Source organism: Micrasema longulum, unplaced genomic scaffold (genome assembly GCF_059751315.1).
Source record: "Micrasema longulum isolate JH-2025_06_02 unplaced genomic scaffold, ASM5975131v1 h1tg002338l, whole genome shotgun sequence".
Taxonomy (NCBI): domain Eukaryota; kingdom Metazoa; phylum Arthropoda; class Insecta; order Trichoptera; family Brachycentridae; genus Micrasema; species Micrasema longulum.
In genome coordinates this window covers 109-144287 of record NW_028279488.1, presented here as the reverse complement: position 1 = coordinate 144287, position 144179 = coordinate 109, and the positions used below count along the sequence as shown (strand labels likewise).

Sequence of the window (144179 nt, the reverse complement as noted above, 5' to 3'; positions counted from 1 at the left end):
GATTCTGAAACAAGTTGGTAACTACATTTTTCTGGTTATAAGGTATTGCGTTTTTAAAATTAAAGACTCAGCTTAAATCCAAATAAAACTTGTTGTTTTCGTATTCATAAAATACCAAGTATTTCTATTTGCGTTTTTAAATACAGATTATTTTATGCCATTTATGCAGACATCTTAATTTTCGAAAAAAAAAAAGTACCAACCTGTGCCAGAAACTCAACTCGAAAATTATTTTTAATATTTTATTCCTTTGAATTACTCTAATAGCTTACATTGTCCAGATTATAAACAAGCAAAAGTCATTGATTATGAAAATACAAAAAAAAAAATCTATATCCATTTAAATGTATTCGGTATTTTAGTATGTAAAATGTCTGCATAATACGAAACATCCCACCCCAGTGAAGAAACGATATTTTCATGTTTAAAAATAAATACGAAAATTGAAAAAAAAAACTATATTATTTTATTGATTCGAAATTATATAGTATCTTGAGTTATGTCACTTTTACGGTAAAGGTGCGATAGAGCAGCGTAAGTGATTAAAGTTTTAATTTATATTTTAATTAAGTGGTTGAACGATTTATTTCCGTGTCGTAGAATAATTGCTCGGCATAAATTACGGTTAGGGTAACGTAAGGCCGCGGCAGCCGGCCGGTCGTCGGGCGCGGCGCGGCGCGGCGCGGGCGCGAGAGGCGTCGACATCTCAATTCCAATGTTTGGTCGACTCCAGACCTGCTGTTAAAATGGGCTGTGAATCCGTTAATCTCAGTCCTACTCCTTTTATTTCATAAAATAATTCATTGATCTTTCGAAGAGTAAAGGTTTATTCCGGTTAATCTTTGAATTAGAAAGAAAACGTAGGTAATAGTAATCTTTCCAGAATTAAAATTTTTAATTAACTCTTAAAAGACTGTGGTAAATAATTTAATTGCGCGCGGTGATGTAATATCGTGTTATCACTAGTAAAAGACGGAATATTCTAAAGTTCAGACATTTGAGAAAAAAAAAACATGAAGACATATTGTTTTATAATTCCTTTTCCATAATGAATGCAAATAAATAAAATATTATTTAGCCCTGTTATAGCAAAATAAAAAAAAATCATAAATACGTAACTCATATTACGCGCGTGCGTCCCCCATCACTGTTATTGACTGACTAAATACTGAATTTTATTGAGTTTTTTTCTTCGTGCTCTCTCTAATAAAGATTTGTTGCTGAATTAGCGCACATTCATTCTTCGCGTAGCAAGGAAAAATATTTTTTGTATTAACATCTAGCATGGTTATACACATTTTACATTTCAAATCCGGTGTGAAAATGATAATTCGAAGATGACAAAAAATACGAGTCCATCATTTAAAAAAATAAGAGAGATATATCAAGTCTTGTGTCCTATGTCGACTAGTGTGACATCACAGCCACACAAGAGTTAAACCAAACCTTTTTCGGATCGAGCGCAAATTGCAAAATTTAAAAGTTTAATAACAAAAGAATAATGAAAATTTATTTAATGTATTAATGTACTAGGAATGGAACGAAAAAAGATATTAAAAGGAAGGTGAGTGCCGGGAACAGAGTGAACGATGCACTTAAATCAACTTTGGCAAATGTATGTTTGTCAAAAGAGGCAAAATTAGCAGATCACAATGGAGTCTAGGTCTTGACCCAGATGTATGGGAGCGAAGTATGGACTTGGAAAAACAGGGATGAAAGAAGGCCGAATGCTGTCGAAATGCGATATCTCAGGTGAATGTGTGGTAAAACTATGTACGACAGATGCACAAATGTCGAGATCCGTACATTATGTAAGGCTGAGATAAGCACTATCGACAAAATCAAGAAACGGACTCTACATTGGTTTGGACATGTAGAGCAAATGGACAGTGAAAGTACGACTAAAAATATTTAAGATGCGAATGTTGATGGCTGCAGAAATATTGGAAGACCGAGAGATACATGGCGTGACCAAATACAACAAATACTTGAAGATGGACATGTTAAAAGTCGGAAAAATCGGAGTGCGTGCATAGTAAGACGTATGAATGTAGAGCAAGCGAGATCTGTATGCAAAGATAGAGTAATGTGGCGTTCTATCCTCTCTGCCTGCCCTTACGGAGAAATAGCATGATGGTTTGTTTGTTTTTTTTGTTTGACTTTTCTTTTCTTGTTTTGTTTGAATTTGTGTGTGTATGTATCTTAGGGTGGGCTGATATTTTTTTCTTCTGAATTTTGAAATGAAAGGGATCTAAAAAGTTGCCTTTTGGATTACTCGTAATAATAAACATATCACAAAAAAAAAATCAATATTATTTTTGGCCCTCAAACAGAGCTTGAAGTTTTCAAAAAAGTTGATTTTTCGCGCTAACCCGGCTGTCATTTTGTAGTCAAGTAAGAACATTAGTCAAATAAAATCTGAATATGTGCATTAAACTTTATTAAATAAGCATCTTAGGGCGTGAGTCGCACTTTGTTCTGTAATAAATGGGTAGCATTGTTTTAATGAGCCATTGTTTTCGTCAATATCAGCCAGGCGCTCAACGAAGTCAGTTCTTCGGAGTGTAAACTTTTTGCATTTCGGTAGTTTTAAAATGTGTTCAAATTCGTAATGTGATTAAGTTATATCTTTAATCACAAAAAAATACTTAATTCAGTATACATAATTGCCAAATTGTTAGACCGTTATAAACTTCAATTCTCGGTTGAGGGCCAAAAGTAGTATGAAATAATTTTAAAATAATTTTTAAGTTCTATGTGATCCAAAATGCAACTTTTTACACACCGTTCACTTTGATGTCTAAAAAAATAAAATAAACTTTATACATAATCGGCCCACTATAATGCAAATGTATGTGTATGTATGTATGTATGTTGTATGTTTATATTTATATAATTTTTTACTTCTTTTTGCATTGTTTTATATTGAGTTACTCTTTCTTCTTCCTTTTTCTCTTCCCTGTTTTTTCCATTACACTTCCTTTCACTCCTTGCAAACTGTACGTTTTATTTTTTATATTTTCGTTCCTATTTGAAACCCTTAATTGGTCTTGGCTTTTGTGGTTACTATGAATGAATAGTTTATTTATATTACTGGGTTGGTTTTATGAAATTGAATTGAATAGATATATAAATCTAACGTGCAGATATGACGCATACTATTAGAAACTAACACCGAGTGCAGTAATTATAATATACTTAGTGCAAGCTGGTGTAAGCTTCTAGTGGCATGCAACGTATTCGTTCGTCGGTTTTATATTTTTCTGGAATTAATTTCAATAATAAAATGTGCAGGACACCAATAATTTCTTTTTAAATGCCACCATACGCCTTTACTATAGTAGTTGTAAACTAACTTTTGTTAGTAGGCACACAACGAAGAATATTTCATTTGAAAACATTCTGTCACGCACAAATATTTTTTTTTAAAGATTTGCATGAACCGTGCATATTTTGTAGTTTATGTATTTATTTTGTTTGATCATATAGGTATAAACATTAATAATGCATTGTTTTCGTTATTCGGAAGAAATTGCCACCTGGCAATAAGCCTGCTGATGTTTGAATAATATGCCCGAAAAATTCAATAAAATAAAGTAAATTGATAAACAATCAGTTTAAAATGCACTAACGGAATATGTAATAATAGTTTGCTGACGTCACACCCATGATGATGTTACTCCAAGCTGGTTTTATTGGATCAATAAATTAACAATCGCTGCCCATTTTGTTGGACAATTCCCAATTAAAATTTACCTCCCTCGCTTTAAAGGGTTTATGAACCCATCACCATGTTTTCACACTAGATCTCACTTAATTAATTTATTGATTATAAAAACCCAAAGGGTTTCTTTGAAATACAAAAATGATAGAACGTATTCGTAATAAAATATTACGTGACGGCTGGCTGATATTGGCTTGTAATGTTAACTTTCAAAAACACTTAAATAATTATATTTACAACATATTGCTAAGTTATCTTGTAGATACTCTGTACTTTAAACTTATTCGATTCATGAAAATCGAATATGGTTTGTAAAAAGTTTTGTAAATCAAAACTAACACAAATGTGAGTATCGTTTAAATAAGGTTAAGAAAAATGTTTCTAGAGTAGCTTTGTTAAAATCACGTCTGAAGAAATATTTCCTTTCTTTTCCTTAATCACTCTTCATTTCCTTTTTCTATGTTCTCTTTTCGATATTATTGAGATTTGCGTGATAGTTTTATGCACTCCGAAATACGTCATGTATATTTACTAATATTTATTGATTTTTTTTATTTAAACGTAATATTGCTAGATCATTTTTGTTTATTTTTGTATATAGGTACTATATATTGAACACCAAAGTAAAATAATTAGCCTTTTTGTTTTATTGGTTGATTAAATTAAATTATCATTTGTAGAAAAAGCAAAATAACAGGAAATATGGGGAACAGAAAATTAAAATTACATAAACATACTATAAATAGATGAACTAGCTGACAGGCGTCTCACGCTTAGATCAGCTACGTCTACGGCGAGAGGAAAAGTTATTATACCTCTACGCAAACAGCGCACTAAATTTGGTGAGCGCGCATTTGCGGTCGCAGGCCCTATGGCATGGAATGCTCTCCCAGCAGAGGTGCGAGGCTGTGAAAGTGAAGTGATGTTTCGGAAAAAACTTAAAACCCACTTGTTCTCTAAATCATTTGAATAAATCCGTAGCACGTGACAACAAAATAAATTATTTTAATCAAATTACAAATTTAAAGCTTCAATTAAATTAACTTAACAGTAGAATCACCATGTAAAGCGCCCTTGAGGTATTTTATTACGAAAATGGCGCTATATAAGTTATCCACAATAAATATAAAGGCAGCAAAATAAAATATTAAAGTTAATAAATGACCTCCAGTATATAACAACAACTAAATAACTCTTTGAACAAACTAAACAGTTAAATAAAACTGAATTTTAAATAGAATCCTTTTTCAAAAATCGTTAATTAGCCACTGACGTAATTGTAGACGAAGAACTAAAACTTGTAAAAGAATGGAGTAAACATGGATACGAAAATACCAGAACAATATAATTTACAACATTTTTAAACGAGACAAGGACAGTCGAGACTAATAAACCATGGACTGAAATTATACAATTTACTACTAGACAAAACTTAAAAAAGACTGATCTGAAGATGATCATCAACAATAGAATATGAATTTAAAAAATATTTATTTTAATGTGAAATGAGTGTAACCTATAAGAATTTCTAAGCAAATTTGTAATGAAAAAAAAAATATATTGCATTAAAATACAGGATTTTTTTTTCTTGAAACGTGTACTTTTTAAGATTTTATCAATTTACTGTTTATCGTACATTTATTACTAATAAGTTTTATTGCGTTAAAACCTTATCTTATCTACAATCAAAGAACTCCGAAACGGTTTCATCATCCGGCTATTATCGGTATTGATTAAAAATCTCATGAAAGCTTAGAGACATTAACTAGGCGGCGATATGCCGCGTATTCATCTGTTGGTATAAAAAGGCGCAGTTACTCCGGAATTCAGAATATTATCTGAGACAGAACAAACGCTAATCGATCGAGATTATATCGAGTATCGAGGCCCGAACGGCTTAAAATATCGTAATTCTTAAAACCTACGTTAATGGTTAAACTGAATTTAAATGGGGTTGATTTGAATTAATTACAGGTTTACATAGACAGAAGCTTGAGTTCCTCATTAGGAGAGCAGAAATTGTGAAGAAGTCTATCGGTGGATTTCAAATTAAATCTAAAACGATTCCACGGTGTCAAATGCTTGTTGTTTACGGCACATCAAAACTTTATTGCGGGTTGTGTTATCAAGTAATTAAGTCATAAAAAGCAAAGTTTCTTTAGTAGGATTTGTGTTTTTTGTGTGAGTGCTTTTCCATCTGGTTAACGAAGACAGCTTTACAGGGCTGTCTCAAGCCCAAGTTTTCTTTTAATTTATATTACATAAATAAGTAAATAAAATCTTAATTTGTGCTTGTTGGTATAACATAACAACTAATAAATCGGTTTTTATTTTAATAATCAATGACGCGATCCACTAATTTGAAATAACCAGTGACCAGTTTTATCGCTTTTGCGACATCTTCGAGACTGATATTTTTTGGAAAAAATAAATCTTATCATGCGAAATTAAAAGAATAAATTATTAGTAATTGAAATTAACGAAATTTAAAAATGTTACATAGTTGTATATTACTACTCACCGACTTTTCTATGTCTACCCGTTTCGAGACGTACCGCATGTTAGTGTTGGCTGCTTAAAGTATGCAGTTTTACATACATTCACGTTTTACGCTTTTGTGCAAAAACCAGCGTCGTAGATAGGGGCTGGTCAGGCGGGCGGCTGCCAGCGGCACAGCCCTCAAAAGGGCGCACCTTGCAGGCCCATGGCCTTCTTTTTTCTTTCTCTTACTAGAAAATAAGTCTCACGGGACGCAAAATTCAAATCCTGTCAGGTGTGCTCAACCCTAGCTACGACGCTGGCAAATACTATGGTGAAGGTTTATAGTGGGATTTGCTTGTTAGTTTGATTGGTGTCCTGACAAAGAGATGGATATATCTCGAAACAAGTAAACATAGAAAAGTCGGTAAGTGGTAATATACAAATATTTAGTAACACTTAATAAATTATTTGGCCACAAAGTGAATACTATAAATATAAGTAATTAAATATTTTTGACTAAAGTTGTTTTGTACAGTTTTAAAAAACAAGTTTTATAAAGTACCTTCGAATGATTTTTATTTATTCATGTAGGAATGTTTGTACATTATGGTGGATCGATCTTGTATGCAGTTTTTTTTTTATCAATATGGCTCTATGCGGAAAAGATGTTCCATAGTATGTAGAATATGGAAAAAATCAAATAAAAAATATTTTTTAAGGGTAAAGTATGCTGCGAGGGGGTTGACCTTTAGTTTATTTTTAAAAAAGACATATTTGTGTAAGATGATTTTAGATACTTAATTATTTTTTTAGTGTAATTTGAATAATAATTTTGATGTTTTTTTAAACATAAAAAAAAAATTCTATGATTGCTCAATACGCATAATTATAAACATTTGAATCCATCATGCTTATGTTTTATCTTTATAATAAATATTTGAAAAAAATAAAAAATTGTTTACCCTAAAAAAATATTTTAATAGGTATTACCGTGAAAATGTTAAAATACCTAAACTTCAACAGTCGCGCGGCAAATATTATCGTAAATATATTTTGGTTTTTTTTCCTGTACTTGTAGGCCGTAAAACAATTTTCCACATAGGGCTGTTATGAAATTCCAAAAAATAAGAAATCTGGCACCTTAACATAGATCAAAAATGTTTCTGTATTTTTTTTTACCAATTTATTTTTTCACTTTTTTTTCGTTTTTATCAACAAGTACGCTAAAGTGAACGTATTTTGATACTCGAAGTTTTAAGTAAATAAACTACGAGACACGAACCTAACTTGGGAGGATGCACAGGAGGTGGTTGTTAAATGAGATGCCCGGAGGCTCTTTGAGGACACAAACTAGGGAAAAAGCATGGAATGATGATGATGATGGCTTGGCCTCATCAACCATACCAGGTAACTGCACAAATAAAGTGCACTAATTCAATAAATATAGTATACTGGTCTGGTTGTGTGCGAATGAACCTGACAGGGCCAGGTCTGGTTCTGTTGTCTGTTAATAACATAATTCCGTGGTAATTTGTGGCGACTCTGTAATGCGCAAGTTTTACCGCCAATAACTGTTTGGCTCCGGCTCTCGTTTGTAACAATCGTAAAATAAAACGCCATCTTTACTGCACCAATCTGATAAAATTATATTATTATTTTATAAGAGTGGCGGCTGTTAACTGTTAGCTGGTCACCTCGCAATTTAGAACGAAGATAATAATATTATTATTATTTACGAGTTTAAGAGTACCTTCACCAACGTTTATATGTATGACATCAAAAGATATCCAAATACATATTATTTTTTAATATAAAATAACCGTTGGCGTGAAATCATTATCTGCGATAATTCCTCGGCTTGGATCTTGAAGGGCTTGTGTCAGATTTCATATTTTTCTTGCTACTGTTTTGAAGAGGATCGTTATCAATTGAAAAAAATGGATATTTAACTTGTTTATACACACGTTATAACGGGTTACATTTGCTACTCGTCACAGTAAATAATTGCAACCAATCTTTCTAATTTTATCTGCAGCGAACGCGTCTACCAATGTTTTTTTTCTAAACCTTTGAGAAAAAGACAAAATTTGAACAATATGAACGGTCGGATAGCGCTCGTATAGATAAAAAATTGACTAAAGGTTCCAAAAATGTCGGATAAAGAAGGATTGGGATAGCTTTACTTGAAGTCTTACAATATTATGTTGATCATGTTTTTTTTAAAGAAACGTATTTAACATATTTTAATATTTTAATACTTGCTGTATACCATTATTTTAGTTTCATTTCTTGTTTCAGTTTCAGTGCTGCAGAAAAGCGTTTATTTGGTATTATTAGTAATCTTAATACATATATAATTCTTCTGTAAGTGTGATATCACTTAACTTATCCTTAAAGGCTTAACCGATTTACGTTCGGTTTTCAGCGAAATGTATATCTTTCCGCAGTGTGTGTTCGTAGATATTAAAATTTTCAATCGAATCTGTGAAAAAAAAGTAAGAAGCATAAATATTTTTCATCGACCTACCAGGGTTGTCGATGAAACAAAAATACGAAAAATGGAAGGATGTGGTTTTTTGTGTTTAAAAAAAGTTTGTTTTTGAATGTTTACAAACAACATTCGCTTTTTATGGATCCCATTCAGATTCATTCCTTATAATTTCTTGCTATTTATTTCTTATAAAAATAAATGCATTTTTAAAAATCGCATTCATGAATAATGTGCTTCGCTGTTGGTGAAAAGAGCCGAATTCGACATTTGCAAAAAGAATTCTATATGTGAAAATCAATTATTTTATGTTTTGGAATTCAACAATAAACAAATACCTACTTAAATGAACAAATCGAATAATAATATTCTTTAGTTTTGGAATTCAATCGTAAAAAAGTACCTAGTTACCTGTTTATCAATGAAAAGTATTTTTCCAAGGTAAGACCAGGCAAGCCGACGTTTGAGCAGGACATCATCTTTTGGGTCTTCTAGTAAATTGTAAATCATTACCCATTAAGTCTGAAGTCTTTTCAGTGGAATACAATTTTTTAGGATATGTTTATTTTATACACTTTTATATTTTTATATTATATGCATTTTTGTAATTAAATGCAACCTTGGAATAACGCAATTTTATATTTGTTTTCCAAAAGGTCTACAATAAATGTGTAATCTCAAATTTGTTTTATCGGCAAGACATTAAAGAATTTCAAATATTCACTATCGACCTTTTGTTTCGCCTAATGGATTTTGCTTTTGGGTTCAATTTTCGTTGATAATCTCACTTGAATATTATACATTTTACCATTATGAGTCTGGAAGGTGAGACCCCAGACACGCACTCCGCAAAACATAATCGATTCAATGTTTGTGGCATATATATACATAAATACGTTTTGAAAGTTAGTATGCTTTTTAAATGCTACTTGTTATGTGTGTTTAGTTTCTTGTGCATATTAAAAAAAAATAAAATATTCTAATTGGCTTAGGCTGTAAATATAATGAATAAATTATTATTATTTTAAGTGACGATTTTGAAATTCAACACAATTTTCTAAAATAATCAAAGCAGGAATGCATAATATTGGTGTAGATTACGAGAAACACCTGACATAGTTGTCAAGTTTCCAATACAAAGCAGAGCTAATGGTCACATTATGGACCGGAGACGATTATTAAGTCCAGAGGTGTGACCACGCTGTTTCATTATAGGGGTTTATTGGGACTAAGCTGATTCTAATCGCCGCGTGTGGAGACGTTGCAGTAGGTACCTACTTGCAGTCATATCAGGGTTGTCATTATCAATCACAATAATATATTTTTTAAATATCAGAGTACACTGGAACCTCTTTTTATACGAAAAATACGTTCCACAAAGTACCGGGTAAAAAAACATGGAAAAAAAGTGTACTTAAAACGAACAATGATAGATTTCTAGGCATAAAAATCATTTTGGGATTTAAAAAATTAAATTTATCACTTTTTGTTGCACCCTAATTTTACTAACCCGGCGTCATAAATGATCCGAGTGTGGGACACCCATAATTAAAAATACATTATTTATTATGTACGCCGATGACGCAGTCCTCCTAGCTGACAGCGAAGAGGAACTGCAATCCTTGGTTACAAAGGTTTACGAAGTGTGCAAGGAGAGTGATTTGCTAATGAATGTGCAAAAGTCGAACGTCATGGTCTTTGAAAGAAATGTAACTATGACTGAATGTAAGATTGTAGTAAATAGAGATAGTTTGAAACATGTCGAAGAATTTGTATATCTGGGTAGTATGTTTACTAGAGATGGAAATATAGACAAGGATATTGAAAGGAGGGTTGGTGCCGGTAACAGAGTTAATGGTGCATTAAAGTCTGTCGTAGCAAATAAGTGTCTATCGCAAGAGGCTAAATTAGCAGTTCATAATGGAGTTCTGGTACCAACCCTAATGTATGGAAGCGAAGCATGGAGTTGGAAAAAAAGGGACGAAAGTAGACTGAATGCTGTTGAAATGCGATCCCTCAGGCGAATGTGCGGAAAAACAATGTATGATAGGTGCCCTAATGTCGAAATTAGAGCAGAATGCAAGGCTGAGTTAAGCATTATCGACCAAATTAAGAAAGGTCTTTTGCGATGGTTCGGTCATGTGGAGCGAATGAATGATGAAAGAACGGCTAAAAAGATTTATTATGCGAATGTGTCTGGTTGTAGAAGTCGAGGAAGGCCGAGAAAGACATGGCATGATCAAGTACAACAAATTCTTGAAAGTGGTCATGTGAAAAGTCGGAATAATCGACGTGCGTGCATGAGAAGATGTATGAATGTGAAGGAAGCAAAGGAAGTGTGCCAGGACAGAGTGGTGTGGCGTTCTATCCTCTCTGCCTACCCCTCTGGGGAAATGGCGTGATGGTTAGTTAGTTAGTTAGTTATTTATTGTTTTATATTCTTATATTATTATATTTCTTGCATGGATAAACTGCAATATACATTTGATCAATATAATATTTATAATAAAAACAGTTTTTTAAATATTTTAAAATAAGACAAATACTGTGAAGCTATGTGAAAAGAAACAATCCAATCATTCTTCGACAAACCATTTGAAAAAAAACTAAATAAATTGATATTTTAAAAAACTTAATGTTTCAGAAATAATATAAATAGATACAATTAAAAAAATAAAGAGAATATTTGATAGAGCACAGTTTTTTTTTACTTAGAGATAGATACATATCTGTATTTTGTGTACCTGAAAATGTTAAACAAACCATGAAACTGGGTGTAAGTCATCCGAACGCAATTTGAATCCACGCGCAAGGCACTACTAAAACAGAGCAATCAATATATATGATATTCCACTTCCGCACCTAATGGTGCATAGAGCACAGCATTGGTACACCAACCGCAGTGTATATTGATCGTTTTTGTTACACGGAGGGGAGATGATCGGTCTTAAGCTTCAGGTGCCAGTCCATAGACTATACAATTCTAAAAGCAACGAACGTTTTAAAATAAAGGTTAAAATTTTTTACATTACATCAAAATACTTTTAAAAATTGTAACAAAGACTATCTATCACCTTAATGTTACGCGTTGTTAAATGAATATTTATTTTTTTATTCCGTTTTTTAACCCGTTATTTTGAATCCGCGAATAAAACCAGTGTAAAAAGAGGTTCCAATGTTTATCAAATTTTTTGTAGATACTGGTTTTTGTCACGTACATATAAGTTTTTCAAAAAAAAAAAGAAAGTTTAGGCATTTAGAGCTTTTGACGTGTCATTGGCTGGTTCAAGTCACTTTACATACCGTGTAACATTCATTACTCTTCCTATGTTTGGCCATTTATATTTATGTGAATTTTCATCAGTTGATTGTTTTAAAAGATCCAAGCTTAAACATAAACCAGCTATTAACAAATCAAAAGCCGAATATATTGCTAGATTTTCATAATATCCGTCCATAAAAATTATTTTATCATTTTAAAAGTTCATGGATTTTACCTTAATTTTAATGACACAAAATTATATTTATTTATTTATCAATGAACATGGCACGTAGTGCCTTTTACTTTACAAAATAACGATATTATGGAGAAATAAACACTTTAAATAATATACAGTAGATAAACGAGAAAAAAAAGCTTAATAAGTTTTAATGTACATTTTATAACACGCCAGCATAATATTGGGTTAAAAATAATCATTACAAGGAATATAAAAATTAAAAAGGTACGTTAAATGTTTTTTTTAAGCTATTTAAAAAAAATATAGGTAGGTAAATATTTAATCATACGAGTAAGTACATTGAACAAAATAAAATCCAAAATGTAATTATACTAAGTTTAAGAGAAAAATGATTTTTTAAAAAGTAAAAAATAAGAACCCCAAAAACATAAAATATATATTATATTCACAAAAATATACAAAAAGTAAAAAAAAGTAAAGAGAAAGCAAATTAGAATTTAAAAATATAATAAAGGTACATAAAAATAGCTTGACAAATGTAAGTTACCGTTCCCCATATTTGAAATAATTGAAAAGAGTTGATTAATATTGACCACACTTTATGTTAAATATATCAGCAACGTCAGAACAGTTATTGCCGAGTACATGAAATCGATTCAGAATAGCATTATATAAAATGAATACTAATGCATAAGGCACTAGGCGTACTAACCGCTGGGCATCTTGATCAAATCTTATATCGAAACAATTTTTTTTTACCGTAATAAGTATTTTTTCGGCCCCTATTTTGTCGAGTCTCATGATTATCCTAAAACTACGTAGGTACCTAGTTCAACTAAATTCTGAAAAAGTAAGAACTAAGTACCTTAACCTTTGAAGTTATTGCTATAAATATGTCAGGTGTAATTATTTGTTTCCACGTTTTCTTTATCTGAATTCATACGTCGCGACAGTCAACCTAAAAGATACCTCCTGCGGGTACTGCCCCCGAATGGCTCCCAAGTAATAAAGATGTTCGTATATTTTGAATTCGCGAACGCTACGCAATAATATTACAATAAATAAATATTTATTCGGGCGTGGGTATTATTGTGATGCAGAAAGTAATATTAAGTATGTTCTAGAGCATTTGTGATACGAGGAGATGGTTATTGCTTATCCTAACTGAAAGCTTCCTGAGTGTGTGTGTGGGAAGGCTATAACAATAAAATATGAAAATCCACTAAATATTTGCAGTCAAATGCTTAAACGACGTTTGTTGGATTTCATTTGCTAATAAAATGGAATATTTTGAAGAAATCAGGGGTTAATATTACAGTTTTAGACCTACGTAGCACTTAATAATACACACAGCAATATCATAATATTAATATTTTTCGAATCTTATCTGATAAACTTAGAACAAATGCGAATAATCTTATTTTATCAAAGTGCATTAAAATGTTATTCTTTTGAACAAATTGATAATTCTTTCATTCAGATATGTATGTTTGATGCATCATTGAAATTTGTCATCAATTTATCAAGAAACAAATCAAATAAAATAATAGGGAAAATAATGGAAAAATAATAGATCAATTTTAGCCAAAACATTATTGTAATCCGAAGCACTGAACTTGTATGGTGGCAGAAGAACTGAATATTTGACTATTTAGGATGTAATCCAAGCTTTCGCGCTGAGGTAATGGGCTCTACCAGTCAGGAACAAACAAGCAGACATTTTGAAGGACTTCAAACAAACAAACCATCACGCCGCTTCCCCGTAAGGGTAGGCAGAGAGGATATTTTTATTTTATTAGGGAAATCAACAGTTCTACATACATATTTTTAGTAAACAAACAGATATAGTGTATAAACTCAGAACCAATAACAGATTTCCACATAGTATACAAAGTTAGTAAAGAATATATATATTACATATCAAATAAATACATACAATTTATACATATAAAAATGTTATTTTCAAGTACTCAATAATCAAAGATTATTTAAATATTTTTTAAATATTTTTTAAATATATGTATAGAACGCCACATTACTATTTTTTTGCATACATCTCTCGCTTCTTCTACGTGCATACATCTTCTCATGCACGCACACCGATTATTTCAACTTTTAACATCTCCGTCTTCAAGTATTTGTTGGATTTGGTCATACCATGTCTTTTTCGGTCTTGTACATATTTTTAGCCGTTCTTTCACTGTCCATTCGCTCTACATGTCCAAAACAACGCAGAACTTTCTTGATTTTGTCGATAATGCTTATCTCAACATTTGTGCAACTATTGTACATAGTTTTACCACACATTCACCTGAGATATCGCATTTCATTCAGCCTACTTTCATCCCTGTTTTTCGAAGTTCATACTTCGCTCCCATCAAAAATCAAGATGTCAAAGTAAAAAATGTATCAAACTATTGTTTATAACATTTTTTCTTAAAGTTCGTAGTATTATTTTATTTCATTTGATTATAACGTTTTAAATTTTCTTGTATTAGAAACGCACTAATAAACTTATATTTATTATTAGTGTGGCGCGGTCCATATTCTGTTTACTTTGGTTTATTTTTTTTGTATATATCGGCAGTTTAGCAGCTATCTGTTTTCTATTCATTAACTTGTCATTCGCGATATTATTCTACCTTATAAGGTATATATTTATATTAATAGTCTGGATTACAAAATGGGCTAAGCAATCCATAAAGTAATGCAGACTACAATAATTGTCAAATAAAGATTTTAAAAAAAATTAAAAATTCCACCATTAAAAAGATAAAATAAAAATATTTGTATTTTGGTATGAGAAACATAATAGGAATATAACCGAAATACAAAATTCAACCGAGTTATGGTCCCGTGGTAGTATTGTGGACTCACGGACTAAAGGTTCGAAGTTCAAATCCTAATATACCACAACGTTTCCATTTTTCCATCACAAGTTATTAACAACATTTAGGATGGTCTGAAAAATTTTAATATTTGAAGAAATGATAAGAACTTATGTATTTCTCTTGTACTTCAAAAAAAAAATTCTCAGTAAAAAAAAATATATATTTATTTATATCTAAACTAATTTAACACTGCAATATTTATTATTCTCTAGACTGGCATCCAAACCGTCAGACTGATAATCTTACCTGTTTTTATGTTATTGAGATAAGCTGCACTTGGTGTATCGAAGATTGTCAATTAGCAGCAATCAGATTTTTAATTCATTTATTTCTTCATATATTTTATCATTTACACACTTTTTTGTACACTTTGCCCAGCTAACAATGGTATATACCTCGTTCCATGCTAGGCAATTATATTTTAATACAAAATATTAATTTACAAGTTAATAGATATAAAAGTCAATTATTATATTATTTTACTAGTATTTACATATTGATACATATATTTACAAATATATATACATATATATACACACATATATTTATATCCATATATACACATAAACATACTTTACACTCATACTCATACTTGATGCTTTGATTCAGGAACGTCCTTCCTCGCGAACCCATTAGGACATAATAATATTAAACTGTATAATATATACTTGCTTGATCATGCTTTTCCATCCTACCTACTACCTACAAACAGCCCACTACAAAACCAGCTCTGAACTAATCGGAGACACGGCATATATTACCCGGAGATAAAGGTATCGCGAGAGGTGAGAATCAGACGGCTCCAATTGGGTGATTGGCCTAATTACCAAGCTGCGTTATTCGTAGGGGATAGTTTTTTACTACCAATTTTGATCCTTTATTAAATTTGTAATATCAAAAATTTTAAATGTCGATGTATGCATGTAAAATAACTCCGAAATCATCAACTAGAGAAAATTGCAAAAATATATTGCATCGCGAAATATTTTTTTTTATTTTTGGCAAGGCTAAGTTGGGAAGGTCGTTTTATAAATGACCGATTGAAACTTTCATCCGCTTCGTTTGGGATCAACCGGTCATTTATTAATAATAATCTTTTATAAATCACAGTGAATTAGCAGTTCACAATGGAGTCCCGGCGCCGGCCCATAAGTATTGAAGCGACGGATGGAATTAGAAAAGCAAGTATTAAAGCAGGCTGAATGCTGTCGAGATTCTATGTTTCAGCTAGTAAAACTATGTACATGTACAGCAGATGCACAAATATCGAAATCTGTGCATTATTCAATGCTGAAATAAGCTTTATCGACAAATCAAGAAAGAATTACTGCGTTGGTTTGGACAAGTACAGTAAATGGACAGCAAAAGAACGGCTCAAGATCGAGAAATACATGACATAAACAAATTTAACGGAAGATGAACAAAACAAAACGCGGAATAATCATCGCGGGTGTACGATAAGATTTTTGCATACGGAGGAAGCGAGGTCTGTATACAAAAACAGAGTGATATGGCGTTCTTTTCTCTCTGTCTACTCCTACAGAGAAACGCGTGATGGTTCGTTTGTTTGTTCTGACAATACACTTTTGCGAAGAAAATTTCACAAAATAAAGCTAAGAAAAATTATTACGTAATTCTACATAAGGTATTTATTGAAATATGTTTCTGATCCAGACTAGATTGGATACTCCTTGACAAAATCAGTACTTTTTACTTCTAATATTCTTTAAAACATACGAAAATAAAAATTCTCATAATATGAATAAGCAAGTTCTTCTTTTCAATGTGACAAGAAAAAATATATCAAGCGTTTTCAACATTGAACAAACATTCGAATAAGACTGTTAAAGATGAATTTGTTATTAAAACATAATTTTCATTTACTTAAATCGTAATAAAATTGAATCTATTAAAGAATTCAATTGATAAACGGACCTCGGTAGTCAGGACCGGAGAGTATCCTGCTGAGATTTATGGGCCCATCAGGACCTAGTAATCCAGCTGCATGCCTTGTTCCTTGTTACCAATGTGTTCAGATAACACTAGCGTTTCCAAATTAGACAAAGCGTGGTGACACCACACTAGTTCAATTCAATACTGATATTATTAATAACACAAACACATAAAGATAAACTCAAAACGATTTAATAACACCTTGCCATTTGCCATATCCTGTTGTTGTTTCCCAAGATAAATATTGCACAATATTACAATATAACTGAACTACGTTTTACCATCAATGTTCCAGCTTTGAGTACTCTGTTAGCCTTCCTGACTTCATTAAAGCTTAAAAAAATACTTACCTGTTTAATTCACCTTATTCAATAATTTCCAAAGCCTTCACTCCTTCCTACGGTCCCATGTTCAAAATAAATATTGGGCTTTTTTTAGGAAATCTTTTTTAATACTTCAAACAATATTTATCAAAAAGCTCACTTTCCATCACTGAATATTAATATTATCGACGCTGGAAAGGAAAAAAATATAAAGCTACATGTAGCAATTTTACGGAAAAGCCAACAAAAGATTTTTTTAACCCCACAATAGCCAATGTAGACAATCTGCTAAATACCGATAATCGGTGTATAAAAGTGATTTCAAACGTGTTTATCACTCGGCGACTTGTTTAAAATGGGCCTTACTTATAAACCTGGTATAAAGTTACACCTAGGCATAGTGATAAAATAAAGGTATGATTATTACCCTTATTGAATCACTGTTATAAGGATGATACTCCTATCCGTATTCTATCACTATGCTTTGGCGTAACTTTATACCAAATTTATGAGTAAGGCTCTTTATTGTTTATATACTAGCTATTATTATTTATTTTAAAAATTCGCCGCCAGGGTGAAATTTTTCAATTAAATTTGAAACAAAAAGTCAGTTTTACGTATTCTGTCAAAAGTGTAATTCAACTTAAGTTCAAGAATTAAGAAGTAGAATTAGAAAAATTGGGCATAGAACGGTTAATTAATATAGAAATCTAGAATAACGCTTATATTTTTATTTAAATTATGTAGGAATCACGCCCAAATAATACTAATATATGAGATTTTTATGTTAATAAAAATAAACATAAAAACACTAATTAGCTCTTTTTCAAAGTTGCTAAATGTCACTTGTTAATTTTTTTCTTTCCAGCGTCGTTATGTAAAAAAAAACATTAATTAAATATTTATTTATTTTTTACTATGTATATGCAACCGAGTTTTTGTTTTATTGTTGAAAAAAAAAATGTTTTCATTCTTTGGTTTGTCCACCTCGTGGTCTAATGGTCAGCCCTGTTTACCTACTGTGCATAAGGTGCCGGGTTCAATTCTGGACTTGAAATTATGCTTTTATTTCAACATGATACACTAAAATATTTCATAGTCCTTAGACTTGAACCTTTATTATTTTACTTTGGCTTAACGGCAGTAAACTTTTCTCAATTTGTATTTACTCTACGTTCTACTTCATTATTGGTTATCATATCGGCCCAAGATATTCTTAACGTTCTATGATAAATCCACGTTTCAAACGCTTTAAGGCGGCTTATAAAATTAATTTCTGTAAATATATCGAAATTTGTATATTTCATACATTTGGTCATATGTTATTGCATGTAGAAAATTTTACCAATCAGAACTATACTCATTAGGTTCTCTTCTAATAACGCTAAATATGTATATAATGATTCCGCCAATCAGTTTGATTTTCAAATGACTATCATTAATCCATGTACCTCATGCTATTTGTTATACCTAGTATAATATGAATGTAATTTATTCAAAATGTCGCTGAAATCAAATGACTAATGATTACCTTATCGCTCTAATTGTCATGCACGCACATTTATTTTAATTGACTTAATGATAACGAAACGAGAACATAGTGGTGCTAATTTCCACGCCTCATGAGGTCATCACAACTTAATCATTATGGCCTAATAGTCTTCTTAATACCCCCTCACTAGCAAAACCAGCTTCCGACCAGTTCAGATAACCGAAAATAGTAGTATTTTGCCCGTATAATATATAGATTATGTTCAGTAAAAAACTTCACAGCTTACAACATATAAATCAATTAGTGATGAAACATTTATAAAAACTACAAAGAAGAATCTAAAATTGCCAAAGGGAACCCGTATTCGTACAACTGCCTGCTTTAATCAATATATTGTTCTGATAATTTGACGTAGGGTAGCGTTTAACCTGTAACGTTTTGCAGTCGTTGAACTGGCATTGATTACTTTGCCATGAAGCATTTTTTGATGATCAAGATACGCCGCGATTGGTGTAGCTTGTAGGTATGCTAAAACAGTGCCTTATTTATCAAAATGTACAATACAGAATGACTGCTGATTAAGGTGTACATATATGAGTTGGTTATAACAAAAACTAGTTTTAAATTAAGGTCTAATATATGGTTCATAAAAAAAACTATTGTACACGAGGACGAATAAGCCACTAATACACAATATGGTACATAAAAGAAATAGTGTAAAACTGGTAATCCCAGCATGGAAACGATCCACCTTTCTCAATGTTCTGTTCAACAGACCACTCACCTCCCCTACAAGCATCTTTAATGGTAAATTTATCCTGTATTTGGGAATAATAAATGGTTAATGTTGAGATTATAAATTAACCCGTTCAGAAGTTTAAAGGCCATAAAAACTAAAGCAAAGCTCTTTCTAACCCGCAAACTTGTGATACCGAGCATACCTAAGAATAACAATGATGGGTACTGCAATGTGTAGTATCTATTCTATTTCTTGTACGGGTAACGAAGAAACTTCTTCTGTGTTCTCTCCACTTTTAGTTAATGGCTTGTTCGAGGCCTTACACCACCGCACCGCTCTCCAGAATGCTACGCATAAAATTCGTTTATAAAAGTTTGATGGTATTTCATTCTGCGAATTGTTTAGAATTATGGATTACAAATCCCAACATCTCGGAAACAGAACGACTCACATGAACAATGTGACTATGAAACGTTAATGAGGTATCAAAAGTCACTTCCAGGTCCTCGGTCTCCGAAATATGCTTTAAAGAAACATCAGTCATAGTTATGTTACCTTGTCAATATTAAAATCTACAGCCTAACTCGAGTTAAACATTTTATTGATATCCTGTTGCACTATTAGTCAGTCGTTAACGGAAAGAATATTAAAATGTAATAAGCAAAAAGCAGAAATTCGGTAAAGCTTACGTATTTACCTACATTTATAAAGTAACAAAAAAGTAGCGGTACTTATGTCCTATTAAATGCGGATAGTAGAACGATGCTGGTAATGCACCAACAAAATACCATATCACCATTTTTTACTGAATTTGTCTTCATTTTCACTCTGTTTTATTAATTTCAATTGATTTTGATGACGTGATTCAAAATCCGATTGGATCACAACATTTTAAGTAGATAAGGTCTTGATTCTCAAATGAGAATGATCGGCATACACTTACCTAACTTATGAAATACATAATATAAAGAATAAAATAAAAAATGAGGTTGTTGTTTAAATTGATACTTAAGCCTTAAACAACGGTATTTCAATAAAACTCCTGACCAGACCTGTGGTGGTGGTAATTAAGGTTTTTAACGATGTAAAGCAAGTTTATAAAGCTCTGAATCATAAATACTTCGGTCATGATCACGCTCGACTTTCGGTCTATTAAATGTACAATCGGTGTCCGGGATGGGCGTAGGAAGGAAGACTCGGAACATATCGGGAACCCATCAGAGTTGAAGCGTAATTTATTATTATGGAGTTCCCGGCTTCGGGAGACAACATTATCTGCTGCGGGGACAAGGGTGTAAGGAGGATGGGACATGAAAACCGAGCATATAAAACCAGCTACAAAACACTTGTACAACCCGCGAGTAAAAGCCACGATGCAGAAACAAACTAACAGACAGCCGCCCAAATACATCAAAATCAAAAATACCTTATGACTTTTTCAGTAAAGAGATTTATTTTATCTTCATCCTATGACATCGTTTGTCCTAAGTGTTCCTAAATTGCGTTTTATAAGACCATTTTAAATGCAATCAGTTTTTTAAAAGATGGAAGCTCCGTGTAAAAAAAGACTAATTTTTTCAACAATCGGCTTAACGTAGTCGAGACATTTTTATAATTTCATTTGTTCGGTGAAATGGACGCTATTTCGTTGGTTCTAGCAATTTGTTAATGACATGCGTCAACCTTTACATGGTGAGATGTTTTGGTGTCTTAATCTAGAGAACGAGATAATACGCAGTAAGTTGTAAATTAAAACACATGGTTTAATGTGTTTTGAAATCTCTGATTGAACGAGTTTACGGTGTTTTTTTACAGCTGCACGACTGTCCCATAAAATTTGATAACCGTTCGATTTGATTATTTTTTTGTGGTAGGTAAATTTTTGAATGAGAGCAAACACCATTTATTTAGTTTTCAAAGCTATTTTCTAAATAACTGATAATTCTGAACCGGTTGCAGTATCAAAAACAACTAAAAATATCATATTGGTTTACTGTTTCTCCGTGGTTCTTCATAGATTATAATACTGTTTATTCATTATTACCAAAGTTTCCAAACAAACAAACAAACAAACCAGACACTTGATAACCTACAGACAAAAGCCCATTGAATATATTTTGTCCAAATAAACACAGCCATGTAAAATTAGAGTGTATCGACATTTAATATTTTATTTCGTAATTATTACAAATTTATTCAGTGACTGTTCAGAGGTAAATATCCTGCAAAGGGGAATTGAGTAGAGATTAGTCGTCCTCATAATGTCAAAAATATTATAATTCAATAAATATGAAACCATCTTACGCTATTTCATGGTGCAGTGTGAATTTATAGAATGGTGTGAAATAGCCTAATCACGTGATATAACGCAGTTGGCTCGTGGTTTGCACGTGTACAGCAGTCCAGTCTCCATAAATGTTAATTTTATTCATTTCCGCACCTAATTGTGCTTAGGGTACTGCATTGGTACACCAATGCGTATCTTGATCGCTTTTGTAACATTGAAGATGATCAGTCCAGAGACTGAAAAATTTTGCTCGAGCTCTTTTCGCCCACAAACAACTTTTGTAAGAAATTTAAAACAAAACATCAACAGATGTTGATTAATTTAAACAGGTCGGTTTTTGGTTGATTTGACGATTTTGCTTACAGCGGTAGGCCTGGCTCGCCAAAATAAATTATTTTTTTAAATACTTGTTTTTTTTTATACAAAATGGTTATAAACTACCTATTGAAAAATTAAAAAATAAAAAAGCTAGCTTAAAACAAAAAGAAACCAATAGCTTTATTTTTTTTGGTTCCGAAAAGGTGTTACAAAGATTTAAAAAAATGTTGAAACAAAATTTGTCCAGGAAATCAATTTGAGCCCAGTCGGTCTGTTGCAAAGGAAAAGGAACAGTTAATTGTGACTGTTGGGATCAGGTATGTATGTTTCCTTCTGGAGATTTAAGATAATAGGTTGAACCGAGGCATTATACAGTCAATAGTCAATAGTAGTTTCTGCACCCACTGATAGACGGCGGCGCCCTATAGACTACTTCCTGAGACCTTACCGTCAATTTGAATACAAATTTTATGCATTCACTTTTGTGGTCAAACATTTCAAGAAAACTATATAATAATTGATACTTAAATATAAGTTTTTAATTAAACATACTTGGTGGATTTTCACTTACTTATTTGACCAATTACTGCTTTTCTTTAACGGGCGTCTTAAAACTGGTTATATTAAAAGATAATTAATTATGTAATTACTATGGTATTGTACTATGAAAAATTATCAATAAATAACATAAATCTAATTTCAATAAATGCTAGTAAATATTTGAGTATAATTAATAAAATAACTTGCCGGATTTTTTGCGGAAAATTCGAATAATTCAAATTTCAGCGACTTTTACTGTAAAAACGTCATAGAAATTATAAGATTTTTGTACAAATTAGTTTTTAATCAGTTTTTTAAATACTTCCATTGTAAAGCTTGGGTTTCCTAGGACAGCGGTGCCCGTATCTTAACGGCCGTAGTGAACGGTGATGCGGTGGACTAGAGAGTGGTTTTATTTTTTAACGGTGTTATCAACACCGTTTTCTTAGGAAACAACTCTCTAGTCACCGTTACGACGGCTGTCCACCGCATCACCGTTCACTACGGCCGTCAAAATACGGGCACCGCTGTCCTAGGAAACCCTAGCTTTACTCTTTATATCTCTGTGTCCGTGGGGATGAATAATATAAATGTGTGAAAATGAACCAAAATCCTTTGCATTTGGTATGTTAGTAGTGCTCAACGCACCACTGAGGGCGACTATTTGCATCTCACTAAGTAGACAATCTTTTTCTTCTTTTTCTTGTCAGCTATCTTTTTCTCTCCACTGTTGGATATAAGCCGCTTATAATTTTTTCCATGTTTTTTTGTCCTGGGCACTCTGTTTCCACCCACGTTCGACGATTTCAGTCCATCTCCTCTGTCGCCTCCCTACTTTCCTCTTGTTTTGATGATGATATTGGGGAGATGATGATAATGAATTGAACGTAGCTATGCAGAAAGCAACCAAGAACTTTTGAGAAAATAGTGAATTATTAAATTAACACAACAGTTGGAATGTTTTGTACTTTATCAGATGATAAATAATGCATAGGTTCATTCGTTTTTGTTAGTAATATAAAAAAATAATTTAATTACGTATTTGACCAGTTTTAATGACTTTTTTGACCCAACAATCTAAGATGTGCATTTTGCAGAAAACAGCCAAATATAATATTGAATGATACCACATTCAAACTTTGAATGTATGATGTGGCATTCTGTAATAAAACATATTTTTTTATTACTTCTTCTTCTTTGCAGTCTCAATCTTGGGGATTGGTTTGCAGCAAAGTCCTGCATCTCGTCCTCCATTGGTCCCTATTTTCTGCAGCCCTCTTCAGCTCCACATAAGAGGCGCAGTTAAAATCTTTGCACACTTGCTCTAAATATTCCCGTCGGGGGCGCCCTCTATAATTTCTCTTTTTTTTTTTTTTTTTCTTATTTTCTCTTTTTTTTTTTGCACCACAACAGGCCAAGAGGCCTAATTACAGTGGTGAATTACATTACAGAACAACCAGGCTTGAGAAAAATCACATTTTAATTTTTGTGTTCTCACCGGGAATCGAACCCGGAACCTTCCGTGCGTGAGTCAAGCGTCTTGACCACTACACCATGGAGGCCGCCATTTGTCTCCTCAGCCATTCCCTCTATGATATCGTGCAGAAGACCCTCATGGCGCATAATGTGGCCGATCCATCGGGCTCGCCTCTCTGAGATGGTTAAATTTTTATTACATGTATTTTAAATTAATTAATTTATAAAATTAAATTGTTTTTTATTAATTCATTCGTTTGCGCGTTTGCCTACCATGCGAAAGGTCTTGGGTTCAATTCCCGACATAGTTGAAATGAAATATTTATTTTGAAAGGTGTTTTTACGCTAGAATATTTCATACAACCCAAAGAGTAAGACTGATCAAATTAAATGCATACGCAAAAATTTGCCGGTTGATGCCGCCCGTCAATCAATAAATGCGTGTGTCGTGTCTACAGTCGATTATTGTAATGGTGTCTATGCAGGTCTACCAATGAACAAAATGACTCACCTACAATCTGTATTGAATGCCGCAGCGAGACTTATTTTCGGAATCTCTAAGTTCAGTCATATCACACCAATACTTCAGGAACTACACTGGCTACGTTTTCCACAGAGGGTCGAATACAAACTCTCTGTTGGCTTATGTATAAGTCGCTGCACAGCTCTGCTCCGGAATATCTAAGGGAGCTATGCATTCCAGATGAACTAGCTGACAGGCGTCTCACGCTTAGATCAGCTACGTCTACGGCGAGAGGAAAAGTTATTATACCTCTACGAAAACAGCACACTAAATTTATTGAACGCGCATTTGCGGTCGCAGGCCCTATGGCATGGAATGCTCTCCCAGCAGAGGTGCGAGGTTGTGAAAGTGAAGTGATGTTTTGGAAAAAACTTAAAACCCACTTGTTCTCTAAATCATTTGAATAAATCCGTAGCATGTGACAGCAAAATATATTTTTTAAATTAAATTACAAATTTAAAAGAATCACTATGTACAGCACCCTTGAGGTATTTTGTTACGAAAATGGCGCTCTATAAGTTATCCATAATAATAATTAGGTACAGAAAAGGGAATGATGATAATAATGATGATTTATTTATTCACTTTAATTGAGGGTATTCGAAGCAAACTATAAATCTCCACCAACAACAAAAGATTTGTTGTTGATGCTAAAATAAACCATACATAAATCTACCTACCTAAATAAAAGCGAAATTCAAAATCGTCTCTAAATCTTGCGGAAATAGATTTAAATTATACTACTCAACACCGCAAACTTAGCATTCTCCATTGTGTTAATGAATCATAATTATAAATCTCACAATTATCTTTTCAAAGTTTTCACTAATATCTCAATAACTCCTTCAATGGAGATTTCTAAGTTTACTTCTTAAACCCTCAATTTATTAGGGAGAAAGGGATTTCGGGAGGCATTACTCTTTCCATTAGCATCTGTGCCGTAAGATTTTCCTAGTACTGTGGGTGCTTCTAAAAATCGAAAAATACCATTTTTGTGACAAACACTATTTTAGAATTTTATTTTATTTATTTTATTTTCTTTTATTTAAGAAACATTCAGTACAGTTACATAGTTCAATATTTTACATAGTTCAACTCTAATGAACCAGTGAAATTTCCATATTATAAAGTAATTATATGTAAGGTGCAAAAAAAAGAAGGAAAAAAACATAAATAGAAGTTGTTTAAAAATTAAAATTAAAGTAAAAAAAAGTAAGAAAATTTGTAAAAATAATTGAAAGTTAAGAATTAAAATAAAGAATGAAAAACATGCTCAGACGTTTTATAAAATTAAATAATAATAACATTTTTTAAAAAGGAAATTAATTAATTAGAATGTAATTATTACAGTTTTTTTGTGTGAAAGCGGCCTCGTTGTTTTTATCAGAACAACCTTACGGTACCGATAACACCAATATATTTTTTTTCAAAATGCTAGTTGCTTTCTGCATAACAACGTTCAAATATTTTTACTAATCAGTCATCATAATCACCAGCGGTTATCAGCAAACTAAATATTTGCATATTTTCTAAATTTGTCATTAATTAATTGTTAGTGCATTTTGTTCCAGAAAATTCCTGAATGTAAAATCCCGTTATCTCTACGGAAAATCAGTCTCAAAATTTTTTGTATGCATTTAGACTTAATTCTGGATTGTCATCAATGGATTTCGGCTCGTAGATTAAATATTTTGTAACTGAAACAATCATCAATTTACCCGAAGGAAGTATGGAGAAGTGTGTCGTCACGAAACAAACGACTCTCAACTAACAAGTATTTCCGGCGTAATGAAGAGCGGAAGTGACGCGGTGTTTGCTCGGTTTCCGTTTCGAGTATAAGGAAGACATTAGCATAAAAATTAGATATCTGCGTACCTACCAACTAATAAAAACACTCATTCATAGTAAAGGATATTACCATGAAAAACATAGTCACATTTCTTCCTTGTTCATTTTGCATTATTTCTTTCGTTTTTTTCTTCACATTATTTTTTTTGCTGTCATTGATTGAACATCGCAATTGAACAAATATAAAACTAATTTTTACTTGATTCGTCAATTGATTCATTTGAGTATTCATTTTATAGTAATATTACTAAGTACCTAAATCCCTGGTACTCCTGCGCCCCGATTACAATGGGAAGTTAACATTTATCTCCAATTTAATCTACAAAGTAAAATTAAGACTAATAAACCAGGGACTGAAATTATACAATAAACTACCAGACAAAACTAAACAAAAGACTCGGATAAACTTTTTTAAAATTGTAAAAAATATTGTTTGTAAAAAATGTATATATTATATTTGTAAAATTAATGTAATAAATCCGTAAGGGTTAATAAATAAATTAAAAAAAAAAAAAAACGTTTTCTGTGTGAAAAGCAGAATATGCCTACAATTTTTTCTTCTAAATATGTTTAGAAATAGGTTACCGACGAAAGTACTTCAAATGTATATAGCAAAAATATTTTTTTTAACAAATATCGGTTTTTCTTTAGAGACAGTCGAAGATAACTCTTAACTTTCCATTGTAACCTGGACGAGTGTTTTCAGCTCGGTGGCTGCTCTAATTAAAAATAAAGAAAAAGGAAATCGAGTGGAGTCCAACTCATTGTGTAATTGACGCGTTCGCTTACCATTCTTGAGGTCGTGGATTCGATTTCTGGCATGGTGAACATTAAATGACATGTGTGACATGAACTGACAGTATTTTACTGTTTCTGGACCAGAACCTGAAGTGTTTAACTGATCACCTTACCGTCATGTTGAACCTGATCGAACGACTTCGGTTATATTATATCCATAATATCCCAAATTCAGTGTTAATAATTCAAGAGTTGTGTCTTTTTTTTATTTTAACAGTGATTACGATTATTACATAGAAAAAATAAGAAGCAAATAAGGCAAGTGTTTTACTTTGATAAAGAAGGTTGTGTAGCTTTAAAACCGGTCGGTAAAAGTAATAAAAAAAACAGGTGGTTAAAAACATAGTTGTTATTTATTCATTTTATTATAGTGTCTAAGATATTTATTTTATATAATTCTATTAAATCTTATTTTATTTCCTTGCACCCTTTTCTCTGTTTTGCAAACATATATTGTATGTCTTCTTTATTTACATTTAAGTCAAGATTGAAATGTCACTATCTAAATATTTAAATTGTTCCTTTATCCTTCTTCTTTCCTTCCCATCCCCTTTCCTCTCTTCATAGTAAAGTGTTATTTTTTTTTATACATATATTTATTTTTGTTAATCTTTGCTTTTAATTTTTGTATAAAATTGTAAGATTCAATATGTCCATGTATTTATAATTTTCTCAAACTGACCGGTTTGGGTAGGTTGGAAGAAATTGCCTTAAGGCAATATGCCCGCCCTTATATGTACATTTATTGTATATGTATATAAAGTGTCAAATAAATAAATAAATAAATTGTATAATTTACTATAATAAATACAGGTTTTCGACACTGAACTAAACTGAGCTGAACTTTGTGTGAAACATATGCCTTTTTAAGCATTAACTTTTTAAAAATGGATTTACGGATCTATTTTAAAGAATGCATTTAAGCATCTATTTTATAAAATGCATTCAAGTATCTCTTTTATAAAATGCATTCAAGTATCTATTTTATAAAATGCATTTACGAATCTATTTTTAAAATAATGCATTTAAGCATCTATTTTGTAAAATACATTTTAGGATCTTATTTATAAAATGCATTAAGTTATCTCTTTTCTAAAATGCATTTAAGCATCTATTTTACAAAATGTATTATAGCATTTAATTTATAAAATGCATTTAGGCATCTCTTTTATAAAATGCATTTAAGCATCCATTTTGTTAAATGAATTCAAGCATCTATTTCATAAAATGCATTTTAGTATTCAATTTATAAAATGCATTTAATCATCTTTTTTATGAAATGCATTTAAGCATTTATTTTCTAAAATGAATTTGAATAAAAGTTTTGTCTTTTATTATTAGTTTATTTATTCTTATTGCATCTTACGTTTCACTCAATACCTGCTTCAGCTTTCAACACCTTGCTAATTTATTTCAAACAATGTATTGAAAATTCTCAAAATGTGGTTGATATCGTTCATATTTTTAACAATATGATAAATCAAGCACAAGATTTGGACTCCAAGCTGATATTAAATTTTATTCAATCGATAAAACACTTTCGTTTAACGCGATAAAAAAAACTACTTTTGATATTATGGGCAGTTTGTTATGCCCAGGTGTGAGTTAGTCGGGTGGCAGACAGGTGAATGAGGGGATGTTCCAAACAAAAACTGCACAAATCAAAGAAGTGTCAGGTGGCATCATAACATACGTCCTTAATCACTGGAATCTCGAATGCGAAATGCACCCCTTTGTTTGCATCCGTTTCGCGGATGCGTTTTTGTGAAATCGGAATAAATCATTAATATGCAAGAGGGGTTATCTACAGGGAATATTGCAAGGAAGGCGATCATTATACTCTTAAAAACCCCGTGCCAAAATTAATTGCTAATAATTCTCTACATCCGGACCAATTGGTTAGATATTTATGTTACATACATACGTATTAAGGAGGTATAGGTACATTGTAACTAGAAGTTTACGTCGGTCTTGTGGTGTAACGGTCAGCGCGTTTGTCTACCACGCAAGAGGTCTCGGGTTCGATTCCTGACATGGTTGATATGAAATAATTGCACTGTCCCGGGATTTGTACCTTAAGAGTCAGACTGATCATCTTACCTTAATGCCACAAAAATGATTAAGACACGCTGCGATTGGTGTACCAAAGCAGCGCTCTATGCACCATTATGAGCGGAAAGGAAATGATTTTGATTTATTTTAGAAATAAAAGACGAGTGATACTTTAATCCACAAATTTGGAATACCCAGTGATTGGTTTCATCGCTTTCGCGACATCTTCGAGACTGATATGTTTATTGAGAAATTCAATGTATTTATACAAAACAGAGGTAAGGATAGCAAATTCAAAATTATATGAGAGTAAATGAAATTATTTTTATCTTAAGGATTATTAACAAGGTGTTTGAGGTTAACTCGTTAACTGGATATTCCAAATTTGTGGATCAAAGTAATTTTCGTCTTTTATTTCCATAATAAATTACAATGAACTTCCATCACAAATTTTCACTTACAAACCTCAAAAAATGATGATGACGATAACTAACAGTCTGCCGGTGCAGCAAACTGCATATATAGATAAATAAATTTAAAAATAAAATAAGCAGTATCTACGCAATTATGTTTAATAAAAAATATTTTGTATGTTTGTAGCACTAACTGTAGATCATTGTTATATTTTTGATAGATTAATAAAAAAACTTTGTTTTATAAACCACTTTTTACTGACTCAACCGACTAGTTTCGGCAACAGCTTGTTGTTTAGTTTGTTTTGTTGCCGAAACAAGTCGGTTGTGTCAGTAAAAAGTGGTTTATAAAACAAAGTTATTTTATTTGTTTTCCGAAAATAATAAAAAAACTCTTCGTAACATGTAACGTGGCTTCTTGAATTTGTTTTTGGATTAAATTAGGGCTGATGTCTCAACTATGAAGGTAGTATATTTTATTTAAATTAAGCTTCATTGCCTTGGAAAAGGACATTTAGTCGTAGATCTTGGTCATTCAATGATATATTCCGTAATCTTAATTTTCAAGTACCAGTATTATGTTTTTTAAAATGATTAATTTCGATTCGTTTTTAGATAACGTTTTCAAATATAGAGATATAATATAAAGAGATAACACTCCATACAAATCCAAGCCAAAAAGTCGTCCTCAAAGAAAAAGGAATTACTAGCGGAGGGAGCAAGTGTCGTCACATCATATCACGTCGACTTTGGCAAGCAAAATACGTAGTAGGTACAGTAAAAAGCACGGAATGTATACATCGGTCTACTGTAAGTTCTATTCAGTATGTCACTCGCTTCTATATACGCGTCACCTTTGTTTGTTCACTATACGCCCAAAAAACTGAGCAGAACAGAGACAAGAGATAACTTACTCACTGGTAAAATATTTATTAAATGTTTTTGACATTAAAATAGCTATTTTGAACAAGTATTGATTAAGATAACCAGTGATAGTTTATACCGTCCCTTTTCCAGATCGATTTGTGCAGTATCCTAGCGTACATATTGGCATTTTAGTAATTTCGAGGAGACAAAAGTTCAAAAGTAGCCGGGGACTGCTCGCAACAGACTAAAGTCCGTTGTATCAAACATATGCCAATTGACCGTAGATTAAAGGACCATATTTTGAACGCTCATGCTTTGTGTAGTTATATTTCTCAATGATTTGAAACAATAAATAAATATTAAGTTAATGTGGAGGGTAAAGGATATAAATGATGAATGTCAAAATAAAAGTTTTGAGATAGGCATAACGTTATTATGTTTTCAGGCCTCTTGAACATTTACATGAGACTTATGAACACAGGGATACCTACTTCATTTAAAAAGCCTACACTGTTTTATATTATCCTTAATGGTTTTCGTGAATATCAAATTATCGCTTTATTTCCTCAGTATTAAACGGATATCCATCCTTTATTCCATCATCCTTCCCTATGTGCATTTTTTTCTTGTTCAAATATCTTAGGTAAATACAGCAAAATTTTGTTAAACAGAATGTCGATCATGTAAACTGCCGTCACATCTGACATTAAAACAAATAAAAATTAACATCCGTCGTTCATATCCCAAAACCCTTCAAATTAAAACAAAATATTTTATGTTAAAAAACATTTTTTTCAAAATTAACTTTGTAGTGTTTTACAAAAAAATAATTTAAATCTTTTTCAAAATAAATAAATGTATTGGATTACAAACTTTTACGTTAATAATCAGGCGTCGATAGCTTAGTTTCTAAAACAAATATATAAATGTTATCGATAAATTGATTTAAGTCTAATACAAAAACGTTTGATTAATTGCTCAGCTGAACGTGACGAAATTTAAAAGTGTAATAATGTCTGCAATAAGGAATGCCTTATAAAACACTAACGAGATTCAAGTATCTCATTCATTGAATGCATTGATGGTTATTGAACGCAGGAAACATTATGATTGTTATGTAAAATTATGTCATTCTGATTGAATGCAGTTTTTGGTGCATAAGATAATCGATAATCCAAATAATATGGTGATTCACATCATTAACGCTTTATTTTATTTACTTGTATAATTATTTGACTCATGGCGTAGTGATTTGGACATTCGTCTTTCCTACATAAAATACCGTGCCCGATTCCTAAGAAGGTAGAAATGATATTTTATGCATTCCTAATTGTTTTTGTATTGTTTCAAGTCAAATACTCGGCAAACAACAAACTACGTATGTAGTATAAATCACGTGAATGTCTAGTCAAAAAATGGTTCTTAATTTCCATTATTTCTTCTGTGTCTCTCAATGTTTTTACCATTGTACATTTTTTTATGTATGAATTTTCGGAACGGGAGCATCGAGAAAAACTGAAGATAGTAATCTTGTCTTTTATTTTTTACCCGCTTTTTCTGCCCTTAACTTTAACTAACACTATTTGTCAATATATTCGTAAAGGTAAACGTTGTTTTGCGCCAGTTCGATTTACGCCGATTAACAATTACGCCGGTTGGTGCCGGCGTGGGATTCTCGGGTTCGGTCGACACCAGATGACAGACACATTTAAAAAAATTAAAAATAACGAAATCGGTTCAGTTTTTGAGGTGCAATTTTTAAAGTCCTTTACAGTTAGATACAAAATATCCGACACGCAGTTGTCGTTTTTGCTCAGTGTTGAGGACGCATCTGCAAGTTAGAAAAACAATGTTTATATACCCATTTATCATAATTCTTTTTCACCGCATTCCTAAATAATTTATGTAATCCGAAACACAAAAATAATATTCTAAATGGACATATCTATTAAACTTTTAACTAAATACAATAAGTGACATAAATTTTTCGATTGTGGAAATTGAATGTATGCACGAGTATGTACTCAAATCTGGCAATAGCAAAGCATTGGCGATTTCAGCTCGCATATAGATAAAGTAAAGTAAAATCATTACAAAGGCGTAGCTTACAGAATCCTCCTGGACTCTTATAACAGGTGTTTTCTCTTTTAATTGTTTTTATCAGTGCACAATCAATGCATTATTTTTTAATATTTGAAATTTATTTATAAACCTTTACGGATTACATTCATTAAACAAAATATTTTTTCATTAAAATTTTTTTTCTTCTTTTGATAATGGTAATATTTTTAACATCTTTTGTAAAGATTGTCTGAGTCTTTTGTTTAGTTTTGTCTGGTAGTTTATTGTATAATTTCAGTCCCTGGTTTATTAGTCTCGACTGTCCTTGTCTCGTTTTAGAATGTTGTTTATATTTTTTTTTTATGTAATTTTTTCAAGTTTTAGGTCTTTGTCTACAATTTCATCGCATTACTATCGTTATTTCTTTTTCCAATTGAGAAATTTCCCATTAAAAATAATTTTTTTAACAATCTTAAATTCCCACTAAACCAAAAACGTAGTTTATTTTCGCAGGAATTTATCTCTTTAAATTTCTTTAATTAAGACAAATTAAACCAAAAATTTATAAATAAGATTTTTTTATCAAATTTACGTAGTCCACTTAACAAAACGGAATATAAAAAAAATAACCAGACACTGCTTTTAGCAACAAAAAAAAAACATTTTGTTGGAAGATACTGAATTTACAATTTTAAAAAGTTTTCAAAATTATTTTTGCCTTATATTTATTAAATTACATCAATTTGACTTTTTTACTTCATCTAGCAGTCTATTTAAGATACTCGGGAGGATACACGCCCTTGTGCTCGTATTATAAAAATACGAAAAACCAAATCATTATAAGTCTGTTCGTCAAGCATAAATGCGAAAATTTAATTTTAAATTAGGTATTTGGTATTCATGTTAAAAAAATAATCGTTTTGGCATTGAATAATTTAAAAAATATTTTTTTTTTAAAAAAAGGTGTCAATTTGAGTAAGGGCTGTTAGCGCGTTTCGCTTCGCCGACGGCCAAATAATTATAATTATATTCTTATGTCTGATAAACTAAGTCGTATCAATTTATAGAGTTATTTTAATAATATTTTTATACATAACTATTTATGTATCGCGAAAATTTAAAATCTCCACAATCAATTGAAATCTATGGCATTTTGAGTTTTGCTAAAAATATTTTAACGCCTCATCATTTTTATATGCACCTTTGACTACATAGGATACTGAATTGAAACACCAATTAAATGGTATCTTGTATTTTATTATTCTGGGAAAGATGATCGTACTGTGTTATGTGTAAATTATATTGCCGGGTAACATGTTTTATTTGGCAGTGAAAATAAAATTCAGTAGTAGCGTTGTTCTGAACCAATCAGGAAAAATACCGAAATCCAATATATTTTACACCAACTTCCTATTTACTAAGCTACGAGAAAATTAACTTAAGATGATACAAATTGATGTTGTTTATAAATATATTTCATGAAGTATCCCTTTAAAAGTATGAATTTATTAAACAGTGTCCTAGGAATGGTATTGAAAAATAAAAATTGAATTAGTATTTTTATCAAAACTGTTATTTTTACTTACCTTGATTAATAATTGCCCTTGGCTGGAATGTGTAAAATGTTATCAGAGCCCTGACTAGTATTTTTGACTTGATGGTTACTCTTAGGTAAAAAAATTAAACAAGGAAATTCAGTTCTGATAAGTACGCCTCGCCTACTGATTTCTGGTGTGGTCGATATGAAATATTTATTCAAAAAGTAGAAACTGTTGTAGGTTCCATTGATAGTTTCCATAAAAAAATTCGTGTTTTTTTTCCACATTCGCTTATAAGTGGAGCATGTGGACATCACCAGTCGCCTCCGGGAGACCCTATCACCAGCACTCTCGCCTCCTCCCACGTTAACTTCGCGTCCCTTAGTTCCGCCTAATACAACCGAAAGATTGTCATCAACGGCCTTCTAGGACGGCGGGAGGCCGCACGTGTAAAGAAGAGGCAACTTGGGTTCAGGTTCTTCCGAGGCATGCGCAGAACGTGTCCAAGCCGGGTCTTCCACCGCATCCTAAAAACGCTCATTATAAGAGGCTGCTATGTCCGTTTTCGGATTTCAATGTTAGTTATAAAAATTGAACCACCTTATGTTTAATATTCTTCTCAAGTACTTACTCTCGAAACTCAGAAGACTGGTGTTTTAAGATTTGGTAAGGTAAACGCGCTCATATAAGATGGCTGTTTACTTACCCAAAATACTTTCCTACGTTATATCAAATCATTTAAATTTTTAGTGTATTTTTCGACCCTCGCTATTATCCGTGGCCCTGTTATAGGTCCTGTCCTATTAAACAGATCTGGTGGCTTCCGAAAATAATGTCAAGGCTTTTAAAAAGTGTTGTAATCATTTCGGCGAATTGATCATGTCCAATTAGTTTGATCCCAGTCAGTGAAGAACTCACTTCCATCTTTTCTCATTCCAATGAAGTGCATATTATGTGCTTCTGGATTACCCTCCTTCAGCGCAAAGTTGCTAAGGCTACCAGATTACAGAGAACTCCTTCGGGGAGCTTTTTTCGTTTGGCAACGAGCAACTTTTCCGTGTATGTGGGCCCCGCCAAGAAGACTTATGCCCTCAAATACGGTATGCGGTAAGAGGTGGGCAAGCTTTATTATTCGACCATAGATGGCAATTATTAAAGTGTATCAAAATAACATCACATTTACTGTCTTAATGCAGTTTTTTACTTACCTTGATTGATGTAAAATATATATATACTAAAAGAAAACAAAGCACGTTTTTATATATTTTATTTTCATTCTATCATTAGTTATTTGGAATACATGAGTTATGTTACACAGTGCTTTTTAGCAAATAAATTACATTCAACAATCTTAATCTTCACATTCTGCTCATTCAAATTTTTACAATTTATTTTACTAAACATAAACATAACATACTCATTTTTACTGTTATATTTACACAATTAATAACAGTAATGTTATTATTTTATTACGTATACCAAATGTTTCAAATACGTCCATGAAATAAATCTACATATTACGCTATTTTGCTTTGTAAAACTTTTTGTGAAAATTAAATTTTGTAAATTATGTGATTTTTACAAATTTCAAGACACGTTTAATATCATTGTTTACATTTTTATTTACAAAATTGAGTTGAGATTGAAAAAAAAAAACGAAATTCTTTGAATGTGTAATGAAATCGATGATTTAAATTTTCCCAAATTTATTTCACAGTTTAACCAGATTTTGTCAAAATATATGCAATGAAGTGAAAATATAAATGCGAAATTTGGAATTAAAATAATAAAAGTCTATGCGTGAATACAATATTGCAGTAGATACGAGTAAAATAGTTTACATTAAATTAATTTTAATACAGAATTATCAATCAAATTAAATTTACAAATATTTGGTTGCAATGAAAACATTATTCACTAATTTACACACCCATTTTAAATTGAATAAATGTCAGAGATCTTACCTAAGTATATCACACTCAAAAGGTATCGTCTCTTTTGAACTAAAATTATTACTAACACTCGTTATACACAGGACTACGTTAAACTTTTTAGGTTTCGGACGCGCAAGTCGAACGAAAATATAAGTTTATTTATTATTTGTCGCACTAAGGGAATGTCTTTCATCGATCGTGTTTAGTAAGTTGTAAAGGTTGACAATGATCTCCCGACGGAACGATCAAAGCATTAGTTCTTTCTCTCTCTTCTATAGGACTAGGCGTCCTAGAAGGATATCTCTCTCTTCCAGCTCTCTCCAGAAGCATCCTTTCTTCCTCCATCTCGCAGTCCGACTCGTCGTTGACGTTGATTTCTTCGTCCGAGGAGTGGAGGTCTCGGAGTTCCCGGAGGTGGGCGGGGATCAGGGCCCTAAAGGCGCTGTTCTCGCCGCCCATGCGGGGCGGGGCGGGGGCGGCCGGGGGCGAGCCAGGGGCGGAAGGCCTTGGGGGCGGAGGCGGCGAGGACCCGCCCCTCTTCAACAGGCTCATCCGCTGGTGACGCCGCCACTTGGCTCGTCTGTTGGAAAACCAAACCTGTCAGTCAATACGAGTATTAGTTTGGTTGTCATTTGGTACACAAAACTACATAGTTCAGGATATTTGGGACTTATTTTGGTATGTTTCATTCTACTGAATGCAAAGCAAAGATCGAGTCGACTTTTTGTAAAATATTAGCAATGGGAAATTCGTGTTAGTGGAGTATTAGTGGGTGGAGTTGTTATAAGCAATGAATGTAGAAAACAATTTATTTTCTTTCAATGAACTGTATAATTTTAATTTTTAAATATATATTTTTTAGAAGGCATTTGCGTTTTTATGAATATCCCAAATATTTAGATTAAAAGGTCATTTTCAAGGAGTTGTAAATAACACACAACTAGGAAACGAAGTTCTTGGACCTCTGATCCGTGACTCTGAAACACTAGCCACGGTCAATTAAAATAAAAAAAGTTGGCTAAATGTAAAAGTACGAATTGAAAAAAATATTATGATATTTTTTTATCACAGTACTTGTAAACATAGCTCTTATGCATATTTGTAATAAACATTTTTTTTATCATGCCTTATGTATGTATTTTAAATAGTCAAAACTCCTTCAGTTGGTTTAATAGTAAAAATACAAAAATGATTTAATTTACAGAAAACAACAATTAAACATACTTGCAAATATTATCTAGTAATCTCTTCTCTAGAATGTTATATAATATATCTCAAAATGGTATTTTTTAAATGTATTACGATAAATAATTAAAAGGATCTATAAATTAAAGGTTCTTGCAACAGATTTAGGTTTAAGATAATATTGTTGAGCATTGCAAAAGGCCTAATAATAAGAAAAACTTCATTTGATTCTAGAAATTTCTCCCGGAATCAAACTCTGCTTTGAAAATTCGTGACGCGAACTTGACATCACAAAGCTGTCACTATTTTTTGCTCGACTGATATACGAATGATATATTTTTAGTAGCAAAGTATAATCACCTGAACTCTAGCTTCTGAAAGCGAAGTCTTAGACGCCAACCTCTCCCTGGTTGAGACGCACGGGTAGTGACTCTTTTCAAACTCCTTCTCCAACTCCTCGAGCTGGTCAGGGCTGAAGGTCGTCCTGTTTCTGCGGAACTTAGGCTGCTCCCCATCCAAGGATCCCGTGTCGTCCCCGTCCACATCTGGAAGGAAGTGGTCCATCAATAGCCGCTCATTGTTATAGTAATGGTAGCTTGCAGGAGCTATTGGAAGAGATCGGGGTTAGAATGATTTTGATGGCCAGGCAATAAAATTTCTCATTAATCTAGAGCGTTTTATGTAAAAATCATCAAACAATTACTACATATCTTTATATTGATTTCTCTGTTCTCCTATTATATCATTATTTATCAATCGCTTTATGTGGTCTTTATACAAACTACGTAATTTCAATAAATTATTTGTATTTTTTAATTATGTTATATTCTAAAAGTAATGAGATGCTTTTACTGAACATTTTTTTTAATACCTGCAGTAATAAATAAGCAGTTACAAATTAATTGCAATACGTATATAATAAAAACAAAAAATGTTATTATTTAGGTATATTGTCATGTGAAGTAAGATTCATCTTCGTTTCGTGTCAAGAATTTAAAAAAACAGTCATCAATTCGATTTACATTATCGATTCCCAATTTTTGATGATAAGCATACAACGGAGATGGAAAACATTTTTGAGAAGAAAATCAACAGATGGAAGAATTGCAGTAGGTAATGTGGAAGTTTAAACATTAACAAAATGGTCAATGTTACACAATGCGTAAAGTGGCCACTTAAACCAGTCAATTACAGGTTATAAGCCCAATGAAAAAGCCTAGATTCCATATTTGCTTTTCTGAAATTTCCTCCGTCTATATTGTACCTTTTTTTTAGTTTTTTTTTTTTTTTACAATATACATATAAGAGGCAAAACAGAGTATTCAAAATATAAAGAATAATTACATATCAATAAAATGCATATTAACATTAAAAATAGTAAACAAAAATCCCACAAAGGCATGGCCTGTTTGTGGGTATACAAGATGTGTTTATGATTTTTTGCTCCTATAATAAATAGACAGGTGAAATATTTTTGTGTAATATAAGAAAAAGAAAAAATTCTGTAAAAGATTAGAAGGTACTTTTTAATTTTATGGTAATTAAAAAAGGAAATAAGAAAAAAAAAAACAAAAATATTTCTTATTATTACAGGGCAACAAAATATATCATAGGAAAAAAGACTTAATATCTTTATTTTGAATCCAGGATAGAGCGTGTTTTTTAAAAGAAGGAAAAATTTAAATGTTTGGGATCAATGACCTTTATAAAAGCTATAAAATAAAATGCTTTTGTCTAATGGTATCCAACTTCGATCCGTGGCGGTACAAATTTGTCTAAGTGTCTCATAAATCTCTTATATTAGGATAATGCATTCGTTTTAACTAATTACTTTCGGGTCATATCCGATTATATTTGGGCATTTTTGAGTAGTTTCGTCTATTTCGAAGTAATAAGTTCCAAAAAATTACTCCTGGGGAACAATTTTGCGTAGAGCTGTCGTCAGTTTGGTTGTGTAAAATAACTACCTATTCCTTTACAAACCTCAATGTATAATTGAAATAAAAAAATCCATTTCTTTTCAAATAATTTTGTGGTTTGATTATATTTTTTATTTAATTGTATAAATAAACAGTATTAGAAACGTAACAACTTTTTATACAGCAATTCTCTTAAGGTACAAATTTGTACCAATAATATATATTTGTTTTTATTGTCAAAAGTTTAAAAAAGGGCGTTATCATGCTATAAAAACCATAATTCAAAAACAGTATGTTAAAACACTACTAAAACTGAACAAACAAATGCAAATAAAATAAATTGAATTATTTACCAATAAGTCCACGCGCCGCTTCAGCCCTCAGGGCGGCTGCCATATCGGGGGAGCCGGGGCGGGCTCCCGGGGGGCGTAGGCCCGCGGGCCACGGGCCGCCCAGGCCGGGCGCCGGGCCGCCCCACCCGAAGGGCGCGTAGGGCGGGGGCGGGGGCGCGTACAGGGCGTAGCCCGCAGCCCTGGCGAACTCCGCGGCGGCCCGTTCGGCCGCCCGGTTGCGGAGGATGCGGTTTATGGAGGAGACACTTGGGGCTGTGGCGTTAGTGCAAACTCCTGGAAGGAAAAGGAAGTCATTAGATACAATATGGTCCAACAGAATTATAGGAAAATTTCGTGGACAAAGACAGGATTTCACCCCCAAGGCAGTTATCAAGATCAACATATTACAACAGAAATGGAGAAAAGTTTAGAGAAGTAGAATAAGTTTTTTGATACTGGTAATTTATTTACAGCAGATTCATGTTAAAAATTAAATTTCCTATTAGTGAGTTATTTATGACTCTTTGGAAATGGTCGCATAAATTTATATATTTGGGTAGGTTATAAGAAAAATGTGTTGAGTATGTCCAAATGTCTATAAACAGTCATTGGCTGGTTTAAATGGCCACTTTACAAATGACAGATGATAAACCCTGTAAATGCTTTGATTTCCATATTCCCTTCTCAAAAATGGTTTCCATCTCTGCTGCAACAAATTTATATTTAAATGACTCCCAAGAGAGGAAATGCAGCCGTCTACAAACATTTTGACATATTTAAAAAATAGTTTGTTAAACTAACTGGAATAAGAAGTATACTGGATTATTTTATTTTAGGCGTTGCCTAGTAGATGAAATGGTTCAGCCGGATGAATCTCACCCATATGACAAAGGTTTCAGCTCTTTTACTTCACAAAAGTCAACAGATGGAAGAGTTGAGAAAAAGTGGATGTTTAAACATAGGCAGAATGGTTAATGTTACACAATGTGTAAAGTGGCTACTTAAACCAGCCAATGACAGGTCATAAGCTTTTTAAATGCCTAGACTTCCATATTCCTTTCTCAAAAATGATTTCCCACTCTGTTGCAATAAATAATAATGTTTATGTTGTTCAGAGAGGTATTTTTTTATTATAATACAACCAGATACACAAATATTAAAATAAATTATGAATAAAAGGTTGTAAAGTGAAACAAAACTTCGCTTTTGGATGATTTCGTCCTAGAATATGTTAATTAAATGTTAAGGACGATCTATCGGGGATGTTTAAGATAGTTTGTAGAGATCCATTAGACACGTACAGATTGAATAACAAGAACTGGCACTTTCACAAAACTCAAACAAACACATTGAAAATCTACAGGATGGTGACTTTAAAACGGCAATATTTTAACCAAATGTGCTATCTTTTTTTTTAATGCTCTGTTGGATAAGAAGGTTGAGTATATGAAAAAAACAGTGGGTTGAGAAAATGTAATAAATACGTTAATTTATTTTTTAGCGTGTACATTTTTTATTAAATATTTTGTGTTTAAAAAAAATGTAATTTAAATGTATACCACAAGTTATATTTTTATAATAGATTATTTTAAGTATAAAAATAACGGGATTTACTATTTATCAATTAATACGTACATATATTTTGTCGATTACAACTTGTAACATGCGTTTTGTTTACACTGTATTCATTATTATTATAATGAACACAAAATATTTGATAAAAATGTAATCGTTAAAAAATAAATGACTTTAACTATGACTATGATAATGCCTATGACTATGTAAATATTAAGTGTTGTTTTTTTTATACACACAACCCTCTGATCAAAAAAAGTATTTTTTCAAACATAGCACATCCCAATATAAGTCAATGTTAAGGTTTTTTAAATCAACACTCCTTACATTAAACATGCGTTTGTGCAAGTTTTTCGAACGCGTCAGCACTAGATAATTGACTTATGCATACGGGACTAGATTTAATGAGAAAATATATTTATAAAACAGTGTTTATAATTCATAAGCCATATATTGAATATAAACTATTATATTTTTTACAATTAAGAATCGCAGGAAAATCGGATGAACGCAGTCTACAGTCTGTATATTTTAGTCACGCTCATAAGCGCGTTTGAGAGCGAAAAAGAAAGAGATTTTTTTTTCATAATGCGTATGCCGTGTTGTCATACCGTGTGCTTATTCACAGATAATACAGAAGCGCATGTGTAAATGTATCGTTCGCGCCAGCTCTTTCTAACTGACCAGTACTGTATTGTAGTTAAATAATGAATTACCGGTTATCAAAGAGCTTAAAGGATGTTTTAAATTTCTAAGAAATTATTCAATATTTAGTCAAGTGGAAGTTATAAGAGCATGAATATTCACCGACTCGACTTTTTAAAGACTCGTCAATCAGTTCTTAAAGCGCGCTTTCGAAATATTTCTTGGAGCTTTTGATAGATTTCTGGCGCCTCGCTTTCCAAGAATCAGCGCATCTAAACTTGAACAGTCGTGCGGAGATACCAAAGTGAAGAGTTGACGTTCCACACACTTGATAGACATATCGGTGGGTGTTAGGATTAAATAGATTCACTGAATATGGACCCGATTCCCTCAGAATTTATAATGAAGGGATAAGTACTTAGGCGGTGCAGTTATTCTGGGAAAATGCAGTTTGATCGAAGCCGGTGGGAGTGATTGTCTAAATATCCTTACTCTGCACGTCAAAGATACTTCATTTGATCAATATTCCTAACATCTATACCAGGGGACCATAGTACTAATGAATAGTCAAAAATACTCTTCAATTGAAATGTTGAACGTTTAATTTTAAGTGAGCAATTATCGTAAATTCTTATTAATTGTTAAATTCAAACCCTGCTCAGCCATTACATGTTTCCCATTTCCAAATACGGTTATTTTTGACATAAAGAAAATAGCTACAAAATATTTGGGTTAATCATCATAACGCAGAAATTTATTTCTAACATAAAAAATATCAAAACATTGCAAAAAAAAGTTCGATTGTATTTTTTATCTCTGTATAAACTATTATGTTCGTACAGCTATGAGAATTACTCACCCTTTGATGAGTTGAATAATATGATATATTATCTCTTTGTCTTGGTCTAAGTTTTGATTCCCGAAAAACTTGACTCTACAAAATTGTTCAGGATTTGTACATATTTTGTGTTTTTTATCACAGTATTTAGTGGTTTTCCTGGACTAAAATCTACTACTACTACAACCATCACATCATTTCCCCGTTGGGGTAGGCAGAGAGAATGGACCACCACACTTGTCTATTCTGGCATACATTTGTAGCTTCTTCCACATTCATACATATTGTCATACATGCCCTTCGGTTCTGTTTGCTTTTGGCATGACCAGACTTAAGATTTTGTTATACCTGATAATGCCACGTCTTCCTCGATCGTCGTCGTTTCACGTTACCGTTCATTTTTGCCATAAATACTTGTTTTACCATTTTTTCATCGTCCATTCGTTCTATATGACCAAAAGATCTCAGAGACCCTTTCTAACGATAAACGCTTTACAATTGATGTATTAATACAGAGTTCTGTTCACTTTTTTAAACGGGTGGAATAAAAAAGGTAATTTTAAAACGTGGGATTACTTTGGGTGACAAAAAAAGCCGAGGATCGAAAAATCAGTGTTTTGATTACTGATAACAATATACCAGCAACATTAAGGAAGCAAACGGCAACAGAATATGTAGTATCGAAAATGCTCACATTCGTCTGCATGACATTCCATTTTGAAGGCTTGTAATAAAATAAAATAATTTAGGTAACGTGAAAGCAAATATAATGTCTTCTAGAACAGAAATTTTCCTTTCAAATGAGTACTCGTACAAATAACTTTTAACATTTTTATTTACTTTTAGTGCTAATTTATAAATTTGGAAAAAAATCGGAATAAACTTATGTTAACATCAAATGGAATATGCTATTTGAATACGGATATTCGATCGTAATAGTAGAATAATTCTGGGCAAAATATTTGATTTAGCTGTTTACAGCTAAAACGGTGTCTTCCTTTGCCAGTAATTCATCCGAATATAATCCTTCAACCAGCGACAAATAGTCTGACAGCACCAAACACCGAACCCATCCGATTTGTTAATAGTCACGAAGATTAATTACATCAGACACAGTCAGTCAGGCATTAGTTGCTTCTTCGGAATCCTATATCATCTTCTAGCCAACCAACTTAGTATAAGATAATGCATTCATCTCTCGTTCAACTATTTCTGTTCCTTACCCGCTCTGGGACCTCTCTTATCCTTTTTTTCTGTTTTTTTCTTGCTCACCCTCGTTTTTCATTGTCTCGTTATGAACTGGATAGAAGAAGTATTTCTTTTCGATTAACTCCGAGAAATTTATTGAATAAAAGGGCTAACCGAAAATGACAGGTTAAATTACAACAAACAGGGGTTGCAAAATATCAATTTAAACACTATCCATTTTTGAAAGCGGTTACTTTATAATTTCCGTGTTCTAAAGTTAAAATTAAATTTATTTACTGAAAAATAACTGTTGGAAACTAAACTCATGCTCAATATTATGTATCTTTTTTGGGTGATACCGTGTATGTTGGATTTGATCCGACGTTTCGGCTACCATTGCAGGAGCCATCTTCAGGGAAAACTGTGTGTTTTATAGAGAAATGTATGTGTTTAAGTACTAGTAATTTGTACCGTGTCACAGTCAGCAGTAGGCATATTTCTAGTTTTGAAGGAAAGAATAATTATGTTTATGTACTAGTAATTTGTACTGTGTCGCAGCCGGCAGTAGGCACATTTTTATTCGTTTTTGTCATATGTAGTGCTGGGAACCATGTTGAACTTAATTTAAGCCCGTCGTCTTTGTTTATATTATTTGGATGTCTGTGCATTTCAATTGCCTCTTTTATTATTCGTGCACTACAATTACTAGGTTTATGTAGAATTTTTATTTCAAAGGCGAAAAAATGTCCTGTGTCTATAAAGTGTTCCGCTATTGCGGATTTGTCTGGATGTCCAAGTTTACACGCTCTTTTGTGTTCGTCAATTCTCTTCTTTGCTGTGCGCCCTGTTTGTCCAATATACACTTTATCACATCCTTGGCAACTTAGTTTGTACACGGCTTCAGTTTCCAGAGGATTTTTATCTTTTGGGTTTACTAAATGGTCTTTTATTTTTCCACAGTCCCAAACGTTGTTGCAATATTTTGTTTCTTCAGCACTTACACATAGATTTCTCTATAAAACACACAGTTTTCCCTGAAGATGGCTCCTGCAATGGTAGCCGAAACGTCGGATCAAATCCAACATACACGGTATCACCCAAAAAAGATACATAATATTGATAACAGTGACCGTGAAAACCTTCGCACCTATTTAAACTCGTGCTTTTTTCTTTTAAACATTAACATCGAATATTTTTTTTTACCTGACGAATATTATTTAGAGCCATGTGTATCACAAAATGTTAAATTAAGGCATTTAAAATAATGAGATAATTACAATATGTTTAGTTTGTCCCCATGTTTGAAGACCATAGACTGGATTTCACCCCTTGTGGAGTCTTAAAGAGTAACAAATTACAAGTGAGATGGAAAACATTTTAGAGAAAGGAATATGGAATTCTAATTCCTTACAGGGCTTATGACCTGATATGAAGAATGAAAGAAATATGGATGTTCAAACATAGGCAAAACGGTGAATGTTACACAGTGCGTAAAGTGGCAACTTAAACCAGCAAACGACAGGTCGACGACCCTGTGAGAATGCTTTGACTTTTGTATTCCCTTCTCTAAAATGTTCTCCATCTCTGTTGTAATTTGTTAATAAGATAATTCTTCATTCATAAAAATGGCAACGTAAGTTAATTACTCAATTTTTTGCATGTAATCAAAAACGCAAGAACGTTAAGATTTTCAGTTTTTTTTTACTTAACTTTATTTATTGCAAATTATTTTATATACCTATATATATTTGTTTCTCTAATCGTAATACGACATTGTTTTCACGTCCATCAAACAATATTATTGAAAACAAGCTTAAAATTGATTCGCCATAACTCTTGAAACATGCCAAAAACGTTTAAAAGTGCGTCATAACTGTTTTTTTTATTATGTCACTGATTATTTTTCTCTTTTCAATCCCTGGAGAGAAATCAGTAGCGACCACAACCGCGACCCGTTCAAGTGGAACATGCATATTATGCCGCGGCTTCTGTGCTCCGCGACCCTGGCAGACCCAACTTAGACCTCGAGCCGCCAACTACGCCCCTGATCCTCACTGCCTCGCACCTGAACCCGAATAGTTAATCTCCGAGGGTTGCGGAGGTGGAATTATAAATTATCAACAAATAGGATTTTACGAACGAAGAATGATACTGAATGGCATTCTTGCATCAGCTTAATTATGTTTTGTGGATATTCATGTATTTTTCCATTATTATTTCAACCATATGAGAGATTACTTTGCTTCTTGAAGTACATTCATTTTATTTTGAGTATATTCTTTTGCAGGCAGTTCACGAGTTTAACCAAATTGGGAGTTTATCAAGATTGTCAGATATTTTAACAGAAACGAAGAACTGTTTTAAGAAGCGAACATACAAGTGTAAATATTTAGAGGACTAAAATAACTTTTTTAGAAAACGGGTTTTTTTTAATATGTAAAAACTCATTTTTAAATACTTGTGGACAAATAAGATATATATATTTTTTTTAATAGTGATATGGAGAAAAAAGTAAAATTTAAAACATTTAAAATTTATTGAAAATATTTTTTTTATTACTATTAAAACGTACCTTTTTTAATAATGCTAAAAGTATAAGATAATACGCTTTAAACCCTTGAGCAATAACACACTACCACTATATACGTTCATATGCACAAAAAATATTTCAAGATTACCAATCATGAAGTTAGCTATTGTTTATTGCAAAACAATGGGCCGTAAGGTATTCCGATCGAGAATCGCAAGCGCAGCGACGACACCGTCAGTTACACGAATGTTGCTAAACCAAAAATTTTCAATGCTTTTGTTCTGTGGAATAGAGCGAAATGCCTTCTCCACCACCTAGTGCATTATTATTCTGAGCTGTTAGCACGTCAAAAACAGAAAAATCATTTGAGAGAATTTTTTTTTTTGTATCGGACTCTTTTCTTACATTCTTTACCCTTTTAAATTTGATGTCAGACAATCAAGATTTATTAAAGAGCATAATATAATGCTTTTTTTTCATCTTTTGATAAATTTTACATGCCCCTTAATTTATTTAAAAATAAAAATAAATTAACACTCATTATTTCTGGCTCCGATACAATCCCACTTACTATTTCATGATGCTCATACTGACACACACCTGAACACTTACTCCAACACTAATACACATAAACACACATCTACACTTACTCTCATACAAATACACATAAACACTCGGTTATTTAAAAACTTTGCTGGTCTGTCTTTAATTTGTTTTTTTTTATGTTACTATATCATTGTCGACTGTTTGTTTCTTTAAAATAAATAAATAAATAACAGTAAGTACCTTTTTTTGGCCAAAAAACGCACTTGAACTGTTAAGCCATCATTTGATATCTTAATGATTTCATCCAAATCACGTAATTTTACAAATTAAATGGATATCATTTAGTTATGGCTCTGCGGACTTGTTCTATTGACTTTAAGGTAAAGCGTAAGTTTTAAATTTAAAGTATTTTTTGACTTTGCGTTCCGATGCTTGAGCATTTCAAGATGAATTAAGGAAAACGAATCGATAAACCATAGAACCCAATAATTTACAGAAATTGAGGAAGTGAATTTCACTGTAATTAAAATTAATGCAGGAAGTGGTTTTCTATTAAATTGGCAACAATTTGCATGAGTTGTTTTTGCCTGAGCAAAGATCCTGAGATCTGTGTCGATAAATAGACAACTTCGGTAGGTATTTATTGTTTAGAAATCTAACAAGATTATATTATTGATGTTGCAATGAAAACAGCTTATCAATAATAAAATCAATGATTATTTAATTATATATAATTATAATCAGCAAGTAAACGGACAGCATACGAAAAATATTAAACTGTACTTTTTAAGCATTATCCACAATTCCAGGGATTTTTAAACAAAAGAAACTTTAATATATTGTTTTGATGTTAATGTAAATATTTTGTTTTTTTTATAAGTCTTTTTTATACTGGTTTTAGCCTCGTAGGTTCTGTAGCGGATTCCGGATTGGAAGGTTTGATGCACGAACCACGCACTATCAAAATTTTTTTTAACATGGTTAAGTAAAAATAAACATTAAAAGTTTTGAAATGAATCGTGAAGTAAACTTAAATGCAAGCCACTGTTTAAGACTGGATATCTTTGTGTCTAAACCAGTGGTTCTGAACCTTTTCGAAGTCAGGGAGCACTTTTGATCATAAAAAAGATTAAAAAAAGATTTAAAAAGATTAAAAAAACATACAAAGATAACTCTTATTAAAAATAAAACTGAATATTTCATTACAGACAAGTAAGTACAATAAATATTATTGATTTTTTTTGTTGTTCATCGTAGCGATCTAAGATGGGTTTGATGTCCATTCATTAATTACTTCTGGAGAACAAACCTAAACACAATATTTCGCCTGTTCAGTTATGCGGCAACTGAAGTAAAACTCTTTGCGCTCTGTCTCATTCTGGAATAAAAAACTGAGTAAGTCGGCCTCGTGGCGTAATGGTCAGCGCATTTGCCTACCATGCAAAAGGTCTCGGGTTCGATTTCTGACATGGTTGATATGAAATATTATTTAACAGGGTGTTTTAACACTATAATATTTAATAGTCCCTAGACTGGTACCTGAAGCGTAAGACTGATCACCTTACCTTCATGTAACAAAAATGATCAAGATACGCTGCCATTGGTGTACCAATGCAGTCCCTATGCACCATTAGGTGCGGAAAGGGAATGATGATGATGTAAATGTTCAGTACTGAATTCACAAGTCTGCGTTTGCGCAAATTGAGATCTTACAAGCTCTGAGGAAGCAGTTCTAACAAACCAATCTATGTTTATCTTATTATATTGTGACTGATTCATAAAAAATTTAGCACTTAAATGAATTGACATGGTGATATAATAGTATAAAACTACAAAACAGAATTATTTTGCAATTAACAATATAATATTATTCAGCATTAAATCCATGATGCAATTTTTTGGTCATAAGGATGCTTTGACGTTGATTGAGCCAGGTATGGCAAATTCGTAATTTATGGCCATATTGTCAACTCTTCTTCTCACGAATGGAATTCAACTTAGTGCGTGAAATACAACGGAGCAGCGGCTCTATTGTCCTATTGTCCGATATCAGCAACGAACCAAGATTCCGCTGCCCATTCGTGGGACTACTTTTGGCTGCTTTCTGCTTTCTGCACTTTGGCCACCTGCTACGTCACAACTTCATTGTCCTAACCAGGGCAGGATTGACATATTCAAATAAGAAAGTAAACCTTAATTGGTCGAAAACTACTCTTTTATTAAGTTTTCTTCGGTATTTGATGCTGAGGGATGTCCAGGACGAGTCGATTATTTTACAACTTCACGACCCTCTTTGAATGCTTAGTACCACTTAAATGATTTTATTCTCCATATAGTAGTCACGAGTTACCTTTTATCAGCCAACTGTAGGCTTTCTGCAACCTTTTAAAATGTGTCCAAACCCGAAATTTTGCTCACAACACAAAATTTAAGATAAATTGTTCGTCTTATTTTTTTCTCCATTGTAAAAATCGCAACACGCTTTTAAGTAAAACCAAAGTTTTTTTATTACTGACAGCAAATTAAATGACCGATCGCGCTCATATTTATGGTCAATATAGAGTACAGTTATGACAACTTAGCGAAAAAATTGGGAAAAATCATTTACGCAGACTTTTCAAATTACTCAGTCCCTGTATTTTTTTGGCAGAATGTTTAAGAGCAGGCATATTGTCGGCCTCGTGGTGTAATGGGTTAGCGCGTTTGCCTGTCATGCAAGAGGTCTCGGGTTCGATTCCCGACATGGTTAATATGAAATATTTATTTAAAAGGGTGTTTTCACACTAGAATATTTCATAGTCCCTGGACTGGTACCTGAAGCGTAAGTCTTACGTCATGCAAGAGGTCTCGGGTTCGATTCCCGACATGGTTAATATGAAATATTTATTTAAAAGGGTGTTTTCACACTAGAATATTTCATAGTCCCTGGACTGGTACCTGAAGCGTAAGACTGATCATATCATATTTATGCAACAAAAATGATCAAGATACGCTCCGATTAGTGTACCAATAAAGTGCCCTATGCACCATTAGGTGCAGAAAGGAAATGATGATGATATTGCCGTAAGGAAATTTCTTTCTTCCTACCAAAACCATTCAATTTGAGAAAATAAGAAGTACAAATTTGGATAAATTCTAGGTATTGTTGCAGAACCTTTTAATTTTATACAAAATTTAAAATGAAAACCTTATAATTATCTACACTTTCCTATAAAATTAGGAGAGGGGATGGGAAAGAAAGAAGAATGAGAAATGAAAAACTCAAATATTGAAATAGTGATCTAAATGTAAGTAAAGAAGGTCTCTGATATTAGTGGGTGCATTATTTCACAATCTAGCAGCTACTATATTTTGCCACATTTAATGTTGACATCTTTGATATGATTTATAAAGACTGAAATGATCTTTTTATGTGAGGAAATCATTGTTTTAATACTAATAATGTATGAATGCACGTTTATTTATTTCTTTATATGCCCCACGGGCTTTTACATTTATTAGCAATACGTTCAACTGCAACAGTGTAACATAAGTATATACATTACGTTAAAAGTAAGAATTACATAAGAAAAACTAAAGGAAACAATAGTAAGTTAAAATAAGTAAACGTACCCACATAGGTTTATGGGTATACATAAAGATATTAAGATGTTTAATACATTTACATATGTAAACATACACACATACATATACACCCATATGCATAAATACACACCCATATTTACACATATACATACATGCATACATATAAACATGCATATAAATATACAAATTATAAAGAAAAATATTATAATAAAATATCAAAAATTTTGTAAAATTTAGTTTTCAGAAAAAAACTTGTTTTTAGTGTGAAAAGACGTTTAAATTAATTAAATTTAACTGCTATTAATAATTTTAGCGGTTATACCAAACGACATTTTAAAAGATCTCGTCACACCGGCTCTGCGCAGCGCAGTGCGCATGATGGCTAGTCATGGCCGCGCAATTTGCTTGAAAAGCAAATAATTTTCATTGGCCGCAACAGCGGTTAAATATAATTGCTGTTTTTCCTTCTTTTCTTCTAGTGTCGCTTCTGACAGCGACGTTTGGTCCACTGGCCAGGTGAGGACCAGCGCCATCGTATTGTGCGGATGTATTGATTGGTAACGAATCGAGGATTAGGGGAACGCCGCGTCAGGTAGCAATTCGCCGTTTACTCGATCACTTTCTACAGACTCATCGAGAGAAATGTACCGGACGAACAATTGACCTGTCAGTTTTTTGTTTCAAATCTCAAATCTCAACGTGAAAAGGAATTATTTTTTTACTGTGACATTTTGTTGAATAACAAAAAAAAAACAATGCAGTTTAGAGGATTTGCGGTGTCAGACACATTTGATAAATAGGTATTTGAGCATAGTTTTTCTATCACTCTTTTGCTATTGTGCGGGAAAAAACCTGCACATTGGACTGATAGACAAAATTAAGGTTTCGTTGTCCCATTTGCGGCTCTCCAAAACTAAACCAATTTTTATCTGATAAAAAGTATCGATATAATATTTTACATGATAAATAATTTTGGTAAACGGAAAAATTAAGAGCGCAGTGAATTTCATTTGAATACCCTTTTTAAAAAAAAAATCGAAATCGGTTCAGTTTCGGGGACGCAAAACGGGACAGCGAAACGCCGATTTTAGTTGGGCGAAATCAGTTTAACGTGGAATCGTCTTTTTTGCACAGTATCGGGGAGGCATTTGCAAATGAGTGAAGGAAAAACAGTATTTAAATACCTATTAATCCAAACTCTCAGCCACCGTCTGTCTTCTTAAATACGGTAGCTAGTAAAAGACCGTGTACCTAGCTGAACAATTCATAAATAATTTCTGCTTGTGACTAATTGATATTGTGAATCGTTTCTTTAATGAAATATTTTGTCTGTTATTAAATAGCAGTTCATATTTATGTTTAAAATTTATGATATTTTTTATAGTTTGGATGGTTTTAACATCGTCTCATAAAAAAAAAAAAAGTAACAAAAAAGGTTCTGCATAAACACAAGAAATTTTAAGCTAGCTAGAACCTGAAACTAAAAATTAATATAGTTACAAAAAATGACTCAAACATGTTTTTTTTCTAATTAAAACTGTAACTTAAAAAAAAAAAAAAAAACAAGCTCTGGTGCTTGAAGAGTGACTTCTCCTGTCATAGTTATTTAGTAATTTGAAGTTGTACAATTTCAAATGTTTATAGGGATAAAAACATAATATACGAAATAAAGAGAACAACATAAAATAATAATACAGTAATACTTAAAGGCAAAGTCACAAAATTCAATTTTATTTAAAGCAATTAAAAAGTATTACGAAATGGAAAAAAATATTTATGAAGAAAAAAACATATCAAAATTTAAAATAATGGTCAAGACATATGTGAAAAATAATTTATAAATTAAATATATTTGCAATGTTATTATTAGAACACACATAACAATATGTATGATATGTGTGCCCTACTTTAAGATTTAAATAAATAAATACTTTATTATTATTTTATGTTGTTCGGGGATACATAGTAGTTTAAATAGTAAGTTCATCGGTTCATTGCTTAAACAAGTTAAATAAATTTGTCAATTGGTTTATTTATCATAATATCAACATACGACCCTTCATTTAATTTTTTTTAGCAGTTATTACTGCTATTAGTATTATTATGACGCTAAAAAAAAGCATATCATCGGGTTGGCTCCTTTGGAGTACTTTAAAAATTTCTTTTTTTTTTAATTAGCAAGGTATTTGAAACGCATAAGTACTCAATATTAAAAACATTATTTGCAAATACTAGATGAAAAGAAAAATATAAATTAGTGAAAAAAAAAACGTGCATTGTAATCTTTCAAAAGTTGTTTACAATAATTATTGTTTACCTTGTGAAAAAAATGTTATTTTGTCCGTAATTTGGTATCAATACCCTTTACAAGGATATACCCAGAAGGCTCATTATGCGTGCCCCCCGCGATTCTGGCACCGCTAAGTGCCATATTCTCTCGGCAGGGGGCACGCTCGATCCTTATTAACCCATTAGTGGTGGCTCTCCAGCGCAGGCCAAATAGCACCTTAGGCGCGGCCGTCGATTAACTGGAATCGTTACACGCATTATTGTATAGCGCGCACAGTAATGAGAAATGAAATAGATCAATGGCGGCCTCCGTGGTGTAGTGGTTAAGACACTCGATTCACACAGAAGGTCCCGGTTCTATTCCCGGTAAGGACACAAAAAGTAATGTGAGTAATTTTGAGCTTAACCTATTTGAGGTGAAGGGAGTCAATGCTTTACAAGCTTCTGACGTCACTGCGACCTGCGAATAATTATTGTGACGGGTCCTTGTGAATAGTTCTCGCCCTTCGAGCTAAGGTCTTTATAAAAGCTCCTGCGTGAAAGACTAACTAAACTCAAGAGATAATTATTCAAACGACAAATAGAAAGCGAGAAATAAATGCACATACTTTGATCCAAACCATTATTTTGACAGTTTTATGGAAAATGAATGATTATACTATAAAGGGTCATATAATTTCTGTACCTTAAAGCTTAAATGCTGGAAGTCACATTTGGTCAATTGTTCAGGAAAGCGCACGATTAAAAGTTGTAGAACAGTTTTAAATGTATCTCTCGAAGTAAAAACACAATTTATTTATTTTTTTGGATTCATAGGCTTTTGATAAGAATATTTAAGAAAAAAAATATATATCGACTATCAAATAACTATGGGACTTCAACGTTTTTTTGTTATAACCGCCCGGCCCGCGCCCTAATTCCTCCTCGGACTTTAGTATAAAAAGTCATATAGGATATTGAATGAAAAACAATGTAAAGTTTATATTTGAAACACTAACTTTGTGGTTATTCATTATAATAAAATAAATAAAAAACCTTTTTTTTTTTTAATTTGGTAATGTATCCAAAATAAATAATCCACATTGAGTTTGTTTGAAAATGTCCTAACAAGACGAAACGCGTCACAATATACCATTTGTATATTTTATAAAAAATAAAGTAGAATCCAATAAACTTGTTTTATTTTGGATACATTACCAAATTAAATATGAAATTCTACCAATTGTCTGCATACACAATAAATAACTTTGTTTTTAACCACTAATTTTTATTTCTCACTCACTTGTAAACCTTGACAAAGAAGCTTGTTTGATTTGAAACCGGTCGGTGAAAAATAAAAATTAGTGGTTAAAAACAAAGTTGTTTTATTTATTTTATTATATGAAAAACAATGTATTTACAAAAATCTCTTTAGTCAAACACATTTAATTACGTGCCATTAATTGAAACATGATTTTTTTATGAAAATAGCAGGTAAATATAAATTTCATGACATTATTAGCAATAAAACAGCACCTTTTTTAAAAAAAGCAAAGTGAAATAATGAAATTAACAGTAAAAGAAATGACGTAATGGTTAAGTTTGGTTGTTAATGACAATAAGACTCAACCTTATGTAAAATCCCTTACTGCGGCAGAGGTAGTTTTAAAAAAAAAAAGTGGAGTTTATTCGGTATCCACTGCTTTAATACCAGCAAACCGTTGAATTTTGTTGAAAGCATGAGTATTATTACTGCACTACTGGTGTTTTAGAACAAGCTGTTTCAGTAGTGGTATACCGGAAGGCTCCAATGTTTTAGCATTAATAGAATCTTTAGCTAAATCACAAATAACTATCGACGTGCTGAAAAGCATGCTAAGCATATGAGCGAACACAATGATCAATAATGAACATGCTTACGTTTTCGCAGTCATAAGTCAACGCGTTTGTAATCTCTAAGTCAACGCTCGTGTCAATTTGATTTTGGTTTTCCTGGTAAATAAATACAGTTCACTGGCAAAAAATCGGGGTTTATTATAAAAAAATAATACAAATTATTACATTTGCAAAATAGTAAGGAGTACCTAATACAAAAAAGTAGAAATTAAATTACAATTACCATGGCAACTGCTTTTCTTGACATTTGGCTTGCTAACCGCTGATGATAATAATAAATTAATAAATACAAATAGCAGTTCTGGAAGATTTTTCATATTTACACTGGTGGAATTCGAATATGTGATTGCGTAGCAGAATTATACGTCACGAAACGTAAATATTTTAACATTTAATATAAGGTGTTCACGAATGTTCCATTGTGATCGCAAATACGATAAACAACCATGGTGAGAAGTTGTTATAACGTCGCTTATTAGCACCTCGGTAGTAATTTGTGATTGAGCTACTTAATTTATGAAAAAAATGACATTCATAACTCAATTTTGCAAAAAATGTGACTTTCAACCTTTCAGCTTTAAGGTACAGATTTATAAACATAAAAAAACACACCACGCTAAAAGAAAGTCCGTATTATTATCCGATGTAAAAAAGCGTTTTTTTAGATAGTTTGGTACAAAAAAGGCTACTAAAAGCTGGTATTTCTTTTGACAAATATTTTTTTTTGTCAATTTCGGATTTCGCAAAAATAATCCTTTTTTAAATACTGAGTACAAGTAATACTCTATTTGTTTCAGCTCAAAGATATTTTAACTCAAATTAGGAACAAAACATTTTTCAACTGTAGAATTACATCAAATTTACCAAAGAGGTTCTTTATCAAAAAATTAAAGGAAACATTAAGCCTAAAAATAGTACAAAGAAATACCACGGCCATTGCCACTGGGTGGTTTTATAAACAATGTATGTGCAGGTATCATAACCTGACTCCTGTAGACGTGTGTGAATACGAGATTGTATTTTGTAGCTTGTAGACAATCAATCACAAGTCATCGCAGCTGTCAATAAGTCATTGTTCGGCTTTTTTATTATTATTTCATATTACCAAAGTATCCACTTACGGCAAAAAATAAAAGCCTTTACGGACACCAAAAGCATTCCACTTTTTTAAACAGCTAGTCAATTTTTATCGCACCGGTGAATTAGATTTTTTCACAAAGGGATGAAAATTCATTAAATTAATTAGAGTTTTCTTTTACAATGCCGACGGTAAAATTTATGCACTGCAGTAAAAATCATGTGTTTTTTCGTAATATTATATTTTTTTTTTTTTTTTGTACAAAAATTTAAATTTACTAGAAAAAAAAACCATTTATTTTAATATTAATAACAGTGAGGAAGTTCAGTGGTTCGAACTGATCAAATTTTTTTTATTTTTGTATCGTAGTATCATTGCTCAGACTTTTTAAAATTTAGTTATTTTGGAATTACTTTGCCCGTGACGTCACTAGTTGCCGTCGGTAAGTTGTCCGGACTGATGAGTTGGCTTCCTGAAACCAGAAATCTATCCAACACTGGAGTTGATTGGTTTATAATCAAGAACTTGTGACGTAGTTCAAAGAAGTTCATTTATTTGAAAAATAAATGGGTTTTTGAGAAACTTCACCGTGCAATGAAAAGGGTTAAATTTTTACCACGTGTCAGAAAATTCCTTTTCATGGAGCTTAATTTGTTGTACCTACACAGAAAATTACTTGTCATTGTATAAGAACAGTTGGTCTACAATGAAATTAAGAGGAATAGATTGAAATGTTACTTAAAATGGAGACTCAAATACATTTTTTATGAATTTTTACAGAGTTGGTATATTTATTAATCGTTGATGACGGGATGCAAGGTTATAATGGCAAAAATGAAACTTTTTAGGAAAGCAAAAAAACTATAATATGAGCCCAATTAATCAGCTACTACAGAACTTATATTTTGTGAAATGTGTTTTTATTTACGCATAATTAAATCGTGTAACCATAGAAGAGTAATTTTTACAAATAACAGAAATATTCTAGTTATACTACTTAAAAACCATTACAAGTAGGAAAGAAATGAGTCTACTTATACTCCTAGAACTAACTTATACTATTGTATTTGTACCACTCAATGAATTATGAAAATGAGTCTACTTATGGTACTGAAACCAGCTTGTACTATTTATACACAAAAGCGCATACTTATTATCATCATCATCACCATAATTACTTTTCGCACCTAATGGTGCATAAGGCTGTGCATTTCTACACTAATCACAGTATATTTTGATCACTTTTGTAACATGAAGGTAAGATATTCATTCTTACGCTTCAGGAATCAGTCCAGGGACTATGTCTAAAAACGTATTTTCAAATAAATATTTCATGTCAACCATGTCGGGAATCGAACCCGATACCTCTTGCATGGTTGGCAAACGCGCTGACCACTACTCCACAAGACCGACAATCACCTAGTTAATTTATTCAAACCATAATTGAATTACCACATAGTTGTTTATTTAATTTTTAGTTATCGTATAAGTGTATTGTTAATACCAATGATGCAGGCACACTTAAGAAAATTTTCAAATACAAATCGTAAAATGAATAAAAATGCAGTTATTCTCGTATGTCAGCCCATCAAAGTAATGTTTTATTAACTCTTCTGTGGCTGTGGTGTAACACGAGTCCACAAAGGATACACGACTTGATACACCTTTTTTTTATTTAAATGATGAAATTTATTTTTTTGTTCTATTCAAATGGATATTTTCAAACCGGATTTGGAAAATTAAATTTGAACAAATATGCTGCATTTTGATTTTTAAGAAAATTCTCGCTATGTGAAGAAATTTTACACAAATGAAAGTGATGCCAATACAACAATAAATCTGCAACTATAAAAAAACATGAGAATAGAACATATAACAAAGAGCAGAGACGCTGTTTTGTGATAGGTGTTTATGTAAAAGAGACCAAAGCAAAAAAGAATACGTTCAATCAGTCGGTTATTGGCAGTAAGCGAGGGTGCACGCTAGTTTAATGACCGCCGTATTAAAGGTAATGTATGGGAGCGAAGTATGGAATTGGAAAAATGATGAAAGTAAGTTAAATGCTGTCGAAATGCGATCCCTCGGGCGAATGTGCGGCAAAACTATATGTGATAGGTGCACAAATGTCGAGATCCGTGAACTGTGTAAGGCTGAGACATGAATTATCGACAGAACCAAGAGAGGGGTGCTGCGTTGATTTGGACATGTAGAGCGAATAGACAGCGATAGAACGGCTAAAAGGATCTACGAGGCGAATTTTGATGGATGCAGAAAACGAGGAAGACCGAGAAATACATGGCACTACCAAGTCCATCAAATACTTGAAGATGGACAAGTCAAGAGTAGGAACAATCAGCGTGCGTGTATGAGAAGATGTATGAATGTAGAGGAAGCGAGGCCTTTATGCAAAGATAGAGTGATATGGCGTTCTATCTTCTATGCCTACCCCTACGGGTAAACGGCGTGTTGGTTTGTTTGTTTGTTGTTTTTTTTTATATAACAGGCCTTAATGTATTACAATATCTATAATTTATGAAAAAGGAATGATTCAACAATACCTATGTCTCTATGTTTTTTTCTTCTTCAAATGTCTGAACTACAGAATACATGTATTCTTTCTTTTGCTTGGGGTAAAACGATGTTACATCACCGGATGCGAATATTTTTTTTATCACAGTCTTTTGAGAGTTAATAAACGGTTTAACGGTTAACTAGAAAACCGCAGACACTCCAGAACCTTTTTTCAGTAGCTGCCTTTTTCGATGTCAACACCCAAATTTAATGCTAACTGAAGTAGTGGATAGTATTATCTTCTCAAACTATCTTGTTACGCGGTGTAATGCTATATTTTTTGACACATAACCTACCTGTCATGGCCACCGTGATATTTATCGTTTTTACACGATATTCCACCGCTAACAAGACTCTATTGACAACTCCAACACATGTCACGTCAGTTGACAATAAAATATCGGAGATTCATCCTATTGTGCGGTGCCCATATTGCGGGTTGCGGGTTCTCGGCCCGAAGGGGATAATTCTATAACTTGATACCGAAGCAGGTACTTTTCTATTCTAGTAAATCACTCAAATGTTAAGGGTGTAAGGTGTTTTTTTGAACAAATATTTTATGAAGAGTGCACCTGTGTTGAAGAACTATTTAGTAAACAATTAAAAACGGGATATCATTAGGTACACGAAAATACACAGTTTTTTTTTTTATAAAACCAATAGAGTTCTTTTACAAAACTGTGTTATTTTCATCATCATCATCATCAATGGTGTCAATCATCATCAAAAGCGCAGTATACATGGATCATTTTTGTTTTATGAAAGAAAGATGATGAGTCTTACGGTTTAGGTGCCAGCCAGAACCCCGATTAGAATGGGAAGTTAACATTTATCTGTAATTTTATAAAAAAGGTAAAATTAAGTGATTAGGCTGTGGCTGCATCGTCTGCGTGGCATGTAATGTTAACGACCTTATATCTCTTAGTCAATTTATAACTTTCTTCATTCTTAAAAGCGTTATTTTTAATATATTTATTCTGCTTGTGTAAGAAAGGGTTTTTGGCTTATTTATTGTTGGATTATATTCAATCATAAAGGTGCTAATCCTGCTTTGTTTTTTTGTCGTTTCCAATATATGTTATTTTTTTTAAATGTTAATATTTTTAATGTCCCGAATTAATTTGTTGTAACTCCTGGGAATGTAATCCATATGTATTATACTTGTATAATACTTTGTGTTTTATGATTTATTAATAAATAAATATACAATTTAAAAAAAAAATATGTATGAAAAGCAGAATATGCATACATTTTTTTCTTTTAAACGTGTTCAAATATAGGTTACTGGCGAAGATACGTTAAATGCTCATGCAAATTTCAATAAAAAGTTTTTCTTTATAGACTGTCGAAGATAACTCTGTTAACTTCTCATTGTGATCGGAGCCGAGAGACATATTATAGTGTAAAAACACCTTTTTAATAAATATTTCTAGTCAACCATGTCGAGAATCAAACCCGAGACCTCTTGCATGGTAGGGAAACGCGCTGACCACTACACTTCGAGGCCGCCGAGCAGTGGTGTAGTCGGACTAGAGCGCACCGGAGCGGCGCTCTTCCACTTTTTATCTGAGCGGAGTGGCGCTCCGGCTCTAGTCGGGATCAAATATTACTTTTCAAAAATATATCTACTTAAGTCTCTTCATACAATTCGAAATAACAAAAAACGTATTTATTGCCGATAACTGGCAAAAGTCTAAACATGTGTGTCCTCCCCCCCTCCCCACTCCCACTCACACTTCCCTGCTACTTCACCAAAGTAGTGGCGGTGCGCTCCGGTACTTTTTTATTTAGGACTACGCCACTGCCGCCGTGTTGTTTTAATAATATTATAATATAAGTTCTTGCAAGAACACTGATAAATAGATATATATAATAAAATCCTGATAAATAGCCTGTAACGATTTCAGGTCCTCCAACTATCGCTATGAAAAAAATACGAAGATTCATTAGTCTATGTCGACGACGCATTGTTTTTCTGTTCACAAACCCTAAATCCTACTCATCATCATTCCTTTTCTGCACTAAATGGTGTATAGGGCACTGCATTTGTACATAAATCGCAGCGTATCTTGATCATTTTGATTACATGAAGGTAAGGTGATCAGTCTTACGCTTCAGGTACCGGTCCAGGAACTATGAAATATTCTAGTGTTAAAACACCCTTTTAAATTAATATTTCATATCAACCATGTAGGGAATCGAACCCGAGACCTTTGCATGGTAGGCAAACGTGCTGAATATAACAAAAATATTACAACAAAACCAAAATAAAAAACAAACCCAACTAACCATAAATAATGCAAGTCAATTAAATAAATTATTTCTTATTGATTTTTTACAACATCCACCTCACCATACTTATTTTTAAATAATGTTGCTCATTTATCACAGTTTATTTAATATATTTTTTCAATTCTGAATAATTAATAAGCATCTATCTCATTTTATTTCTTTCCTCTCAGGTTACCTCATGCAAAAAAATATTTTAAATAGTTGCTCCGTTGAGACGTGAACAAACAAACACACTTTCGCATTTATTCACCGAATACGTCACTTCCAATATGGATGACAGAACGCAAGTTGATGTCATATACACAGATTATTCTAAAGCGTTTGATAAGGTGGATCACCGAATTCTTATGCGTAAATTAGAATATCTGGGAATTCACGGTGACTTATACAGATGGTTTATCTCTTACTTAGATAGTAGACTTCAGTCAATTATGATTGAAGGATATCAATCTGATTTCATCTCCATTCCGTCTGGTGTACCACAGGGCTCACATCTTGGGCCACTTTTATTTAATGCCTATATTTATGATATTCAGTTATGTTTCAAAAATGCCCATTACCTTTGTTATGCTGACGATAAAAAAATTTACCTTAAAGTCAAGTGTAGAGATGATTGTGCAAAGTTACAACAAGATTTACATGCATTATCGAATTACTGTGTTGAAAACAAACTTTATATCAATGTGTCTAAATGTTACAAAATATCTTTCACTCGTAATAAAAATAAAATAAAATTTGACTATATGATAAATGAAAATACAATTAGAGAAGTAAACGAAATACGTGACTTGGGAATTATTTTGGACTCAAACTTAAATTACAATAGTCATATAGAAACTATAATTAACAAGGCATACAAAATGACTGGATTTATCATGCGGCTGTGTAAATCTTTTAAAAATTTAGGTTCATTTATACTGCTTTACATAACATACGTACGCCCCCATCTTGAATATTGCACTGCTATCTGGTCTCCTGTTTATAAATTAAATATTAATAGAATCGAGAATGTTCAAAAAAAATTCCTAAAAAAACTAGAATACAAATTTCATTTGCATTTTCCAAATTATTTAGCTTCATTAAAATTTTATAACCTTGTTTCATTAGCACACAGAAGAGATATGTTTGATCAGATCCTGCTTTATAAAATTGTCAATAATAAATTCGATTCCCCGGAACTCATTAATCTACTTGCTTACCGTGTCCCCTCCAGGCCAACTAGACTCTCTGATATTTTCTATATTCGTAAATTTAAAACTAATCATCGGAAACATTCTACAATCCCTCGTATATGTGAAACATTTAACAAAAAATTTAATAGTCTTGATATATTTAACACTCCATACAATATGTACAGAAGAGAATTAATAGGCTTGATTCATGCTCTTCATTCATAATTCATTTAATCAATAAATCAAATGCAATTTTCCACCCTCACTTTCCTTCAATCATCCTTTACCACTCCTTATCAATGTCCTTCTTTTCCTTTCCACTATCTCCTTGTTTTGTCCATATTTATCTTATTTTAATATATAGTATATTTATTATTTATATGGTTTAAACTTCAAGCCGTCGTCGCTTTATTACAGTAGTATTTAGTGAATACATATAATTGGATGGCAGGCCCTACTATGTATACATTTTATATATTTTTTTTTAAAAAAAATATTCATTTAACCTGTACATCTGTTTGTATTCGAAATAAATAAAAAAAAAAAAAAAAATTTATAATATTAGTATAGAAGTATCGATTTTAAGTCCTATCAAAATTATTTTTTTTATTATTGTAGACATACGAGTTTTACATGTTAGGGTGACGATATGTTGATTACAATAATTTCTTATTTCATTTTATATATATTATATCAATAGAGAAATATCACCTTTTTAACATATTTAGAGTAATAAGGGTCTATAAAATACTGTACCTTAAAAAAAATTGCCACTTATTAGTAGCATAACAAATATTTTATAATTTGTAATTTTGAATTATCGAAAAAAAAATTGCATTGGCCTAGCCCCTAATACCTCACGATTCATATTAATTATCAACTTTGTTCTAAACCATTCAAAATTTTATAGAACATCGTCATGAATTTTGACGTCACAATTATCAATGCCAAACATATCATGTTTTTCTAGTGACATATTTTTTATGTTTTCTTTTTTAAAATTATATATGAAAACATTTCTCCACACTATCAAATTCAATGTTGCTAACGAAATAAAAAAAATTATCAAAGGAATAGTTCCGACATATTTTCAAAATAAACCAAAAAATAGTGAGTTCTTTCATAACTATGCAACAAGAGGATCTAAAAATATAAAACTGGAAAATAATTCAAAAGCAATGTCCCAGAACTGCCTTATGTACAAGGGAATACAATTATTTGAGGAAATGCCAGAAAGCATAAAAACTGAAATAAATGCAAATATATTTAAAATTAAATGTAAAAAGTATACATGTGAAAAATATTAGGTAATATAAAGTGTAAATAGTGAATATAATTAATGAAAATGTACATATGAAACAGTGAATATTATAAACTAGGATATTAAGTGTATAATACTGTAAAATAGTGATAAATAATGTTAGAATAAGTATAAATGCAAATATTGTTTTGTAAACATATATCAGACTATGTTAATCATAGAACTAAATAAAATAAATAAATAATAATAATAAATATCCATATTGATTTTAAAAATACAATTAATTATTCTAAGTCCATTGAATATATTTATTTCGGTATTCTTGGTAGTGATATTTACCTATTGTTCATCGGTCTATTTTTTAACAAATATAGGTATCTTTTTTTCAAATAAGTCTTTGCATTTTAGATAAATTTTCATATACGACCAAAGCAATTAAAATCTTAGAATAAGTAATTGTCAAAAACGTTTTAGGCGTATTTTATCTAAATAAAATACAATAGTAAACAATTGATTTTGTGTACTTCATTTGATGTTTTTTATATTATGCGGATAGCCTATCGTTATAAAAACTTTAGTATTCAAGTGACAACACTGAATGAATTGTTGTGTGAATAGTGAAGCCAGTAGGTGTCAACCGTAGATAATATCTCGGAAGGCGGAGCTAACAATGGAGGGGACATGGTATTGGTCACATTTTGGTAAAACCCTGAGAAGGAACAGAACCAGCGACACGAACCATTGCGCATTATCACCAAGCCACGGAACCACATCCGCCGGGCACTATTATTCATAGAAACTGTTTGTTTAACCTTCTAAAAAAATTCCCTAAAAAAACCCCCACGTAAGTGTATACATTTACGAATACATAAAAATACATAAGGGTTTAAATTTTATGTGGTCCTAAGTCCTAAGGTAACCTACTCAGATAACGTATCTAGGGTAGTAACATAAGTATTTTTATTTGGTAGTTCCCACGCGTAAGCCTGAAAATTCTAAATGTTACCCGAACCCTAGGCTTTAACTAACCCCTGAAGTATGTATAAATCCAAAGAAACTGATTACTAAAATCACGTCTGCTTATTATCCTTTTTCTTGTCTTAATTGTGCAAAAGAGACTGCAATTGATACATCAGTTTCAATGATATATTTTTATTTATTTGAAAAAAAGTACTTCAGTGTGTAACGGCTTAGATAAAAATATTAATATCGGCAAAATACGAAATAAATCATTTTTACATAAAATAATAATCTTGGTAAATGAAGTAAAAAAACAAAAGCTTACGATTTGTTTAATATAATTAAAATGTAATGCCTCAAAAAATAATATTGTTTAGCTGGCACTGGAAATATTATGTAAAATATTTTGCAAACTTCTATATTTTTTTCTCAATAATGTTTGACTTGTTGACAAAGAATGAAAAAACTGCATCAAGTATTACTTAATACATTATGTTTATACAATCAAATCTTACGAAATAAAGTGACTACTTCTTACAGTCGGTGCCTAGATATATAACATTGGATAAAGGCAATTTTTGATTTAAAAAAATACCGGTATATTACCAGAAGCTTTCTTAAATGTAATAATATTATCGAAACTAATCAAAGTTAATGTTATAATTTATTAACTATACGAATGTAATTAGTGATGTATTATGATTTTAATTCGTTCACGACGCAACATATATGTATTATATTTTATTATACACTGTTGGTATCTACATTTCAACTTAATTAACGCATATTATTCGCATTTTATGGTATCGACATAATACAGAACACAGCTATGCCATAAAATAATCATGCAAATTTCAGCATGGCGCTGATCGCTGATTGGTTGAATCAATTTAGCATTAAGCACCTTTCCATTTTTACTATCTGTAAAATCAAAGCAATTTTAACGCCTCCCGACATTTTATCATTGCTTAAAAACGTGAAGCACGAACCAGAGGATTCTTTCAAAATCAAAAGAAACACACATAGTTAATTTAATGAATTTAGCATTTACGCAGGCACTTACGCTAAACCATACTCGGATTGGAAGCATCTTCGACACGTTCTTCTAGTATTATTATCATCACGATTTCATAAACTTAAATATTTGATAAATTTTAAAGATTGATTAATTATTTTACCAGGCCGCTTATAAAACGCATGAAAAGCACTTACTGTTCTTAACGGATGCGAATCTTGGCATCTTATTTGGACCAAAACAGAAACATATTATGTTTTGAAGTCATAGAATATTTGATTTAAGTTATTTATTGACAATTCTTAATGAAATTCCATTGCAATGATGTTATAACTTATATTTATATAAATACTTGGTACCTACACTTGCAGTCTGAAGATGCCCATTAGAGGGTAAAGGGGTTAATGGTCGAATAAACAAGTGAAAGGGTACCAAGTATTTTTTTAATTAGTAACTTATACTTGTATACAAATATGAGTTATTACATCTTAGAATATTATTGGGTGTGCGGTAGTTAACTTTGTCACTAAGCAAAGGCAATACTGTTGGCTGGGCTATATAGAGAATTAACCACGCTCGTTTTTTTTTTACAAAGCATCAGGTTTTTGAAATCCTGAATACCTATTGCTCGCAGTTAATTGAAAGTTCTCGTCAGAACTACGGAAGGTAGACTTTTGAAAATTGGCAGGAGTCGGCAACTTGTTTATGAGCATCGACATTCAACTAGTGAGCGGACGTGGGATTATGATGATGATGATAATTATCTCGTAGAGATGTAAAATGGGCCTGCATTCGACGAGTGGCATGGGAGGTAGAGAAAGGAGGCAGAGATATAGTGCGGCAACATTACTCGCCATGTCGCACGTCATGCTCCTCGTCGTGCCCACCGCTCCCTATTTTGTCGGTTTTTGAGCGCGAGTCAAAGGACCGGCAACATGAGCGCAAGTGGATGGCCAAATAATCGAGCGGCCTCAGTACGCATCGAGCGCTCATACAAGACGCACGCGTCATTTTTGAATGATGTTTGAATGATTTCTTTGTATGACATTGATATAGTTAGCAATACTAAAAATGCATAGCACGCACGCTGCCAAAGTTTCATCGTCCATTGTATAGAAATACAAATGACAAGTGCGGAGCGTAGCGATTAATTGTGCGAGTAGAGCAGTGTGTGGGGAGAGGGCGGCAGCGCTAGGAGCAAAGTGATGAGCAGCGCAAGGAGCGGGGTTGTCAAGATTTTTACAAAGTACGTATCTGATTCTTCGTTTGAATTCTTACTAGGTCTAAGGAATCGATGGGATGATTTATATGACAACACCGGAGGCGATTACATTTTCCCGCGCTACCGGAAAAAAATTCCCTCGTATGAATGGGAATAAATTGATAGATTGATCTTTAAACGATGCCCTAAAGCACATGAAGTGAACGCATGAGATATTTTTACTCTGTTTGAATATTTAATAGTACAACGTACATTTACCTATACTGAATGGAATACTAAAATTAAACGGTCACCCTATTTACTCAATCGGGTTAAGGAGAAATGGCAGTGGTTTTTATTTTGTTTCTTAAATTTTCCAAAATGGTATATCACACTATTTAAATTTCACGAGATACATATCCTTACCACGAGCAATAATATTATTCAGTTTCTTATTGATAATAACAAAATTTCGTATAACATACATATTTATATATTTATTTTATTCACAATATATTTATTTAACATTTATTGATAAACAAATCCCAACTTCATGAAACCAAAGTCCTGTGTTAAATTAGGACGAAAATAATACTTTAACAACATACATATTACCATATTTACTACACGGAACAAACACATCATTAAAAAATACATGGCGTATCAACATAAAAAAAATATGCAATAAAAATTTGAAGTACATGTTAAAACAAAAATTGAAATAAACTTTTGAAAATATTTGAAAAACCATCAACGAGTTTCTCACTCAAATCCCTCCTCCCAAGAGAAATCCTGTCCTGAAACTCTTTTTTGAAAACAGGTTTTGTCCTTGAAAGATAAACACGCTCTTATAAGATTTTAAACACTCTCGATGCGACAAAGGAGAGGTGTCTCTGAGCAGAAGATGTGTATTTCTACATGTAGGTTTAATAGATTTCTGTTTTTCTAAACTTTATAGTCTTAAATACATTAACTATTTATTGATTTGATCAAAATTACTGAAAATCTAACTGTGAAATTATATACCTACCGTGTGAACGATGGTCATTTTAATAATCCAATTACATGATAATACAATCCCAGTATATGCCTTAATTTTCTTATTATTTTGTCTGAAGAGTTCTCTATTTTTGTAAGATATAATAATTTGTCAACCGGAGTAAGTAGTTGATTCTTTTATAAAATCTTGTATTTAGAAAGTAAAAACCAATAACTTATAGTTTGAAGGAATGAAAAATGACATTACGCTCGTAATATCATTAACATATTATAATTATTAACAAATTAACAGACAGCACAAAAAATTGTGTTTATTTTTAATGGATTAAAATTCATTCATGAAAATTAACAAGCAAAAATAGACACATAAAACATACACGCTTACCTTCTTATTGAATTGCTAATAAGCAAATGAATTTCTTATTAATTTATCATTTCAAAATAGGTGGAGGATTGTGAGACAAAGGGGGTCACTGACTGACTGAATGACCCTCACATTGGCACTAAAATGTATACCTTTCTTTAAATTGTGTATTATATTCATCATCGTCAACATAATCCTATCCGCTTATGACGGTGCATAAGGCACCGTTACATGTTACTGTTGGATGAAGTTGAGATAATGAGTCTTACGTTTCTGGAGCCAGTCTAGGAAGAGTGAAATATTGCAGAGTAAAACACCCTTTGGTTTTAACCAAGCCATTTAATGATCATTATGTGATAGATATTATTATTTTTTTTTTTTTTTTTTTTTTTTTTTTTTTTTTTTTTTTTTCAACAATTTTATTTATTTATTTATTTATTTATTTAGCATTTCACAGTTTTAAAATGTACATAGTTTATTTGTTTCAGGTCCCGACTAGCTAGGAAAATCCTGTGTTTAGGAAGGACCTTATTTTATTCATGTGTTTTTTATTTATTTTTAATTTCATTAAATGATGCTTAATAAATTCAAAGAATAATAATAACATTATTAAAAATCAATATAAATTTAAATTAGAAAACATGCAAGTAATAATAATAAAAATTGAATCATAAAAATAGATTAGAAAATATGCCATTAATAGTAAATAAATGAGACACAATTATTATAAATTATAAAACATACCGATAATAATAAAAATTGAACCACAAATACACATTATAATATATAAAATGAGTAATTAAGAAATTAAACAAAAATATAAATTGGAAAACATACCGATAATAATAAAAATTGAAGAACAAAAATAAATTACAGAATATACCATTTATAATTTTTTTTTTTTAAATAAGATACGGTTAAAATACTAGTTTTAAAAAGAAAGAAAAAAGAAAGAAAAAAACATATGTAAATGAATAAACATAAAAAGTAAAAATGAAATATACATAAAAACAATAAGACCAAATTCAAACCTTTTGTTTAAGTTTAGGCGTACCTGGAACTGAGAATTTTTAAAATCCACACCTAATGATGCAATGGGCACTTCATTGGTGGGTATCTCAATTACAACGTATTTTCATAATTTTGCGATGCATTTTTTATTTTTTTTTAAATATAAATGTTACAGTTAATCAATTATAGTATCCAACAACAAATCTAAGCCCAAATTAAAAATTTGTTAAATACGGAAGCAACCGTGTCATAAATTTATTTCCAATGCAATGTTCTAATTGATCGTATTTTGGCTGCGTTCACTTTGTTTTCATCCTTCCTCTGTCAGTTCCATGTTTCACTTCGAAACATAAGTGTTGGGACTAAAACTCTGTTGTGCACTGCCAGTTTAGCTTGACATATTCTCAATAGAAATTACTCTGCTTAGTGCGCCGTTAATTTTGTTTCCCGCATTAACTCTCCCTTCAATATCTTTTTCTACTATTCCATCTCTTGAAAACATGCTTCCAAGATACGCAAATTATTCTACTTGTTCAAAACATTCCTTGTTTATATTTATTATGCATTTAGTAGTTACGGGACGTTAATTTTTTAATTTGTTCTATTTGTTTTAATTTTTAAATAAGCTCGTGTTGCCCCGATTTCCCCTAAGGTGTCTACTTTTAGCACGACTTATGATATGATATAAATATTATACGCGGTATCCGATGTTTGTACTTGCGTACATCTACGATCCCCCTTTGACAAATCGGCTATTAGTAATAAATTGCTTCACTTTAAAGGTGTATGGGGATAAACGTCGCGTCGCGTGAATAGGTACCTGTGACGTGCTATGAATTTGATTAAAAAATGATATCAGAAACATGCAAAACGTAAATCAGACATATGAAGGTTTTATAGGCAAACTTAGAAATATCCATTGAAGAAGTTGCTGAGATATTTGCGAAAACGTTAAAAAGAGAATTGTGAGATTTCAAATTATGCTTCACGAATTCAATGGAGAATGCTTAAAGTTTGCTGTGTCAAGTACAATTGAAATCTGTTTTTGCAAGATTTAAAGACGGTTTTGAATAACGCTTTTTTAAGGTGGGTAGGTTTTTATTTAAAGTTTATTTTGGCATCAATAACTAAGTTTACTTGTAATACCCTAGTATATATTATGAAAATGTAGTTCGTTGAAATATGTGTAACTAATTATTACAAGGTCTTTCGTTGTTATTGCACTTTTTAACTAGCTTCAGAGAGATTTTTTTCCATTAAAAAAGAAATATTCCTCAGAGTAATAATGCTCTAGAGAAGCCCTAAAGCTCTTTTATATGGAACAAAAGCTGTGCGGACTTATGACCTGTCATTGGCTGGTTTAGGATGCCATTTTACAAACTAAATAACTCCCTAGGGAGGAAACCCAGCCTGTTTGCCAACAAATTTAGATCTACAGTTATTTATTATTCAATATGTGACGTCCATCACTATAATACGCGACAGTGTCAAAATATTAACGTACCTGGATCACGCACGACAAGGTATGGTCTAAGGCGTCTAAGGCCTCTGCTGTACCTTCTTGTAATGAGTACAACAGGCTACCGGAGTCCTAATAGCGTCAAAAATGAATATATTTATTTAAAAAATTACTACTTGAGGAGGTACGTGGAAGGTGAAATTTAGTTTTAACTTCTTTTTCCTCGGATATTTCTTTTTTACTATATGTAAAGGTTTAATGTTAATTTTTATTTTCATTCGTTTTAATTTCTTTGTATAATGTACTTAACTCGCTATATTATTTCAGTTTTATGTACATACTCGTATTATTACCTGTTACTATATTAATACCATACCTTTAGGTTAATATTTTTTCTGTCCCAAAATGAGTTTGTTGTAACTCCTGGGAGTTCAAAAAAAAATGTATGATATAATAATAAAAAATATATAAAAAAAACAGCTACCTATTAATAAAGCAAGAAGGTATTTTCTAATACTTAAAGATCATCAGTAAAAAATAGGTAACTGATTTCCATTAGTTGGCTTCAGGTAAAAACATTGAAATTCAAGTCATAAATTCTTAAGTTCGCATTTTACAATCGTAATTAGTGAGCGTTGTTTCGAACACGCGGTTTCGCAAAACGCAAGCGCGCTACCTTTAGCCAACGAGGCCAAGCAATAATAATAATGATTAAAATCAGCCGATCTGACATACCATCCTACCAGTTACAAGTTGCAAGTGACTAAGAGTTACTCGCAGCTCGCAGCTCGCATGTATCACGCGTGATTACTGTTAGCTAATCACTATTCAGCTAACAGAGCCATGGCTTTCTTACCACATATCGCTTCATCTGGCCTAATCTCCCCGCGTATTCTAATTCCAATTCATATTAGATATTTTCTCTATCATTACCCTGGCGGCATTCCCCTCGCACGCTTGGAGCTGCATTTCTCTCTCCTTGTCCACCGTTCTCACTCCGATCACTGGCTTCACATGCACTTTGTGATAATTGCGAGCGCATTAACCGCACGCCATGTTGCGTCAAGATCCACTATAGTTTCAGAAAACGTTGAATATGACGGAAACCACACCTACTTGGTGTACATTTTTTTAAATTAGAATATTTTAAAAAACAGTTATGCCTGTAGACTCATAATTCGGAAAAGCACCTAAATTACATTGCTGTAGGTACCTAATAGACGTTTTGTTTGTAACTATTTTCATAAAATTCAAAATCTCACAATTCGGCGTATCATGATTGATAATGTTAGCTTTCTCTATGAAATTGTCAACAACTTAATTGATATTCCACAGATTGTTGGAAACATTTCATATCGAGTCTTTGTCCGTAAAACTCGCCATTTTGTAGGCTTATTCTGTCACAATTTTGTTTCGTGAGTTCGTTTGTTTCTTCATATATCCATCTCACTCTAACTCAATTAAAATTGTATTTCGCTCTCGTTCCCTCTCATTCGATACGAATGAATTTACGAAATGAATAAGTTTCAGAATAAGGCCACTGTACTAGTCAACATTCCGCGCTCACAGGCTAATTTTATGAAAAATAGCACCCTTCGAAGAATACAGACTACCTGTAATGACAGCTTTAGTGACATCGACATTTTACACTGTAAATACTGGAATTTTATAATGTCTGTTAAAGACATTTCAAATTTATCTTCTGCTTAACTTTTACATAAAATTGTACGTAATATTCGTACATCTTATGAATAGTGGTTGTGAAATTTTAGTAATGAATATAAATGTTCATGGAAACAGAGAGAGAGGAAAGGAGAGGAGAGTAGGGACGGAACTATACCATGGCTTTTTATTTCATTTTTAAATTTAAATATTTATTTTTGTCGCGTTTCCTTCTGTATTCATAATTGATAATTATTTTTTTAAAAAGAAATATTAGCGTTCATATAATTTACCCAAATATTTCAATTTTGGTGGCCATTTTCAACGAGTTGGAAATAACTCACTATTAGAAAGTAGAAACCAAGTTGGGGCAGAGTGAGGTTTGAACCTCGGGCCTCTGGCCCGTGAGTCCGCAACACTAGCCTCGGGATCACAACCCGATTCAATTGTAAATATTAATGTGAAATATGTTACTGGTTTGACGTCTTTAAATAGATTTCTTTCTTTTCTTGTGTTTATTAAAAAGAATGCATGATTTCCATAGTAAATAATAAAAAAAAACAAAAAAAAACGTTATACTTAAACTTAAAAGAAAATTATTTCAGGTTAATGGTAATAAACTGAAACTGGTTTGAGCCTTGTATTTACATGCTTACAGTTTAATTAAAAAAATGTTTGTAAAAATAAAAAAAATAATAACAGTGAGGTTTTGAGATAATAAAAGTTATATTAATAATAATGTTTTATTAACAAAAATTACAATTTCTTTATCTATACATTCAAACTTAGGTAATAGATTTCTCTGGATTATGTCTGATCTGCTTAACTAGGTACAACCTGTTTTAAAACAGACATTTTTATGCAAAAATAAACAATAACATGACTACCTACTTGTTAATTTATTATAAAGTTTTACAATAAATATACCATTTATTATTTTAGAATGTTTTTAGTAAGTTTTCCGATTTTTCTCTACCTAAATCCAGAAACCATTTAATTGCAAATTTATTTAATTAAATTCTAATCATGGTTTTGTAATGTTTGGGTAACATATTGAATATTTTGGGGCCCAGAAACCTGAAATTTCTTTGCCTGAATTCAGAGTTTGTGGTATACCCCATGACCCATACATTTGTTTGTCTTCTGGTAGTGTGGGAGTGTTCCTTTGGGATTTGGTAGAATAATTTGCTTTTACAAACATAATTTTTCTAGATATATATAATTGCCTTTTATCTAAATATATTGAATTCCTCGAACAACTTGACGCTGGGGTACCTAAAGGGCTTTTTAAAAATTATTTTAATAATCGATTTTTGAGCAGATTCGAGAGGTTTTAATATTGATTTATTAGTGCCTCCCCATTTTATTATGCCAGAAGTTATAATTGAGTTACATAAAATATAATAAAGTTGTTTGTGTGTAAATAGAAAAAAAAGATAGGTATTCTACTATTTCCGATATCATCACTATTCTTTTTTTTATTAGATAATTTTGAAATTTTACTTGGATTTATAGTATATTTCATCAATTTATAGCAATGTATGGTCATTGTTATGAATTTCATTTCTTCACGCGTAAAAACATCGTTTGTAATATTATACGAAAGAATTTTTATGGAAGTGTCCGCCCCATTTACATAAATACAACGCTTTATTTTTCAGGTAATTTCAGAAGTTTCAGGAATCGGATTAATTATTTCATACACAGCGCGTTTCTAATCTCCGTATTTCTTTACACGTGAAGGTGCTCAATGACCTACTTAACTTTTCCTAGTACTTATTTTCTAATGTTCATTGGACATTTTTTGGCTTTCACGGATCCAAAGCCGCCTTACGAAAACCATCAACTTCGGCATAAAGAGGATAATACTAATCAGTCTTCATACTCGTGGCTAAAGTTAATACTGGGGGGAAATACGTCAATAAATAGGAAACTGGAAGTATATGGAATTCGATCTTATTTTAAACATCTACCAACAAATTTCAGGTTTTATACCTTTGAAATACCGTTTTATACCTCCCCTGTTCGTAGCATTTATATACCGATGATTTGCAATTGTATATTCGTTTCGAACCCGTCGACATTTTTGAAACACATAAAGTAATGTCACTTGCACTCGAGCATATCTCTTTATGGACAAAAAAACATGGACTTCTCATAAATCCAACAAAAACCTAAATTGTACTTGTTGGTACAAAAAAAAGTATTCAAATTTGAATTTTTCCACACTTCCTCCATTAAAAAAAAATGATAAGAAAATTCCATTTATGACTTCAGTCAAAAACTTTGGTATAATCATTCATAAGAATTTAGGGTGGCATAATCCAGTTAACGTAGTTATTCGTAAACTTTAAAGCAGTTTGCACTCACTCAAAATATTTCAGAATTTCTTGCCAATTAATAATAAGCAAACCTTAGTCCAGAGCTTTATTCTTCCACTTCTTGAATTTGCGGATGTTTGTTATCCGGATGCTGACTCTGAATAACTTGATAAATTAAAATGATTGCAGAATGTTTGTATACGATATATATTTGATCTTTGCAAATTCGATTACATAACTGAATATCGCACGCAACTACACTGGTTCAGTATCAGACATAGAAAAAACATTCACATTCTATCACTTCTTTACAATATCTTAAATAATTAAACTTTGCCTGTTTATCTGAGAAAATTCTTTTAACCTCTTTCACAACACGGACTATCTCTTTGTTCTAGCGACGAGAAAACCCTTTTAACACCCTTTCATCGCTCTAATTTTCTTGCCTCCTCTTTCACAGTAGTAACTGCTCGATTGCGGAATAATCTACCTACTAATGTTAGAGACGCCTCTTTTTTATTTACATTTAAGTCAGGATTAAAATGTCACTATCTCAATATTAAAGTTGTTCCTTTATTTTTTTTCTCCTTCCTATCCCATCTCCTCTCTTCATAGTAAAGTGTTAATTTTTTAAATGTATTTTTGTCTTCTTAATGTTTGTTTTTAATTTTTGTCAAAAATTGTAAGATTCAATATGTCCATGTACTTGTAATTTTCTCAAACTGAACCGTTTGGGTAGGTAGGAAGAAATTGCTTAAAGAAAATATGCCCACCCATATATGTATATAAACTGTACATGTATATAAAGTGTCAAAATAAATAAATAAATAATAATTAATGTTTATGAAAGTTCGAAAGAAAAATGTGTAGTATTTGGAAGCGACTAAGGCAAGAGGCGGATAGATTGTGTGTAAGAAGACTGAAGTAGCGTAGAAGCCGATGAGTTCAAATCCTTTGTGGCGCGCCGTGTCGAGGCGATGAAAATGCTTTCAATTTTTCATATTCATTTTTAAAAAACAAAACTTACACAGAATCATTACGCCAGTTAAAATGCTTTTTGAATTCATTTGAGGAAGAGTAAAAGAAGCCTGTAAACTAAACATTCATGCTTAGTAAAAGTTTTTTAATAATATTATATTACGTGAAGAAAAATACAAGTATTTTATCAAATTACGCTATCATTATATTGCTTATTTATTTACAGTAGATTTATAGCCGATATTCCATTTTCTCATAGTTAGTTATCACAACTCGTCGGGAATTGTCACCAAAATTAAAATGTTTGAGTATATTATAAGAAACAATATTTTGAGTAAGTCCAAATGTTTGTAGACAGGCTAGATTCCCTCCCTGAGGAGTAATTTTGATGTTTATTTGTTGCTACAGAGAGGAAAAACTTTTTTAAGAAGGAAATATGGAAGTTTACTTATTTAAAGGCTGACTTTACAAAAGTCAACAGATGGAAGAGTTCAGAAAATGTGGATGTTTTAACATAAGCAGAATGGTGAATGTTATACAGTGTGTGTTGATACTGAAACCAGACAATGACAGGTCATAAGCCCTATAAATGCGTAGACTTAAATATTTCCTTCTCGAAAATGTTTCATATCTGTTGCAACAAATTTAGTTTATAAGAATGTTAATGTTTATTTATGAAAGAATTCCATTGAAAAATTACAAAAATAAAACGTTTGCCAAAAAAAAACTTAAGTTTATTTATATTTACAGCTCCAATAAATAATTTTCCCTTTAAAACCGTTTGTAATAAAAATATTTTTACTATTACAATTAACAAAAACTGAAATAATTATATTTTTCTACTGAAAAAAGGAAGTATTTGCGTTCGTATTAATTACGCAAATATTTGGATTTTTAAGGCCGTTTTCAACGAGTTGTAAATAACTCACTATTAGAAAACGGGAATCAAGTTGGGATAGAGTGGGGATCGAACCACAGACCTCTGATCCGTAAGTCCGCTAAACTAGCCACGGGACCACGACCTGAATGTTATGTATATAATGCACGCAAATTACCTTCTGAGATGAGCCTTTCTCTGATCTCCCACGCGAATATGGTCGGGTTCTCCCTCTTGTACTGCTCGATCTTGGATACCACGGCAGGGGTGGCTACCTTCGGTTTACTACCCCCTATGAGGCCGGGTGGACGAAGAGTTCCTGGAAAGTAGTACAAATTAATTCGTTTTATCATTGTTTCTTCAAGTGAAGTGATAGATATTCAATCAGATTTGTATATGCATTCAGCATTTAAAGATGTAAATATTGAAAATGGCAGAAAAATAAAACAAAGAACGATGTTCTTTACATACGTTATGGTTATTAAATGATTACAGACATAATAAAATAATTATTTCCTTAAATTAATATCTGTTTCACTATTTTCGTTTCTTTTTCATTATTTAGGCAGCCGATACAGGATAAAAAATTACACACTAACATATTGAGGTAAAGTATAAAGATAAGCTAGGCTCGCACCTGAAATTTTATTTTTTAATTGGGTTGAAGGTTACTAAGGTTACGATTACGAAGGTTTTAAGGATACTGCGCTTTCTATTAATTTATTTTCATTATTTTTATTGAAATCACTTAAGCTTTTTCTACAAATATTGGAATACGTCTTGCCTGCAGGTGCTCAAAGGCGGTTGAAATTCTAGTGTTTCGCTTATATTTGAAGTAAATTATACTTGTTTTGAACTGTTACAGATTTAAGTTCAATCCACTGCCTTAAAACACTGTTTACTGCCGTAGTTTGGAGTTACTTAGAATATAACTCAACAATATGGGCACCTTTTAACAACGTCCGTGGAATGAAGTAGGAAAAAGTTCAAAATAAATTTCTTGGATTCATCAACTAAAATTTAATTTTCCAGCTGAATAGATTAACTTTATTTTTATTAATTAATCGTTTAAACTTGTCATCCCTTCCTAAGCCAAGAATTCTTGATGATACTAGCAATTTTTGTAAAATGCTAATCGGCACACTAGACGTCCCTGATTTATCGAGACTGGTAAGTATCAAAGTACCAAATAGTGTACATGATTGCAGTCCACCTTTTGGTAGTCAGGTGTCAGAAGGAAACATTAGTAATTTAAAAAAATGTTTAGGTGAGCTGAAATACGAGTCGATTTCAAGACTTTGATATTCAAACTTAAGTTCTTTAGTGTTGCTTTTTAATAATAAATTGGCATTTTAAATGACGCTATTTTTTTTTTCTACGTGTATTTACTGAAATATTAATAAATATTATTTAAAACTAAAGAACAGAAAAAAATACAGATGGCCCCTTCAGCCATCTGACTACCGCTTTGCTGTGGCGCCTGCTAGATATTTCGCTAGTTTCGTAGTGCATTATCAAACGTAAAAATTCTTATGTCGATAAAATCAAAATAACTTATATTATTCGAATGCTGGAAAAATAACTTTGACTGTTTGTATTTTGCTTACCTACGCTTAAGTCATGTATTTCGACTATATATATAAAAAATAATTGAGAAAAAGGAGCTAAATTAACACTCGTCCTGCAGCTAAATTAGCATGTGCCGTTGGAATTTCAGCCCAAATTTAATGTTGAAATGGTCATAGGCAGTGAATTCAGTTCACAAATAAGAACTTATTACCATTTTTCCTGCATCTACAGAGCGTATGGAAAGAGGGCATTTTAGTTTTTTTTCCTTCATCATCATTATGTTATTGGGATAAATTTTACATTAAGATTACTTCTGTTCATCGACAACAATATATTTCTAAAAAACACGTTTATTTAATTAGTTAAAATTCGAAGCAATTATTCAACCACAAAAAACTTGATCGATATAAGTGTACTTATTTAATTGATATATTACGTGTTTGATTGAAAGTTCAAGAGAGAATGCCAATACTGAAAACGAGGAGATTAGTTAAATAAGGTTACGCAATAACGTGAATTTTTATAGATAGAAGGTTAAATTCAAGCCGATGAAGAGCTTATTGAAACAGTTTTACTAAACTTTTAATTGCATTACTGATTTAAGTAGCTTTGTTTACCATTCTCAATATTTGGCTCGAGAGGGTACTCGTATATTGTTAATATAAATAATTGGAAATGGTTTTATTGATTATGGAAAACATTGGGAAAAGAAAAATCATATAATTCATAGTACTGATGTCAAATAAAAACGAAATTTTTCACTGTTATTACATTTAATAAAGCTCATTTCTAATCCGATTGGAAATTTTAAATGCCTTAAATAGTCATAAATGCTTACTGAATACGGTGAAGTGTGTGAAATTAAATAAAATCCTATTCCCACAAGCGGACATTATATAATATTTTTTATCGAATTTAAATATCTAAATAGTTTACTTGTGAAAAAAGGCTATTAAAATCAACACGTTGAAAATAATTGAAAAGTTAAATACCAATGAAAAAAGATCTTGAGAAATTTGCTTATAATTTTGTTTCAAGTGAAATTATTTGTATAGTTTTCCTTATCAAATTTTTTCTTAAACAAAGTTTTCATGTTTTTATGATTAGATACGAATCAAATAATCATTTTTAAATATGAATTATCGAATGACTTTCAATACTTGCCGATATCAACAACATCCATAATGTAAGTTAAATGAAAAATATTACAAAGGAATATAACTTTTAAAATAGTATAAATATATTTTAATATTTCTCATCGCCTAAGAGAAAAAAACTACTGTTGTGTACCATAATGGGAAGTGACGTCTTACAATGATGTCACGTATGTAAATTAAATTAAAAATTCGCAGTGAAATTCTCACTCTGCTTTTGGGCGGAAAAAACGAGAATCAAATTAATATTTATTGATTATTTGCAGTGGTAATAACATGGTTGATTGTGGTAAAATAAATATGAATTAATTCAATTATAAATAACGCGCACCCGTTGTGAGGCGATACAAGAACAACAAAATAAATTTGCAGTCAACGCCCAAGAAAAACAACTTACCACTCTTACAACAACCAAAAACGAGTTTATGAGATTATGCATAGAACCCATAAACAACAAAAATGTAGGTTCTTACATTACGTGTGCATTTATTCACATATTATATGGCCTTTTAAGTTAAACGGGCTAACATGATAAATTTTGTGCACATTTAATTTAGTAATTCTGTCCACCCGATAATTAACTGTTTAGCACATTGTTTCAAAACATAATTATCCTTTTCCCCTTTTCGCACCCAGTAGTGCATAGAGCACTGCATTTTCAAAATATGCAGCGTATTTAGATAATTTGTTACAGTCAAGGAATTATGAAATATTGTAGATTAAAAAACCTTTAAAATCAATGTTTAGCGTCCATCCAGCCAGGAATCGAATGCAGAACTTCAAAAATAGTAGGGCAACACCTCAACTACTTAACAACGAACAGGACTTATCTCTAATCGATTATAAGAGCGGAAATCGAGTAGAAAACACTCGTCCAGGGTTCAGGTTCATCCGCCTTAAAAGAAAAATTCTTGGGAATATTTAAAGTAACTGAACACAGTTGTATTATTGAAATCATTTTCAAATAGTCTTATACCATTTTCAAATAGTCGTAACCAGCAAATTTAAATTTAAATTTTAATCTACGGGTCTCTGATTTGTGATTCCACAAGATCCGATTATAGTTTTAAAAAACAGAAAAAAAATAACCCCAATTTTTTTTTTAATATGGTAATTTTCTAAATCCAAAAACTTGCTAGATTTTATAAGCGTGTTGAAAAAACGACCAGCTTCAAATTAACCTTTCATTTTCGCTTGAGATAGTAATGTTATGAACTTTAAAGTTGACCAAAAAATATCAATTAGTGCCTTATCTACACTCGATGGTACATTGGTACTCGCGATCATTCTCAATGATGAATATGAATACAAGGTGATCAGTTTGTCGCTTCAGGCGTCAGTCCACGGACTATGCAGTTCTACGGAGAAAAATCTCATACTAAACAAAAATTTCACGTTTTCCTTAGCGGTAATCGAACCCAGGGCCTAGGAGTATACTAACATAACAAAAAAGGCAAAGACATCAAACAGTACTGCACGAGACGGACTTAAAATCTTTTTAAATAGATTTATTTTTTCAAGATTTATACCTGAGTTGCCTTTAAGTCAAAATACTCGTCAAAGATTCTGGTATAAAAAATAACACATCATTTTTCAAATTTAAAAACCAAATCTATATCTATTCAGAGACATAAATTTAAAATAAACATCTATTCAGTCTGAGGCGACATAACCCTACCTCCACCCTCTAATTAACAGTAATAATTCTTCGAAACACGGATCGTACCTCAACTTCAGCCTTCTGAATGAATGTAGTGGATTTCGCCTAAAGGCAAAAATTATAAGTTGCAAGGACTAAGGACTTACACACGCCAGGAGGAGCTTTATTACAATGAAGGATTTAGCGAATACTGTCGGTATAGTTAAAATAAAGGTTAAACAAGATCGTACAGTACGTTTATTTTATCTTTAAGCCTTCAATAATAATATGGCGCAATTTAACACATTATCTAGCAGGTTAAAATGTAGACGTTAATGATGTAAAAAAAAAAAATTGATATTATTAATATCGTTAGCGAAACTTTCAATGATTATAATTATAGGAGACAATTATTGAATTGATAAAATCTAATAGCTCCTTATGTTAATCATTCACTTTTTTTAAACAATAAAATTTGTGTAAGTATATTTTTATTTTATTTCATTTGTTATTTTACAATTTATTTCAAACTTTTTTTTACATTAAGGATAATGTTCTCTCACTAGGGTGTTCCGTGCCGAGGCCTAGGGGGACATTTTATATATTATAATTTTGAAACATCCCATCCCATCCATTTATTGTATAAGTAATTGTATATGCATATTATGTACATATATAAATATATTTGTGTGCCTGTATAAACTAATTAATTTCGATTTTTTTGTTTAACTTGTTATATTTTTAAATTTTTAATTGTTTATTTATTTATTATTTTTTATTTGTGACGCGTTTCTTTTATTATTTTTTTTTTAATTTTCTTTTTTATTTTATGCGTATATTATTTTTAACACTTGCCAATCATAAGCCTTACTTTCTTTTGGCAAGTTAAACCTGAAGTTTTCTATTTTTTTATTTGTGTATTGTTTTTATGCTAAATAAGGGTTGACAATATCTAAACTGAAAAAAATGTGATTAATATCCATTCCAAGCCTGAAGGTAAAAAAAAATCACGATTTATTTAAGGGGTACCAAGAATACCCCAACTAAAAGCTATGAATATGACTGAACGTAGGTAGTTAAGATTATCATTGTAATATTTTTAAAACTGTTTCATAATATTTGTAGTTTTCTGCGAAATCCATACATTTTTTCATCAAATACTGTCGCGAGAGGATGTTGTGTGATATCGCGATGCTTTCACCGAGAAGCGTTGGACAGCATTGATTTAATGTCGCGTCACCTGTTAGCGGTATGTATGTTAGCGGATGTACTGCTGGGCGTTGTGAGAGGGAATGCATGTAAAATGTAAAACACTAAATGCAGTTTTTTGTGAAAAAAGCCACGAAATGGCAAAAAACACGCGTGCAAACTGAAAAACATATCAAAGAACAATAAATTATAGTGCAATTAATTGTAATGTTTGATGTTTGTAGGGGGGGGAAATCAAAAATAATTGTGAAATATTGAATTGAAAGAATTTGGCAGAAAAATATGGTAATAATTTTGAAATATTTTTAACATTATGGGCATTGTTACAAAAAACGAAATCAATATAATGTTAACAATTTTTTTTTTTTAAATATGTTACCTGGAGGACCCTAGATACCCCCCTCAAGCCCGGATGGGTAACAAATGTTTTTATTTTGCTTATTGTTTGTGAACCATAATAAACAAATAAATATTTAGAATTTTTATTTTTCAGTTATGTAAATGGTCTTGTGTAACTAATGAAACATATATCTGTGAATGAAACCAACTGAAATTTTGATTTAAGAAATATTCAATCTAGGAACAGAAAATATCAGTTGACTTTATCGACAAACGTCGATAAAAATGTTGATATTCCTTTGTAATAAATTTTTACCTTCATACTAAGGACCAACTGCGTCAAAAAAGTTTGAAATAAACAAATATTACGTATTCGAAATCGTTAATTTTATCTTACGTGTTCAATCAACAACTTTTTTGGAAGAAATATCTCTAATACGACAGTAGATTAACATAAGGCTTTAGGTATCGTCGACGCTTATTTATAAAAATAACTTTTAAAAATTCGTCTTTATTCAATATGCATTATCGGTCGGGTTGTGGTCCTGTGGCTAGTGTCTCAGACTCACGGACCAAAGGTCTGTGGTTCGAATCCCACTCTACCCCAACTTGATTCCATTTTCTAATAGTGAGTTATTTACAACTTCAACAATGTTTGATTATGTGCAAATGCTTGCAGACTGGCTGGATTTCCTCCCTAGGGAGTTGTTCATATTTAAATTTATTTCAACAGAGAGGGAAAATTTTTTGAGAAGGGAATATTACACAGTTACACAGTGTGTTACACAATGTTACACAGTGTGTAAAGTGGCCACTTAAACCAGCCAATGACAGGTCATAAGCCCTGTAAATGCCTAGACTTCCATATTAAAAATTTTTCCCTCTGTTGAAATAAATTTAAATATTTACAACTTGTTGAAAATGGCCCTCAAAATTAAATATTTGGGTAAATCATAAGAACGCAAATATTTATTTAAAAAAATAAAAATATTCATAACTTTTCTAATATGACCTGTGAAGAGCAACAATTTTTTTTGTATGAGTATACATACTTACAATTGGGAGGAAATTCCGATTGACTCCATCAACATACAACGGTATACTTCTTACCGTTGCTCTTCAATTTAGGGCCAGGACAGGTTTCGGCTCGCGGGACGGTAGCTGCCGAAGGCTGTCGGACAGCACTTCGGGTCCCTAATTTATCTTAGCTTTAGGTAACTACAACCGCACACACCCCTTACTCTTAAATAGAGCCTTGGGGTTATAAAGTCACCCTTATTATAAAATATGCATTTTTACAACTCGTCGCAGAGTTCAAGTAATAGTATCTATTTCATTGTAAGTAGTACAAAATGTTTTTTTTTCAATTTAAGAACTAATCAAAATGTGTATGGAAATATATACATAACCACTTTCATTATTAACGTAAGATTTTAACGCCCATTTTTTTTATTAAAATTATGGTTGATAAATTAAATAATCATTCGAATTTTACTTTGAGTCCTCTTCTAAAAATATTACCGCTAAGATTATTATTATCTTCTTTTTATCTCATTTTTTCATACTACTTTTCTTAAAATATATTATAAAACAAAAAAATGTAACACGAGTGATTCTAAGTAAATATTATTATTGATTATGAGGTAGTTACCTTGAAACCGGTCGATGTATAACTAAAAACGAAAGAAGTGTACACTTTTTTTATATGTATAATTTTTAATAGGAAAAACATCAAATATTATTTAAATAAGTATATATAAACCATAGTACATGGGTCCAGTTAAAGACTATTACAAATATAATAATAGAACATGTTACTCAAAAAAGTGAATATTTATACATAGGAAGAGGATTGTAAGAAGGTTGGGATTGAGAAAATAAAGTGGAGAAAGAGAGAAAAGGGATTGTTACCTGGAGAAGCTAAATTTAAAAAATTTAACTCTTAAAAGACTGCGGTAAATAATCCTTTTGCGCGCGGTGATGTAACATCGTGTTACCACAAGCAAAATACGGAATATGCTTAAGCTCAGACATTTGAGAGAAAAAAACGGAGAGTCATACAGTTTAATAATTCATTTTCCATAATTTAAAAAAATTAACATTCAATTTAGTCCTGTTATAACGAAAAATATATAATCATAAATTCGCCGATGTCTTCCTTGTTATGTGTTCTATCTTCGTGCTCTCTCTAATACAGATGTATTGCTGTATTTGCGGACATCATTCTTCGGTTAGCAATGTCAAATATTTTTTGCATTAAAATCCTATTTACAATTTTACTTTTCAAATCCGATGTGAAAATGTGCATTTGAGATTATAAAAAATACAACTTCATCATTAAAAAAAATAAGAGAGAAATGTCAAGTTTTGTACAGTATGTCGACTAGTGTGACATCAAAACCACACAGGATTTAAAAAGATAATTCATATACCTGTTGAAAATATAATTATGTATTATTTGGTTAAGTGATATAATGAAAACCAACAACGTGCAAAGATATCTTGAAAAACATAGATTTTGGTAAAGAAAAATATGGAAGTCTGAACATATACGGGGCGCGTGACCTGTGATTATTTTAATTTTTTTCACATTTGCCACATTAACCATTTACTTTAATCCGTACTTTGATTTTTGAAACTTTTGTATATTTTGTAAATTTAACCCGCAAACATTCTTGTGATATTACTGGCGTAACAAATTGCACTTAATTCATTTATATCTCGGCAACTGCTTTACTAAATAATTACCTCGAATGCTTTTGTAATTATCAAGCAAACCTTTACGCATAAGAAAAAAAAAATTTATACTTAGGTGGATTAGATAATTTTAATAAAATATTTTGTTCATCTGGATCACCGAAAATGACAAAGTATCGATAGTTCCGAGACAAATATTAAAGCTGTTTATTTGAGAGAAAGAGATGTAATTTATTTTAAAATACGCGTTTTAAAACACACATTTTTCTCTTGTACTTAACAAAAAATATTTTATTTCTAGTTTTTCATATTTTATATATTTTTGAAACATGTGTAATAATATTTACACACATGTTCAGCCTCATTCCAGTATACCACCCACTGACCCACCCTTTCACACACTTACACTCACACAAACACACTGACATGTAATGATGTAATAACTTATATTTGCATATAAGTTATTATTTTAAAATACTTGGTACGATTCCACTCATTTGTTTGACCAATTAGCGCTTTCACCCTCTAATGGGCATCTTCAGACTGGTGAATATCATACAGTATCATACACTAATATGTATTGTACGAGTATTTCATGTATTTCTGTGGATATTAGTCTTTGGTTTTATTATCTGTATATTTTATTTGGTATATTTTTTTTTATATGTATTACTGTTGATATCCCCAATAAATAAAATTAATTAAAAAAAACATAATTAGATCACTAAGCAAGACAAATATAACTTCAATAAAATAAAAATAAACAAGCAATCATTTCTTAAACTCAGGTTACCACACAGTGTGTGGAACGAGTCTTTTCACACAGTATGTTAAAGGTTAAAATAAAAACCAGCTGGAAGTTCGGTTATGGACCTAATTAACGACTGTAATGGGGTCTCTTGGCCTGTTTTGGTGCAAAAATACTATTACAAAAAAAACTAATATTGTTTTACAAGTGCTACGATACATATTTTTTTAATCGATTATTTGGAAACAATTTAATCCAATCATAAGTAAATGAAAAATAAATTGATAATAAGATAAGTTAGATTCCAGCTTCGTGTTGCTTGTTATTAAACCTTCATTCGGTCTAAACTGAATTGTTATCTACACCCCATCTCCTTTAGTAAGGATCAGGAGCTGATAGTAAGGCGTGGAAGGACCCATTTATTAACAGGTTTGCGGGCGATGAAATTATAATACAATCAGAAGTCTTGACGCTACAATTTATTATTGATATTACAATAATTAATACATGTCTGAATATTCAAAGATGTATGTTTTTAATATGAAAAAGTTTAAGAGCCATCTACTCTAAATTTAAATATTCGTATTCAAATGACTTTTAATGTTTGAGTTTGCTGTTAACCATATTAATTTGCCATGTGTTATTTTTTAAATTATTATAATGTTTCTGATCCTACATAATATTTGTGGTGAAATAGTCAAATGTTTGTGTTAACTAATTACTAGTTCAAACTAATCACAGGATTTTTGGTCCCATGGAGCTGGGACTTATTTCTCAAAAAATATGAAATAAACTGTGTATAAGTCAATAAATAAATTCAATATACCAGCATCAAAATATTTATATATCGAGGCTCTACTAATAGAATGCATTAAGTCAAGAGTATTTATATCTATCAAATATGTTTAAATATAGGTGCAAGATGTTAAGTTCTTTTCTTTCTATGGCTAGAATAAAGATAATTTTTTCAGAGCTTTAAAAAAAAATTAATAAAAAAAAAATTGTCGGAGAAATAATGCGTTGAAAGAAAAAAACTTTATATGCGATTATCTCGGCACTCGTTGTAATGACTTGTTGCATTCTGTCAGTAAAGCTTCAATATGTACCGAAATATTTTTTATAACACTCATAAATACAGGTTGAATGTTTAGATACTACTTGCTCTAATTTATCAGTGGCTTTTAAACTAATTGACTTAAACACAAACAAGATTTTTTTAAATTCAAGACTCAAGTTATATGTTTAGTTTTTAAAAAATCCTTAAATTTAGCGCCCTCCGTGGTGTAATGGCTTACATATTTGACTCATCCACAAAAGATTCTGGGTTTGATTTCCGGTAAAAATACAAAAAAATGCAGTTTTCTTAAGTCTTGGTAGTTTGTGCTGTAATTCACCACTGTAATTGGGCCTCCCGGCAAATAGTGGTGAAAAAAAAATAGTTCATTAAATAATTACTCAAAATGTTTATGCTGTTTGACTTTACGTATTTATTTAGAGACAATTTTTGGTGCAAACATTGGTCGAAAATTTGCAAATGAAATGATGATGGAGTTTGAATTAAATTTCGAAGCCCCTGACCAGGAACTTATTGTACTCCCAAGAAACCAAAACCCAATTTATTTATAAACAATAATGACAAAAGAGAATATTGAAAAAGCATTTTACCCTTACAATGTAAAGGAATCGATAAAAAAAATGTTCCTTGAGACATTTTTTAAAACCATTTAGTAGCTTCTTCCGGATTTTTTTCTATTTTATCATTCAATGAATCATGAATACAGTTTTTTTTTCTAAGATCATTATCTGTTGGTGGTTAATAGATAGATTATCCTCAATACAGTAATATTAGTATACGTAATTAAATTGAACAGAAGTACGGTTGCGTGTCTTTGACCAATTATTGCGACCAGATAAGATACCTTTCCATCCACCCAGGTAACGTAGAAACTGAAGGCAAACTATTGATTTCATTTCAAAGTTTATTTATTCTTTATAGTAAGTAGCAGTCCATAAAAGTTACATTGAGATTTATTAGAGATTATAATTTTTCTCCAAAGTAGAAATCTAAAGTGAGATACGATTAGACAATTCATAGAAGTAGAAAATTATCTTCTTCTTCTTCTTTTCCACATCCGCTCCTAAGTGGAGCATATGGATATCACCATTTGCCTCCAGGAGACCCTATCGCCGACCAGCATTTTCACCTTTTCCCCCGTCAATCCAGTGTACCTTAATTCCGCCGAATTAAGTCGAAAGATCGTCATCGACGGCCTTCCAGGACGGCGTGAGCCCCAGGTTTAAAGAAAAGGCAACTTGGGCATGCGCAGCACGTGTATAAGCCAGGTCTACCGCCGCATTCTCAAGACGCTCGTTATAGAAGGCTGCTGCGTCCGTTCTCAGACATTAATGTTAGTTATAAAATCGAACCACCTCATACCTTATATTCTTCTCAAGCACTTACTCTCAAAACTCAGAAGTTTGGTGTTCTGAGCTTTGGTAAGAAAATTATCATAGGCTTTTAATTATAATAAAGATTTATTCCGGCAAGAAACTGAATAATGAATAACCGATTTTACTATAAAACAACAGAAAGAAAATCATTGAAAATGTTTAAAAATTAACTAATATAAAAATAAATCGAAAGAAAATGTTGCAACAAAATAAATTAGAAAAAATAGAAAAAAAAAGTTTTTAAGAAACTCCTAAAAAATAATGTTCTGATAGCGGTCTCAAAATTTGTAGTCAATGCGTGAACATTGCAATCTATATAAGCATAAATACAATCCAGAGCCCCGTATGGCCGTTGCCTAGACCGCCACAAAACTTCAAAAGGGAATGCATCAAACAACCGTGTTGGGTAAACAGACCCAGACAAAATTAGTGACATTTTTGTCTGGCTAAACGAAATAGCTGAAAGATCAAGGGAAAATGGATAATATTTCTTTTGTGTTGCATTTGAATAATAATTGCAGTTTATTATTGCAGCTGAAGAAACAAACTGATATCAAGATGTGGAATGCAGCGCTTGTGTGATTTGTGTGCTCAGTTGCTCCAAATATCCCCAGGAGTCAACACGGAACTTTGTCTCCAAGAATGGGGTGATCAACAAGATTGGTGTTCATAGCTCTGTAGCCTACGATTGTGATGGGTGTTTTCTTGTTTTCTTATTTTCTGAGTGTTTGTCTGTCGTCTCCCTCCGCGTTGGAGCATATGTCGGGTATTTAGCATATGAACGGGCTGTGTAGGTCTCTATAGGTACTGTTGTTAATTGCGAGGTAACTCGCTGCGTGCCGCTTGCATTCGTCACAATACCCTCATTCATTGGAGAAGGGCAATTTGTGTTTCAATGAGGAAACGTGCATATGGATTACTGATTCTAAAATGGCGGCTGCTTGCGCAACGCAGTTTGTTCGTATTGTATCAGTTTTAAATCAATTTGAAAACTTTCATTAATTTTGATGCAGTGGACACGATTTTTAAAAGGTATCAAAACATACATATCGTCGTTGCGCCGGCAATAACACTTAAGTAACATTTAAAACATGAGGTAATTTAAGCAACGTACTTTTAAATGCTATATTTTATAACAATTTTTTTTTTATAATAAAAAAACACAATAAGTAATGTTATTTTGAAGAAATATTTAATCATTCGATCATTTGGATTGCCGGCGTAATGACGATATAATATATATTTAAATGTGTTTTCACTTTTGTTATTTATAACGTATGAAATCTGTTTTTTTTGTAATGATACATTCACACAAAAATAATGCGTGAAGTATATATTTTTTTGTCTCATTTTCATTTAATACGCTTTGGGTATTTAATTCGGCCTCGTGGTGTAATGGTCAGCGCGTTCGCTTACCACGCGAAAGGTCTCGGGTTCGATTTCCGACAAGGTTGATATGAAATATTTATTTAAAAGGGTGTTTTTACACCAAAATATTTCATAGTCCCTGGAGTGGTGGCTGAAGCGTAAGACTGATCATCTTACCTTCATCTAACAAAAAATGATCAAGATACGCTGCGATTGATGTACCAATGTAGTGCCCTATGCACCATTAGGTGCGGAAATGGAATGATGATGATGATGATGTTAAAAATTAAACTTCTGTGTTTCGAAGGTAAGTGCTTGAGGAGAATATCAGGTATAATGTTTTTGATTTTGTACCTGTGGGTTTCTGCTGTCAAGGCCATCGATAATGATTTAATTTTATTTAAAACATTGAATACAAGTTTTTTCGTTCATCCATAATTACTTGTTTGTTTGATATAAATACATATTTTAATTCATGTATTCTTTTTACTAATAAAATAAATAGTATTTTAATTTAAAAAATCATTTCTTTTTTGTAAAAAAATACTACCAAGCTGATAAAAGAATTGGTCATGACGCTCAATCAAAACAATCAACCTGATGATCTTTAAGTAGGTATTTTAGTACCTTTATTTATTAAAAAAAAAAAAAAAAACAGTTTTAAAGGTTTCCCAAAGCATTTTAATTTTGTGGCCATTTCCATTGAGTGATAAATAGCTCACTATTAAAAAAATGGAATCAAATTGTGGCAGAGCCAGGTTTTAAACTTTGATCCGTGAATCTGAGATACAAAAACACAACCCTGTATAGTGAAAATAAAATTTTCGTACTTATTGAATTTTACAATTTTATCATATTTATTTTTGAGGAGTAGGAATATCGACAAGACATTTAAATATGCACCAAAAAACAAAAAAAATCCGTAAAAAAAATACAAACGTAAAACGTTGAAGTCCGCAATGACTACTGCGCGATTTGCACCAAGTTGACTCCTTGCTAATGCTTATTCTTCGACTGGTTTTACTACGTCATTTAGTCATGTATGGCCAAAGTGGCTATAATAACGTGCAATAATAAGCGTGTCATGCAGTTAAATGTTCTGACGGTGGTAGCATAGCCAGTGGCCAGCCTTTAGACTACGGCCACTGATTACGCAATTTGCTTTATAATAATTGTGGAATGCTAAATGCAACAACTCCCGAGCGGTGGCAGGCTGTCAGATGAAGTATTTTTTACTCCTACCGAGATATTTTAAAATTAAGCTTCATCGCATATTTATATCACAGTTCGTATTGTGTTATTATAAGTGTTGAAGCTATAGTATGACAAAAAAACGTGGATTTTTCTATTTGAAAACGTCGATAAAAAATTAAGTACATGTGCATTGGAAAAAAACAATAATTCAAGGTATTTTTGATTAAACAGATATACAAGTAATTTCGTGGGTTAAATGCTTGGTATATTATTAAGGTTATTACTTGAGTTTATTTACGATTAAATTAGATTATGCCTTTTGAAATTAGGACTTAACTTAACTAGGTTTTTCAATAGCGCGATTTTCAAAGAACGGCTTTTCTAAATGGCAAAATCGTATGATTTCCGTACTTTTTATCGGACTACACCAACTTGTTAATGTATAATATAATTCTTATTAACAGCTTAATTTTAAAAATATAAAATATTTTCATATTTTTTTTTTTTTTTTTGTTTATTTTTCCATACTGTTACATATTATGTATGTATTAAATTACATATTTTATACATTATATTTATTAAACATTAGAAGAGAAAAAGAGAAAAAATACATATTCTAAAAATAAACATAGCCTTAAATTTGGAAAAAATGCCCACAAAGACTTAAACGTCTGAGCGTGGGCCATTCCTTTTTTATTGTTTTTGGTGAATTTTTTGGTATACAAACACAAATATGACAATGCCATTAAAAATCATACAGAAATAACAGGAAAATGACATAAACAATGTAATTAAGACATCAAAGTTTAGAATATACTTCATTATCAAAGTTCTTTCAGAGTACTTGTCAGATTTTATATAAAATAATATTTATTTTACAAGATCGACTCTACAACTACATAGGGTCGATGGATTTTTTCGACACTTTTTATTTATTTGAATAATGAAGCCGACCAATGGTCTTTTGTGGGATTTTTAACTGAGAATAGCCACTAAAAAATAAAAACTAATCAATACTGTTTTTAGCGTGTCGTGTGGATCTGTATGACAAGTGCGACCTAACTATTATTTTTGAGAAAATAATGTAGTTGTGTTTATATTACTGACTTATTTCTTCTTTTGTTTACGAATATTTTATTTTACTTACCTGCTACTAGACGGTTTAGCTACATTGCCTATGTTTCATTTAGAAAGGTTGGAAACAATAATTGTCAAAAAAGTATTTAAGACGAATTTGGAAAGGAAATAAAAATATGCAGAACCGACAAACTACTTTATCTGATACCCAAATTACAATTGAACACGTTTTAATTATTGTTAATTTATCATCTTTTCGTCTCCACGTTCCATATGTAACAGTATGACAGTTGATTGTTGATGAGTTCTCTTGATAAAACCGAATCAAATAGAATGAGATAGGACCTACATAAATATATTACTAAACAGTTTCTAGGGAACGTGCGGCTCTACTCTATTAGCTCGAGGTATTTTACTGCGGTTTCAGAGTCGGTATAAGGATTAGGCGAAAAATTAAACTGAATTTTTATTGCAAAAGCTAGACAAATAGTGTAACTGTTTACAAATAAATTATCATAAACAAAATCCAATTTAATGTTTTTTTTGTATTAGTAATTAAGTTTATGTAGGTAAGTAGGTAAATATGTTTAAAATATTATTCGGTATTTTCTTTGATCTCTAACTTATTTCTTCATCTTTTATTCCACATCCGTGGACATCACCAGACGCCTCCAGAAGATCTAATGCTAAGGCAGCACTCACGCCTCCTCCCACTTAATTCTCGCAATCCTAAGTTCCGCTAAATACAGCCGAAAATCGTTATCGATGGCCTTCCAGGACAGCAGAAACCCGCAGATATAAAATCAAAAACCTTATACCTACCTTATATTCTCCTCAAGCACTTACCTTCAAAACTCAGAATTTTAATTTTTAACATCATCATCATCATTCCCTTTCCGCACCTAATGGTTCACAGGACACTGCATCGGTACACCAATCGCAGTATATCTTCATCATTTTCTTGTTACATGAAGGTAAGATGATCAGTCTTACGCTTCAGGTTAGTTTTTAACATAACATAATAGTTTTGGTGGTCATTCAGTACCGTTTTATTAGACATTTGTTTTAAGCTGAATATTGAAAGAAAAAAAACAAAAGTCGGCTGTCGAAATAATTATTTGTTAAGTGTGATATTACTGCAAAGCCAGCGTGAAATGTCACTTGGAGTATGTAGATATGATAAAAACCCTAAAATGGAACAAGTATATTTTTTTAATATCCTTCCAAACAACGTAAATATGACAGGATGTTATTGAAAAAAAAAATAGAACATTTTTAGATGCTACAGAACGGTATTTTTGAAAGTATGCTTAGCGGGTGTTCTAGGCCCCAGAATACCCTGCACCGGCTCTGCTAGCTTAACACAATACACTGACTACACACTGGTCTCAGTTCTAGGAAGTCGGAAAATTGATTTCAGTGTTCGACTCTCCCATCACGCGCTCTCTCATTTAGATGATAAAAATCCATCTATTTACAATAATTGGATATTGGAAACACTGGCAGTAGTTATATGGACCGGCGTAGAGCACGGACTATGGACTATGGGGAACTATCGTGAGAAACTTCACAGTCTGATTACATTACATGCTGTGCGCGTAATGCACGTTTAGAACAGAATCTTTATCACCAGCCCGCCTTATGAAAGTGTCAACATACCGCGCATGATTATTTATTATGATTACTCTAACCCGTACACTGTGCATCGCATCTTTAGACGTCGAAGAGGTTTTCACTGTAAGCTGCTTCTGCATCTTCAGAAAATGCTAAAATTTGAAACTGCGCCTTGCACCTTTACCGTACAAACTTCTGCAGTAAATTGGGTTTCGTATAAATCTGATTTTCAACTTTACGTCACTATGCCGACTAACGAACTATCTGTAAAAATACTTAAATTATGAAGTTTATATAAATATAACTACTTAAGAAAAACAGCAAACTATGACATGAACTAAATTTTTGGTATGATTACCATATTTTTGTGTCATCTTATTATTCAATTTTGTATTAATTATCTTTAGACATCTCTAAAAAAAAATCTGCTGCATTTTTTATTTATTTAAAAATACTGTCAACCCTAAAACAGATATTTACTATACTTAGTGAGAATTGCCAGTGCCCAATGTGTTTGTTTACACTTTAATTTTACTTTAATTTAGCTTATTTGTATATTTTTCACATTTTTACTGTTTTGCAAACATATAATAATACTACGCTTTATAATAAACGCCGATTTATTCGGCACTGAACTTAACTGAACTGATTATTTGGTCTGTTTACGGTTTTTACGTGTATTTTCGTTCAGAAAATTTCGTTTTCCGAAATATGGTTTTCAAGACGTAATTAAGTGATATTAATACGAGAATTTTTTCGGTGATTTTGTATCCTTTATTTTGTATTTGTATCCATCCATGCTCATAAATATTATAAATGCGAAAGTGTGTTTGTTTGTTTGTGTTTCCTTCAGGTTTCAACGTAGTGACCGGTTATATTTTTTTTTGCATAAAGATAAAAATATTTATATCAGACCAACAATGAGTCTCATTATTTGAAAATGAGTAGGCGGTAAGGTTGGATGTAAAATAGAACCAGTTTGAAATGAATTCCTTAAATTGCCATAATTGACTTTCTTTATCTATGGTTAATTTGTTGTTCTTTTTGGTTTTGTTGTAAGATTTCTGATTTGTGAACAGAATAACGACTAACTGTTCGTTTTTTTTTTTCTTTTATCAATAGTAGGAGGACCGGCAATCCATACAAATTTCTATTCCGAAAAAATATATTTCAATTATAATAAACAAATATATAAAAAACTAATTCAATACGAAACCAATTTCTCCCTCATCTCACGTGAGCGAGGCTGCGGGTAAAAGTCAGTTATAATACAACTTTTATAATTTATTCTCCAAATATTAAAAGTAAAATATAAGTGGATGTAAAATACGAGTAAGTACGAATTTCAAAATCATTCTTCACTCACAACACCATTTTTTCCAATAAATGCTTAAAACAACTCTCATCATTAATTCGATCCATTAAATCAATTACCTCTGTGAATATCTTTACAGATTCGCAAAACCTTGTCATCAGATCGTTTACATATATCTTAAAAATACAATTGTTCAGTCGAAATGAATCACACGACACGAACCCTTTCACGTCGCAAATAAATGAAATTCTGTGACCAACGACAAAATTAACCTCTCTATTGGAGACTTCTGTTTAGTAAAAACTTCTAAAACGGAACGAAATGGGTAATTGTGACACCTTAAGTGTAGAGTGGGTATACTAAAATGGTGAATTAGATCAATTTGCGGTCGACTCCATCATCTGCTACGAGTGTATGAATATAGCTACCTGGTAAAACTGACAGTTGTTATTTTGGATCTTGAACTTAGATCCACAGTAAAACATACATTGTGGTTAAAGGATACTAAGTATTAATTTTGTTTTTAGTGTTATACGGTTGAATTTTGACTTATTTTAGTTTTAATTATGTATTCTCAATACTTCAATAATATTACGATAGTTCGCCATTGGACCAATTTTCTTATCTGAGTTGGGAAAAAGGTAAACCATAAAAAGGAAAAAACAAATAATATAAAAAAGTGAACATAATTAAAGCTTTCAATTTGTTCATAAGAGCATATTATATATGACTTGAGGGTATATAATATTATTCCACATTGAAATATAAAGATTTCTAACTTTTTTGGTAATGAAATGAATATGACGAAAAATAAAATAACAGTTATTCCACAGCAAATGAAAGCGCATATTTAATACAATGAACTTATTCATTATTGGTTTATTTGTTAATTTAAAAATAATCTAAATATGTACAATTAACCCGCCCGTTCCTGTGTGTACGCTTAGCGGCGTTGTAAATTGTGTGACTCGAAGAAGTTTTTTTTCACAGTACGTTAAAGGCTAATAATTAATAACTGTGCTTAATAATTCTAGACTAACAAACTGAGTAAACATATTATTTCTCTGTGCGACTAATCGAAATGAAATAAAAGTTGATTTTAAATTTAGCTTCCTCTAGGCTAAAGTTGAATTTGTATCCGATTCAAATATTTCTGGTATTCGAAGCAATAAATATTAAATAATTTGAACGATATATGCTCCTAAAATAATACAAAATGTCTCAAAATAATTACAAAAAAATATTTTCCGCTTGAGGTTTATCTGAATGATTGCAAAACACAGTTATTAATCCAAAATTGAAAACGTTGAAATGCAAATACCGCCGGCAAACGTATTAATTAGTCGGGATATGAATACCGGATACAGCGCGAGCCTCGTGTAAAAACAATGAGGAATATCGTTTAATTCGCCATATCAGTGATCGTTTAAACGGAGCGAACGAAGAACAATGTATGGCGTACCGTTACAATTCGGAAACCACTCATTTCATTATTCGTTATACAGAGGAAAGAGGTTTGCGAGACAACGGACCGTGGGAGATATGAGAAAATTAAATATTTCATTAATGCATTGCATATTTTAGATACGATCTTTAGTTATATGGAATCAAAACACATATTAACTTTCACATCTTTATTTCTGCATCGACAGCTCTTGACATACAATTCGCGATATCGGAATAAGATGCAAAAAGATACAAAAACCGTTGATTTTACAACATTTATGCCGATGAGCTGGAAAATATTTAATGACAATAATGAATTACTACTAGGAAATCGGTAAAAAAGTCAACACAGATTTTTTTTTAACAAGTTACGAGCTTTTTGACTCCACCACATCCGCTCCTAAATGGAGCATGTGGACATTATCAGACGCCTTCAGGTGACTCTATCACCAGCTGGTACTCTCACCTCCTCACACGTCAATCCCGAGTCTCTTAGTTCCACCGAATAAAGATCGTCATCGACGGCCTTCCAGAATGGCGGGAACCCGCAGGTGTAAAAAAGAGGCAATTCGAGTTTAGGTTATCCAGAGGCATGCGCAGCACGTGTCCTAGCCAGGTCCACCACCACATTCACGATTGTTATAGGAGGCTGCTGCGTCCGTTATCGGACTTCAGTGTTATTTGTGAAATTGAACCACTCTATGCCTAATATTCTCCCCAAGTACTTACTCTCAAAACTCAGACGTTTGGTGTTTTGAGCTTTGGTAAGATGCCAATATTGGCACCCGTATAGGAGTACCGGCATTGTATAAGAGATGAATAATCGGCATTTTGCTTGACCGAGTTCATTAAAAAATGAACATCTGCGAGGGCAGAGGCTAAAAGGGAGAACACATGTCGCAAAAAAAAATTACGACTTGGGAACTTTTCGATAGGCATTTTAAACATTAACATGTATTATTAACGACGACAAAATACGAATTAAGCAAATGCCCCGAATCAGCAGATACGAGTTAAAACTGGAAGAAATCATGCAAAAAAATGATCTCTTGCATTATTCGTGCGAAACTAAAACGCCGGAAACGTCTCTGATTGAAGGACTAATAATATTAATAATGCCTTTATCGGTCCTTATGAAAAAAATCCCCATGTCGAGTAAAATTTACATAGCTTATGAAAAATTATATCAAATGTCAACCATGTCTTTCATTCAGAATTATGTGGACCTTGGTTAAATTTAATATTATTTAATTTTTGACTCACGGGGTAAAGCACGTTTGTGAATACGGTATCAATCTTATTAATCAATAGTTAAAGACTGTCATTGCAAACGTCCACAATCGATACCGCATAAAATATTACTGTTTACGTAGTACTAAAATCAAATGCAGGAAATGATGGTATAAGCTGATGGAGGAATACTGTTTCTCAGTGTTCAGGGCAAATCTCAAACGAATGTCTCAATCGCTACTGCTAAAACAGGGTCGCATTTTGACCAAATAAGCGATTACATTTCCGAATATGTGTTTTGAAAACTTTAAGAAGAATCGCGGCAGCTGAGAATTTAATGAATAGGTATTTAAACATTGTTTTTCAAAAAAGTACAAGTTTTTGCAAAATTCTAAACATAACTACTTTGACACATCTTTCTTGAATTGATTGTCTGCACTCATTAACAGTTTACAGATAATCCAACTGTAGATGGAGGCGCGATGCAGAAGTCTAAATGAGGATTTCCACGCTATTAATATAGTTATAAGTCAGAAGGACTCGTCAAGAGAGGTAATATTGTACATGATATAAATATTTCATGATTTACAATGGTAGCAGAATTCCAATTGCCGAACGTTCTTTAAGCGGATCGCAAGGTCTCGTGACGAACAACAGTCCGCCTTCTACTGGCGAATTTACTGTAGTTTCTTCGTCATTAGAGCATATACGGAGAAGTTCCAGCAACAGGCCACAGCCGAAACATTCCACAATCCTCACATATTATAAAACACAGCAACAATACAAATGGGGATATACGAGTAACTTTTAAAAAAATAAAAAAATAATGGTCTATGAAATACTATCGAGTAAAAAAAAATTGTTTGCTTATTGCGAAAACGGCTTATTATATTGGACGACCCTAATACGTCACGATTTGGATAAATTTTGAACTTTGTTTGTGACCGTTTAAATTAAATAGAATCTTGTCACGAATCTTGACGTCACAATTGTCAAGGCCAAAGATGTCGCTTTAATGTGAAGACATTTTTTTCAACAATTAAATTTTTTAAATTATGTGTGAAAACATTTTTCCATAATATCCATATTGAATTTGAAAATACAATCTGATTTTCTAAATCTATTTCACATGTTTGAATCGGTATTCGTAGTATGTGATAATTCCCTATTATATTTCGAAGTATTTTTTTGGAGTCAAGTTTTTGGTTAAATTAATATGAACCTTGTAATTAACTAAATTAATATGAACCTTGTAGTAATGCAACTCCAAACAAAATGTATGCTTTAAGAGGTAAAAGGTAAGGTGGGCATCTTCGAATCCAGTCCTGTTGTATCGACAGGTCCTGCGCCGGGTGATCTTTTTAACATTTAAAGCAGAACAATGGAGTAGTTAATTCACTACGAGATGGACAGGCGGAAGAAATGGAAATATTTCAATGGGCCTAACGGCGCGGAAACATGTGCTCGGTGGCGGTGTTGACTGTACTGTGTACTGTGTACTGTGTACTGTGCAGTAGATACTGTGCAGTGTATGCAACTAATCATTAACTACTACTGTGGGCTTTGTATTGACTAACTTATTACAAAATAACCCTTTAAGGCACGTGACTAAGGCGTTGAATGCAGAAGTCCTAGAATTAAGAATAGTCCAGAAACCGCATACGCACATCAAACAGAAGGCGACTTTACTACTCATAAATGAGGAGATTTGCGTTTTGACCCATTGGTTTCTTTGTGGACGTCGCTCAGTACGCAACTCCTGATTTGAATTCAGCTATGTCGTGCTGTGTCTTTTTAAAGTGTAGAAATACTGCTAGGATCTTAAATAAACAGGATGGTATCACATTTCAAGTGTAATTAGCAAACGAATGTTTAAGTAGCAAATGCATTACTTAAAAATTGAATTATTTTTCCATCTGTCAGATTGTCGAAGATACAAAAAGGAAATCTCGTAAGTGTTGCCAGGGTTGTAATTTTTTTTATCCTACTTTGCTCATCTAATAAGAGAAATAATGAAAATTGGACCTTGGATTAAATAACTCTGTGGTGGACGTTTGACCGACATTATCTTTAAAACATCAAATAATATTTAACATGATATAAAAATATCCTTTTTAGGTTTTTTTATTTTTATTTATTAAGTTTAAAGTTCATTAATTCAATTGCTTTTAATTAATGACCCTTTACTTATCTACTCCGTTGTGTCAATCAATATTTCCGCGTGCACAATAAAATTTTCGAGAAATTAATATATTGTTTTTTTTACCTTACGTTTGTATTATAATTTTATTTTTTCCCATCGTGCATCACGAATGCGCGCGGCAAAAGTGTGGCATAGTGGGGGAATTATTGGACACAGTTCGATGTATATAAATATGATTCTAAGCTCCTTCTGGACTATTCTTAATTCTATGGCAGATGTTAAAACATCGCGACTATCGAATAAAAGTAGCTAGACTTATCTACTTTGATACGATACCATTTTTTTTTCTTTCTAAATTACTATATATTACGATTTTGGAAATAACAAAACAATTTTGTTTAAAGAAATACATTTAACATTCAAATTACGGTTTTTACTCGTTATTTGGAAAGAATTCTAAACTTTATCGTCTGAGCTTAAGGCATTTATTTTTAATTATTTTATGCAAAATTATCGCACTCATATAATAAATACGATATTTCTACAAAACTTATATAGAAATTCATTAATAAAGATTGAATCAGTGTTCACATTGTGGAATGATATGTTTTAATTAATGAACAAATTTTAGAGAGTTTTGAGTTTACTATTACTTTATCAAATAGTGCTCTAAATAAATATAAATACCTAGTCTCCTAACAAAGTGTTATATTTAATAAATTTAAGTTAAAAAAGTTTAAGTAATAATTAAGTTTTGAAACTTTTAATGATCAGTGAAGTTTTTGAAACCAAATTCAGCTTACGGTCCATATTTATTTCCCTGATATTATCAATGTTTTCAAATAAAATATATAAAATACAATGTATAATCAGCAATAACATAAAAGAATGCTGCTTATTTTATTTGAATTTAAATTAAAGTCGATTTAATTCTCATTTTAATCAATTAAATTCAAAACATCTGGAATAGTGTTTCATTTGACAACATGAAATATATTTCAAGTTTTATGCCAACATTTCAATGCTTTACTGCTCTGATTGAAATCTAAGTATTCAAATCCCATGTATACATTTCCATAATGCTTCCATTACGAAATCAGTTGCGAAAACTTGAGAGTATACGGACGCGATCTGATCAATGAATGGAGTGATAAAAAATCGATAGTGTCTAAATATTCTAAAAAAATCCTCTCACGGGAAAGAAATAACATCCATAACCAGGAGGCAAACGATACGAGTTAGACAGTGTTTATTCAAATGAATCTGATCATATTTAATCGAATTAATGCAAAGCCTCCAGCATTCTGGATACAAATACAAAACCAGCGATCACCGATATGCTACCAACTATAAGTTGCCACAAGCGGCACCGAATTTTGGTAGCACAAAAACCATTGGGCCTAATTATAAATTGAGAAAAATCACGCTATAATTACGAGTTAAGAAAACCCGTATAATTACATGGCCATAATTTCATTTTCCTATCTAATAAACCATCTGGGCTCCGTTTCTCTAAGTAATATCTATACGAAATACCAAAATTCAGGCATAAATCACACAGTGATCGCTTGTGAGACCTGTCTCGAGGCTAAAATATTGTTTTGTTTTATGAGAATATGACCAAGGTGGTAATTAATATTATTTTCAAGTAGCCGAGCGGACGATAAGTATCGGAGAGTCGTCGCCTCGTTTGTTGGTAGAATTCAACATTCAAATGTCCCGAGGACACTTATTTAAGGGGTGGGGCGTTAAACAGGGCACCCTGGGAATACAAATTATGTTCTAACTCTAGAAATTAAACATTCTTCGGTTTCAAGCTGTATTTAAAAGGTGTGTGGAGTTGCTTATCATACATAGGTATGCATGTAGGAATTGTAATAATCCACATTTTTATTTATAACCAACAAAAATAAATAAATTAACAGATCAGTTTTAAGTTTACTGTAATATTGACAAACACCATAATTTCAAACAGAATTGTTCGTATTTTTGGTAACAATTGCATTGGCTTTTCTTCCATCGACATTCCACCCTCCATTATCTCTAATGGAGGGTGGAATGTCGATGGAAGGCCATATTTACGGTTATACTGATTTAATACTAATAAAAGTGATTCGATTTTTTTTTATCGCAATGTAATGTTTGTTTCTATACACAAAAAGACATGTTTAAAAAAATATATAATAAATTTTTAACGCAGTTACTGAAATTGCGCTGATTACTTTCTTGAATAGAATATTACAATGTTCTATAGCTTGGTTAATCACGAATTGCTTTCAGGAGCTTAATGTGATGAAGGGCCAGTTTTTTTCTTTAATAGCTTCGCTGCTGTCGATTTTTTTTGTGTTATACGTTGTATAGCGTTTCTAATGAATTATTTATTGTTGTAAATAAGAATATAACAGTCCAGTCCAAAATTGGCAAATGCAAGGAAACTCACATTAAATTGTAATATCTGCGCATTCAACCAATAAATGGTTGACATCATATCTGATGACTATCGCGCTTCTGATAATACAATTATTTTAGTATAAATGCTTAGTGATTACTGACAACACAACTGATTATAATTATTTTGGTCTCAATCATCAAGGTTGGTTAGCAGTGAACATTCACATCTCTTTTTCCATTTCTTTCGATTTTTAGCGGATATTTTCAACCGCCCATAAGATAAAACGTAGTTAAAATATTTTAATTTCATCAAGATTCTCCCATTCTATTTTATGTTTCGTTCCCTCTACTGTTTTGAGTGGCGCATAGTTTTCCAAAATAGTTATTGCTAATAATCTAGTGTTTTACTCATTTATTTATGCTATTAAGAAAGAGCGACCAAGGAAAGGAAAAGGGATAAAAATAGATATTTAAAAGTTCAGGATTCTGGGGATATATAATAATGTCTCAGGCGTTTCTTGAAGGTGGCTAGAGAAGGTGCATTTTTTATATGAAGGAGTAGCTCGAATTTAAAAAAACCTTGAACGTAAAACGTAATAAATAGTAATTATAATGTATAATATTAGAAATCAAACACTGATTTGAGTCTACTGAACACTTTATTTTATTTTTACAAATATAAAAAATATATAAACAAAAATTTCGTGACGATTGTTTTGCCTTGTTAGGGCACTTTCAAACGGATGTCAAAATGCCTTAACAAGGAGAAACAATTATCACGAAATTTTTGTTTTTAAATTTTTTATATTTGTAAAAATAAAATAAAGTGTTCAGTGACTCAAAACAGTGTTTGATTTCTAATATTACAAGTTTAAATATGGAGTTCTCAAAATAAACACCAAATCTTCAATAAATAGCAATCAATTAATAAAACATTCAAAAGATTATTAATCTATCAAGAACAAAAATATAATTATGTTCCCAGAGAGACAGGGCATTGCCTTTTCGGTAAGTTTTATCTATCGAAAAGTGAGCTAATTTTTTTTTTGCGTTTCAGCGGTCTTTGCATACTTAATCAAAAAGTCAAAGCATCCTTGGCACTGTCGAAAAGAAGCCAGTGCTGGTTCTGTAGTTTTCAACAATAAATCATATGTTTGGAACAGAGAGAATGAAATAAATTATGTATGTTCTGTGATACCTTACCTAATAGTTTGGTGACTGCACCCTGTTGGGTGAGCATGTGCTGCGCGAGGTCGTAGTGGCGGAGCCCGAGCCGGGACAGCTCCAGGAGGCGGTGGTGGGAGAGCAGGTTGGCGGCCAGGGGAGGCAGGCCCCCCAGGGGGCCACCCCCCGAGTACAGCCCTGGCGCTCCGCCCCCGGACGACGACACTGAAACTGATCAATCAAACGGTTAAATTCTACATTATTGATATGGAAGATATTGATAGGAAGATAAACCCGCCGATCAAAAGAAAAAAACATTAATTTAGAACTAAAAGAGTGATAACAAATAACGATTGTTATCATAACGGTTTTTTTGGTCGTTTATTTTGTGTTGTATTTGATTTACCTCTTAACGTCACTTATAACCAATTATAAATGCATTAATATTGCATTAGGACACGGACAACTTGTTGACTTCGGAGCATTTATATCATTAACGTTTATATTTACTTATACTATTAATAATTATTGACATTTTATAGTTCAATTCATGTATTTCATTGGATGCATTCAATTTTTATTACGCGCAATTGCCTTTAGTTTTTTTACTTCAGTTCATTTTGTAATACCTACATATATAATACAAGAAAAAAAAAACAACCATAAAACATGGATTGTAACAAAATTGTCACGTTCACTAATAGTATTAATGATGTACGTAAAAATCAGTGTATTAAAAGCGATCATATAGTAATATTTACTAACGTGAATTCAAATATTTGAGAAAAATGATAATGATTGTGTGTTGTGTTAGTAATATGAGATCTTCTGCAATAAAAGTCGTACTTCAGTATATAACTCTTTGTTTCTTCTAAAAATAATATACCTTATATGTAAACATGGAAAATAAATATAATTTGTTAAAACTTTTTTAGTTTAAATCATTTCTAATTTATTTATTTTTACCACCGTCAGGGTTTCATTGTGTCCAATACTGTCAGACTGATAAGAGATTAAATAAAATCTTATGTTACACCATTGATGTATATAACTAGAGTAAACATGAGCGTTCAAAACATGTTCCCTCAACCTGCGGTCAATTGTCATATGTTTGACAGAACGGACTTTAGTCTGTTGCGAGCGTTCACCGGCTGCTTTTCTTCTCGCAATTATTAAAATACCCATATGCACCCTAAGATACTGTACAAATCGATCTAGAAAAACAATGGTATAACCTTTCATCGGTAAGTAATATTTTAATCCTAATCATCACTTGTTTAAAATAGCTATTCTAATATCAAAAACGTTTTATAAATATGTTACCAGCTATCTCTTGTATCTGTCCCGCTCAGTTAGTTGGGCGTATAGTGAAACGATAATCAAATGTGACGCATATGCGGAAGGGAGCGACATACTGGATAGAACTTACATTAGACCGATGTAAACAGTCCGTGCTTTTTACTGTACTACTTGTTTTGCTTGTCAAAGTCGACGTGATATGACGCGACGATACTTGCAACCTCCGCTGGTCATTCCTTTCCTTTGAGAATGACTTTTTAGCTCAAATTTGTATGGAGTTTTATTATATATATCATATTTCAATGTGTTACACATGGTTTTTCAGGGCCATAACGCGAAACTTCAGAAGACGATTTTTTTTTGGAAAACCCCATTTTTTATTTAAAAGGCAACTCGTTTTTAGATTCTCCTGAGGCATGCACAGCACGTGTCTAAGCTAGGTCTACCGCCACATCATCAAGAAGCTCGATACAGGAGGCAGTTGCATCTATTTTCGGACTTCAATGTTAGTTATGAAGTCGGACCACCTTATGCCTAATATTCTCCTGAAGAACTTACTCTCAAAACTCAGAAGCCTGGTGTTTTGAACTTTGGTGGGGTGCTAAGATTCACACCCACATAAGAGTACTGGTGTTATAGAAAAGTTGAATAATCGGCATTATATTTAATTTTGAACAGGTAAAAAATAGAGTTCAACACAACACGCATCATGTTAAAAGTTACTCCAACAATTCCTAGGCGGGTTGCGAGCTCTTGGTGCATGCTTCCATCCTCAGTTACGTAAACTCCCAAGTATATAAAGCTGTAAACTTTCTCGATCCTTTTTCCTTTATTATTGAGAGGCTGATCATGGTCAGGACAGGATTTGTTGCACACAATCTTAGTCTTTTTGGCATTGATGTTAAGACCTACACGAGTAGAGTTTTTCTGTAGTTTGTTAATAATTTCCTGAAGATCACCTTGTATCAAAACTCGCAGTAAATGAAGGTTGTGGGTTTTAATAACCACTAAGTAATCAAAATTTCATCTACTGAAAGTTTTTTAAAAGAAAATATAAAGATTTTACTGCCGACATAATGTTTGTTTATCCCCTGTTCACAAAATAGAAGCCCGTATTCTTGAATGTCAGATTTATGTCTACCATCAAGCCAGTTTTTTTTATCCATTCCATTACTAATTGGTTATTTCTTGTTAAATCTATAAATACAAGCCTTTTCACCCTTCAAGTTTCACTTGCAATTTTATTATACTTGAATTAATGCTGCATATATTTGCCATGATTACGCTACGCATCGCGTGACGCTTCGCTATCATTCATTTTTATACATTAATCAAGCGGATGTTTTTAAAACAAATGCAAACATTGATTTTCTGGAATACCTGTTTAAAAATCAGGGAACTTGTAGCATTGACATCAATACTATCCATTACTTATTATCTGAATGTCCTCCAACGCATCTTACTCTATCATTATAATCTCATAAGACGCATGCGCTTCACCACATTCCTGCGCATTAAAAGAATCACGAGCGCATTCAGATTGCTGCCCTATGTTCTAAATAAGTTAATTGAAGAGTGGCTGGGACATAATGACACACAAGACACTATGTTTACTGGGTACTGCTTACCTCCTAGTAACTTCTGTGCTCCTAATACCTGGTAGCTGTAGCGACTAGGCAAACAACTGTCATAAAAATTCAATGACTCTCGAGTTCATCATATTACACGCATTATAACTCTACCTACTTGTCTGGTTACGAATTACACTCATTCATTCTTCAGTTTTTACATCTTTACAGTCGCTGTCTCCCTATTCATATTGCCGATCGTATTTAACTAAAGATAAATTAATGATACTTATCTTATTCAATTAATTAGAAAGTTCAGCTGTTTTTTATTTTATTATTTGTTAATAGACTATTAAACTAAGCCAAAATGTTTTTTTTCAATTTTTATATTTCGTATTATCAACGCTATGATTTTTTAAAGTTTTGGTTTCCAAAATAACTCACTCTCTATACCTCTGTGCCACAACGTCGAATATTGTATGAAAAAAACAACGGTAAATCCAAAGGATTTTATCTAATGGATAGAAAAAAACACTATTTAAAAATAAGTTTACTAATCAAATTTTTTTAATTTTTTTTATTAACATAAACGGCAAATCTGCCTATTACAAATATTTATAATAATAATATTTGGCTTAACCATATGGATATTTTTTGTAAAATAATTCAGTTTAATGACATTTCAATCATAAAATTTCAAAAGGGTGCCTTTACATCAGCAATCAGTTTTAATTTTCATGATTTTATAATTTTAAAAAAAATATTTTAAATCTTGAAATAGACTACACAAACATATTCTTATGTGTGCTTTAATAATAACAATGTACATATATTTATTTTAAAAGTTATTTAACACATATTTCTTAACTATTTGTTTTTTTTTTCTTATTCATAAACGTTTTTTTCATCCAAAAAAAAAAAAAATGTGACTTCGCCTTTTTTATAAATGGGAGTCTGATTTTTACCTTTTCTCTGGTATTGTGATCATGTTCATGTTGGCTTTGATAAACTCTTTGTCCGAAATTCTGTTCCTTAAAATGATTTTTTTTTTATGTTAATTGTACATTGGCGGGCTTATTGCCAAATGGAAATTTCTTCCAAGCAAGCAAAATAATACAAGTTTCATTTTTGAAATTCAACTGGCAAAACATATTTAACAGAAAATAATAAAAAAAGGTAATGATATACGAAATGAGAAATCAACATAAACTTCAACTATACAAAATAGGCTCTAGATTTCTAACTGTCCATGCGATTTGTAGCTGCAGGATATATTATTTTCTAGAATTTATCTATAATTTTGTACAAAAAAAAACTAGTCACGTTATTAGTATAATATAAATGGGGAATAAACTTCTAACCGCTTGTAGCTGCAAGACGTGTTGAAATCTAGCTTCCGTATGTTACTAAAATGTATAATTGGAAACGGGTAACTAAATCACATCCGCCCATGCGCTCTGTAGCTGCAAGACGTTTTGGGAAGTTTCTTTTGTTCAGTACCCTTGAGGTGATTTTTTTACGAAAATAACACTATAGAAGGTATCCAGAATATACAAATAAACCAATGACCGGTTTTATCGCTTTCGATACGTCTACACGACATTATAAAGCTTAATGCATTCATACAATACATCATCGAATGCAACCCTAGTGGGTCGATGAAAAAAAATATTCTAAGTTTGTTTTTACAGATTTGTTTGAAAAATTTAATATCTACAAACACGCACATTGCAAAGGTCTACATTTCGCTGGAAACTGCACGTGAATCTATTAATCCGCTTAGAAGAAGTTAAATAACATCACACGTACAGAAGAATTATATATATGCAGATAAACAATAAGGATCCTACCCTATATCAAGCTTATCAACTAGAATTTGCGACATATTGCTGCGCTTATATTGTTGGAGATAGACTTACAGAACTTTGATCATATTTAAGGGATTTGGAATTGAAAGGGTCGGGGATAAAACTAACGGTCACCGTGACCATATTTAAAAAAAATAAGTTGTTATGGTGAAAGAAAAGTTGTGTTTTATTTTATTTGGGAAACCGACAGTTCTACATACATATTTATAATAAACAACAATTTTACGTCTAATTTGGTATGAAAAAAAACAAAATTATCTTTATCATCAAAGAAATTAGGAGCTTCTGCTCTTTACCTCGTAGAGAACGAAAAATTTGCTTTCGACATAGTAATATCTCATATTTGGATCTAACATAGTATTTCTCTCGCATACAGAAATATCGCAGTGCAAAACTTGACTACTTGCAGACAAATAAATTGTAAAACGCATTTTATTATTAAATAAATAATTAAGTATTTTATTATACCGTATTTGTAATTACTATTTTAATTTAAATCGTTGCAAACCTCATAATTATGATTAATTTATTTAATAAAAAGTTTCCTGAATTAATGACATTGTTTTTTTTTTGCTGATAAAAAATATCACTAAAAACAGAATACTATAATATCAGCAATAATTAATTACAGAAATATATACATGTAAGCTTAAACCTACACAAAAGGTTCCTAAAATGAAAAGAACAGCTTTAATTTGTGGTTTTGGTAGCTCAAACCCACTCATTAGTCTTATGATAGTCCATTACCTGGCACAAGTCTGAAATTACACGTTAGTTCAATTTGTCCGAAGTTATGAGCACTTATAAAGCGGTAAATTAAAAAAACAAACGCCCTCGACCAGTGAGCTTTGATCGACTGATCGCGGAAGATAATCACTTTACAAGACTAACTCGGGGCTCGCCGAACTTCAAAAAAACTCAGGTAAATATATTTACTCTGTTCACCCCCTATAATTGATTAAGTCGGTGTGAACTGCTACCGGATAAGATGCTAATCGGATGTGCGGGAAGCATCGCTAAGTGGTTTTAAAACATAATGAAAATATTTATTAGGTATTTGATTACAACAATGAATACCTAATTACTTTACACCTGGTCAAGATGTAGGGTGAGCATTAGGGTGGGTAATTAACCGTTGTAATTATTATGCGAAATGTGATTAAACTGCAATTAAAATATCGCGGAAAGATATGTATCGTATTATTTATTACCTTGCAGACGAATTATCTTTGTTGACGATAGTGTCTTAGAGTGAAAAAGCCCTGTGAAATTATAACTCGATGAATTTATCTATACAAATGCACCGCACCGTTAAAAGGTACATTAAATATATATTATGACATGAAACAAATTTAATCACATTCCGTTTATTCCTACTTTTGACATCTCAATGTTCGATTATTTGTTGGATTTGGTCGTACCATGTCTTTCTCGATTTTTGAATCCCTCAACATTTGCACCATAAATCTTTTTAGCAGTTCATTCGCTCTATGTGTTAACCAACGCTGACCTCAACTCCTGATTTTGTCGATATTTTTTGTCTCAACCTTACATAATATATAGATTTCGACATTTGTGCTCGTATAGTATAAGAGAGATTTCAACGGCATTTAATTAAATTGAAACTTTTAAAAGGGTAACTCGTTTAAAAACCTTGCTTTTTTGTATAAGTAAAACGTGCAGGACCCACGGTTTTTGAAACGGTTTCGGGTATGAGGAGGAAAGTACTTTGACTGTCCCCGGACTGGAACCCGGAGTGTAGGACTGGCCACCTTCACGTAGGTAACAGACGATCGAAATATGCAGCATTTGGCCTTCAAATTCAGTCCCCGTTGCACTTGTGTGTGCAAAAAGGCAAATTATAATTATAACATTATATTTTGTACCTTTTAAATTATTTTTATGCGACTTTTTTCTTTTATTTTTCTTTAAATTAAAATTTATCCGGTTTCTATTTACTTTATTTTTATTACCGTCTATAAAAATGTGTATTTTTATTTTATTTGGAACTTCTAAGTGCCTAACATTTCTTAATTGTTAAATTGCTTTTATTTTGATACTGACTATGTACTTAATCAACAGCTTACACCACTGTGGAAAATTTATATTGACAGTTTTCACAATTTTCGTTTATATGTATTCTTATTTTCTGTATACAATATATGTAAAAACTGTTGTTTTTTTCCCAAGTAAAAATAAATAAGTAATAACGATTTAAGGGTATACTCGTAAAAGTGCACTTTTTTTTTAACACAAAATGTCGTAAGGAGGTTTTGATGCGAGATCCTATAACATTTATAAAAAGGATTTCTTGGCTGTCATAGAATACTTACAAATAATAATATTATAATATTTGGCTGATTTATATACCGCCATTTTTGAAAAAAATCACCTCAAGGGCGCTTTACAATTGTATACCTAAACTTACATTCTAACTAAACTAAACTGATATACATATTATATTTCCAGATTTAAAATTGAGGGTATGATAGTCTAAAGAAGTGGGATTTTAGTTTGGATCTGATCTGACTAGGACTGTCGATGATTTGTAAGCTTAAAGGCAATTGGTTCCAGGCAGAGGGGCCGGCAGCGGCAAAAGCACGATCTCCAAATTTAGTGTTTGGGAAGCGCCGGATTTCGACAAGTTTTCCTTTTCCGTATTCAATTATGGATTCCCAACTGCAAAATATCATCAAATAATAATATGTAATTGTGAAATGTACTATAATTTTATAAAAGAAATTTAAGGACCTTGATAGGCCTTGTATTATTTTACTTATTATAAGAGTAAGTAAGACATTTAGATTTATTTAATTCGTTCGCTGAGTACACGTAACCGCAACTTTATTCTCAAAACATGGATACCAAGCGCATATTATAAGCTCTATGTTTGTTTTACCAATTTCATCATAAAATAACTGCTCTCGGTTAAGTAGGTTTTTTTTTATTTAAACTTGTTCCATAATTTGGGACCCCTCTGAATCACACCACAACCTTGAAATAAAGAAGGTTCAACAGCGATTTTTGCGATACTTATAACTTGAAGAAAATAAAAATTATCCATTCTTTTACCCATCATTATTTCTAACAAGGATACTGGATGACACCCTCTAATCTCGTCGTCAAAATTTTCTTGGATAACATTTCTATAAACTGATTTCTGGATGTATATATAATCCAAATATACTGAAAACGATCTGTTTGTATGTTCCCAATAATAATACTAGAGCCAGATCTCATGCACTGTTTTACACACCCAGAAGCCGTTCAAATGCAAGTCAGAATTCAACTATTAATAGGGCCATTTGCTTGCTGAATACAGCTTCTGCGGATAACATAGATCTATTTTTCTGTACATATCGGCAGTTAAGCAGCTATATGCTTTATATTAATTTACCTCTAACTTGTATTTACAGTCCGCATAAGGAAATGGGTTAAATAGCCCTTAAAATAATGCAGCCTACAATCTGTGATATAAATAAAAGTATTTTTGGTTTTTTTTACAAAATGTAGAAAACCAGTTATAAATTTTATTAGTTATCATAAAAATCCATATTTTAGTCAACTAGTAACCCATTATTACTCCATATTTTGTATTTATTTTAATTTTATTTTTAAACCGGTTATCTCGTTACTAAAACGAAGAGATAGTTCACGTTGTGATAAAGGTTGGAAAAGCTCTCTCAGATAATTTAGCGCATTGAATCGTTATATTTTACAGGTAATGATGGTACGAGAATATTGGTTATTCACAGTCTAATGTCCTACCCTCACTGCGGCAATGTCAGAAGCCCGACAGCTGTTCGTCCTCTCCCCAGAGGGCCCTGATAGGCCCCCTGGTGCTTATTACGAAGAAGGTTTTGTCAACCGTCAGTTCGTAGAGAACACCTTGCGAAATGCAAATTGCGACCGACCTGACAAAAGAAAACACACCGGAAAGACGCCGAACCGATTGTTTGTAAAATTACATCATATCAGCTAATTTTACACAAAAGCTTCGTTATTATACTCGTAGGGTCGTTTCGATATGAATTTCTTACTTTGAATAGTAGCTTTTTTCATTTAAATGTGTTAACTAAAATTTAAACAAACATTTAAAAATGAATATTCGAATCACTAACTTCGTAGTTTTCCATATTTGATTATGAAAAAATATGAACTTTGATTAAAATTATTAAATATATTGTATTTGCCGACAGGTTTAAAAACACTACGTTCTGTTCCTCTGTCAAGTCATAAAATAAAAATGGATTTTTTCTTACAAAAATAACGAGTACGAATTTTTAATGAATCATTTGCTCACATTATCCATTCGGTGTATTTTTTTTTTTAATTAACAGGAAAATGTTGTGAGTTAAACCAATAGTAAATCGAATACTTCACGTTGACTTTGCCAAGAATTAAACCTAGGACATCAATAATGGTAGGGGAATTTGTCGACCGCGACACAATAAGGCGGACTTATCTAGACTCTATTTCCTTATTTTTTTTAACATATGTCCATGGTTCTGGTTCTATTTTACACACATAACTATTATACAAAGAAATTAATTAATTAATTATAAATTAAACAATAAGTTGGTGTAAATTATAAAAATAAACAGATGTAAATGATAAATGTAGTATAAATTATTAATACTAAAACCCAAATAAAATTTAAAAGAGAAAGCTATCGTTATTATTATGCGGATGCTCTAAAACTAATTAAATGTTTTTCTTTTAAAAGATCTACCAACCTCGAAATATCACTAGAGGAATATTTGAGTTCTTTCTTTCACTTCTTTCTTTCCTTCCCACTTGTATACGTTCATAGTATAGTCTAGATATTTAGTCGATTTATGTTAATAAAAAAAATGAGTAGTTAAAATATTCTAATTTATTCATAACTCAATATGTTATTATACCTAGTACGTCCTGGATAAACAAATTAAGCTTTCGAAAACGACAGCCGTTTTCAGAAGTTTTGATTTTGTCTAAGGGAGGGGATCATTACCGGAGACAACTATGTCCAGGGCTGGTATTCCAAACGAAATTATAGCGCGGTATAGCGCGTTTTTACGTACTAAATACGGATTATAGCGCGCTGTAAACGCGTTCGGAATACCAGCCCAGGTGTTGATTAAAACCGATGTCTAAGTAATGATTTTTTATTTTTGTTATTCTTTAAAACTAAGCATGATTCCACTTTCCATTATGTTGAATCCTAACTTAATACACGGCTCCTGGCTTCATAGAGTTAGGGATTTTTTGTTATGTGTATCTTTGTAGGAATAAATAAATAAAATAAAACAAATATTTTCTCGAATCGACCGGTTTGGGTAGGTAGGAAGAAATCACCTAAATGTAATATGCTCGCCTTTAAACGTGCATAAAGTGTTTTAATAAATAAATAAATACCTTCATTTGAATTTTAAAATAACGTTTTATTTACGAGGTTGGTAAAAGTTGACTTGCCGGATTTATACTGTGACAAGGAACTTCAAACAATTCTTAAGTGTAACCTTTTGTCTGTTAAAGAAGTTCAAGCATCACATTTTTTAAGCGTCTTGTGTTGTGTTGTAATAGAGCGAAGAATTAACTTTGGGGTATGACAAATGGGAGTGTTTTGGGGGTTGGAGTGAGAGGGTTGAGAAGAGTATCGGGGTAAAGTGTGGTGCGAGCAGGACAACACGAATAGGGAGACCGGTAACGCTTAACTTCATTAGTTACACTTTACAGGTGCTTGTTACTCTTAATCATACCAAAACAAATTTTAAAAACTTGATTGTCTCATTATTTAAGGAGTCCTTTTTTTATATCTAGGGAGATTTTATTTTTAAAACAAACTAAAAGCAACGCAAAAAGTCACTCGCAAACGAGTGGAGGCGTATAAAAAATCTGATATGAAGATTACGATAAATACAAATTCATCATTGAAATAAATAAGAGAGATATATAAAATCTTGCATCCTATGTAGACTCGAGTTACACCACGGCCACACAAGAGTAAACATAATGATGTTTTATTTATTGGTACATGAAACAGGTGGTACCGTCTACATATCCTCGATGGACGTATAGTTATTAAACTTCTGCACAGCAAACTGATCCTGCTTTCATTTTGTTTAGCATTAGCTAGTCCGAACACATATTGTATAAAGTACATTAGTTAGTCTAGGATCCTGATTCTATTTCACACTCAGGGCTGTATTCTCAAACTACCCGGACACAGAGTATATTACTAAAGTAAATTAAGTAAATAACAATATACAGTATTTTATCAAATCTGTTGAAACTATTAAATATTTTATTGTTGCCTGTGTAAAGCGCGCTTGTGACTTTTTACTAAGCACGCAGCTTATATTCACCAGATGAGAGGTCGTTACAAATATTTTCTATCTGAGAAAACTGAAACTCAGTATTTTTATTTCGCGTTCATTGTTTTCCTTTTAACCTTTTCTTTTCTTTCTTTTTTATTTTATTTACATGTTTTATCTGAATTGTGTATGTACTTTTTATTTATTTTTTCTGTTTTGCAGACATAAATTTTTATTTTTGATTTATTGGGTATTTTTTAGAAATCTTGTTTTGGTTACATTTATGACCACACACTATTTGTTTTCTAAAGTTTCAAATTTATATATATATATAAAGTTTCTGTTTATTCTTTAATTTTATAGTATTTTTTTCTCTATCTTTTGCTACTTTTTTAAACATATTTTTAGCCGTTTTATCTAGTTTTGTTGAGTTTTTCCTTTTTTTAACTTTTTACTATTATTTTTTTTCAAAGCATCACAAACAAAAAAAGTTTTAATTTATTCTTTATTTTATATGTAAACCATCTTAAGTCTGTACTCTTCTTTTTGAACCTTAATTGAAACTAATGCCTCAGCATCCAATGACAAACTGTTATTTAATACAATATTTTGAGTTTGTCCAAGTGTTACAGACCAAAAACTGGATTTCACCTCCTAGAGAGTCATTAAGATAAACCTTTCATATTCCTTTCTCTAAAATGTTCTCCATCCCTGTTGTAATTTTTTAATATTATTTAATAGTTTATCGGGACAAATACGTTAAAATACTTTTTGATATTTTAAAAATAATATATTAATATTGTAATAACATGTGTATTTTATTGAATAAAGACTCCATGATAAAAGTCATAACAAAATATGCATCAATTATCAAAGAGGTTAACACATTTAACACCAGGTAAAAAAAATCAGATACATCTTAAAAATTGGACGTTTAAAAGAGACCGTCATAAGCGCCAAATAGGATCCATGGTGGCCAATTCCGATTGTATCGGTAGATACTGCTATTATGTATGAATAATACAAGAGCTCCTACTGGTTTCCCCATGGGGTCCCATGGATTTACACATTATAAGCGTTTTATGAGATATTAATGGTAAGTATTCCATCGTTTCTTACATGACACTCTTAATGCCGCGCAGAAAATACACATGTTTAATTAATGGAATTAATTAATGACCCATTAATTACGAGCGTTGAAAAACTGGATTAAATAACTCATTTTGATTTAAATACTTCATTGTTAGTTATGGAAAGGTTTATGGTGCGATGAAAAAAGTTCCGATTAACCGTCTTAAAATGTTTTTTTTTATTTATGAAAAATTACCAAAATCGCTTTTTAATACTTCATGTCATTTCTTCCAAAATTCAATTAAAATTCGTCCTCATCGTTTCCCTTCTGCACCCATTGGTGCATAGAGTACTGCATTTGTAAACCATGTAAGGTGTTTCGATTATCTGTTACATGAAAGCAAGGCGATCAATTACTGCGCTTCAAGTCCTAGTCCCGGATCAATGAAATATTAAACAACATTCAAAATATCAAGTTGATAAAAAAAATTGTGGTTAAAAACAAATTTGTTTTATTTATTTTATTTAACATTTAAAATATTTTTTTCTCTTCCACCCTGCCAGAAAACACTCGTTCAGGGCTCTGTTTTTACATCGCACAGCTAATCACTTTACCTTCTTTTAACATATTATCAAATTACGCTGTTTTTGTTTACCAATTCGGTGCCCTATGCACCATTGGATGCGGATCGGGGTATGGCGATGATGAAATAAATAGTTGAAATATATTCACAAATAAAGATAAACACACAAAATTATATTTTAAGTTAAAATATTGTTGATAATATAATTTAAAATGTTTGAAATTGATCGATTCGTTGCATACTATAAGAAAAAGAAGAAAAAAATTAAGCGTCATTTCACAAACGAATCATTCAAATAAAGCTCATTTTTCGTGTTTTGATTTCCGCATTTAAGATAACAAAATTATGGCAGGTAAGCTAATAATAATAGATGCGACGGGATTAGATATGGTGGTAAGATGTTTATGTAACGGCAGGTGTAGGCAAACTATGACCACCCTGTTGAAGGCATCAGATGCTTGTCACACAGGGCGTTGGATAATAGATCAATCAAATAAAAAATGATGCCCTTAAATAAATATTAAAATACGTTTTTTTCCAAACGTTCTAGATTATCTATATGATATGTATTTTATAACTCATCGCGTATTATCTGGCGACTAGTAGTCATTCTAGTATAGTACATATTCATGTTAGCTATAAGATGGGTCTACCCCTTTCTGAGATATCGTATGATTTGTTACTAGAAACTTTGTATATATCCTTGATTTTAACTAGACGCAAAGAAGCTGATGTTGTCACACTACGCAACATTGTAAATAATGTTATAAATTGTCCATGCTTGCCAAATGAAATAAACTTTAGGATTCCATTTAAGGCCGCCAGGCTTTGATGTACTTTCCACACAAAATCATTTCAAACTAATTATGCTCTCCGTTAGTGCGATTTCATATAAATGCCAATAAATTTAGTGATCTTTCGCCTGCGTTAATTAAATAAAAAAAAATGCAATATAATGAGTAATTAAAAAAAATGTTTAAATTAGTCACTCTTTTGATACCTAAGTATTATATTGATGAAATAACCTTTCTATATATGTATATATACATATGTGTGTGCATTTTTTATTTTCAGTTATATTCTTTCGATATAAAGTTACAGTTTGTAAAAAGTGAATTGCGTACTTTTAAATAACTTCTATTGTATATTTTCAAACATATTTTTATTACGTTGCGTTTTAAACATTTGCATAACTGCTACCTATTATTGTTTATAAACTTAAATATGTATTATTATAAGCAAATTTGTTTAATAAAAAACCCATGGGCGTTGAATGTATAAAAATAAAAAATTAAATTGATGAGTCTTTCCTGAGTGTCACTACACCATGCAATATTTTTTTATTTTTACAAACAATGAAAAATAATTAATTTTTTTCTCGGCAAAGCATCCAAATCTGAATGAAACATGCCTTAATTTATCAAAGTTATTGTTGCAGTTAACGAAAGAGTTGACAATATTAAACAAGTGGATCACAAGTAAACAACTCATAGAACAGGAATGAACTATCCAATTATAATAAATAATATATTTAATTTAAATACACCTAATTTTCATTTCGTGAATTATTTAGTTCGTAAGAATATATACTTCGTGTCTTAAACATTTTTACTGTTTTTTTTTCAAATGTTGCACTATTACACTATTGACCATATAACGGTTTAGGGAAAGAAGATGATGAACGCTAAGTGGAAAAGATAGACTCAATAAGCAGATGTCTAGTAAAAATGCGTCATTAGGTAAAAATCTGCAGTTAAATAAAAAAATAAAAATAAAAATATGCATTTTAAAAAGATAAAACTACAAAAACCCACAAGACTTTTAAAAAACATTTTACATTGATAAATTATTATTACACAAACAACACGCATTTTACAAATGTTCGTAAATATACTTAACCACTTACCGATTTTTCTTTGCTTACTGGTTTAGAGACATACCCGTCTCTTCGTCAGGATACTAATTATATTAACATTCAAAACCCACTAAATGCCTTCATTTGGGATTTTCACGTTAGTGTAATTAATGTCCCGACGAAGAGACGGTAGGCACATTAAAGTAGGTAAGTAGTAATATACAAATATTTATGAAAAATTATTTAAAAATTTTCCTACAAATGTATATTTTGAATATTATTAATAACACGTTTTGCACAATATTTTTTTTTAAGTCAAACAAATCAATTTAATTATATAAACATGTTTAGTCTAATTCTTTAAATGAAGATATACTGACTGTATAAGCATGTGGATTTTTATTGTAAAATATCTAGAAATTGTACGTTTTAAAGTATCTACCTTTTTAAAATTGCCTCATATAATATAATAGCAGTCGGCCTCTGCAGTGTAATGGTCAAGATTTCACTCACGCATGAAAGGTTCCGGGTTCGATTCCCAGTAAGAACATAAAAATGCTATGTGATTTTTCTCAAGCCTGAGTGTTTTATGCTCCTATTTACCACCGTAATTGACCATCCTGGACTTTTGTGGTACAAAAAATAAAAAAAAACAAGCAAATGAAATATTAAAAATAAAATCCAAGAATTAATTTAAACAAATACGCATCACGAAGACTTCATTGATTAATAAACACTGCACAGGCAAATATCTGTAATTTAAGACTTATAATGAGGCATTAGGCTACTTATATTACGCATATAAATTAAATGTGCTCCAATTTGTCTATCCATTCATGTAAAAAGAGAACCGTATGTTATTATACTTTATGATTAATATTGTGTACCGAAATTGCACCTCTCGATTATTTGTCAAAACGTGATATTTTTTTTCCTCTCGCGCGTTCAGTCCCAAACGGGATGCGCTACATCCATAATTCATCAGACTCTTGAATCGGCGGAGTTTTAATGTTATTATCCTGATATCCTGACTGCATGACGAAATGCGAGTGACATCGCATTGTGTAAAGAAGTTCGAATTATCATGAAACGTAATTGATATTACTTTCAGGTGTGTTTATATGTTTATTCTTAACGCCTCGAACCTATTTTAAAGAACAGTTTTAAAATTAATACTTAAAATTAACTATATAGTAAAATGTGTGGACATATGATATGAAATATTGATTTTATAATAAATTCTGAAGTCAATATTGCAAAGTTTATAAAGGCATTTTAAGCGTCATCTAGATATAATTTATCGTATCGCCTCTTGTAACATAAAATCGATTCGCTATTAATTATTGGTGAACCAATACAATTGCATATTTGACACAAGTGACAATTAAAAGGAACAGGTATTTGAAAATAATGTGTACGTTTATTATGTGTCAGAGGAAGAATACAATTCTGACTATGAAATAAAACCAGAACTCGAACGAGTGTTTTAGACTCGATGGTTGCTCCCAAAATTCGAGTGCAGATAAGTCCGCCTCGTTGTATAGTGGTTGGCGTAATCGCATACCATGTTTAAGGTTTCCAATTTCTAGCGGGGTAATCGTGAAATCGTCGCTTCAGTTCGATTTTGTCCAACAGACCAAAACACAACAACAACAGTTTTTTTTTTACTAAACAGGCACAGATAATGAAGACAACTTATGATAAAATTCGTTAAAAAACACCTTCTACTATATAAAAAATATAGTTTTTCTTTTTATTTTATAAATGAAGGCTTTTTCAAAACATCTCCGTACACTTAAATTAATTTCGTCAAAAATTTCGATTTAATTTCGTTCTGTTGGAAAAAAATGAACTAAAGCGACGAAATATTGATTTAAATGGTAGTTCTATACTGCAATAGCGCTTCTTTGTAAATTTGACATGTGTGTTTGTATTTTTTCTTCCATTCGTCTTCTTCTTTTTTTTTTTAGCCTTATTCTCTCCACTGCTGGATGAAGGCCTTTTCCAAACGTCTCCATTCCATCCTATCACCCGCTTTCACAATCCACGTTTTACCGGCAATAGAGGCGATATCACTAACCCGTCTTTTCTGTGGCCTTCCAACACTTCTTTTGTTTGCCCATGGCCCACTTTATTATTCTAGGTGTCCACTTGTCATCATTTTGCCTCGCCAAGTGTCCTGCCCACTGCTATTTCAATTTCTCTGCACGATCCATGATATCCACGACTCCGGTTCGGCGCCTTATTTCTTGATTTCTTACTCTGTCTCTTATACCGAAAATCTGTCTTTGCATGGATATTTGCATGCATTTTAATTTCTGGCTAATTTTTTGTATTACAGGCATGGTTTCTAGTCCGTGAGTTGTCACCGGCAATATGCACGATTCAAATATTTGTCTTTTTAAGCATGTGGGGACTTTATTTTCAAAAATATATTTTAGTTTGCCGACAGCAGCCCAACTTAGTCCTATTCTTCTTGGCAACTCCGCTGTCTGGTTATCTTTACCAAGTTTGACTTTGTGTCCTAGATATATGAATTTATCAACCACTTCGATTTTATTATTCTTATGAAAATGTCTCTCCCTGTTGGACTAATAACCTAATCTTTAAATATATTCATTTTCAAACCAATCCCTTTTTCTTCCATTATTGATGTATATAATTAGCTCATTTATCTTTTATGAATTTATTTCATTATATGAAACAATTTAACTGTTTATTATTTTATCGCCTTTTATCATAATTTTTGAATGCTTGTTTCTCTGTTTTCTATTTTTATTTCTTAAATATTGAATATAAAAAAGGCATTAGGGGGTTTCTAGGGGATAAAGATGACGTGTCAGTTTCTGTTCATACATACTCCTACCCCTCATCAATGAAGAGAGAGTTTGTATTTCTTATAAATATTTTTGAAAATTTCCTCTATGCGCAGCTGAAAGATAGTTCTCTAGGATTACAGCTGCGGGTGGATAGTAAGCTTTTAAATCTCTTCAAAACAATATTTTATTGTTTCTGAACTTGCACTTAAAGCGTAAAACTAAACACTTTATCGTTATGTAGCAAGTTGTCGAGATGCGCTGTATTTGGTATACAAATGGAGTGCACTATAGAACACTAGGTGCGAATAGGGGAATGATGATGAAGGTAATTTCATATCAAGTAATAACATCGTTTTTCCAAACAAAATAATTGTTTAACTCATGGAATTTATTTTACTTTTGAATTTAAAACTGTTTCCTTCAAACATTACAGTTGTCTTTTGGAGTCCGGCAGATATCGGAGCAGAACAGTGACGGATTACTTAATACGCCGGACTACTGGAAATCACTAACAATGACGCATTTGAACGCCAGAAGGAATTGACAGAAGTCATTTTTTTTCAAATTCATAGCGGGGCCGGAGAAGAGATGTTCGGGATTATAGAGGGAGTAAAGTATTTACTAAATGCGATTAAGTATTTGTATATAACCACTTACTGACTTTTTTATGTCTACCAGTTTCGAGACGCACCCGTCTCTTTGTCAAAACGCAAACTGAACTAACATGCTAAACCCACTACTGCACCTCACCATAGTTGTTACACAAAAATATAAAACCGCCACGACATTAATTTTAATAAGCAAGCATTACATGCACTGATTGGGTTATGAAAATATTTTATATTGTGGGAGAAATAGTTGAAAAATGAGCGAAGGGAGGAAGGAGGGGCGTAAATTTAATAGGTTTAAGGTAACCAGTACAATGGAACATCGTAACGGGCGATATTAAAAAGTTTGGATTGAATAAGTATTTTTTTTAATTATTAAAATAATATCGAATTCTAGCATGCTGTATTTTTGTACAAAAATTGAGACTTAACATGTAATGTAAAGGTGTACTTAAAAAAAAAATATGTAAAAGAAATATAAATAACGTTCTTATAATTAACCCTAATATTAAAAATTTTCGACTATTTTCAACGAATTGTAAATAACTCACTATTAAGAAATGGAAATTAAGTTGGAGTAAACTGGGATTCGAACCTCGGACCTCTGACCCGAGAGTCCGCAACACTCGCCACGGGACCACAACTTGATTTAATTTTATTTAACGAACACCACAAAAATAGACAAAGAAAAAATATATTTATTCGGATACTACAAATTTAAGCAGAATAGGGAATGTTACACAGTACGTAAAATTGCCATTGAAATTGACCAATGATTGATTTTAATGTCTGCAAATACTATTGGTAAACTTAAATAAGATTTTCAGCCGAAACTGAAACCGATTTTTGGCTTCTGTTTTAACTTCAGCTGAAACCCAAACCAAAACTCAAACTTATTTGAATATTATAAAAAATAACTTAAAAGTCACTTCAAAACGTCCAAAATTCGACATATATATTGTTTAACCTTACGAGTTTATTAAAATAACCAAATAAAATACACAATGAAATAAAGGGCTATACCATACTAAGTAAATATGTTAATATTCAGTTCTTCAACACTGGCCTTCCTCACCGACAGGAAGCCAATACAAACTAAAGGTCACAGGTCACCCGGTCATGTCACAAGCCATGAGATAAACCCTAGTGCAGCCAAACGTAATCCGGCACATCCCGACCGCAGGTTTCGGCTGAGTCGAAGTTTTGGCCGAATCTGAAACTGCGGCTGAAACTCGTTTTACTGGCCTAAACTAGCCGAAACCGAAACTGCGGTCAATCACGAGTAAATACCTACATAGTATACTTCTAAATTACCTTCTCTAAGAGGTACCCACTCTCTAAGACATGTGTACCATTGTTTCGCTATAAAATATACAAAGTCACACGCTAATAGTCTTGTTTGCACCCTGTGGACAGTAGACATTTCACAAGTTTGTATTTTCCTTACTGGTCGAGTCTGACGCGATGGACCATGCATGTTACGAGGAATCTGGTTTTTATGACAGCGCCGATTTCAGATAGGGTTGTGAACGCCATACCAGTTTAATGATTTATAACTGATTTAAATCAAAGATATGATGTATTTATAAATAAGACGTCATCAAGACTTTCTGCTATGGGAACAGTTCAATTCTTCTGATTTGAAATATCAAAATGCAGACATATTAAGAACGTTGTCGATTAAAATATAATTACTTTTTGACCGGAAGATTACGCCTTTTAAAATTTAGACCAAACTTTTGTACATTCATTCTTACAGAAAACTTGGTATAAATGTCTTTTTTTAATACCATTTACAAATAATAACTTTAACATTTAAGCTGTTAAAGTAAAACATTATTTTTTGTTTTTGAAAAGAAATGCAAGCATTTTAATTTTTTAATTTTGTGATTGTTTAAAGATTTAAGTGATCGTCTTCAAGTATCATCAAATATGGTTAATTGTTTAGAATTTTAATGAGATTAAAAAGTTAGCATTTTAATTTATTATTTCCCAAAACTGATGTTGATGTACATATTTAGTAAAAATATTTAAATGCAATAAGACATTAATTTTTTTAAAGATCGAATAAAAAATAAAATCATCGCACCTATTATGTTGAATTCATTTTCAAATAAGATAAATGTTATAAAAGCTATTAAATACACCTTTAATTCATTCTTCTAATTTGTAGAAATACGCCAGCCATTAAACTTATCTCAATGTTTGACATGTTTATTTGCAAATAGAGAACTATAAATTCAGTTTATCTTTATAGTGTTTTCAAATGTGTTACCGTACACTTAAAGATGCGATATGTATTCAACAATACCGCATTTAACTTGAATCGTCCTCGCTTCACTTAAAATGCTCACGTTCCATATGGGTACTAAGAAAATATTTATAAACATGTCATTAGGTACAAGTATGCATATGACGGTAGAATCTAACCGGCATAAATTAGCGAACGGTCGAGTTTAGCACTAAAGCTGGTTTATACTTTTCGTTGTGATCGTAGAACAACGACGAATGTTCGGAATATGCGACATTGACTACCTTTTATGTTAGATTTAGAAAAAAATTACATAAAGGCTTTACATTGAACGTTTGAAAAAAAAAATTAATTGACCGTTGACAGGTAGTTGGTTCGCTCTCAGTAATTAATTTTATATTTTTAACTGTTAAATCGTGTTATTAACCAAGAAAACAGAAGTTTAGTGTAAAATAAAGACAATATCAAGATTAAGAGAAATATTTAAAACTTATATACATGTATATATAAATATTTATATTTATATCCTGTGTTGAGTTTTTGTACTGACATTTTTTGGTGGAACTGCATTTTTAATTATAATAATAAAAATACGTATCTAGTTTCGTTACACTTTTATTTATAAATTTTTACCAGACATCCACCAGTCTAACGATGTCGGTCACGACGAAACCCGGTCACTGGTAAAAATGTATAAATAAAAGTGAAATAAAACTATATTTGTATTTTTATTATTATAATTATACTAAATGTTATTAAATATTTGTATGTAATGTCTACCGGCTTCGAGACGTACCCGTCTTTTCGTCTGAATACAAATTAAACTAACAAGCAAAACCCACTACACACCTTCACACAGGTAGTACTGCATTAAAATTTAACCAATATGCCGATTTCAAACCACATGCTTTAGGCGACCTTTTTACATGCACTGATTATACCTGTAGTTTATGAAAATGTTTTATTTTGTTTGTTGAAAAAAAAGGAAGGAATGAAGGGAGGTACGTGAGTTTAATAGGTGTAGGGTGACCATTACAATGGAACATCGTATAACGGGCTATATTGAAAGGTTGTTTGATTATTGAACAAAGAAACATTATTTTTTAAAGCTTTCCTAATGTCAAATTTTTGTATATTATTTATTTTTAACCCTTTATTATTTGTATCTAAGATTTTAACTCTTGTATTTTTATTAAAATTGGTTATATATATTCGTGCAATAACTATGTTGAAGGTGTCAAGTGGGTTTTGCATGTTGGTTTAATTAGTATCTTGACAAAGAGACGCGTACGTCTCGAAACCGGTAGATAAAAAAAGTCGGCAAGTGGTTATATACAAATATTTAATAACATTTAGTTAATGCTTTAAATATCAATAATATATATCATATATAACTTACCCAAGTATCACGTGATTTACGTTTTTACTTATAAAGTTGTGATATAAAGTATAAAAAATAAAATAAAACCACTGTCATGTTTAGTAGAGGAAAAAAGAATAGCTAGACGAGTCTATCTTGAAAAAATTCAATCCTAGCTTCTTCCACATTTATACCTCCTGACATAAATTCCAATCGGTTGTGTCTACATTTTACAAGACAAGACATGAGATTTTGGTTTATCTGATCATGCCACGTCTTTTTTGGTCGCCGTCGTTCAAAGTTACCATTCATTCTCGCCATATATATCCGTTTTTTTTTTTTTGCCATCCATTTGTTCTACATGACCTAACAATTTCAGTGTCCCTTCCAACTACAAGATTTGTAGGTTTTCTAGCCTAATATAATCATTTGTACATTGATTTCTCGCATATTCAAGACCGCGTTAACTTTCAATTTTTTTGCATTCATCTTTTCTTTGCCAAGTCTATGTTTAGCTTCCATACATTAGTGTTGGAACTAAAACCCCGTTGTGCACCGCCAGTCTAGCTTCGATTAACAAATTGTCGTTGCGCCGGCAATATCTGTTGAGAAAACTTTATTTTTATAAGTAATTTTAATTTTTCATTAAAACTATGTAATTTTGATTCTAAAAAATAAACTCGTATATTTTTTTGAAAATGAAATTGTTTTATTTTTTCAAAAATGTTTAACAAATTTCTTCATCAAAAGGCACGTTATTCAATTAATATTCTGACATTTTTAAAAATATTACTTACAGATATTGCCGGCGCAAAGACGATATTTTCTTTAGCGATTAATATGTTTTAATTTATAACGAGAGATTTTTTCTTTTGTTAGTTTTCATTTTTATGCTAAAATTTGATGAAAAGAATAATGCTTATCAACAGGTTAACTGCCAACTTTTCAACTGATTATGCGCCCTGTAGATGCCTAGAGTTCTATATTTCCTTCTGTAAACATTTTACAGAAGGAAATATATCAACCATCTCTGCTGTTGTATGTTGATCATGCTTATAGTTAAACATTTACACAGGAATGCGAAAACGTTTCGTGGACAACAGAAACAATTAACACAAATACATGAACGTATTTTCTCGTAACTGTCATGTCCAAATGACATATCGACATTAATTAAAATTGCGAAACGAATTATTTTGCAGTAGGTGCTTTATTGAAATCAGGCGGTCGGCCCTGGTAGGCATAGCGCATGCGCGCGAAATGCGTGATGCGTGATCCAAATTAAATTGCAGTGCGCGCCGGGCGAAATTACAGCCTTTTTCACGAAGACTTCGCATCGTAGCAATAAATTCTCCGGTTATCATTTCTTGTGCACTATGTGACAATACTGTTAAAATAGGGGAGGAATCATACTCCAGCCACAAGAACCGATACATGACCAAAGAGTTTAGTTTTAATTAAAGTTTTATAAAAAATAAAAATTCAAAATACACAAATTTTCAAAACATAATTGCATTTCCATGAGTTTGCAAACTCATTCTGGGATAGGTACAATTAAAGATTATCAGATAAAAGTATTTAGTTAAACAAAATCAAAACAAAAATTGACAAATCTCGGAAACCTTCTTAAAAACATATTATAATATATTATTAAAAATTAACTTACATAAGTCAACAGTTATCGAGAAATAATGAAAGGAAATGATTTTTAAAAAGGATAGTTTTAATCATATTTTCATGAAATCCGTGTTAAACAATAATAACTGGCATCATAATTTCTCTTTCCATAACCAGTATTGCATAAGGCACTGCATTGAAATATAAAGTTCAGCGTATTTCGATTTTTTTTTATATCGTAGAGTAAAACCTCTTTATTTGAAAATATTTCATATCTACTCTTGTAGGAATCAAACCAAGGACCTCAATCATGATAGGCAAACGCGATAAACACTTCACTACGAGGTAGAGTTTTTCCACTCGAATATCGTTTTCAGGATTTTTACCAATCTTTAATATCGATTACCTATACCATTTTTAACTATCTAGTTAAAAACATCCGTCTAGGGTTCTGATTTTATTTCACATAGAATTTTTTTTTCATCTGCCCAAAAACAGACTAAATAAACAAAAGATATTCGATTTCGTAGATACTTGTGTTGTAGAAAATCATGCCCTTATAAAGAACTTATTATTTATAATACTACATGATGAAAGCATAAGTTCAGTATTATAAATAAGGGTATTAGGAGCAAACTTAGAAATCTCCATTGCAGGAGTAACTGAGGTATTTCCGAAAAATTTTGAAAAAAAAATTGATAAATTTCTTTTGCTTCACTAACTCAATGGAGAATGCTTATTTTGCGGTGTAAAATACGAGTAGTATTATTGAAATCTGTTTTCTGCAAGATTTTGAGACGGTTCTATAGTTTATTTTGGTATCAATAAATAATTTTCCGGATTTGATGGAGGTTTCTAAGTTTGCTTCTTATATCTTCAAATATGTTATTTTCTATCAAATATGCTTATTCCATTTCCACATTTTGCAAGCCAAAATTCAAGTTAGTCAGCTTCACAAAAATTTTATTTCATCAATAAATTAAAATTTAATTCTTCAAAACCAGACGTCAACTCGCGCTAGGTGAGCTATAGTCCAAGGATGTGCCTTTTCTGATCAGTTATGATGACGAAGAAGTACCCACCGGTCAAGTTTTTCCTTCGCAGACAATATGAAATGATGAGATTTCAATGCCAGTAACGGCGAAAATAATCGCTGCTCATGTCTGTTCGGTGGATTTATGGCGAGGAATTCTTATTCAATGCCTTTATAAATATTTTTCACATTTCTACAGAGTACTCCGTGTTCCAAGTCGACTTTCATTATTCGCTCTTTTTACGCTCGGACAATAAACGGGAATGTAGTGGCTACAAAATATTTACAGCACATAATTGAAAATTGATTCGCCGATGAAATGTTACAAAAAATGAAGTGAGTCTCGTTGGGAGTGAACTGTGTTTTGGGAAGCAGTTATAAAAGCTGAACTATTTGGAAAATATTGTAACTTTCAAAAATATTACTCACCGTACTTTTTGTACAAACAATTTCAAGTTGCTGAAGAAAAAAAATCATAAAAATATAATTAACCCATCCACTTAATGGCGATGAATCATTTTCAATACATGTTTTCGATAATAATATCGGAAAAATTTCCAAGTAAAGTTTTTTGTACTTCTCGTGATTTATCTAATTTTAGGCAAACCTCATGTTTCTAGTGAACTTTATATTTATGGTGAGCTTTAACTAGTTTTAATGTTATAACAAAATCATTAAACATAGATTTATTTGCGAATAATCAAATTAATGTGTGGCGTTTGCTTTCCAAATAACTTGCGATATTTTTTATTTTGTTCACTGTTTACTTTATGTGTGGGAATATATTTTTATTTGTCGTGGTGTATCTCGTTAAAGCTTGTTATTGGCTCATTTGTTAATTATTTAATTTCAATATTTGATTAATGTAGTTTCTGGTTATCTGAACGAAAAATAAATGTTATGTAATGGGACAACTCCTAAAGTATTATTGGATACATTGATTTTGTTAATTGTCTATAAATAATTTTAAATATGGCAGAGTATTTTGTGATTAAATTGAACTTTATTTATGCAGAAATTTAAAACAGTAGGTAAACCTAGTTATTTTGAAAATATTTTAACTTTCAATTAGGAACGTTAAATTTAATTGCTGAAGAAAAAAAACCGTTCTCGGAGAATAAACCTATTAAAAGTAGTAAATTGTTTCCAGAACAGCATTTATTTGATTTTTAAACATTTTTACAATAAAAATAATGTATTTTTATTGAAGTTTCTAAGTAAAAGAAAGTATCAATTATTGTTTTTTTTATTAGAAGCAAATTACAAGTACCCATACATCTTTGGTGCAGGTTTAACGTACTGAAAATAATTAAGTAGCTACTTATTTTATATTTTTCGTCGTAATATTACTTGGAATTAGAGTAATAACATAAATTTAATTTCAATTTTTAATAAAATTCGTTTTAGTTATGCCTACTAGTTTACTTGTTATACTTCCATAAAATAATAAAAAGTATCTAAAGTAACAAATTTAAAAAAACGTCAAAGTACATTTTTTAAAATAAAAAAATACATTTTGTATTGACTTTGGTAATTCAACAAGTTTTTAAAATAAATGTTTAAGAAATATTTTTTGATGAATAAAAAAATCTTCAGCCTATAAAAGTTAGCATGACCACTCGTTGAAGTCTAATTTCTGGATTATGAAAAACAATCGAAAATTCAACCATGTTTTTTTTAGTTTTGCATTCCTATTCGTTTTCTTTTTTGTTCTGAAACTCTTTATCTAGATAAAAATATATTGTAACCTTTCCCTTACTGCGCCAAAAACATCTGCGAGTTACGGTGCGAGTTACGATGAAGTCAATACACATTAAAAAAAATGAGGGATTGCAAATCGGAAAAATAAAATATTCATAGGCAATTGCTTTAATAATTTATAGTTAAAGTCAAAAGCGATAAAATGTTTAGGCTAACTCCTCAAAACATGAAAACACCATTGGCCGACGTTCGCAGCTTTACCAAAGAGTCCGCCCTCGACAAAGGCTCGAAAGCAAATGCCCACAACTGGTTTACTGTGGCAGTGGTACAGGTTACTTTGTTACTGGCCTGCGTGATGCGCAAATTTATCTCTCTTGCTCGCAAGTATACTTATAGCATCGACAGTGAGACGTAAAGAGTGTTTGATACAACCGTATATTCGGTACTCTTATATCAGACATGCGACACATTGGTAAACTTTTGAATGGATTAGTGATATCTCCGATTTGTTACAAAATGCAATTTCTGTGTCCAATAATATTTAATATGTAATAATAAGTTATTTCAATCGATTCGTAAATATGTAACGGAGGAATACCGGAAATCTTAACTCGGCATTTAGATGCAATGTGGACTGGCTACACATCACCGGGAAGGGAGAGTTATTATCTACGAGTATTTTTATCTGTAAAAGATGAATCGTGTGGCGACACTAAATCAGTAGCAAGGTAGTGTCTAAAATGTCAGCCCCATGCGGTGTAAGAATGAACTATTGTTTGGCAAATGGAATTAAAATGGCCGCCGTTAATCCAACCGTTGCATACAATATGCATGCTTCATAATTTAACATACAACGTATAAAAAGACCGGTATTTTACTAAGAAAGTGTTGTTAAATTGTTAATAAAAACCACAAAATATTCGGAAAAACGACGAATATTTGCCAACTTAAAAGGGGAATCCCGAAGTAGAATCATTTGAATGATATTTTTACTTTTCTAGGTTTTATCTTACTTAATTTTATAGGTTTCTATTTTTATATTTGTTTTGAGTAAAAAGAGCTGCTGTATATCTCAGAAAAAATAAATCAATCAATTTCACTCCCGTATGTAAAAATTAAGATTACCCATTGAATCGATTGAACGAATCCGTACATCAATAAACAATATACAGCTCATTGAGATTAGTCATTAAAGTAACACATTTTATATTTAAAGATATTTTTCGAATTATATTTTTAATTTTTTTTTTTTAATAAATTTACGTAAAGAGTATATATGTCTTTGTAAAATTCTAAACATATCTATTTTTACATATCTAGTAAATGTTATCACTGTAACTCTCCAAAAATAGAAATTTATTACTTTTAGGGGATGGAACAAATCTGCCCATTCTGGGGTAGGGCAACGCTCCTTACATTCCAATTATTGTACTGTCTTTATATTGAGTGTAGATGTATTAAATTTATTTCAATTATATTAAGCACACGCTTTACTTTGTTTCAAATAAGTAAGTACCTTTCAAATTAAACTATAGGTAAATGATTATCGTTTCTGTACATAACCGTAATCACCGATTCACCCAATATATTAATAAGCAGTTAGCATGTGTTACTTAATCCATTCTTCGGATTACTCATTAAACAATTTCAAACCATCGTTCAATGAGTTCTGAGACTTGTTTTTATCTTATTGGTAGTTTTGTATTGTTGTAACTCTGGTTAACTTTAGTCAAATTCTTTAAGATTTTTCATTTGATTTAACCCCTTGATATTATTTTATGAATGAAAATGGTGACATTATATCTTTAATTTGTTGCCTAACTATGAGAAAGGAAGTTTCCATATGCATTATTCCTGCATTGTTATCTTGATGGACTTTTTTTGTAAGAATATTTTTTTCCCCTTTATTACATAAAAACAAATATAGACGAACAGATATTTGAGTCAACTGTAAAATCCGTAGGTACTTTTTGTTTTGTTTCATAAATTTGATATATGTAAGCATTTATAAATAATGAAATATGTACATTTGTATTTTGGTAATGGCAAAATAATGATTATTATATTTTATTCAGGTTGCGGTACCGCGGCTAGTGTTGCGGACTCGCGGATCAGAGATCCGAGGTTCGAACCTAACTCTATCCCAACTTGATTTACATTGTTTGATAGTGAGTTATTTACAACTCGTTGAAAATGGCCAGCTAAATTGAAATTTTTTGGTCAATTTTAAGAACGCTAATATTTCATTTTCTTAGAAAAAATAAATCATATTTTGGTTTATTACCTTCCTCCATAAAGGAAAAAAAAATACCTTCATATCTCCTAAATAAAAAAAAAGAAAATTAACCACTGAGGTATAATTAAATAGAGATGACGCGAAATTTAAAATCGTGTTCTAAAAATTATCGAACAATATTGCTGTGCAAAACGCATGATATAGTAAAAAGGACTAACTGTTTACGCCGCTTACTTTGAATTTAAGGCTGTACGTCGCGCCCTTTCACGCTACTTCACATTTACCTGCGTATTTGAGGAAAAGCACAATTTCTCAGTAAATGCAAGATAAGCTCCGGATCTTATGTTGAATGGAACACACGTCGGGTTCTTAATGCCGCATCTATTGTACTAATACATTATCAAGCCCGGGCCACCAGATTCACGGCAAAACAGAATTTTGACCAAGCCACCTTATCAGTCAAAACGTCGTGCTAGCTATTATAATTTGTTTGACACATTTAATTCGTCTTTATTCTCCGACTAAGAGAGATGTCACGAAGTTTCACACTTTTGACAGGTCGGTAGAATATGGCGCTGGTAAGCTTTAAAAATTCATGTTACACTTTTACATTTTCTCTCCCGCTGGGAGTGTCAGGGTTCACTCAATCAAAAGACAGTGGAACGTGTTTTTTAATAAATAAAGAAAGATAATAATATTTTTTAATTTATTTCAAAATTTCAATAAATACAAATCTGTGTCTAATAAGATAACATGCTAAGATTTCATTGTTTTATTTTAAGAATATAATGATATGTTAGTATAGGTATATGAAAACAAATTATATATTGCCACAAAAAATATTTTTATGTACCGTCCAAAATAAGTTTTTTTATACCTATGTATTTTATGCTCGTAAAAAAATTTATTAATAAAAAAAATAAATTATAACGCCCTTTCGGTCTTGAGATACAGGCGTAGTCAATTAAATAGTCAACTGTGAATCTGACGTCGCGTGTTCGATTCCCGCTAGTTGCAATAAAAAAATCCAAGATTATTTTTTTTCAATTGGTCTAAGTGCTGTGGTGTATTTTTTATAACATTTTGCATCTTTTTTTTCCCATCTGCTGTCAAGTCTTCAAAATAGAAGTTTTGTGGGTTAATTCCTTTATTAAAAAAATATTAAAAAATTAAATAATATTGACTTCTGATCAAAATATGAGAACTCACCAATTTTGTATTTATTATCATAATTTATTTATTGTTCATAGACCACTGCATTATTACTCCAAAAAAAGATTGTCTTGATAATTGGTGCATGTAGCAAGACGATTATTCTAACGCTTCAGATCCAGTCCAAGGCCTATGAAATATTTTGTATTCTGTGAACATGATGATTTTTAATAAATACTTCATGACGATATTGCCAAGAATCCAACACGCTAACCAGCATACCGTTAGGTTGAGTATCCAGCTTTTATTCAATTCACCTTTGCTGGATTTTTACCTGAGAGTAGCCAGAGTAGAAAATGAAGCCTAAGTTTCTATTTCAAGCATATAACTGTTATCTTCACTCTGTCGGGATATGGGTGGTTTCGTATCAATTATAGGAAATCTTTGCTTCTATTATGATACGTATAATAAGTTACTCTATCTTTATCTGTTTGAAATTTCAAAATCCTATTTATTTTCTTAAATTTTCTTAACAGAAAAAATATAATACCTAAACATAACAGTTTTCAGATGAATAAGTTAAATATAAAAAAATAAAGGCGACTAACACTATATTTTTTTAAGCACGGTGATCCGTGAGACAATGGATCAATATGACATACCCAGAGAAATTTTAAAAAGATGTTGAAAATAAGATTTTAAATAGGTAAACAACACGAATACTTATTATTATTGGTATCCTTAAACTTTATATAAGTATAGCTTATAAAATGATTTAATGTGGGTATGCAGATAAACATTAAATCCTCATCTTATGTCGGAAATCTACCAGTTTAATTGCACTTACCACATTTATTTACTTTTTATCTTGCTTGAATATTCCTTCAGGCCTAAAAATGCGGACACACCTTAGTTATCAACCGAAAATATATTTTTTGTGTACTATTTTTTTCTTTTATTTGTACTTTGGTTGAGTTACCCAATAAAATAAAATAGGTGATGTAAAATATTTTATATTGTAGATCAGATTTTAAATTTATGATCTAACGAAATTTTATTGTAATAAAATTCATGAATCTATACTAATATAAATAATTTTATAAATATATTTTCGGTGTAATAATAAGCCATTGTGTTGATAAATGAACACTTAATCATTTATTTTATTTATTTATTCATTTATTTTGTTTTCAAATTCAGAAATTGAGCTACATTTGGTTAAATATATTTCAGCCCTTAAGGTAAAAACGTGCGCTGAGCTGAAATGTTTTATAAAATTTAAATATGACACAATACTAAATTTGATCAGACACTTTTGATAAAAATACATTTTTTTAAAGTACAGCTTAATTTCTTAAATATGCATATTAATATATAAAAAAACAAAAAACAAAAAACATTAATTAAAAAAATTGTTGGTGAAAATTATATAATTAACATAAGAAAAATACAAATAACTATTAATAACAACGATAACGCAAAATTAAGAAACAAAAAGAAAAACATTTTTTTAATACTATTAATAAACTCTAAATAAAACACAAAACTTTATCAAATTTTATTTTTGAAACCAGTAGTTATTTAAAACAATTTAAGACTATGTAATGGTGAAAAGAGAAGCAAAATAAATTTAATTACCAATAATATTTGTTAGTAAAAATGTAAATAGATTGATGACGCATTTTTTTTCAGTACTAGTTTAAAACAAAATAAAGTTAGATAGGTATAATATACACAATAATGAGCAAAACCATCTTCAAATCATACAAAAAAAATGGTACAAAAATTTATAACCAACAATAATATTAGTAATTTAAAGCAAAACATACTTTTAACGGGTTTTTATTTTTGGCGTAAGCAAAGTTGTAAAATATTTTTGGGTACTTATGTACATTTAAATTCAAAATAAATCAATTCAATTACAATAACAGTAAAAACTAACCAGCAAACATGTTTTCTATATTTGAAGCACTAACTTTGTGTTTTTTTTATTTTTTTATAAAAAAACTTATTTATATCCATCGCATTGAAAATAGTTTCTTGTTGCAAAGAAGGCTGAATAAAATGGGTTGATTATGACAATGATTGATTAATATCAATTTACATTTTAATTAAGGTGACAGCATAAACCTCGAGTAAAGTTTTCCAGATTTTTACCGTAACTTTCATTCTGAAGTCATATTATTGTTAGTTATTATTTAAATGTGAGAATATCGAGTAGGAGCTTACTTGTCGGTGACAATGACATGCCGGTGGGGTGTGACGGGGGCGCGGGAGGTCCTGACGACTCCATCTTCCAGGGGGCGCAGCACGACGCGGGGGAGAACTCGCTCACTGCCCCTGCCTGAGATGATATTAACATGTTACGCCTTGTCTCCTCTGCCCTGTGCTCGCCGGGTACTCCCGAACCGTCGGCGTCGGCGTCGGCGTCGGTGCGATACGGCGTGGCTTTTCTCACTAGCAGTTCATCAGAAGCACATCGTTTATTGACATGTCACAGTTTCTCACTGAAATCTGTGGAGCTAAACTTCAATAACGAGAACATTTTATTACAAAATCGCCATTTATCTCATGAAACACAGAAAGGCGAATTAGAATATCGTCTATTGACAAGCTCACTCGGAAGAAATGTTTCTTTTTTTACCGCTAACGACACATCGGTGGCTTCGGACCACAACACTTCGAATGACGGTATTGTTTGTTTAGAGACCTGATTGACTACAGACTGTTAATCAGATCTGTTGACACAATCCGTCAGCGTATTTTGTAAAAGGAAAATTGATTTTTTATTAAGCCTAAAGCCTCACACTGAAAAGTGTCAATGAAATTCGCGATCATTCAAGTCTTCAGTTTGTCCAGATGTTTCGTATTGTAATTTCCCGATATTTCTCAACCGACGTTCCGTCCGGATATTTCATTCACAGCACTGGAGAAGTCTCCTTGTTTGTTTAGCAGTTCAGCGGCTGCCGCGCGTAATCTGGCAGCTGTTTTAACACGGGACGCAAATAATATACGAGTAGTTAATTGTCACTTCCTTTTTTTATTTCGGAAATCACTGGATGAAACGAAATTCTCGCCAAAGTTTCAAAATACCGCGATATTTGACGACGCGAGCTTCCCTACGCTTACGGACGACGACATTCGCGCGCGATTAGCTCGTCCACAATGAGCGCGTTTTTTCAAACCCGAACCGCGATTCGAAATCGGAAAATAATCGATGATCGCGTCTCGACCACTTCCTGGTCAGTCGAGCTGGGCGAGCGATCTGCGATCTGCCTCTAGCCCGCGCCGTCACAGCCTCCGTCGCTCGCTCGCGCGCATCAATCATTCGCTCCGTCTCGTTCTGGCGCGCCGCGCTCGGCCGGCGGGACAAGGAGGGGGCGCCAGAAGCTCGCCTCTCGTTTGCACAGAAGCGGGTAAATTCTATACTAAAATTGTAACTCGATAGGCGCTCTCGCTCCTACTCGCCGAGGCGGAAAGGCTGGCTTAATTCGATCAGGTTTCACGTCAGCCGTACGCTGCGCTCTTCCCTCTCATCGGGTCGCCGCTCGGAGCGAGCGGGAGGTGGATGCGGTCGCGTTCCGTACGCGAAACGATCGCTCTCGTTCGCACCGGGGCGAGCTTCGGGCCGCGGAAAAGGACAGGTGGCTCGCTGTAGTTCGGTTCCGGTAGTGAGCGCGGGCGATCTTCGGGTGACGTTCCGAGGGCGAAGCTCCGGCAGTAGCGCCGTCTCTGTCGGTCTCGAGCGGCTAGAATTAAAGTAAAGGGCGTAATGGAGGACGCGCATTAGTGCCGGGGAAGGAGAGAGTGCCGGTGGTAACTAGATGGCCCGATAAGGGAGGCGGCGGCGGCGGCGGCAGCGGCGGTGGGTGGTGGAGCTACCGTTGCTACCAGATTTATTGCCGTCGATACTGAGAGGACGTTGTTTCCAGAACATTGATTATTTTTCTCTCGGTGAGAGAATACATACTCATGATTTTTTTTCTTAAAGCGCTAGATATCTACCTACAAAGTTTTTCATTTTATTATTGCATAGTTCTCATTATATTGAATTGTTGGCAAATGGATTACGAAGACTAATTATTATCAAACTAGTTACAAAACAACGATTAATTTGTTTTTTTTTACTAACCGTTGTACACTTTGTTAGATATAATAAATAATAAATATTTATACGAAATTAGTTTATTTAGTAGGTAGCCATTTTTTTGATTTGCTAAAAAGAGAAACCAAAATTATTTAAGTAGATGGGTACTAGGTAGATATTTTTTTATATTCTCTAGTTCTCGGGTTTTATTTTTTTTGTTGCATATTTTATTGTTGTGTGAAATACCATAATTTATATAAAAATATTTACGAAAAAGGTACTTGTACCGTGAACTGTAGAAAAAAAAGTACTTTTAAAAAACTACATGAATATTAATAATAAACACTAACAAAAAGTAAGTGTTTATTTATAAATAAAGATTTTTTAAAAGAATGATAGATGATTTAAAAAAACGGTTTAAAATATGAAAGAATCGGTGAGATTGGAATAAAATTAATCATGAGCGTTATTAACATTATAGAATTCGATATAAATTAATTCATTTTTCATGACTTATTTTACATTACTGTAATAGAAAATGTGGTAACACAGAAATTGTTAAAGGTTTCCATGACGCGTTGAAATAATAACCCCAGTAAGAGTAGCAAATGTCCTTAGTAAGTTATAAGCCGTCCTTAGTTCTTATCAGCTGAAAGCGAGGCCAGACTACATGGAGAGGGAGTGTAGGAAGGTCCTTGTACAAGGATCCTACCTATCTGCTAATGACACAGGATGATAAATGCCAAAACTCGCAAGCCAAAGGAATGTTCTCCACTGAAAATGAAACAAAACAAATAATGGGTAATGAAGCCTTCCTTAAGTAACACTTGTTTGGTAGGGAGAAAAATCTCACATTAGTATTTTAAGAATAAAATGGTAATAAAGAGACATATTTTTTAATTATTTTTTTTGTTTTTAACGAATAAAACAACAATCCAATTTACATAAAACATACTTTTTAGGAAAAAAATAAAATCAGTAAAGAAATCCTCAAAAACACATAAATAAATCCAGTATAGTTACAAAATAAAATAAAGGAAAAATTCTAAAAACAATTATGTGTGTGCAATTGTACATGTGTGTGAGAATAAGGTACGTGGCGCCTTGCCGCGCCCGCGGGCCACTTTGGACACTATACTTATTACCATATATTTATTTTATTTTATTGAAATAAACGGCACTTAGTGCCTTTTACATATTAGTTACAAATACAATTAAATATCCATACATGTAAGCATAATTATAAGTAATACAGAGCATTTAAAACAATATTATTAATTTAGAAAGTCTAAGAAATATAAACTATATAAAAGAATAAAATATTACCAGTTATAGAATTATCGATAAAAAAATATAATTTGGTATTAGAAATACTTTGAACCAGTTAAAAAAATAACTAAGAAGTCAATTTTGAATAAAATTAATATATATATATGCATTATTATTGAAAACTAATATTTAGGTAAATAGTATATGTTTATGTATAAAAATGTATAATGATGTAAAAAAAAAATGGTAAAGAGACATATTTTTTACTAATAAATTAATTAAAAAAAGAAACGAAAAAAGAAAAAAACCACTAATAAAGAAGTTTAAAACAAATTTTTAACAAAAGTAACAAATAGTTACCTAGAACTATTGCCAATAAAATAAAGAAGAAGAGCCGTTCTATATGTAATAAATTTCATGTGAAATGAGTCACCAATGTCCTGGTACTTATTGCCTAGAGAGTGAAGTCTATTGATGACTGCATTTTTACCATATGATGTCGAAGTATTGTTGCCACAGTATTGGTAGGTTTGCCGAGTTGTCCTTTTCGGTACATTAAAACTAATTAGTGATAAAAGTGCAGGGGTGTCAAACATGGAATGGATTATTTTATATAAATTTAATAAATCAGTTATAACTCTCCTGTCACTTAGTTTTAATAATTTCAAAATAAACAGTAACAAATTTATAACACATATGCGAGAAGTCACTCTGAATATGCTTCTATTACATGGAATCCCTAATAAAGTATTAGAACAACCTAGAAATAATACAGAAAAAAAACGAGTTCTATTAAATATAGGTAAATTTGATTGTACCTATTTCAAATGCAATAAAACTCTGAATTACAGAAGAGTGATTGCAGATCAATTATTCTTGTAACCTGTGAACAATGTCATGGATTGCCCAATACTTAAAAGTTATTTAGAATATCCTGTGCCCAACAGGATAAGACTCCAAATTTAATTCAATTTGCCGATACCCAGGACTAATTCAAGAAATAATGATTTTTTCAATAGAGAATGTCATTATTACAATACTGTTCTCTCCGGCCACGCAGACAGTTTTCATCTCTCCTATACGAAGTATAAATATTACTTACAGGCGTTGATCTTACGCTGGTTTAAATTTATAAGTATGTAATTAAAAATGTATATACTTGATTATGTTCCGTTCCTTCTTCAATATTTTTATTTTTTTTCTTCTTATTTTTAATTTATTTGTTAATGATATTGTCAATGCGTTATCTGCCCCAAACTTCTGACTTTTTGCGGATGATATTAAGACTCTTAAGTTAATTAAAAACGTCGGTGACTTTAGCGTACTACAAGATGATATTGGTTTTTTTTCATGACTGGTGCAAAATAAATAATATTGAATTAAGAATTAATAAATGCAAAATAATTTCATTAATATTTTCTTCGATAGTAAATTTAATAACCAAAGCCTTTGCATTGTAAATTCATTAAAAGATCTCGGGGTGATTCTAGATAACCAACTTGATTTTATTGAACACATTCAATATATCATAAACAAATCTCTTAAACTCCTTACCTCCACTAATAGCTTCATCCGATTTTGATAATATATTTACCCTAAAAACAATTAACTTCTCTTTAGTTCGTCCTATTCCTGAATGCGCCTCTGTAATATGATCTCCTTCATATATTACTCATATTAATCGTGCCGAATCAGTTCAGCATAAATTTATAAGAAAAGTTGCTTACAAACTTGGAATCACAAGAGGCAACTATAACTAGACAGACCTTTATTGAAATACCTATATTATTATGTTTTAATTTTCAATGTTAATTTTTGCCATTATTTTATATCGTACATGCTTCCACTTTTACTATACTATATTCCAACTCAACACGCGGCTCTTGTCCTCAAATAGTTAGGGATACGTTTTTCTGCTATAAGTTTGTATTTGCATGAAAAAATAAATAATTAAAAATATATATAAATAGTCTCAGAAATAATGAAATTCTGTTCTCGGTCATCATAAGACTAACGACGGTTTTCGGGCACAACTACACAGAATGATCAGATTTGCTAACAAAAATCAGGATCAGAATTATTCTGATTGTAAAATGAATAACTTTACTGATAAACTGAAAAAGTATTAATAATATTAAATATACATAATCAACCTTTGTGGAATTTTCTGTTAATATTTTTCTATTAATATGTATTTCATTGATATGTAATTATGCTTTTTTTTTAATACTCTGTTTCATTATTATGTTTATTGTAAAAAAATCAAAAAAACTTAAATAAAAAACAAAATAAAAAAAAAAAACCTGGATCTCATAGTATTTGTCCAATATACTGATTTGTCTTTGCTGTTTCTTTTTATTGTTGCATTTGTAGTTTTATGTTACAGTATATGATTTTTTGTTACAATTTAAATTTAAAATGGACTTTGTCCGTAAATCTAGTAAATTAAATAAAAAAGTAAAACCTTAATTTTAAAATTTAATAAGATTATTTTTTCATTTGGGTAATTATTTTTTTCTTATCCGTTTTCCCGGTGTTAATTTTAATTTAAGTCAATAAATAAGCCGTTGAATTTTTTTATAAAATAAATATAAAACAACTCTATTTTTAACCATTTATTTATATCTTTTCTACCTACCGGTTTCAAAGCTACACAAGCTTCTCTATCAAGATATACTTATAAGTCTATCCTATTTTTTTAAACAGTAATTACTAAATATTATCACATAAATATACATCGAAACATACTAAATAAATGATAATTTCATAAACGAATAATTTTTCTAACGTTTCTCTTTGTAAAGGAAAAATTAAAAACCTGCTGACAAGCCGGTTTCGCGATTAAGTGGGTTTCATTATTTTTCCTTTTATATTTTCTGTACATGTTTTTGCCTTCTTTAATAAAAAATATTAAAAAAACACATGTAGTTAATAAGTCAAGTCTTTTTGTCATGTTGCTCTTGTAAAGATGGGAATTGTAAAGTGAGATGGATTCGATAATATTTATTAATACCTATAATATTTAGGTAACTTTAGGTTTGCTTATAACTGCTTATACTTATAACAATACTGATGTTTTATTTGTGGATATTTCTTTATGATACTCAATAGTTCATGATCTTGATTTTTTATATGTTTACTTAAAATTTATTTGACCAACAAGCGCTTTCGCCTAAATATGAATCAAGAGCGCCTTGGTGGCTAAGGCTGTGTAAGTACGGGCTCATTAGGTTGGGATGTTTTGAACCACCCCCTGTATTCTCCTGACTCGGAGTCTAAGATTGGCATTTACCTCCCTGAAGGCAGGCGTGGGTGGAATGAAATATTTAACCAACGGCCAGGTACAGAAAGAGGTTCAGAAGTAGGGGAAAGAGCTGGCGGGAGAGTTCTTCGAGGAGGAAATTAAGAAGTTTGTGCCACGGCTCATCACATATACTGAACAAGATGGCGATTATGTGGAAAAATATAATAAATGTATCAACCATTTGTCAAATGTTTAAAATACACTTTTTCTAAAAATATATTAAAATCTAGTACACTTACTTTCTCGTATCATAAATTATCAACCATTACTCCATTTCTAAAGATGGTATGTTACGTCTGTGCCGTGTCATGTTTGTAGTTATGTGACATCAGCGTCAACGTCGTAGCTAGTGCCGTGAGCGCCCCTGGCAAGATTTGAATTTTTCGCCCCTCGGGAATTATTTTCTAGAAGAAGAAAAATAAAATAAGGCTGTGGGTCAGCGAAGTGCGCTCCCCTAAGGGTTGCGCCCCTGGCTGCTGCCCGCCTGGTCAGCCCCTTGTTACAATTTGCCATCTTTGGAAATGAAAAAATAGACGTATTATAAAGTGACACCGCCCATCTTCTCTAACCCTATTAAACGAATACTTACGATATTTTGCCAGATTTTAGATCTCATCGAGACAAATTCAGTAATATATATAGTAGAATTCCGTTTATTCGAACTCCAGTCATCCGAATTTCCAAATGTCCGGATCGTTATCAGGAAATAAAAAAAAGGAGATTTATTTATTTATTTACGGAAGTATCAAGTTTATTTAAGAATGGTAGATAAATACATTTCTTAATAATGTATAGAGGTACAATTGAAATAAAATACAACTGAAGTAAATTAAAGCTAGGACAAAAATTAAAGATGTAATAGTGAAAAATAAAAAAGGGTGCTGGGCCCCGATTATAATGGAAAGTGAATGGAGTTATCATCGACTGTCCATAAAGAAAAACCAAAATTTCTGTACGAAAATTAGTATATTTGCATAAACATTTAAGGTATCTTCGTCAGTAACCTATTATTGAACATGTTTTAAAGAAAAAAATGTATGCATATTGTGCTTTTTATACAAAAAATTTAATTTCACTTCGTAGAAAAAATTAAGATAAATATTGACTTTCCATTATAATTGAAGCCCCGGGGCCTACGTCTATACATGTTATAGTTAGTTTTTAATCCCAATTCGCTGTATTATTTAAAAGCAATAAAAGGTGAATTTTGAGTATATTTTGCGTTTTCTTTCAAAACATTGCCTGAATTTATTGGTTAATCCAATAATTATAATTTCTGCATATCCCGATTACGTCTGGCACTCATTAATCCGGATAACCTTCTAAGAGCAACTTTGGTTTTTATGCCCCAATGTCTAGAATGTGTAGATTAGTCAATTCATCACACGACTTATAATTCTTTGGAATAGATCTTCCGGCTTTTCGTAGATCTCTTCGCGACTAAACAGTGAGGGATCAAGTTGGATTGGCATGGTTTAGCTCGAAGTCTTAGGTCTTTCGTTTTTATAAATATATTGTATATAATTATTGTTTTGCCCTTGTTTGTCTTTGCTAAATAATTTTATGTTCTTTTTGTTCAGTATCTTGCAATTATGTTTCTTCATATAACTATTGTAATTGGCTTAGGACGTATATATGATAAATAAATAAATAAATAATTGGAGTTTAACGGAATAACTCAATATGCCTAAAAAAGCGACATATCTATCATACTTAGACATTTTTCCACATAATGTAGGTATAGGAGACCTGCTTTTGCCTAGTAAAAACATTTTGTAAGGTGTTTTTGGTCATCATGCATATTAATTTATTTATTTATATATTTTAAGGACATATTTATACATATAAAATGATTATAAAGGAAAGTATAAAGACACAATGGTATATAGTAGACTTGGTGGGAGTGGACGTGGGAGAGATGTGTATATAATTGAATTTGATTCAGTGATCGTTTAAAAGAAGACAACGTTTCATCAAAGAACTCAAGACTGGTATGTTTGTTAGCAGACCTAAGAATTCTCGGCATAGGGAATGAAAACCATAGTTAGTTCTATGGTTATCGATATGAAAGAGTAAGTTTTGTCTGAGGTGTCTAGTTGGGATATTTAATTTTATTGAGCTCAGTAGTTCAGGCGCATATATTATATATCTACGCGGACATTTATGCCGTCCCAACACGCAGTCTTTGTTCCTCACACCTCCGAGCATCGTCTACGCACCTTTCGGCTGTGAACCACAAAGAGATGCTGTCGCTTCCTGGTGATCTTTTATGGGAGAATTTACACTTGAATAAAACTACTGTCATATTATAAACAATAGTTCGTGATCGGACAAAAGTGACTATGGACCACCCGAGAGATGTGACTAACAAAATGACGATTTCCATATGAAAGTCCATTCATCGGTAAATATAAATATAAATCTTACGCTCGACTTACGCTTAAAAATCAAGTATTAATCATTTTTGTAAAAAGCGCGTAAATGTCCACACGCTCAAAACAAATCTACGTAACTTTAAGAACCCTTTTTACTTTTTTTTGTTGTAATTTACACTTCTTCGGTCGATGCGCGCGCGGTGAGGTGGCTACTGAAGAGCTTCGTTCGAGGGGCGTGTCTCGTTGGCTGTATGGCCGGGGGCGGGGATTGGGGGAGGGGCTTCGACGGGGCGCGTTGTGATCGGCTGGAAACGTTCGTGGGGGAGAGGGGATAACGGCAGCGTGGAAAATCGATTATTCAAATGTCACCCATTCTTATTACAATGAAACTGAGAAACTGAATTTTGTTAGGATGGCTTGTGTGGGAACCAAAATGTTGGCCCCACCGGGAAAATTGAGTGTATTATAACATAAATATTAAATTTATCAAAACAGACATATGTAATGAATTGTCATTGCCCGTTTTATTATTTCCGTTCCTCTCTATCCCTACATCAATATGAGTTTTATGGTGAGAAGACCTTTAATGTAATTTTGAATCTTCATGCTGCGGGCCAATTGTTTGTGACATCTAATTTTTACCATTCGAATAATTTATTTGTTATTATTATTCATACGTTATGTTTGTGCACAATTAAGTCTAGGCATTTAAAGGGCTTACGCCCTGTCATTGGCTAGTTTAAGTGACCACTTTACACATTGTGTACCATTCAATGAGTATCAAAATTTAAAATTATTTTTAATCGTTGCTTTGTGTGAAATAATTAAAAATATAGATGTTCAAACGTAGGCAGAATGGTAAATATTACACGGTGTGTGAAGTGGCCACCAAACCAACCAATGACAAGTAGTAAGCCCTGTAAATGCTTAGACTTGTGTATTAAATTTTTTTCTTCGTTTCCTCATTAAGATTTTAAAAAAAAAACAGATATTTTTTTATAATCATTGATCAAAAAGTCCACTTATATTCACTACACACTCTCGCATGCACACAATACTCACACACCCATACACATATACACACACCCTCACACACCCTTAATATATATACTCACCCTAACTAACATGTACACCAATAATAAA

General features: G+C 31.7%; 1 protein-coding gene across 4 annotated transcripts; it reads right to left on the bottom strand.

The window, feature by feature from the left end:
- Positions 1-35527: 35527 nt before the first annotated feature.
- Positions 35528-135268, bottom strand: LOC148272413 (paired box protein Pax-6-like). Of its 4 annotated transcripts, none has more exons than XM_088240072.1 (6): positions 134231-135268; positions 102723-102914; positions 76114-76227; positions 39665-39937; positions 37753-37937; positions 35528-36787 (listed from the first exon to the last, which is right to left on the bottom strand). In XM_088240072.1, the coding sequence occupies exons 1-6, from the start codon at positions 134361-134363 to the stop codon at positions 36641-36643; spliced, it is 1044 nt and encodes a 347-aa protein (XP_088096198.1). In that variant the 5' UTR covers positions 134364-135268; the 3' UTR covers positions 35528-36640. The 4 variants fall into 4 exon arrangements, with proteins under 4 accessions (XP_088096198.1, XP_088096195.1, XP_088096197.1 ...); XM_088240069.1 differs by having other exon boundaries at positions 35528-36804; positions 76114-76254; positions 134231-135168; XM_088240071.1 differs by having other exon boundaries at positions 76114-76254; positions 134231-135168.
- Positions 135269-144179: the final 8911 nt, after the last annotated feature.

Bases quoted from the DNA above. Each gene is read 5' to 3' on its own strand.
- LOC148272413 (XM_088240069.1), bottom strand. From the start codon at position 134,363: ATGTTAATATCATCTCAGGCAGGGGCAGTGAGCGAGTTCTCCCCCGCG. The intron at 76,255-102,722 runs GTAAGGTATCAC...ACTACTTTCCAG, and splicing joins TGCAGTCACCAAACTATTAG to GAACTCTTCGTCCACCCGGC. The intron at 37,938-39,664 runs GTAAATAATTCA...ACTTCCTTCCAG, and splicing joins AGCGGCGCGTGGACTTATTG to ATGTGGACGGGGACGACACG.